The sequence below is a fragment of the Anabrus simplex genome, chromosome 1 (genome assembly GCF_040414725.1).
Source record: "Anabrus simplex isolate iqAnaSimp1 chromosome 1, ASM4041472v1, whole genome shotgun sequence".
NCBI lineage: Eukaryota > Metazoa > Arthropoda > Insecta > Orthoptera > Tettigoniidae > Anabrus > Anabrus simplex.
This window is the reverse complement of record NC_090265.1, coordinates 797,311,263-797,455,441: the sequence shown is the minus strand read 5'-3', so window position 1 is coordinate 797,455,441 and position 144,179 is coordinate 797,311,263. Positions and strand designations below refer to the sequence as shown.

Genomic DNA, 144,179 nt, shown 5'->3' with positions numbered 1-144,179 from the left:
TCCGTTAGTCTCTTCTCTTTGTTTTCTCCCTTCATGCTGTAACTTCTCCTCAATACCTCGCAGACGAGATTCGTAAATGGAGCTTGTCATCCGCGACTTTGGGGGTTGCTTTCGTATGTGACCGGTAATTCACACCCGAGAAACAGCGAGGCTTCACCGATTTTCCGATCACTAGAAGTTTTAGTATTTCGGTAGCTCCTAGCACAACTGTAACCCTGTCTTTACTTGTTAACTGTTCCTCACAAACCACAAATGCCGCACTGCACAGTTAATATTGCACAAAATTCGAGTTCACAGAGTATATTTTGCTTCAAGGGAGGAAATGTTTGCTTCGAGAAATCGAGAAATTCGTGTAACCGAATTTTGAGTATTAGAGAAATAAATACATGTGAAGAATAGGACAAACGGCCAGGAAATTGAAGTTACTTCGATATACTGAAAATTCGAATAATGGAGGTTCGAGATATCGAGGTTCGACTGTATTTATTTTGTGCCAGTTCGCTTGTGTCAGCCGAGAGATGCAGCTGCCTGCGTGGTCTTGATAATTAAATACTTTAATTTTTAAATCATTTGTAAGCTGTTCGTGTAATTATGGCTCCAGATGACGATACTAACGTAAAATTCGTTGAGTTGTATAGGGAACGATGATGTCCGTGGGACCAGCACGAAGACCTGTACAAAGACAAGAAATGCTCGTCAAACGGAACTTTCTCAGATTACTGATAAAATTAACATTCAAGAATTCGATGTGACTGGGGTCAAAACTTTGTATGACTCATCAATGAATTCCCGGCACATATAATTACGAAATAAATGTAATTCCTCACGGGATGCTACAGACGCTGCGCACTCGGCCATTTCTCGTCATCTACTGGTGTGGCAATAGCTTCTCGGGTTCTCGTTCAACTGGACTGGCCAGCATTGTCCCGCAATAATTACAGGACAACTGTCACCAACAATTGTCTCGTCAACTGGCATCGTGTAAACTAGGCAGAAGAAGGACTGACTGCCAGTTGCCATTTCTTGATGGATCCTGTACTTGTGCATCTGATTCTTGGCACAGGACAGAGCAAAATACAGCTTCAACTGTTCTCTCAGCGTCATTTTATGGCTGTGACAATATGGAAGCTGCTGGGATATGGTTACGACAATCAGAGCACGACTAGTGCGTCTGAATGGTGTGAAATACAATATATTATCATAGTATCAGTAATACTAGCCCAGTGAGGAAAGCAATGGAAAACTAACTCACTCCTCATAATTATTGCCTAGTACCGGTACACCTCTTTTTGGCGCTGCCACCTTTTTAATGTTGAATGTTAGCAGACAAAGTACGGGTCCCCATACTACGAAACACGTAAAATTAAGCAATTTCCTGAATTGTGCTGAAAGTTGAAGGGCCAAAGGGCCCAGAAAAGTTTCAGATTGTGTCATGGATAGCTCTATAAAAAATAACAAATTGAAAATCACTTTCGACCTAAATGCAGTTCCAGAAAAACCAGCATAAAACCACTTGTTTCTTTACTCGTTTTCTTCCTGATTCAAATTCTAGACAAATTAACTTATGTACACAATGTAATGTAATGTTTTCCGTGATTAAATACACTCAGGCTTTTTTATTTTTTTTGAAAAATGTCCATACCGAATGAAGGTATAAGGGTTTAAGTGAAACTCTGCATTGACTCACACGCGCTCGTAGTGTTAGGAAAAGGCAAACTGCTAATCTAATCGACCGGATAACGATGATTGAGAAAAGACTTGTAATTTTTAGGAATAAATAAATAATATATTCTCATACTTTATCTACATATTAAAAGAGTTTGCTAAAACAGCTTTGGATTCTAGAATGAGTGAAGGCCATGTATCTTAAAAAAGTTCTCTGCCTAGCAAAAATAGTTCCTTCGAGACTAACTTAAGAGCTCACAGGACAACTGTTCTATATAGAAGAACTGCGATTAAGAATACCATTGCCTTCTACGACACAATACCAAGCTTTACATCAAGAACTGCAGGATAAAAAAGCGAAATATAGATAGATTTGTACCAAACAGATGGAATGATGACGTCAGAATGGATGAATTCTGACTACGAGCTGCGGCATATTACAACGCGCTTGCTATTAAATGTCCATAAAACCATTGAAAAGGACAGGCAGAACAACATTACTACGACAGGCATATCAAGACGAGTTATTTGACCTATTTGTAACGAATGCTGCGGAGCAACACGGGTTCTCTAGTTATATTTTATGTACCTAAAATTCGTAGCTCATATCAGCACGATGTTTTCAACATTGAGTTGCTTGCCTGAAGGGCTAGAATTGTGAATTTGTTTAGGTTTCCCATGGCTACATAACATTCGATGGTGGTGTCTAAGGATCCAACCAGCTTATGGAATCGGTCGGTGGATGCAGAGTGGGTATCTGCCAAATGTGGCCACGGGTGATCCGTTGTCCAACAGCTCTGCACTCCGACTGACCAACTGAACAGAGGAGGGGTGGCCACGGCTCTACCGTGGCCCTAATCCTCTGCATTTGGGAGACGGAGAGGGGCTGGTCCCCACCGTCGGCTGTCCTGAGGATGATTTTCCGTAGTTTTCCATTCTCCTGCACTAAGGAGAATGCCGGGACAGTTCCTTGTATAGGCCACGGCCACCAACCCTCTCACCTTCTCCGAGCATCTCCTTCACCGTAACAAATCTCCTGGTCTGAGAGACGGCATCACCGCCTAAGAGGCCCGCCTTCCCCTTCAGGGGAGGAATGAAAACATTTTAGTAGTAGTTTTGGATTGATTACCAAACAGACAAAATACTGGAATTGAAGTTATGCACGAATAGAATAATCTTAATTTTTTTTATGAAGCCCACACCAAAATTAAAGGTGTTATATACAATGTTATGTGGCCTCCGTGGTTCAGGCGACAGCGCGCCGGGCTCTTACCGCTGGGTTTCGTGGTTCAAATCCCTGTCACTCCATGTGTGATTTGTGCCGGACGAAGGAGAGTAGGTTTTCTTCCGGCTGCTCGGATTTTCCTTGTCATCTTTTATTCCGGCAACACTCTCCAATATCATTTCAACTGTCAGTCATTGATCATTGCTTCAGAGGAGTGTGAGAGGCTTCGGCAGCCGGCTACTTCCTACCCTCGCCACTAGATGGGGGGCTTCATTCATTCCATTCCTGACCCGGTCGAATGTATGGAAACAGGCTGAGATTTTTCATTTTTATAATGTTAAACAACTGTTCATTTTTTGTAGTTCGTACAACAAAGTTTGAAAAGAACCTTAGGAGCTTTCGTGCCCACGAGCACTTTTTAGCTTGTGAGAGCACCAAAGAGAAAACTTCGTCCACAAACCTGCTAACGAGTGAAGACACCCAAACAGCAGCTTTGTTCGTGGCATAGGAACATCGTGCTTAGAGAGCTTGGAATATATCCATGGTACCCTTGCCTGTCGTAAGAGGCTACTTAAAGGGGAACCTCAAAGGGCTCTCAATTAAGGTCTGGGGTTCCGTAGTTGAGTATGGTATTGTTATCCCCTTTCCTCCTCCTACTGAGTTGATGTGAAGCAGATTGAACCATGTCCCACTTTCTGCGAGGAAATCTCCGTTCTTTAGACGAAACCCGAAACTCTTGCACGTACCGACTATTACCAATTTCGACATTGGCTTTCTGGGTGACAGTTAGTGTTGTCATATTTACTGATTCTGGCGGCATATCCAGATATATAGTATTTTTGACAACCGGGCGAGTTGGCCGTGCAGTTAGGGTCACGTAGCTGTGAGCTTGCATTCGGAAGATAGTGGGTTCGAATCCCTCTGTCGGCAGCCCTGAATATAGTTTTCCGTGATTTCCCATTTCCACACCAGGCAAATGCTGGGGCTGTACCTTAATTAAGGCCATGACCGCTGTCTTCCAACTCCTAGGCCTTTCCTACCCCATCGTCGCCATAAGACTTATCTGTGTTTACACCACATGCGACAGTACCTATCACAAACGTTTCCTGGGTGATATATTGGTCGAGGAGGTATTAACATGGTCTCCCCGTTCACCTGAACTGAATCCTTTGGATTTCTAGCTATGGGGACATTTAAAGAGATTTGTGTACGCTCAACCCATATGGACAACGTGGACACGTTACAGGAGCTTGTGTACAATGCATCTGAACAAAGCCGAGCGCAGCCAGGTGTGATCGAAAGAGTTCGTGATTCATTGTGAAGAAGGGCTGAAGAATGTGTAAGGATGCGTGGTTATCATATGGAGCGCCTTCTGTAGTGTCTACGTCTACGTGACAGACAGACGGGTACGGCCCGTATCTCAACAAATATTTGTTTCTTTTGTTATAAATACGCCTTAGAGCTGGAGGTCATCCGAAAATTTATGTAAAGAAATAGTGTCGTGTAACAAAATGTGTGACGGAAGTGTGACCTGGTCAACGTGCAGGCTGTGATTTAAAGTATGGATGGATGGCCAGACATTGTTACCTAGCAACCGTGCAGGCTATGTCTTATGGCTGACGGTCATTTGAAATTAGCAACATTTGACAGATGGCCATGACCGAGAAACATATAAGACATATTATTATGGTCATTTGATTTTCCCTTAAGGAAACTGGACACCATGTTATTTCTTACTAGCTGACGTGCCCGTGCTTCGCTACGAAATGACCAGGCCGCAGACAGCCGTGAACACTTTTCTGCCGTATTCCGTTAAGTGTGCACACTACTCATTCCAATCAGCGCCACATAGTAAGGATCGAACAGTCGGAATACTATGTTACGTACCAATAGTTATCAGAAAATTTATGAACCAGAGAAATGGCATGCTATAAAATATAAAGTTATCTAACTCCCCAGCTACTTCCTTCCAATACTGAGGCAGGCTGTTTCACTTGGGACGTAGGACGTAGCAGTGTACCCATCTATCGGAGATGAGTAGCAGCAGAAGAGACTAAAAACAACGCAACAAACAATGGTCAATGTAATGTTATTATTGATCAATTTTATGAGCTTTCGATATTGTAGGTCTTCACATTTAGTTTTCTTCCAACTCTGGAATATTAGGACATTCAATGTAAAGGGAGTTCTTCCTTTCTTCATGACTCCTTCTTGTCTTATTCTGCAAGGGATCGTTCCTTTACGATTTTTATAATCATCTTCACAATTTTCCTTGTCGATGTGTACCAATAGCCACGTGGGTTTACATTTTAAGGCAATAATGACAAAAACCATCGCCAGTTAACGCGTTTGAACAACATTTTCACATTAGGAATGCTCGGCGTTGATGTGGACTAAGCAACAAAAGTCCAAATTCTTGAATTCTGTTACCATAGTCGGTACGGTAAAACTTTATTAAGACATACATGATAGGAAACTGTGGTTCAAATCCCGGTCACTCCATGTGAGATTTGTGCTGGACAAAGGGGAGGCGGAACAGTTTTTTCTCCGGGTACTCCGGTTTTCCCTGTCATCTTTCATTCCAGCAACACTCTCCATTCTCATTTCATAGCATCTATCATTCATTAATAATCAATCTCTTTGGGAGTGGCGACCCCATCGTACTAACAGCCTATATATGATTCATTCATTACATCCCTGACCCGGTCAATGACTGGAAAACAGGTTGGAGGTTTTCATTTTCACATGATCGGAAATTGTTTCCTCTATAACTCTCCTTATGTAATACTTTTCGATAGCACCAATTTAGAAAAATAAATTTTAGGCCCCTTCCCCTAAACTACCATTCCATGCAGTGTGTATACAATTATGTATAGCCTGGACTCTAGTGCTTTGTTCCCTGACTTAAGATACCGATTTGCATTAAATTTTGTTCATAATCGTCTTCACAATTTTCCTGTTCATCCATTTTTTCGTGGCTCAGCGTTGATATGGACTTAACAACAAAGATCGAAAAGCATGAATTTCTCAGTTATCATAGCCGGTGCGGTAAAAATGTATAAGACATAAATGATCGGAAATTTAATTCTATATGACTTAAGTTATGTATTATTTATCGATAGGGCCACTAATAACATAGATATTTGTAGTCTACATTGTAGCGCCTCGTTCCAATCTCTACATCCCGATTTTGATTAAATTCTCTTCAGCCGTTTTCTCGTAACACCCGTACAGACAGACAGACAGACAGACAGACAGACAGACAGACAGACAGACAGACAGACAGACAGACAGACAGACAGACAGACAGACAGACAGACAGACAGACAGACAGACAGACAGACAGACAGACAGACAGACAGACAGACAGACAGACAGACAGACAGACAGACAGACAGACAGACAGACAGACAGACAGACAGACAGACAGACAGACAGACAGACAGACAGACAGACAGACAGACAGACAGACAGACAGACAGACAGACATGTTGAAAAAGTAAACAGTGCATTTCCTTGTTACTGTGGACACGACCGATACAAAAATACCATTCTTTTTAAATTCTGGGCAATGTACAGACGAAATTCTTATTTTATGTATATGACATAATTGATCTGTCCGGATGGGGATAATGTTCCTAATTACGCTTTGCACTGAAACACGCTTCTCCTTCCCAGTGGGCAACAGTGCGAACTTCCGATTCGTAAATGCCGGGAGGAGTAACATGGATAAAACGCTTAGGAATTGACGTCCATTATAGTGAAGTTGTTATCGTGAATTGTAATTCTTATCCTTATCATCACTACGTAATGGTCATTAGCACTGACGTCACTTTACTTTAAGTGCTTTTATACGACGGCCATCTAGAAATTAAGTTACCTCATTTAAAAAAATGCAACATAGTTACTTGAGAAACTTTATTTGGACCCGATACAGCAATGTTAGAGCTATTTTGCGACATTTTTAATGCTATTTTTTCGGGGCGTCAACCTATAGAGATCTTTTGCCCCTACTTGCACCATGTGATATGAACCTGCGTGTAATTGGAATGGAGGAAGTGTACAGTGTTGAATGTGAGGAAAGGAACGTTAAGGACGACACAATCACCCAGTCCCCAGGCCAGGGATATTCATAATTTACAATTAAAATCTCCTGACCCAGCCGGGAGTCGAACCTGGGGATGCCGGCTGACAGGCGGACGCGTTGCCCTCTACACTGTGGGGCAGGACTATTTTGCGACATAATCACCACCAGAATTGAGACACTTGTCATATCATGGAATCAACTTTTGTATGCCGGTTTCGTAGAAGTCTGCCGCCTGGGAATGGAACCAGCGTGTGTCATTCGTTTTCAGCTCTTCCTCCATGTGAAAATGCTGACAGGAGAACTAGAATTTCTTGAGGTGCAAGAAAAGATGAAAAATTATCACATGCTTATCACATGGAGCGCCTTCTGTAGTGTCTACGTCTACGTGACAGACACATGGGTACGGCCCGTATCTCAACAAGCATTTGTTTTTTGTTGTTGTTATAAATACGTCTTAGAGCTGGAGGTCATCCGAAAATCTGTGTAACGAAATAGTGTGATGTAAAAAAATGTGTGACGGAAGGAAGGAAGTAGCTGGGGAGTTAGATAACTTTCTATTTTATAGCATGCCATTTCTCTGGTTCATAAATTTTCTGATAACTATTGGTACGTAACACACTGGTTCATTATAGTATTCTAGCTGTTCGATCCTTACTCTGTGGCGCTAATTGGAATGAGCAGTGTGCACACCTAACGGAATACGGCAGAACACGGAACACGGAACATGGAACATGGAACACGGCTGTCTGCGGCCTGCTCATTCCGTAGCCAAGCATGGACACGTCAGCTAGTAAGAAATGCCAAATTTCCTTAAGAGAAAATCAAGTCTGACGCCTGGGAATGGGACCAGCGTGTGACAATCGTCTTCAGCTCTTCGTTCGTGTGAAAATGCTGACAGGAGAACTAGAACTTCTTGAAGTGCAAGAAAAGATTAAAATAAATGGAAGCAAGATCGAACTGTACGGTGGATGATCAAACACCCCTCAGAAGAACTCCTGCAGAACAGTTGCTGAGCTCCGAGCCGTATGTGGGCGAGCATTACCATGGATCGGCACAACACCTGCACTCAGCATTCCACGCTCTTGTTGTGACTGGCCCATCGTAGTTTCCGTAATAAAAAAAAAAAAACAAAAAAAATGAAATAGCGTATGGCTTTTAGTGCCGGGAAATCCCAGGACGGGTTCGGCTCGCCAGGTCAGGTCTTTTGATTTGACTCCCGTAGGCGACCTGCGCGTCGTGATAAGGATGAAATGATGATGTATACAACACATACACACAGCCCCCGTGTCAGGGAAATTAACCAATGATGGTTAAAATTCCCAACTATGCCGGGAATCGAACCCGGGACCCCTATGACCAAAGGCCAGCACGCTAACCATTTAGCCATGGAGCCGGACGTAGTTTCCGTAGAAACGTTATCACAGACGGAACCTCGCGGGCGGCGGGAGAAAGAATACGAGCAGCCATTTCGAGCCACTGCTGCTGCGTTACTGACACCAGGCGGGACTTGTCCGGCCGCTATGTGATTGCTACGTCATAGATCTATTGCGAGTGCTTATATTCCCCGGCTAAATCAAACTTAATTTCAGGATGGCCTACGTACTATAAAAATGTGTTGCTAGAGTTGTTCCTTTTTTCTTTTTTACGTTGATCGGATAGATTCTTTCACCTCTCTTTTTTTTTTTTTTTTTTTTGCTAGGGGCTTTACGTCGCACCGACACAGATAGGTCTTATGGCGACGATGGGATAGGAAAGGCCTAGGAGTTGGAAGGAAGCGGCCGTGGCCTTAATTAAGGTACAGCCCCAGCATTTGCCTGGTGTGAAAATGGGAAACCACGGAAAACCATCTTCAGGGCTGCCGATAGTGGGATTCGAACCTACTATCTCCCGGATGCAAGCTCACCTCTCTACCAGTTACCATGCAAATTTGTATATATAGTTGTAATTGAAAATTTTCATGTCTGTAAGATCTTCAGTTTTTGAGACATAAGTATCCTCATGAAAAGCATTCAACCCCTTTTTCAGTCTTTCTTACAATCCACCTTAAGTGGCTTTTAACGCCACGGCCGCTTCCTTCCCACTCCTAGCCCTTTCCTGTCCCATCGTCGCCATAAGACCTATCTGTGTCGGTGCGACGTAAAGCAAAAAAAAAAAAAAAAAACAAACCTTGATATATATATTGAGTTTTAGGTGGCGTCCAGTTGTAGAGCTTTCCAGCTGATCCATGGCGACTTTCAGTGTATATTAATTTCGGCTGCAGATGGACGAGTTTGATTCCGTTGGAAGGTACATTTTAGCGTATTCTTCCTGATTTGTTGCATTGCGTTTTCTTACGCGTACTGTAGACACTTTCACTAGAGAAGTACCTTTAGCGTTCAAACAGCACTAGCTAGCACGATACTGTTTTACTTCACTCGGAGCACAGTATAACCTGTCGACCTGCCTCGGCCACTGCTTGGATGGAACGGCCCATGCTTGTCTGCTTCCATGTTGTCTCATCGATTTCCACCAGCGTACTCGCAAGCAGGAACAAGTGCTGCTGAAATGCACTACCTATAAGGTCTATATACACAGGTCAGGACACGTATGTTACTTATGGAGCCGCCATATTGGGACTAAGTCTGGGCGTTCTCCTCAGAATTCCGTGGTGGATACAGGCGAGTTTCGGACTTAAAAATGGATTTAAGAGCAAAAAACTGTTAAAATGAGTTTTTTGCCTTTGATTACATGTAACTTGGTTTTACCATAACCTGCGAATTGTGAAATAATGCTAAGATATTTTGTCGTCTATTAGCACTCGGTTTTCATATAATGTGAGCAGTTGCAATGGCATTAACAACAGACTATATGGCAAAACTATCATAATATTTCAGCCAGTAGGCCTAAGCATGGACAAAGTAATATAATGATAAAAGAAGTGTAGGCGGTTAAAATTAAATAATTACATATAGGCTAAGGCCTAACACAACATTAGGCCTATTTTAATAAATATTAAAGCCAGCAATTTAGGCTACGTTGCTAGTAACAGGAATAAACGCGTATATTAGTAAACTGCACTCGCAGGGTAACGGTTAATGTAAGAACGAAAGAAAGAAAGGAAGAAAGAATAAGGTAAAATTTGCATAACTTATTCAATTATTATTATTATTATTATTATTATTATTATTATTATTATTATTATTATTATTATTATTATTATTATTATTATTATTATTGTTCGATTCCCGGTACTGTTGGAAATTTATGAATGGTATGTGGTCGAAATGGTGCATGCAGCTCACATCTATTGCGGGTGCGCCTGAAAGAAAGAGCTGCATGGCCACGGGATAACGACACAAGTTTACTGTTATAAATGTAATACGTTTTATTACAATTCGCTTTACGTCGCACCGACGCTGGCAGGTCTTATGGCGACGATGAGAGGAGGAAGAGCTAGGAGTGGGAAGGAAACGACCGTGGCCCTAATTAAGGTACATCCCCAGATTTTGCCTGGTGTGACAATAGGAAACCACGGAAAACCATTCTCAGGGCTGACGACAGTGTGGTTCGAACCCACTATCTCCCGAATGCAAACTGATAACTACGTGACCAAAGACCCGCAGCCGCTTGCCGGTGATATACATATTATACAACAACAACAACAACAACAACAACAACAACAACAACAACAACAACAATAATAATAATAATAATAATAATAATAATAATAATAATAATAATAATAATAATAATAATAATAATAATTGAATAAGTTATGCAAATTTTACCTTATTCTTTCTTCCTTTCTTTCTTTCGTTCTTAATCCGTTTGCCGTCTGGGGTTGGTTTTCCCCTCGGACTCAGCGAGGGATCCCACCTCTATCGTCTCAAGGGCAGTACCATCGAGCGTGAGACTTTTGGTCGGGGATAAAACTGGAGAGGAGGACCAGTACCTCGACCAGGCGGCCTCACCTGCTATGCTGAACAGGGACCTAGTGGTAGGATGGGAAGATTGGAAGGGATACACAAGATAGAGGGAAGCAAGCGACCGCGGCCTTAAGTTAGGTACCATCCCGGCATTCACCCGGAAAAGTGGGAAACCACGGAAAACCACTTCGAGGATCGCTGAGCCGGGACCCCGTTCCAGCCCTCGTACCACTTTTCAAATTTCGTGTCAGAGCAGGGAATCGAACTCGGGCCTCCAGGGGTGGCAGCTAATCACTCTAACCACTACACCGCAAAAGCAAATATCATTAATTAAACTTGGTGATTGTTTTTATCTAGCAAAGGTTACACTAACCTCACACAGCTGCGAATGTACTATGGGCTGCCACTTATCAGGTCGGCAATTTTGAACCCATTTTACTCTCCTGTTCTTATCTTTCGAGAATATAAATAACCCGGCCCCTTCACATGAATGACTTCTACAATTTGGAGCGACACAATAACCCACAACAACTTAATCTCATTGCACTGTATAACGCACAGTGGAGGCCTTTGGTCCCAATACGGCCAATGCCGCAAAGAATTCTGGGAGTGTGACCACAGACCTGTGCGTATAGACCTTGCCTAATATGGGAAGCAGCAACACCGTTTGGTGGCGGTAGGCAGTACTATAGTCTATCTTCACACATACATAGCCACACATTTCAAACTGCTACTTTGCACGAATTTTAGGGGGGATGCTAATCAATATTGAACGTACTAAACCTATACATGGGTTGATTTTTTAATAGTGACAACGATTTTTTATATAGATGCTTAGCATATTTACAACGCTGGGAATTTTACGGGCTTTAGAAGTAATCACCACCGTTGTGTAGCATTCGTACCCAGCGATGTGGACGTCGTTGGATGCCGTTGAGAGCGCCTGATATCCGGTCACGGACGGAACGGTCGGTGGCCTGGAGAATGTCATCCATTGTGCGCAAGAGGACGCTTCGAAGTGGTGATTTCAATTTAGAGATGATATTGTAGTCGCAGGGGCTGAGGTCTGGAGAATAAGGAGGGTGCTGAAGCACCTCCCAGCCCCAGGGATTTAACAACTCAGTCATAGCTCCTGCTGCATGCGGCCTTGCATTGTCATGCAGAATGATGGGTGGGTTATTCAGGAAGTGTCTTCGTTTTCTTCTTAGAGCTGCTACCAGGTTCGTTTGCAAAAATGTACAGTAATATTACACATTAATGGTAAGTCCTCGGGGAACGGTATGTTTTATGATAACAGAACCCCAGTCGTAGGCAACGATCAGCATGGCCTTCACACATTGGTTCCGGTCGGTCGAACCGTTACTTTTCGCGGTGACCCAATGATGACGAAACTCGTTTGATTGGCGTTTCAGTTGCGGTTCGTAAGCTCTGGCCCAGGTTTCGTCAATAGTGATTATCCGCCGTGAGAAAGCCGCACCTTCGCGTTCATAGCGCGCCAAGTGCGTACGAGCTGCATCATATCACAGCCATTTTTGATATTCGGTCTAATCATGTGAAACCCATTCGGAGGCGATTTTCCACATTCCCAGCCGCTTCTTCAGGATTTGCAGGACAGTTGAAGGCACGAGCCCTGTATCGTTCACATTCTGCACATCGTCATCACTTACTGCAGGATGACCAGGCCGTGGCATGTCTGTCACATTTTGTCGTGCGTCTTTGAAGACCTTGGCCCACCGTATTACAGTACGGTAAGGTAATGCACCTTCACCGCAAACCTCTTGTAATTCTTTGTAACACTGCCTTGCGTTGCGACCACTAGCGCATTCAACCTTCAACCAGATCTTCTGATCTTGCTTCAAAATCATTACAGCTGTAGTCCCTACTCCATGAGCGCGCGCTCAAAACTGCGTTCTTGTTGTTGTTGTTGTTGCTTCTGCACACGTGCATGGCGTGTGGAGGGCGAGTTCATTTACGCTGAGGGAGGGTGGGTATCTAAGCTACCTCGGGTATACATCATATAGCCTGGCTACGTTTTATGGCATTGTTACAGTATAGTTGCTACAATTAAAAAATCAACCCATGTATGTACCATAAATAAATAAATAAATAAATAAATAAATAAATAAATAAATAAATAAATAAATGAAACATTTGGACATAAATAAATTGGTACCGGCACGTGATATGTATTTGTTCCGGTTTTCCGACCGGATGGCCTTCCTCACGCCAACCTTCTGTGGAGGGATGCATTCGCTATTGCGTGATTTTCTGGTTTAGAAGTGCAGTGCCTTGTGTGTATGTATGAAGGAAAATGTATTGAGTCGAACACAACACCCAGTACCGAACTAGAGAAATTAATCATACGCTGTTAAAATCCTCTGCCCGGCCGGGAATCGAACTCGCCGCCGTCTGAACCGAAAGTCAAAGAGCCGGACAAATAGTAGCAGAGATATTTTCTGAAATGTGCGTTTGCTAGTGTATGAAGCATTTTAATGTTCATCGACTATGAGTAACTTGACCAAGCAAGTAGCCGTGCGGTTAGCGGTGCGTAGCTGTGAGCCTGCATTCGGTAAATAGTTAGTTCGAACCCCACTGACGACAGCCCTGAAGATGGTTTTCCGTGATTTACGATTTCCACACCAGGCAAAATGCTGGAGCTGTACCTTAATGAAGGGTACGGCCGCTTCCTTCCCATTCCTAACCCTTTCCTATCCCACAGTCGCCATAAGACCTTTCTGTGACGATGCGACGTAAAGCAAATTGTAAAAAAAAATACGTTTTTTACAATAGAAATGACCTGTCTTTGAAGTCATCAGTGAGGGCTGTATCGAAACCACGGCCTGGGTGTTGGAGGGTGTTAGAAAGAAGTTAATGCACTTTGGAGAAATTTTCTTTTGTCTGGACTCTGATCTTGTGAATGTTGTGAAATCGCATTATTTGTGTGTGTTCAGGCTTATATCTCCATAGGCTAGACAAGTTAGACGCAGTCGGTCGCGGCTCGTGCCGTTCGGCCGCCTCGGTTTCTTTACGTTGTACTGCACATAGGCTCTCTTCCGAACCAGTCTCACATTTGAGGCTTGTTTGTTTCTCTCTGAATCGTTCTTTCCACTTTTTCATTTGCACTAGTCTTGGACCTTCTATAAATGAAGGTACTGAGACAATAACATTTCCGTGGTTTCCCATTTTCATACCAGGCAAATGCTGGGGCCACGACCGAGGCTTTGCCAGTCCCAGCGCTTCCCATCCTTGCGTCGCTGAAAACCTGTATTAGTGCGATGTTGAAAAACTAGAAAAAAGAAAAAGCGTCGTAAATTTATTGCAAAATTCTCAAGCATTTAACAATTTTTCATGCACCTAGCCAAGTTTTCTCATTCATATTATTACGGATATCGATACATATCGTGCATAAAAACGACTGATACAGGAGTTTACCGATCTGCTTATTGACAAATCTCTTAATGTGATGATACAATGTTTTTTAAATGAGGAAATAAACAAATCTACCCGTAACAGTTCAGACAAAAAAAAAAAAAAAAAAAAAGTAATGCATAAATGAAATATCAAGGCCTTCACAGCAGTGCATTTCACATGTTGATTATATGTCTAATTTCAGTCTTTAAATAATAACCTGTTAAATAACTCTTCCTTAATTTATCCAGAATTGCTTCAGCAACTTTGTAGAGAATATCTTAATAACACTTTGTTTCTAGACGTAATTTATTTATCCATTTTCGTATATGAATTTCCAATGATATTTGAATTTCCAGGTCACGCCACTAGGAGCGCCACTTAAGAATTGTCTCCCATTTTAATAAGGCTAAATACGGAAGTGTCGTGTACTGTCTATACTGTGTTTAGGCTACTGATACCTCGCGGTATATGCAAGTACGTAGCATTCCAGGGTTATATTAATTTTACCGCACGCACCGAACTCTGATTTCAAAACAAAATGAAGGATGTGCGCGCCGCTCAGACGTCACACACGCCGCCACAAGATGGCCGTCAATTTGGAGTGGAAAAGTGCCGGTTTGTCGCGCGACAAAAGTAGCTTGGGAACGCGTAAGCGTAAGACATAGCGTGAGGTGTACTATAAGATAAAACACTAATAGTGACAATAGTGAAAGAATTTGAATAAATGCACAGTGACACATGACTAGCGCCATATGACTTTGAAAGTTATTTGGTTAGACTCTTTGCGCACCGAGCTCGATAGCTGAAGTCGCTTAAGTGCGGCCAGTATCCAGTATTCGGGAGATAGTAGGTTCGAACCCCACTGTCGGCAGCCCTGAAAATGGTTTTCCGTGGTTTCCCATTTTCACACCAGGCAAATGCTGGGGCTGTACTTTAATTAAGGCCACGGCCGCTTCCTTCCCACTCCTAGCCCTTTCCTGTCCCATCGTCGCCGTAAGACCTATCTGTGTCGGTGTGACGTAAAACAACTAGCAAAAAAAAAGACTCTTTGCGCTTTCCTCTTTTAAAGTCACTTATTTATACCCAGTGCAACGATACATAATGTCTTTTACAGGGTCAAATAAACAAATCAGTCCTTGAAAACTATCAAGTATGCAACCTTACCACATCGCAGGCAACTGGCTGTTAAAAAAAACTGTTATATGGTATTCGAATCTCCTACCTCGAGCACTGTCCACTAGAGATGGGAGTTACATATCGTAACATGATACTGTATCATAATCCATAACAGTAAGCTGTTCCAGAAATACGAAAGTAAATGCTTCAGCGAAACCAAGGGAAGGGTAGGGAGTTTCTGATTGGCTAACAGATATTAGGAAGCATAGCAGTTCGCTTTAAGGGTGCACTCTTGCGCAGGCACGAGCGATACATTTGTAACAGTTTAGTGGTAGTATTGATATTCCTACTCTGTTAGCCGCTGGTCGGTAACAGACATTCTTTAGTTATTCGAAGTGCTTTGTATTAGGCTTACTGGTGGTAATACATACAGTAGCGTAGTTCCCGGAAGAGTTACGCGTGGTCTTTCCACCTTGCATCTCGAATTTCACTCCGTGTTCTAGACAATGAGTGAGTAGATGTGATCATTTTTTAAAAATTAAAAATTCTACCGGTTCATATACCGTAATTCTGATAATGTACATGGTACTCAAATATCAGGTCCTGAAAAGCTATCGAAAGTCCCATCACGTGAATTTAGTCATGGACTGCAACCTGTGAGGCAGTGCAGCACAAGCTGCTATCATAATTTTTACCAGTACAAAAGAGGAGTGACATACAGAAAAAAAAAATAGACGCTGCACAAACCACTTACACTGTTGTTTATCACATATCCACAACCTTCTGTATACGACGAAAGACGATTTTGGAGTCTTTATACTGGATTTACAGAGCTAGTTGGCTACACGGTTTGTGTTACGTAGCTGTTAGCTTGTATTCGGGAGATGGTAGATTCGAACCCCACTGTCGGCAGTACGCAAGATCGTTTTCGGTGGTTTCCCATTTTCACATCAAGCAAATGCTGGGACTGTTCCTCAGTTAAGGCCACGGTTGCTTCCGTCCTAGTTCCGTCCTATCCTATCCCATCGTCACCGTAAGATCAGTGTGTGTCGGTACGACGTAAAGAAACATATAACAAAAACGTACTGGGTTAAACTCTGATGAGGCTGTTTCCTCAAGACCCATTCCAGCGGCATCTGATGTGTATATGACACTCGTTCATCTACGTATTTTATAATGTCTGGTCCTAGTGTTTGCTTAACTACAGATCCTTGGACATTTACGAATGCACATAGCTACCTAACAGCCACGGCGCTTTTTATAAATGTTCGAAGTATTGGTTCTCGGAATGTAAATGGGTCATTGCAAACATTTTTCTAGGAATGGTTAAGAATGTGAGTGATGTGCTGGCGAAAGGGACAGTGGGAGAGAAGAAAGCGAGATGAAGATATAGTATTGCTCTTTATAAGTATTTACTAAGGTGCGGTTAGGGGCTATAAGAGACAACAGGTAACTTATAAGGAATGTTCCTTTCAAAAGTTGACCTGCAACTTGTATTACGTTACTTTTATATCCTAATACTCCAACCTAATACTTCAGTGTAACAGATACACAGGAACATGATACTGGAAAGTAGTCATTTGTTCCATCCCTACTGTCCACTATATCGAGCTCGATAGCTGCAGTCGCTTAAGTGCGGCCAGTATCCAGTATTCGGGAGATAGTAGGTTCGAACCCCACTGTCCGCAGCCCTGAAAATGGTTTTCCGTGGTTTCCCATTTTCACACCAAGCAAATGCTAGGGCTGTACCTTAATTAAGCCACGGCCGCTTCCTTCCCACTCCTAACCGTTTCCTGTCCCACCGTCGCCGTAAGACCTATCTGAGTCGGTGCGACGTAAAACAACTAGCAAAAAAAAAAAATACCTCTCCACTATCACATAACTCCCCTCCCGCTTGCCATGTGAGCTACTGCGACACGTGACCTACGGTGCCCACTTCCCAGCCTATACAGTACCGTGCTCCCGGTCTGTGCGTCCATCTCCTGGTTTAATGTACGTGTTCTGCGTATCTGTACTCGTTTTACAGGTTCATTCGAGATACAAATAATGAATTAATACTGGCGCTCACGTTCCTGCTGTCTTCTAGCCCGTAAATACACATCTCGTTATATTACCCCGGTTTAGGGACAGGGGTCTTTCAGAACTGTAGTAAATGTGAAGGGATGCATACAACTGGATCACAAGGGGCTGGTGGACCACCCGGTATACTTGCTACTTTTTATAGTTTTTAAATTCACTAAGTCTGATGTACGCTTTTCTGGGACACGTGGACTTGGGACCGACGAAACGATAGACGTCCTCTACGTTGAAAACTATTTGTCTTTTTAATCAACATACTGTATTCTTTTATGTTCAACACCTTGACTGAATGGTCAGCGTGGAGGTCGTCGGTTCAGAAAGCCCCGGGGTCAACTTCTGGCCTGGCCGGAGAATTTAATAGCATATGATTAATTTTTTGGCTCGGAGACGGAGTGTTTGTCTTAATACTCTGCCCTTCATATTCAGACAACACACCACACTACCAATCACCACAGAAACATGCAATAGTAAATACCTCCCTGAAGAGAGGGTTGGCGTTAGAAAGGGCACTCGGCCGTAAAAAAGGGCCAAATATACATCTGCAATCGATCTCTCGACCCCAGAGGTATGGGAAAAACGGAATAATAATAATAATAATAATAATAATAATAATAATAATAATAATAATAATAATTTACGTGAATTTTACAGATGCTCAAGAATTACAGAATTAATTTGACATAATAATTACCTACGCTATCTATGAACTAGTTGTTGTTCAGTTACGAGAATAGCAACATTTTACTTACCTGGTGCTTATTTCATCTTAAATTCGAAGTGGTAAAACAGTAACATCACTCTCATTTTGACGGAAACTAGTTTTCTCCGCGAGTCCGGTATGAGGGGTATATACGAAAGTCGATATTTGATTTTGTGTAGACGGCACCGATCATAATAACTTTAAACCTATGACACATATCCAAATAAGTAATTCACTGTTTAAAAGAGCAAGGAGGAAAGAATGTTACGTGCCATTAATCCTTATCGCGTTACGTCACACACTACTACAAGACGGTTACCAATTTGTAGTGCAAAATTACCGGTTCGCCACGGGGCAAATTTAGTATAGCTCGGAAAAGCGTGCGTGTAGGGTGTTGTTTAAGGGATTTCTGGGGAGAGTGTTTTAATCCGGGGATATTCCAGTGACAATTTTGCTCCTGAGACAAAAAAAGGTTAAACGTAAGAGAGGGCCAAACGCCCTAACTTCGCCACTTTACACAGGCACAAATAAATAACTTACAAATAAAATAAAATCAAGGAACTGTCCTTGAAAAACGAGACGTTCGGTGGACTATAGTTCTCTTATGCTCTAAGCCAAGAAAGCAGAATTACTTGCAGTATCCTTCTTGATTTTACCCTTTAGGAAATTCATCGTCGTCGTCGGCAGTTACTCGTTTCCGAGTTTACAGGTAATAGCTCACTTCAATTCACAGCAGTTTGTGTTTAAACTTCCGGTGACTGTACAGGTCAATTCTTGTGTAGAACATACGTCCACACATTGCGCAGCTGAGGGATGAGGGAGATCTTGGCTGGGTTTGGCGAAGTTTGCTTTCCTGTCGCTTAATATCATCATGTCTGCAACGTTTCTGTTCGAAGCGTTGAACTGAGGTACAGACACTTTACCGCTAAAGTAAACGGTCCTTGGCAAGTGTTTCCCGGGTTTGTGGGTTTATTTCTGTCATCTTTAAGGTTTGTTTCAGTTGGCATTTGAAACATCTCAAGGGGGCACCCCGTGGTCTTGAACCGGAGCCAAGTTCACCATAGAGGATCTGGCGCGGTAGTCTGATGTCATTCATACGGTGCACATGTACTACCCATCTGAGGTGATGGCCAACGGCCAATGCTTCTACATTCTCAGCACATGCTTTCCTGAGAACTTCAGCATTAGAGGCGTAGTTTTCCCACTTGATGTTCATGATGGAGCGTGGTTTCTGCTGGTGAAAGCGATCCAGATTTTTGATGTCACGGCGGTATAAGGTCAACGTTTCACAGCCATAGAGAAGTGTAGAGATGACTACAGCCTGGAAAATAATAATCAGGGAAATATGTGACTTGTTGGTGAGAAGGGGTTCAGTAAACCATTGAACCTATTGAGAAGTCAGTAATACGAACTTCTAAGTTTCAATATTCGTACAATACAGAGTTCCTTGGTATTTATAAGTTCCAAGGGTCGGTATATTTCACAGCCCCATGTAATCTGTAGTGCCATTGTAAAAAATATCGGCGTTTAGTTGACGATTACGTTTTTCATTTCCTGGCATATTGTGGCAGTTTCTTGAACTATGATCTGAAACTAAGCCTGAAGAAGTTCTTTATCTGTATTAATAATCTCTCCTAATTTAAGTTTTGTTATATTTTGGTGCTTAAATGTGTACTAATTTTATTCTTGAAGGTCTGGGGAAAACCATTTCAGGATTTGGCTCTCAGTTGGAGTTTTAGAGAATTTATTACTCTATCGGAATTAGTTAGAAAGTTTGACAATTCATGCATATGTGGTGGTGTCATTGTAAGTCATACAAGTATAACAGTTTTTATATTAAATATTTTTGGAATATATTGCTTTATTTAATATACCGGTGCATGAGTAAAATATGCTTTTTCAGTACTTAATTTGCAATGTAGTAACTTATTATTTTTGTCCGTTCGTTTCAGCTGTCTGCTCTTCTATTGACAGTTCTTCTGTTTGGAGCACTGCAATCTGTCTCGAGTGAGGATAACACTGCTGCAGTGGTAGAGAAAGAAAATCTCTGTCTTATCGTCACGAAGAACACTAACCACGATGGAGCAGCAAGTCTTTGCCAACGGATGTCTTCCACAAGTATATTTTCCTCTAGAACCTTGTTGGATAGTGATCCTGCTCTTGAAATCTTGCGACAATTTCAGGAGATTATAAACAGTACTTTCGTATTCATAGACCTTACCTCTTCGAGTTCATCAAAACTGTGCTTTATACAAGATGCACAAGATCTCAAGCAATTACCTTTCACCAAATGTTTGGGAAGTGACCTACCTGTAGTGTGTCTTTCTTCCTGTTCAAATACCCCAGGATGGAGCAAGGCTCTAGGAGATGGAGAGTTCCCGGTATTATTCCCCTTGTCTAAACAGAAGCACCTCCCTAATGGGACAGACAGTTCCTTGAATAAATTGGGTCTCAGGAAAATAAGATCTCCAATGTTTGGTGGGTCCAGGGGCAGTTTACATTATAATCCTGCTGATCTTCTAGCGGGGGATTCACGAGAATTTGATGATTATCAGTCATACGAGGACGATGATTCTAATTCTGATGAAGCCAGGCTTTTGGATGGGGACTATGATTATCAGTCATACGAGTACGATGGTGCCAATTTGGTTGATGAAACACGCCATTTGGATAAGAACTACGATATTACAACTATATACAACGCTGAACATGATCTAAACGCTATGACAATTGGACGCAACAGCAACAACATAAATCTTGACGAAGCCGTTGGAATCCTTGATGAAGTCTTGCGCTTGGATCGTCAAACATTGCTAAGACAGCGTACATCAGTAATGAACATTATACACTCCTTCGACAAGGCCGTAGATATGACACCAGTTAAAGAAGACTCAACTGTCTTATCACAGAGTCCCCGAGTTGCCGTGTTGATATCAGATACGAGAGGAATGAAGTATGTTTCTGGGTTGCTTTTATCTTCCAGTGGAATAATGAGTGATATTTTGCATGTAAACTATTTAAAGGAGCTGACAGATGATATTTCTGTGAATCAACTTGCTAACAGAACCGATATTGATGGTGCTGTCGTACTGCCACAGAGTTTACGTACGAAAACGCGGGCAGGATTTACAGTATTTGCGAAAGATACTTTATTTCATCCCGTAACTAATTCAACTCATCAGGTAAACAGTCGTGTGATAAGTCTTAGTGTGAATTCTGAACAGTATTACAACAACGTTCCTGATAAGGAATATGTATATATAATATTTAAGCCGAAAAGTACAGATTCAAAGAATAGATTGTGTATGTTTTGGGATTTCAGTTCCGGAGGGCACTGGTCTAACAGTGGATGTGAACTGATAGAGACATCGGAAAGTGGTTTAGATATCTGTAGATGTAACCATGCAACGCACTTTGCTGAGATTATTACTGACGCTGACGTTGATAGTAATAATAGTGCTGTTTTAGATATTATTTCCATAGTAGGGTGCAGTTTATCGTTACTTGGTGTGCTCGGGATAGCATTCACGGCTGTTCTTTTCAAACAATGGCGAGCGGAACTCGGTAACAAGTTCCTCCTTCACCTAGCATCGGCCATCGCTCTGAACATGTCTATGTTTCTTGCCGTAGCTATTGGAGGAAGCACTCACTCGGACATCGCTTGTATCGCTTTGGGTGCATTGCTACATTATTCGATGCTTGCCTCGTTCTGCTGGATGCTCGTATCTGCTGTACTGCAGTTTCTGCGGTTAGTTATTGTATTTTCATCCAGAGGTTCTCATATTCTTCTCAAGTGTGCAATATTTGCGTGGGGAGCGCCACTCGCTCCAGTTGTGATCCTCCTAATAATTGACCCTCACCTGTATACAAAAGAGGGACGAAACTTCTGTTATCCACAAGGACTACCATTTTATACCGCTGTTATGGGCCCAATTGCATTAATTGTGCTGAACAATTTAATCGCATATGTTGTGATTCTATATAATATTTACCCATGTTGTAGGAACAGTCGGGACAAGAGTTTTATACGGAATAAGATTCAAGATAGGAGTTACACTTTACGTTGTTTCTGGTTAAGCATATTACTGTTTTTCTTGTTCGGTCTAACATGGATTTTCGGATTTTTAGCAAGGACAAAGCTATTTGCTTATTTGTTTTGTACTTGTGCAAGTTTACAAGGATTTGTGTTGTTTATATTTTTCATCGCAGGAGAGAAGAAAGTTCGCAAGCAATGGACTCAAAAGACGCATTCCTGGGCCTGGACGGACACAGTTCCTCGAGGAACAAGGTCGACTTATATACCTGGATCAGATGGGACTTCTGGGAACACAGCGCCGCGCACAACGATCAGTTCTGATGGAAGAGTTGAAACTAGTTTTGACTTCTAATGTATAAGGGGCGATCAAAAAGTTTCCGTTCGACGGCCGTACTGTCATGAATCGGGAAGCCAGTCAGGCAAAATCGCCGTGAGCACTGAGGTACTCATACCACCGATGCACCCGGTTGAAGACCCTCGTGTGGTAAAACACCGCGTCCTGTTGCGTGAAGGAGTCTGTAACCGCCTGTTGCACATCCTCGTCCGACAGAAACGTCGACCCTTCAAGGCCTTTTTGAGGGGCCGAAAACGCACGAATGGTTATACGCCGATCCACCTTAATCACCTCATCCTCTTCCCGCTTGTTGTTGAGGCTGGCCTCCCAGATCGACCGGCATCTTGTGTCGAAACGCAACCCGCATGGAACTTGGCGCACCATTCCATAACGGTGGTTTTCGACAGACATGCTGCCCCATACAGTCTTCATTCTCCGATGGTGTTTGTTCTTCGGCAGCCAAAACAGAATAACAGCACGTTGGTCCTGTTTGGACGCATTTGATAATAACGTCGCCATAGTTCATGTGGCCACATTTAACGCTCGCACCTCGGCACGACACAACTGCCACACTAATCCCTTTACCTACATGTCCGTGCTTATATACTCGCATCGGAGTCGCGCTACGTTGCATGTCCGCTGCAGTAACGCCCTCAAACTGGAACTTTTTGATCATTCCTTATACATACAGTATGAGTGTACTGAAGTTCCGGTTCATAAATGGACACTGTTCTGCATGGAATATAGATTTTAGGATTGGTGTCAGATATTGCCTTACTCCTTGGATGAATAGTCAGCGTTGAGGCCTTCAGTTTAGAGGGTCCTGGGTTCGATTCCCGGCTGCGTCGGTGACTTTTAATAGCGTCTGATTAATTATTCTGGCTTGGGGACTGGGTGTCTGTTTGTCCCAACATTCTCGTATTCATGTTTAGACAGCACACTACCAACCACAATAGAAACACTCTATGGTAATTACATCCCGCCATATAGTGTCGGCGTTAGGAACGGCATCCGGGAGTAAAACACGGCCAGATTCACATGTGTGACACAATTGGCACCAGTGATCCCACACGTATGGGAAAAACGGTAGAAGAAGATTAACGTCGGATGTTCTGGGGAGTGAACAGGTGGAAGAAAGCCTCTATCGTTTCTCTACGGACAATTGTTTTCCTTCTACTACAGTAGATCATATCGTTCACATTTAATATTTTGTAAATATATTGTAATATATTTTTATATGTAATATACTGTAAATTATATTGATGAATATTGAGTATTTATGCTCGAAAATATTGGTCCAAGGACGTAATTGACTCATTGCCCTTTTCTACCTCAGCACGCTTAAGCTGTATAAAAACGAGTTCGAATGCGATCGTCGACCATCCCTTGAATGGTTCTCTTGAGTATCTAAAATCACTCTAATCAAATTATTGAAGGGGACTTTTATAGAGGAGACGGCGTAATCTTACCGAATCCTAGTCTTAATAAATTACAAGTAGGTCTACACTTTCCAGTAACATAATTATAGGACAGAATTTACAGGTCAGTGGCAATGTTAGCAGGTTACCACAATGCTCCAAGTCGCTACTATTGGAGTCATAGCCTCACTCGGAAATAAGTTGGGACATCTCAAGTTCGAGAAATAAAGAAGAGGGAATTGCAGAATTCAGGAAATATCAGATCAATTACTTTTTTACTCGCTATAATATGAACCAGGAAGAAGTATTGTGCATAATATTTCTTGCTGTGTTAACAAGATGATTTTGGTCAGCATCCCAAATATTCTCGGTAATTCCGTCCCGTAGTCTATCAGCCAATCACTGTGTGTTTTTAACGCGCTCATCTTGATAAGTAAAACAAAGCATCGGACCGCAATTCACGGTACCGTATATAGAAACATTATCTCCCCTTACACCAAACGTCACTACAGGGTCTCTCTTATAAAGCCAGACCGCCCAGCGGCGTTTTTACCCTCCGAGACCTACGCAGCTGTACGGGAGGTGTGCGCATAGTTCTTGACCTTGCAAGGAGCATGCATGTGTTCGATCTAGCACTCGCCAGTCTGAACCTCTGCTGTTAATATGGTGAGACAGTTATCATTGCAACACCGTATTTTTGTTTGTAAAAGTTAAATTTAAGTACGAGTCGGCTCGACGGGTATGCGATGGATTTGTTCAGTAATTTCCTGGTGAAGTGCCACCTTCATGAGCACAGATTCACGTCATTGTAAATACATTTGAAACTACTGACTCAGTGCTCAATAAGAAAACATCGTCGCCATAAGACCTATCTGTGTCGGTGCGACGTAAAGCAACTAGCAAAAAAAAAAAAAAAACCATGCGCGCACACGAACAGTTTTAACAAGGGAATGGTGCGAATCTTGGAATCTTGGAAGGTCCTGCTTGTTTAGCACAACAAGTAGGGGTTTGGTTTCCCCTGCACACAGTTACAGAGCTGTTACACATCAAAACGTACAGATTTACCCGGGCTCGTTATTTAAAACCCGCTGATTGAGCCACTATAGTGAGATATTGTGAGTGGCATTTTGTATCAATGAATGATCGTTTATTCGAGCCACAGCATGTGTTCTTTCCGGACGAGGCCTAGTTTCATTTTAATGGTCATGTGAACAGTCATAACTCTCGCTATTGTGTGCAGAAACTCCTAATGGTGAGTATGAAATCCCTCATTTTGAAGGATGACACTTCCAGAATCTTTTACAAGGTAAGATTTCATATAAGATTGTATAACGCTTAAAGCAGCGCGGCCGCGCGCGACGTAAGTTGGGCTGAGGCAGCTGCTGTAGCGCAGAGTACAAACACCGTGCATTAGGTCTTAGTTTATAAGAAAGACCCTATAGTGTTTCAACGGTATTATGTCTTTCGAGGTATGGAGAGTCTTTCATTGTCTCACCCTTCAAGCCCTTTCTCTTTCTTTTATTAATACCGCTGTTTTTCGAAGGTTCGAATCTCTTTTCTTCTCTTTTGATTAGAGATAGGAAGGGATAATTATTTATTTCTACTTTCTCTTAAAGCAATAATCACCTATACACCACCAGCTTTTGAGTTTCAGGTAAGCAGGACTATTTCTTCCGCATGTATTATCATTTTGTGTTTGTTAGCCAACCATGTGGTTAATATTGACGTGTCATTGGCTTATTATTATTATTATTATTATTATTATTATTATTATTATTATTATTTACCGCCTCTGTGGTGTAGTGGTTAGCGTGATTAGCTGCCATCCCTGGAGGCCCGGGTTCGATTCCCGGCTCTGCCACGAAATTTGAAAAGTGGTGCGAGGGCTGGAACAGGGTTCCCTCAGCCTCGGGAGGCCAACTGAGTAGAGGAGGGTTCGATTCACACTTCAGTCATCTTCGAAGTGGTTTTCCGTGGTTTCCCACTCCTCTTCCAGGCAAATACCGAGATGGTACCTAACTTAAGGCCACGGTCACTTCCTTCCCTCTTCTTTGCCTATCCATTTCAATCTTTCCATCCCCCGCAAGGCCCCTGTTCAGCATAGCAGGTGAGACCGCCTGGGCGAGGTACGGGTCCTCTTCCCCAGTTGTATCCCCGACCCAAAGTCTTACGCTGGAAGGTAAACAGATTAAGAAAAACTATTATTATTATTATTATTATTATTATTATTATTATTATTATTATTATTATTATTATTATTATTATTATAGTTGTTGTTATTGTCTGACAGTCGTATTGACAATCATACACGTTAAAAGTCTCCAGGTAGGTGCCGTAAGGAGTAAGTAACTGCAAGCATGCAAGCGATGAGCTCTTCCTCCGATTCAATTGGAGTATCATATAGCGAGCTCTTCGAATGCCCCTTCCAAAATAATAAAAAAGAAATACATAATAACAAATCTGGAGTGAGGAGCAGGAGGCTGCAGTTTTTAACAATTTTTGCAAAGGATTACAATTGCACTGAAATATAGTATTTTCATTCTCATTTTTATTTGTAAAGAAGGAAGCCGTATTTTCTAGTGTCAACTTATTTTGTGTAACTTAAAAAAAATTCAGTTTATCGGACACACTATTTCAAAATGTAATATATAACAATATAATAAAGCTGTAAAAAAATACACCCTATTAAACAAAGAATGACATGTTTCGTTCTACAAGAACATCCTCAGGTTCTATCAAATCATTTTAAATCATGCTCATATATGTACAATACTGTTTACGTTACGTAAACTAGTCAATGATTATGAACTGATGATGTTATGAACAAATAATGAATGTACCAGTCCTCTAACGCCACTTTAGTAAACTGTGGACTTAACTGCTGTCGTCCGTTATCTTCAGCAACTGTCACATCAACTAAGATAAGTACAAACAAATTTCCATAATTTACTAAAGTGACGGTAGGGGAATAATACATCCATTTTTTATTCATATTTGTGCATAACATCGCCAATTCAAGATCACTGAGAAGTTTACGCAACGTAAACAATATTGTACATATATGAGCATGAGTTGAAGAGATTTGATAGAACCTGAGGATGTTCTTATAGAACGAAACATGTCATTATTTGCTTACTAGTGTGTATTTCTTTTTTACTTTTATAGTGTTACATATTATATTTTGAACTAATGTGTTCGATTGACTGAAAAGATTTTATGTTACATGTTCATTCTCAGTTACGTCTTAAATGACGTCAGTTAGTTTTCTATCCGAGTTATGGTTATTTGATAAAGCACACTTATTCTGGTCTCTTCTATTATCCCTCGAAGTTTGAGTACTGAATTTTGTTACACCTAATGTATATTACTGCCTTCCAAAAGAGAGGTATAAGGCCTCGGTACATTTTCCCACAATATAATTTTGTAACTGGCAGTTGGAAAGATGGCCTGCCGTTATAATGACTAATCTCCAGCTCGATTGCGACTGGCATTAGCAAATGGGACCTGCCATTATAATGATAACACTACAACTCGGTTTTGACTGGCAATAGGAAAAGAGTCTGCCATTATCATGAAAACTCCACAAATCATTGTAACTGACACTAGGCAAGGGGGCCTGCTATTATAATGAAAACTCCCCAATTCGATTGTGAATGGCAGTAGGCAAGTAAGCCTGCCGTTATAGTAGAAATTTCCGAACTCGATTGTGAATGGCAGTGGAAAACGGGGCCTGCCCTTATAATCACAACTCGACAACTCGCATCTTACATGGTGTTTCTCCGCAGGGTGTTTCTCGGTTAACGTTGAGAGAGATGCAATATAATAATATCTTACTCACCCCGTGTACAGCAATTTACGTAGAAATCCGTATAGAATGTAGAATACCGTAGCGAAGCACGGGTACATTTGCTAGTAGTGGATATAGAATACGGATCCATTAGTGCACACAACATTTCCAGAGGAGAATTACACATTCCATTATTTCACTCTGATAATAGCAAATGTATTCAAAAGATTACAGTGCAAATTATTGGCAATAACTGAAAACAAGAGTAAAACTTGGTGAAAATGGACTGGAATTGTTTTTGGGAGAGGATGATAAGGGGAAAAATAATGGCGTTTGTTATTCGAATCTTTATTTTTAATCACGTTTCTAGATTTGTACAATTCTCAATATTACTCTAACCAATGTAATAAGAATGCAGTTATTCCCATCACTTCACTGATTGAGGCTTATTAGATATAATATTGAGTTGAAAGCACTTTACCAAATTGGATCGCAATCGAGAATGTTGTGATAAAACCTTTTACAATCGCACTCTAGTCGGAAGACTTGGGTTATGTACATGGCTTATCTTAGAGGAGAGGAAAACATATGAAGGTGAATCGGAGCAAATACAAATAATATATATATATATATATATATTTGTATTTGCTTTGGTGTAAATACATGTGACGAAGTCATTTTAAGTAAACATTCAAGACACAGTTAGCGTCTTGTTGAATACTGTGAATAGCTTAGCTCTATCCTGCCATGACACTCGGAGCAGGTATGTGTCAATAACGGGAGAGATTGTTGACGTCATTGTGATTCCAATAGTGTCGCAGTGAGGCAAGTAAAAATGTATGGGATGAAAGCAAAATCGCTGATCAACGAGCGACACTCATTTGCTATGAAATGTGTAGAAATACTAATTTACATAGAAGACTAAGGTTTCATTCATTAACGTTCATTTCTGGAGTTCTCAGCGGCCGATTTTAATATCTTTATACGTCATTCGAAAGCTCTGTCTGAGTTGATTCCAAAGAAGTGTTAAAATAGCGGTTTTCTCGGGAAAACCCACCGGAAAAGTGGAAAAACCTCTTACTCCTAAACCGTTAAAAATATCCAGTTGGAGCTTTTATTATTTAATTTCCCAACCAAGAAAACTGGGGACTTCTTGTGTCAAAAAAAGAAAATTCCGTAAATTTCACCAAAAATTATCCTGAATCAATAACGGCTCATTTGAAGACATCTTTTATCAGATGAACCGAGTTCCACGAAGGCCATGCCGAGTGGCCTAACATCACGTGATTGCCACATAACATGAAATATTAGGAACATTATTCTGCCTGAGCTGTACTAAAAGGGGAATGTGATTTACATGTGTTCCTATTTAAAGAGATAAGACACAATATAACACCGAAAAGTAATAAAAATAATGTAAATCTTTATAGTGTGAAAATGAAATGGAAAAATACTCACAAGGGAATATATACCTCTTTAGGTATAGGACAACCCTTAACAACCAGTTAAAGAAATGCCCGCTTGTAGCCATGCTCGTTAAGGCACCAAGTTGCTGTGGTCTGACACCGTGCTTAGTGCACTGGTGGAAAAATAATTCACCATCAGAATGTTGGCTGGCAGGGTAGGTGAGGTGGTGGTATACTATTTCTAATCACTAGATTGAGTGCCAAAAGCCTGGATTCAATTACAAACCTCTCCTCAAAGTTCATATAGAGTGAGGACATATGACGCTGATAATGGTGATTCGTCCGTCGGATGGAGACGTTAAGCCTTGAGCAGACCCTTCGCGTTATTCGACAAGAGTAGCCTATATGCCGTCTCCATGATTCGTCCTCTTCCTACATCATTATCATCATCTCGCACGCAGACTAGCAGGTTGCCTATGGGCGTTGCATAGAATGATCTGCACCTGGGGAGCTGAACATATCCTCGGACACTCCCGGCACTGAAATCCATACGCTGAAGAGATAAAACTAACGTTAAAGGAATAACCATACCGTATATTATTTTTCTCTAGAGCCCGTTCTGTTTGTCCACGCAACGGGCTTTGTTGTTTAGTTCCAGCTTCATTTTCACAGAATTTAGGAACGTAGAACATACTGTACGAGGTACAAAAATGAAATATGACAGAGATTGGTTCGTCTGATAACGTCAGATAAAATGGACGCAATCCAGTGTAGCTTTAGGGTGTATAATGCATATTTTAACAAACACGAGTTAATTGAAGTGATAACTTTAAATACCTTCTTAATATTTGTATTCTAAGCGATAAGCATGAATGGTGCACAACTACAATGCGATTGCTATAAATACGATTAACAATTGACTCTATTGCTCCAAATGTTTGGAGTTTTGATTACATTTTCGATTGCGATGATACCAGATTGTTTCCTTGATCTCTAACAATTATAATTATTAGGAATGAGCCTTCTATCGACTATTTAACATCGATTTTCTTAAAACAATGGCTTCTCATTGATCAGAATCCATTGCCTTAATATTCATGTTCTTACTTATGTCTACAATATACGTCCTAATTTCATGAATGAATTTGAATAAAGAATATGTTAATTCATTAATTATTTAGAAAATGAATATTAATAAACCATTATTTTACTAATTCCAAAGATTCACTGTACGCACTTTATTTTATATTAAATGTAAACATACTCTCACTAATTATTTTAATATCAATTTTGATAATGAATGTAGTATTCCATATCAAAAATGATATAGGTCAACCTCCATTCAAAACCTATACCTTGTATACGATTTAGTTTTGTTTGGCACACTAAGGAATATGGAGCCAATGCTCAACATTTTTACTCATATAATGCATTTAACTTAACAGTTCTTTTCAATGACACTAAATAAACTCTTTGTTTATAACACATTCTTATATGGCTTGGTCATTGTAGCACCATTATGAATCAGCTGTTCTGGCATTAGAAATTTTTGTTAATTTGTAGAAGGTAATACGTTATATAGGATTTATGAAATAATTTTATATTACCATGTAATTACTAATTGCCACTAATTAATTATTTTACAAAGAGAAAATTCATTTTCTATCCATGAAGAATTTCTAAGTTTCTAGAAAGGAAATGTTAGAATTGTTCTCACCTCACTAGCTTACAAGAAAAGCTCATTTTTAATATTTATTCATAATAATTAATAGTGACTTACAGTTACAACTTAGGGCACACTGCTAGAAGGTTTTGAAATAAATGTTTTAAGTTATGAGGACAGACGAAGCATTTTAGTTGCTTTCTAGTCTGAATGTATAATGCCTTAAAAATGTCTATTTGGTAAAGGAAAAATTATCAAACTCATTATGAATCGATAGTAATAATAATGAAGGAAAATATGTTGGAGATTACAATGTTTTTAATACAAGGTATATCAACATCTAATTTTCTAACTTCTAGGGATGATAGAAGAGTTTGAAGCAAATGTATTTTTGGTAAATAACCATGGTACTGTACGAAATATTGACTGACAAAATCAGTAACTGTAGTATTCCGTATCAAAAATGATATAGGTCAACCTCCGTTCAAAACCTGTACCTTGTTTGACTTTCATTCAAAACCATATCTGTTTAATATGCCATGACGTCAGAATACAATGTCTGTGTGGTGACTACCCGCAGTAAGATTTCATTCATATAGACCAGAGCTAGAGAGAGTGTGAGACTTCAATTGAATCCAAGGAAGAGCAGGTCGCTCGGGTGCTTGCAGCTGCGTACTCTCTACAGTCCATGCCTGGGGTCTTTGAACAGGTAATGGCACGTCGTCACAGAGCGTGTATTGAAGCAGGAGGACGCACTTTTGAACACTTAATTTAACGTGTAATAGTTTTATTTTCAATAATTCAAAATGTACTTCAACTATTGATTTACTACCTATGATTATTTAATACAAAATGTATGTTTTTGTCTCTTCTATCAGCCCTTGAAGAATGAGCATTGAACTTTGACATATTCTGTGTACTATATTCCATTACTTACTAAATCAAACTGAATTCAACTGAATTACTATAACAAGCGTGAAAGTACAATATTTCTCCTGCAAAAATCTAGAAGAAGTGGGAAGGGGTATAGTTCCTCTTTTCATTTCCGACAATAACGATAGCCAGATATTTAGGAATTGCCACTGGTGACCAAGCCTTCCATCAAATCAAATATTTCATAACAATGAACTGCTTGTTTCAAAGTTATCATCTAAAGTGTACTGTATGTTCCTTTTCTAATTTAGTATCAAATGTTACACACAACAATAGTTTCATTTTATCTTTCTTCTCACTTTCTTTTAGGTTTCATTTACAAAGAGCTTTTGCAATATAAGTTAAACTCTTATCATTATGATCACACTTACAAACTAGCATTTTATGGGCCAGTCGATGCAAGATAATGGAATGATTCACTGGTCCATGTTTTGGTTACTTGATCTGAGGACAAATTAGGCCATGTAAACTAGTTCTAATGCTAATCAATCATTTACTAGGACTAAGTTGACGCATTTCCAAGAGATACAAACAGAAATACAATTTTAATGAAACAGTGCAAATATAATATTTTAAATATTCTCAAATGCATTAAGTTCAAAATGTTAGAGTACGCTAGGACATGAATCCGAGAACTCCTCTAGCGCTATGAACCAGCGAGACATGAACCAAAATAAGCCCAGCATTTCATATGGAGATGTAAGTAGGTAAGTAACGATAGCACCAAATGCTTTAGACCGAATGAACTACATGCTCCATATAACTGAACAGCTCATTTACGCCTAAGACAATTTGTGATAGTTGTTTCAATGGTTTTGATACAGTACAAGCCTCTAACGCGTCTAACATTTTCAACTTAGTGCATTTCCTAACATAAAGGTAATGGCAACTGTTCAGGTCTTATTTCTAAATAATATTCCATTGCTCACCATCTGTTTGAGTAGTATATAATACACACCGCAAAGCTTCCGTTTCATGATGTTCAGATTTTACAAGGCCAACATAAACAGTGACATTCAAAGCGGAAATATAGAAATATACGAAATGAATTAATGATTGAATGGCTGTAGAGATGTTCAAGCTTAGCCATATCCACACTAGGTAGGTCTATATTCCTTGCATTAACACAAGAAAGAATATGTGACCATTTAATTATTAGAATTTTTGTCTTCGTCGAGTAAATAGCACGAAATTTGAAATTTTTTCAGTGTTTGCATTAAGCAACTTATGATTAATTTTCCTAAGTAGGTAAACATGTGTACTCTCCTTTCTTTAAGAGATACTCTCCTTACTCGAGCGATTATATTCATTCTCTTCCTTACTCGACTACTGATATGAGGGACTAATAAATCCTTATTTTGCCAAACTAGTGACTACGCTTGTTATAGGCTAAAATGTTTGCCTTTTTTTTTTCAGTTACATTTGAAAACTTACTATGGCATAAGATGGTAATCTTATCATATTATTTAATTAACTTATTTTCAGATAGTAATACTTAAATGTTGGAATTGCATTTTACGCTCAGAAAGAAAGATAATAAAGGACGTAGTATTTCACAGGTCGAAATGTCCAAGATGATATTTGGGATAGTTTTTTGACGTTTGCTGGAAAAGATGCAACGTTTGTCAATAATGGCATACATTTGACAATATTTATGAGGATATAGCACACAATGATCTAGATCAGTCATATTACCATTTGCAAATTAATATATTTTCTTTAAGTTTTGTACCAACCGGAATACAAGACATGATAATACAGTCATGTCTCATGATGTTCTTCTTCTTCTTTTCTAGCCTATTTCAATCCAATGCTGGATATAGGCCTTTTCCATTTGCTTCCATCATCTTCGGTCTTGAGCCATTTGTAACCAGCGTGTTCCAGCCAACAGCTTTATGGCATCGAGCCATCTCTTCTGGGGTCTTCCAATGCCTCTCTTGTGTTTCCATGGTCTCCAGTGAACAATCCTAGAGGTCCACCTGTTGTAGTCTTGTCGAGCTACGTGTCATACCCATTGCCATTTTAGTCTTGCTACTCTCTCTAAGATGTCTGTTACATTCCTTCTTCACCTGATGTCCTCTGAACGGATCTTATCCCTAAGGCTGATCCCTAGCATCTGTCGCTCCATGGCTCGTTGTGTTCGCTGAAGCTTGTGAGCACTTATGATGTTGAATTTGTTGAATTTTTATTAGGTAAGTGAGCAAAATATTAAAAGATCGAAGGTTTTTATAAAGGTTTATGATAATGAAAGATTTAATTTTTTTGAAAAAGATAACGTTCGCTGATAACAGCATTCTTGAAGACGCTGCGCCTGCTCCTTCTCGATATGCAGGACTGTTAGGATTTCTGTGTTTTAAAACGCTGACAGACTTCGGCATGTCTATGTTGTAAATCATAACCTAACTTTTATGTCTAACGGGGCGGGAAATAATGTTTTCACAGAAACAATCTCACTACAGTATGAGTTGTTCTTTGTGTCATTGGATGCACTAAATGAGCTACCATATTGAGCTCAGTCTGCAGTGCTGTGGTTCGCATATACTGTACATTTATTAAACAATTCGTACATTCGGGAAGAAAATAACAATATACCATCAGTAACAAATGAAATAAATAATAATACACAAATGTACAAAAGCACAAGATTACAGAAATAATTCTTTATTATCTTAGAATAAATAATGCACAGTTTTAGTTTCTGCTAGGTCTATTTTTCGAGTTATTTTAAATCATAAATATTTTGGTAAGGACTACACATTATGGGATTGTAAGAATGGGATGCATATCACAAAGTAATTTGGCCCCAAGTTTTTCTACGTGACAATATGGTAATTATATCCGTTCTTAGTCAGAATGTTGTGTAAATATTATCTGCACTTCATTTTATTCCATGTTGTGAGATACGAAAATACCAATCGAACGAAATAGTGGGATCTACTTATGATATGGGTAGTATGACGTGATGAACATTGGAAGCCCTTAATTTATGTGTTGCTGCGAACAGTCAGATGGTCATTTCATTATACGCCTTCCGGCCATCAATACGAGCAATCTATTAGTCACAATATAGGCCTATAGCAGAATCCATTCACTGTTTTGTTCAATAGCGAAGCTGAGTGAGATAATGAACTACACATGCATTTTTTGTCCGTGTTTATGATCATTTATGGCTACGGAATTACTAATAGTATTGCTTTATATGCAACATTATTTCGTGTAAATATTAAACATTACAGGTTGCGGGTATTGAACTCTTTTCGAGTATTTGGTGAAGATTTTGACTGCACTTCGATACTTATTATGTAGATATTGTTTGATTGTGAGTATTGGAGAATGCCATTTTGAGATAAGAAATTTTACTTAACTTAGGCAGGTTTCTTTATTTTACATTTTCCTACTTTGACAATTGATCGTACTTCACTGGTGTTACCTCATCTTTTTCATTTCTTTTACATTGCAATATTTTCACGGTATATTGAAGGAAAAGTGAGAAGTATATTATGTGTTTGGACGATAATGTGCAATTATTGCGGTGATTTCTATATAATCGGTTCCTAAAATTGAGTAATATTAAAGTTATTAATGTTCATATCGTGTTAATTTTTGAGCGGGGGAAAGGTGCTTAATCCTTTAGATGTGGTTCATACTTTGTACCGCCAGGTTTATAATCCGTTATTTCGTAAAAGTATAATTTATGTCATTCTCCTATCGATAGTACTAGCTGTCTCTGTGGATCAGTGGTAGTGTGTCGGCCTCTGGATCCCAAGATAGCGGATTCAAACCTGGCAGAGGCAGTCGGATTTTTGAAGTCCATTCAACACTCCATGTCGTATGATGTCGGCATGTAAAAGATCTCTGGTGACAAATTTGGTGTTTACCCGGCAAAATTCATTAAATCTCACCCATAGACTCCCAAGAGAAATTCGGTTTACTCGGTTTGCCATCTAGTAGGCCTAGAGTAAAACGGAATGACGAGCAGACAGCCAGATGGCGTCAAATTGAAATGTCTGCACACGGTGGCTGAGGCCACACGATTATTATCATCGACAGTACTGATGTACAAAAGCAGCCAATTCCAAGAAATCAGAACTGTGTATCGAAGTTGCCGCATTTAATAAGCAATATTGTTTAATAACAACACAGTGTTTCTCAGTATTTTAATACACAGAAATTTGTTGACATTTCAACAATTCTTACTTCTGCATACTCCTAAGTTATCACTTTTATGAGTTTCTCTTGTTTTTCAATAACAGAGTGTTAGGAGGCTGATATTGCACAATTTCTTATAAGATAAACTGCCATAATTATCTCTGAGTATTTATTTACGTGTTTTGGAATCTCTGTTCAATGGCTGTCGTTATACCAATAAATCCGGTACATCCACTGAAAGGTTCACATCTAACAATCTTCCATTCTGCACTGGTGATTCTTATTTCGCACCCATGTCTCGGCGTCTTACTAGAGTTCTGAGTGTCAAGACATTTGCAAAGTTCTAACTTACCTCCATTTAAACAATATATATTTTCACTTTGAGAAAGCTTGCTCGAGTCATTTAAATTCATGAAATTCAAATCGTTTATCGTAGATGTCTCATCGGACCTTTGCCGTAGTAATTCTGCCGATAACCACATCCGTAGGTTTCTCAGTACCTACGCTGAGGTCAGGTACATCGACATTGCTACTACTGTCCGGCTCCATGGCTAAATGGTTAGCGTGCTGGCCTTTGGTCACGAGGGTCCCGGGTTCGATTCCCGGCAGGGTCGGGAATTTTAACCTTAATTGGTTAATTTCGCTGGCACTGGGGCTGGGTGTATGTGTCGTCTTCATCATCATTTCATTCTCATCACAACGCGCAGGTCGCCTACGGGAGTCAAATCAAAAGACCTGCACCTGGCGAGCCGAACTTGTCCTCGGACACTCCCGGCACTAAAAGCCATACGCCATTTCATTTCATTGCTACTACTTTGACCACTAGACGTTGGAAGTGAACTATGGTAGGCAGTGCCATCTGCATGTGGAAGTCTCTTATTAATATGTATATGATATTTTGTCTATTGAAAGTTTCTTCAGTAGATATGTCACGAATTTAAGTTAAAACAGAAGTGGAGACGACACACAACCTTTTGTAATTCGTAATATTCCTGTGGAGTCCACAACGCATATTATATCCTGATGTCTAACGATTTCAAAAACAGTTAAAGAAGATACGGGTATATTAAACGTCTTTTTAATATCTGCAGTTTTGCAGAAATGACAATAAACTGTATGAATCTTCCTCTCTTTCAAAGCCTTTACTGAAATCAGAATATGCGATACTTGTAACTAACGCATTCTTTCATCTATAAATGCTCAGAACATGGTTTCTAAGGACAATCAGTCGGTAGTTTTTTTGCTTCTAATGCCATTTGATTATTACTTGATATACTTATGTGAAATACATACTTTGGATAGGTTTTCTTATAAAACATTTCGTCACCATAAGACCTATCTGTGTCGGTGCGACGTAAAGCAAATAGAAAAAAAATTATGTTTCTTAAACCGGTTTGTAACTTTGTTGATGATGCTTGTTGTTTAAAGGGGCCTAACATCGAAGGTCATAGGCCCGTTTGTAACTTTAAGGATAGCGCTGTTTTACAGCATTTTGTCCCTCTAAGCTTCGTTTAACTTCATAAATTTATATTTCGGGTCTGGATTCTGCGAAAATGTTCATTATATGAACACCTGTTTAACATTCACCACTCTTATTGTATATTTGATTGCCATCAATAGTGAGTTGTGTATGTCGATGTTGTCTAATATGACTAGCAAATTCTCTTAACTCTTGTGGGTAGAATAGTTCGGGCATGCTCGGTAATTAAATTAGTTCCATTTTACCATCATCATCATCATCATCATCATCATCATCATCATCATACACTAAAGGCTAAGCCTTGTCGCTGCAACAATTTTGTTCTCAATCCGGCTGTTATTTTCATTTCCTTGTAGTCTTTATATCACATCAAGTTTCTACATCCTCGAATATGTCTTCCTGGGTCTTCCTCTTCCTTTCTTTCCTAGTATTTTTCATTCAAAAAACGTTTACTATGGATCATTCCACGTTAAGAAAATGGTATTACTCTTGTGGAGCTACAAGGAGTGAACATCCCCTCCTCCCCATCTGAGACATCCATAATTCCTCGTGATTAAGGGATACTATACTGTACTTTGTAATGTGTTATAAAAGATAGATAAAAAGGATAGGGCATTTTTGCCCGCGATTTATTAAAATAACTACATAACATTTTATTTTTCATAAATACATTTGTAGGGAGGAAGCACAATGGCGAGAACAGCCATCGCTTCGTTGCCTTCCTTCATTTTCCTTCTTCTGTGTTGCTCTGGCACAAGCCTCGTGTAGTCCCTCACTCTGTGAACCGCCGGTAGCTCACTTGTGTAGTGAAGTCATCTACAGTATTTATTTATTGCGTGTGTCCTTTAAATCACTGTCCAACTCTCTTGTGTTGAGTGAAAGTTATGCCATAAACCTGCGTGTGTGATTTCTTTCTTTAACATAAATACTGTAGTATTTGTAGAATCATCTACAGTATTTATTTGTTACGCCGGTTTTCTAGCCGTTATTGCCTGGATAAATTTATTAAATACAATCAAATTCATCCCTCATCCCTCAAGCCCATAAAAGTTATTTGTCTATTTTCTGCCCCTATTTGCCTTACACTTCAGTGCTGAGATTTTTATTTGCCGTAGTTTACCTCTGATTTTATAAAAATCAAAAATTGTCCCTGTAAACCCCCGTCCCCTTTAGTTCATAAAAAACAATCTGTAGCTTAGTTTGTTCCGCTTTTTGTCTTGAACTTAAATATTGAATTTCACAAATGTATGTGCCGCCGTTTTCCCGTGATGGTGTTGAGCAGAGCCCTTTGATATGGCAACCTTGTTGTCATAAGAGTAATACCATTTTCTTAACATGCTAGTTGTTTTACGTCGCACCGACACAGATAGGTCTTATGGCGAATTTCTTAACATGGAATGAGCTATAGGGAGTCATTACTGTCTCAGAGTAGACCCAAAAATTTTATCTTCCGTCTTTCCCTATCCTTTATCAGTCTCCGTTGTTTATTGATTTCCTTTAGAACATCTCGATTCTTCTCTTTTTTTCAGTCCAGCATGTCCTTGTCATTTTCCTCCAATTTTGCCATCCATGATTATTTAGCTCCAGTTATTTTCTCATGAATACTTTTTCTGGTATCATTGACGAGCAAACCGAGATCTGTACGTCAACACAGCGCTGAAAGTTGCGTGCACCCAATCTGTACGTACGAGGATGTTACGGTAGCGGTCGTAAGAGCGGTCGGGTCGCTTAAAGGGGGAGCTACACCTTTGAACATAGAAAAATGGGATGTATTCAACATTTGCTTCCGCAGCAATTAAGATAGATACTAAAAGGAAACTCAGTATGACAAACGAATTATTCCTTATTAATATGCTTACATATTTAGAAATCATATAAACCTATGCTATTATACAGTATATAATTAATTATTCAAAATGGCGGTGTATTGCGGCCATTATTTTGCCGTTTCCCTGATAATTTCCAAACACATGAATATTTGCATATGATTCTTCTTTTTATTATGATTAGTAATATTGTATCTACAACATGTTCTAGAATCAGTGAAATCCATCAAGTATAAATATGTTTTTCATGAAGTTATTTTCAAGTAGTGAATTTTCATTTGTAAATATTTTTAAAACTTAACCAGTGAAGCTGACTCAACAATTCTAGCGTATCTTCTTCGTCTCTATGAAATGTACTGTATATGAATGCAAAATTTCAACTTTCACAGTTATCAGGGGAACTTTGTGAAAAACAAAAGTTACCGGAAATGAGCAACAAAGGGCTTCACGTTTTTGGTCCTAACTCCGAAAGTATTGGAGATATTAACAAAAATTTTGTACTGCTATAAAGAGAAAATTTCAATTTTAAATGAAAAAATAAAATGAAAAATCCCATTTTTAGTCGGTAAAAGGTATTGGTTCACTCTTAAAAATTTGTTACACAATATCTGGACACACACAATTAACTGGAGATGATCGCTGATGATCGTCGCTCTAGAGTAAAGAAGGTTTTTCTTGATAAGAATTACATTTCAGCTCTTTTATTTACTCGATTTGAGGCCGTAAAAATAATGAAACAGCCTCGAAATTCAACATAAATATTCCCTAATTATACGGGATTACCGGTATAGATTTCTGCGATTGCTCTTCTATAAAATGGTATATAGATAAAAATATTTCACCTTTTAATTGTGAATGAATTACGAATGAAAAATACATATTGGAGTGCTACAGTTCAATCTCACTTGGTGATTTATTCCGATCGGCTTCAATACACATTCTATTACATTTCAAAGTTAAGTATGAGGGGTGAAGATCGCTTCTATACAGTTCTGTGGTTCAATTTCAGTTGATTTCTGTTGCTAGCCCACACTACACTTTCGATTTCATTTTCAGAATTACATAAGAACACGCGCATTGTACGTGACTTAGCGTGAAACTACTTAAAAAACCAAACCAAACCAAACTCCATGGCACTGCAGCCCTTGAAGGGCCTTGGCCTACCAAGCGACCGCTGCTCAGCCCGAAGGCCTGCAGATTACGAGGTGTCGTGTGGTCAGCACGACGAATCCTCTCGGCCGTTATTCTTGGCTTTCTAGACCGGGGCCGCTATCTCACCGTCAGAGAGCTCCTCAATTCTAATCACGTAGGCTGAGTGGACCTCGAACCAGCCCTCAGGTCTAGGTAAAGAGCCCTGACCTGGCCGGGAATCGAACCCGGGTTCTCCAGGTAAAAGGCAGGAACGCTACCCCTACACAACGGGGCCGGCGTGAAACTACTTAACCACAGATAAACTATTTATATTTCATTTGGTCCTTTTATTATGAATTTTCTTTTCAGAGAATTCTTGTTGCCCGAATTGTTTTACAGTGCCATCGTGTGCAATTCATTGAATCTTTTAGTTATTTCCAAAGATATTCAACTGCATCCGGAAATCATTGCTCCCCATCTTCCTTTTTAACATGTGTATGTTTTTGGGCTGGGGCTGGGGCCTATCTGGAATTTAGCGTAAGCAATTTAGCGTCAACAGTTTTGTGTCGACAAGGAACCGACAGCGTAAACAGGCAACCAGTGTCGTGTCATAAGAACGACGCCATTTTGGTGGCTGTTTATAGATGTTGATGTTGGATGTATTATACCCATAAATAGAGGCTGTAAGCAAAGCAATGGCGAATAAATTTAACGGGAAAACATTAATTGAAATTCAGAACACTGCGGAACGAAAAGAAATTTATTTCTTTAAAGTTATCGGAATTCTTTTTCTCCCCTACGGGTGAAGTGAATTAATGCATTCATTATCTGTACCCCTTGAATGCCGTAACAGGCTATTAACAGGGGAACATCATCATCATCATCATCATCTGTTTACCCTCCAGGTTCGGTTTTTCCCTCGGACTCAGCGAGGGATACCACCTCTACCGCCTCAAGTGCAGTGTCCTGGAGCTTCAGACTCTTGGTCGGGGATACAACTGGGGAGAATGACCAGTACCTCGCCCAGGCGGCCTCACCTGCTATGCTGAACAGGGGCCTGGTGGAGGGATGGGAAGTCTGGAAGGGATAGACAAGGAAGAGGGAAGGAAGCGGCCGTGGCCTTAAGTTAGGTACCATCCCGGCATTCGCCTGGAGGAGAAGTGGGAAACCACGGAAAACCACTTCTAGGATGGCTGAGGTGGGATTCGAACCCACCTCTACTCAGTTGACCTCCCGAGGCTGAGTGGACCCCGTTCCAGCCCTCGTACCACTTTTCAAAGTTCGTGGCAGAGCCGGGAATCGAACCCGGACCTCCGGGGGTGGCAGCTAATCACGCTAACCACTACACCACAGAGGCGGACAACAGGGGAACAACCAAGGAATATGTACTCGTTATCTCGTCTTTTAAGCCCCAAAACATACCGATGGTTCTATGTTTTATCCGTGTAGCGAAGAAATGTGCATATATCCTTTTCTCTACATTGACTGCTCAAGTTTATTGTTAAGAATCTTTTCACATTTCACAGGTTTCATTTCTGATAAACATGTTCTTCCACTCCCGTTATTTTGCAATTGAATGGATGCACGCAAAACGGGTTAATCATCATTTTCTTAAATTGGAGAAAGTTCCTCACTGATGGAAAAAAATAAATGTTTGGAGGATTAACATATTTTTTGTTTTCATCTGAAAGAAGAAGCTTTATTTTAACATTGCCAAAAAAAAAAACCGTTAATTTTATCCTCCAAAAAGTGATTTTTTTAACCATCGGTGTGGAACTTCCTCCAATTTGGGAAAATGATGATTAGCCCGATATCTTGTGCATCCATTCAATTATAATCACAATTATCTTTCTTCTCAGCCTTAACTCAGTATATCTAATTTATTTCCTGGACGAATGGAAGTAACTAATTGTCTAAAGACTTAGCAGGGTATACGACGCGCTCACCGTACGGCTATTGGTGAGCATTGTTACCCGCCCGGTAATTATTCTGTTGTTTAATTATGTCGTACGAAAATCAGCAAACTAGCTAATTGTTCTCATCACCGTTCCAATTCACTCTTCGATCGCTTTGAATATGGATATACAATGGAACTTTTGTGAATGAAGCAGATAACAAACCAACCTGCATTCTCTCTTGCAACTCCCTTATCCTCTCATTCCGAACCCTATCTATTTTCATCCACCGCAACATTCTTATATTTGCTACCTTCAGTTTCTTCTGGTGGACTTCCATGTTTTGCTCAACACCGATTCTCGCATTGCAGTAAGAAAATACCGCTAGGGCAATAGTTTGAATACGTTTCTATTAATTTAATATATCATAATGGCGTATGGCTTTTAGTGCCGGTAGTGTCCGAGGACAAGTTCGGCTCGCCAGGTGCAGGTCTTTCGAATTGACTTCCGTAGGCGACCTGCGTGTCGTGATGAGGTTGAAGTGATGATGAAGACGACACATACATCCAGCCGCCGTGCCAGCGGAATTAACCAATTATAGTTAAAATTCCCGACCCTGCCGTAAATCCAACCCGGGACCACTGTGACCAAAGGCTAGCACGCTAACCATTTAGCCATGGAACCGGACAATTTCATATATGGTAACCGTCTTACCGAAATCTGGCTATTGCCCTCCCTCCGCAAATACATCAAAGACTTTACTTGCAGTATGGTAGCCCCTCACTCCCTGCGTCTCCTCTAGCCAACAGCACGTGAGCCATCTATTCAAATGGTGATTACGCCCAATGTTGCTTAATTTCAGAGATATCACAGGACCCAATGTTTCAACATTACTACGCCGCTGAAAACATTCGAGTAAATGTGATAATCAGAAATAAATTATTTGAGAAACTATTGAAGGTACTATTTCGTTTAGACAATTGTATGTGTCGTAACATGAACTCGTTCCGTTTGAAAGTGTGATAATTGTTTTTATTATAAATTAGGCAAAGGCAGAATTTATTATTTGAGGCGCATAAAATCACTCTGACTGTGACGACATTAGTTAGATTTCATCAACGTCTTCATGGAAATGTTAACCTAAGATTGAGAAGACGAACATATTTTGGTTATTTCACGAGAAAAAAACAACAACAAACAAACCGTATACAAACTCTGCAATGAAAGTTGTTCTTCGCAGATGGTAATGAATTCATTGTAAAGTAACAATGGGAACATTATAATGCAAAGTATTACGAAATGAGTAAATGATTCAGATGGAAAATTGCGTACAAACTTGTCTGAATGTGACATTAGTTAAATTTCATCCATGCCTTGTTTTACATTTTGAACTAATATTTAGAGAACCAAGTGTTTTTGCGTCATTTCATAAAACAAACTTTGTAAGGAAACTCTTCTTTGCACTAGATACTGAATGCTTTTCAGAGTAACAATAAATATATTCTAGTGAATAATCAGGTGAAATAAGTAAATACGTCAAAGATATAATTAACGAACTGAATTGCATATACAATTCGTAGAATCTAATGTAAATTAAATGTAATCAATGTTTTGTTGTAAATTTTTATCTAAGATTCAGAGGATGAAGTTTTTTTGCTCATTTGAAGGACAAACATTTTAGACAGTATCCAGTATTCGGGAGATAGTAGGTTCGAATCCCACTGTCGGCAGCCCTGAAAATGGTTTTCCGTGGTTTCCCATTTTCACACCAGGCAAATGCTGGGGCTGTGCCTTAATTAAGGCCACGGCCGCTTCCTTCCCACTCCTAGCCCGTTCCTGTCCCATCGTCGCCGTAAGACCTATCTGTGTCGGTGCGACGTAAAGCAACTAGCAAAAAAAAAAAAAAAAAAAAAAAAAAAAATTAGAGAACAGATGGTAATCAATGCATAGCAAACATTCTAGTGCAGAGTTATTCCAAACACCATATAGTATGTAGTTTTCTACTGTATATCAGAAGAACACTGATAAAGTATACTGAGTATGGTACATATAACTAATGCGAAAAGTAAGTCACACTTATGTATTAAACAGATAATACACGAACATAAAACTCTACTGAACTCCATCAGAACGCTTTTATCACAGAGAACCAGTGAATCATTTCATTAATTTACTCTTGCGATATTTAAAATTTCTCTGCTATTTCCGGCGAAACCATCAGCCACCTTAATTTCCACCATCGCATAACCATCATGAGTTAGTTCACTGCTGATATTGAGATACAAACATGAGTTCAATATTTCACTTACTACTGCAAAATCACTAGTACAAAATCCACTAATTATTATTACTTATTAACATTACCACTAAATTTAGTTATATTTTGTGTACTAAGGCCTCATTTGCACAGGGTGGATGTTCAGGGGGTGGGGTGAAATGATAGTCAGGGTGTTAGGAGAGCAACACACACAACAAGATAGCACAAGTCATCAACTTAGGTACAGTATCTACACTGGATGGAGTTCAGAATTTGTAAAAGGAAAAACACTTTCACTTTACTTAAATGAATTAGTGAAATGAACTGGGTACTGCATCATTAAACGGATCACATAATATCGAAGTTTCTTGAATATTCTTGGCCCTAAATTTCTGATTCAAGAAGAGAAATGATCATTCATACAGCATAACACAAATCAAACAAACTTTGACAGTTGTATAGCGTCTGCGGCAGAGTTTGACAATAAAAGCTGGGAGTGCGCTGGACATGTAGTCATGATGTAAATGTCGTAGAGATTGAGTGAAAATCAAGGAAATAGAGTAAATAGAAGCTAGGAAAGAAACTTGTTTACAGTGCTCGAGATTATACATATCTCCTTTAAGTAGGGTTCTATAGCGGCCTCTCTGCTGCTTATATTGGGATGTTTTCGTTCTTTTACAGGTTATTGACATTGGATTACTGACATTGTTGGAGTGTTGGATAAAGTAGGCTTGATAGATTTCTTATAATCACCTATCTGTATTACAAGAATGTGGCAGCCATTTCTGTACAGCTTATGAGAGCCCCTTGGGGGAAGGTAAAGGCTTCCCCTATACGTAATCTTGGTACATACATGAATAGAGTGTTTACCAAGTGGCCTGGCCACTGATACTCATTTCTGATGTAGAATGAGTGAACTCTATGGTCATGTACCTCTTGTCACCGTTCTGACGCAGAATTGAATACACGTCCTTCCAGGTCCTTTAACACCTCGACTAGGCAGCCCACACATGTATGGGTCATGCCGTGCTTGCATTTTGGACCAAGATTTTTACATTTTAACTTTGTTATGCTCATTCTTAGCTAACGTTTCGTTAGAAACTATTTCTGAAAATTCTCCTAGTGTTGTAAGAACACGTGATCGATATCTGAACTTGCAAATATCAAGCCAGACGATAGTTACTCACGTATAGATATAGAGTCAACTGTGTTTATAGCAGATACGCCTCTCTCGTGCAACCTTGCATACTGACGCTGCAGAGGATGTAAATCAAATTAAACAATCTCGGCCTCTCCTTTGGGTTTTATCACATCATAGGTTTGCTGTACATAAATCAACTTTACCATTTTGATGTAAAAAGGAATTGTTTCCCTCACAGGCCTTTTTTATATCATTTTGATAAAGTCCACATGCTGAAATATCAGTTATCATAATACACCCCAAATTTTCTCTACAAGTGCCACTTAACTACGACAAGGCAGCGATGTTTGAGCGCGATACACTCAGCCCACAGACCATCACCATGATGACTATAGCTCGCGTGGTGGACATGATAGTTAAGTCTATATGGTCTGACACTGTGATTAGCCGGTTCAAATTGCGTTGGTGAAAAACTTTCACCATCAGAATGTTGTCTGTTGGCCGGCAGGGTAGAAGTGGTAGTGGTGTACAAATTCTAATTACTAGATTGCGTGTCGAAAGACTGGATTCAATTCCAAACCCCTCAGCAGTGCAGTGAGGGCGTATTAAGCTGTTGATTGGGAATGTAAGTCTTGAGCAGACCTCTTGATGTGATTGGACAGGAGTAGGCTATGTGCTGAAACGGGGTTTCACCCACTATCTACCTAATTATCACCCCACATACAGACGTGCAGGTCGCCCATGGGTGTCAAGTAAAAATACCTGCACCACGCGAGCCGAACATGTCTTCGGGCACTCCCGGCACTAAAAGCCATGCGATAAATATATCGTGAACACTGCCCATCATTTGCTGTGAACAGGACTGCCCTATACAATCTCACGTGCACGTTAACAATACAAGGGTTTAGACACCCAGTGTTCTTTCTTCTCTTTGAAGGAACTGGACCTAATTGGGTTACGTTGAAGATCGTTGAAGATATATTCTCCAGCGATTAAGAAACACTGGAAATGGCACTCTATTTCGACAACAAACATCGCACGTGATGAGTTCAACAATATATGTTTATACTTGCCGTAATGTTTTCAGATGTAATACTGCACCGGACAGAAAGATTGTGGAATTTAGACCTAAACAGCAATGCTCTTGCCACTTATATTGTTGTACGAGGTTGAAGATTCTGTACATAGAGTAGTAAGACACGAGAAAGCGTGCTGGGATACTCAGTAGACTCACGAACGGTGTTATCATTGAACAGCAGGGAGTAATAGACTTTGGTCTTTCCTTTGTGCTGACGACACAGCATATAAACACAATTATCATGAATAAAGCCTTCTTTTGTTATCTACCTCGAACTGCATGTATAAAACTGACATATCGTTGATTTGTCAATTGAAATGACAACCAGTCAGTCAGAGTTTGATATAGCAGTTATGTAACTTCTGGCAAGGTTTTAACACCAGTGCGATTCTGTGTATATTATTAAAGTTCTGTAAATTTTTCACAGTTTGAATCCTTTAAAATTGTCTGTTTCATTACAGAAATAAATTAATATTCTTCTTACAACAAACATGTTGAAATGCATAATCTATTTCGATATTATGTGAAACGTCTAATGACCGTGGATTGATTATCATGATCCAGAAAATTTTGTAATTGTATGTTAAAGTATCTTTGATAACTTGTTTTCTTCATGAACATAACTCACAGATGTCAGTGACATGAGTCGCTGGTGGCACAATTTTTCTTTTGTCTAATTGCTGGTACCATGTTGTGTTATTACAGATTAATCATGAATCGATAGTAATGATAATTTGAAATGTTCTTTTCTACCATTTCAAAAATCAGTCTGACTGACATTAACATAAGGCTATAAAGTAGCTCTTTCTTGATCATCCATCAGATAACACCTGTTTTATCTCGAAGAATAAAACTTCCATAAGCTCTAACCACACGAATCTATCTACAAAGTCAGTGGCTTGCAAGGAGTCATCGTTGTTTTTTGCTTCCAGAATAACATCTCAGAATTGTATAAAAATTTAATGTCCTTCTGATGAAATCGGGACTTCGAGACTCCCAAACCATTTATTCTAATGATTACGCAAATTATAATATTATGAGAAGGTAATGCATTCCTAATGATGAAAATGATTGCCACTGTACTGTTATGCCTTCAGTGATCTGTCACCAATCCTCTGAAAGTTATTGACCAGAGTGAAAACTGAAGTGGAATGAATTACATTGACAATTAGATCTTTATATAAATAGATTTAGTTTCGAATATGTTTTCATTATTTCATTAACATACTCTATGATGAAATATGATGATAATATCCCGTTTGTAAGCCAAGAAGTTATGGCCTACTGATCAATAAACCAATCCACGGTACCCATTGGTGCTAGAAGTAAACAATTCATTCTATTCCTCTAAAATATAATAGGCCTATGGAAAAGAAAATGAAAAATTGATAAAAATGTGTTTTCTCTCTGTTCTCAAATCTTTTAAGATATTGAGATGTAAATTTATGGCGGAATTAATTTTATCCAAGCATACTAAGGACGGACTGAATCAGATTTTACAAACTAGTCACAGAGACATACACATCCTAGTATTGCAAGAAGGATAAATTTTACTGAGGTTTACCATGAATAGAGAAAAATGCTTAGTTGGTAATTATTGACTGCGTGCTCTGGAACGGAATTTGAAGTTTATTATGCGACTAACTCAATGAGCTTCATATTGTTGTTAGAAGGGAATCCGCTCAGCTTCACGTTTCATTACGAAACGGCTTACGACGGCGACATCCTGTTCTAAGGTGAGACACTCGATAACAGGCATGTAGATAAGAAATGGCAACGTTTATCTGTTATCTTATTTTGCCGAGGTAGGACTATTTGCTGTTACAATCATCGTCAAACTTTCATAACCAGTTTCTCATTTCCTTTTGTCTCTAGATAATAATTATTTATATTGCATACTAGTTCGTTGAAGTGAAACATAATTCATCTTCCAAATTTCTATAATTTTCTCTGTTACTTGTATATCAAAACCTATACAGAGGTACGTAAAGGATGACTACTAAAATTGGTTTGTTAGTGTATGAAATTAATAAAAATACGGACTGCTAATTAGAGAGTATGATTTAAAATTTTCCACAATGAAGGTAATGTATTTCGACTTAGCGGTATTGAAAGATTTCCTCCAGTTATGTTCTATGTTTTTTAATTTACTGACAAAATGTGGTTAATTTTCATACAACGTATTACGGTTGTTCACACCACAAATAAACTGTTATAGTTTCGGAAAGTAGGAATAATTGTTATTAAATTTTGTTCTTAACATTTTATCGGAGGTCTGTTTTGTTAGTGATGAATGCGCCATTGATGCAAAGGAGAACTTGTCTGAAAGTATTATATTTTATTGTATACCTTTATATTCCTTATTTACTTTCAACTGTATGCTCCCGTGAGGAGAAACTTGATGACACTAATGTGTGTAAGTTTGTGTGAATTCTTACACTGAAGAACGTATCTTACAAGTAAATTGCTTTTATAGTATATAAAAACATCTTACTTCCAAATACTGAGGATAACTACATTATTTTTAATTATCTAAAATTGAAGTGTAGGATTTCTTTGTATATTGCCAAGGTACCCAAGTAAGTATGTTAATTTTGGACTATATCTTATCATCTTTTTGATAATGGATCCGTTGCCTAATCTCCAATGTATCTCCTATACTTGACTTCATATTTATAGAAAACAGTAGCCAAAATTTTAGAATTCATCTTGAAACATCACATCATTTTACTAACAATAACATTGTAATATTGTTTACACTAATTGTTAGAAACTGAAAACTGCTTTTTCCCTTCATAACATGTTTATGCAATGCCACATATGGCTGGAAATTTGTGATACTTGTATTGAATACAGCATTAAATATCAATTCTTCATTTTCTTCGCACGTATAAATTTGTAACAGTAGGTCGTTATGGAAAGGTTTGCCACACATACTTTCAGATACTAATGTTTCAAAGGATTGAGAAACTACACTCAAATGCTCCTCCTGCCCAGATGTTATTTTCAAAATCTTTACACTTTTTCTAAATCAAAAGCAGTTGGAATGTTTCATGTAGTTTAAATGTAAATTAGCCTCTAAACAGATGACTGTATTAAAAGATTATCTGGATTAAAATAAGTAAGACTACAAATTGTATACATTTTCATAAGCAGAAATAAACTTGCGTATATGAAAATATATGTAGCAAAATATTCATATTATGCATAATGTTTGTAATAAATAACGACAAATTTAACAAGTGAAGTTAAAATTAAGAATAATTACATTTTTATGTTTGTGAAATGAAGGAATGACAGTCCATATCTTAAGAGTTATGTAATAAAACGGACCGCAACGACTACCAAAATATACTTCTCTCAAACACTTGATACTATACAGCAAAGTTCTACTCTGGTGATTTCAACACATCCACACGCCATGTCTTGCCTTTTTTAAGCCTAAATTAAACATATTTTAATGTATGCAATACGAACTACGATATCGCAATCGCTATATCATTAGTTTACAACAGCAATGGAAGTACTTTTATCTCCTAGATGTTTACGATTCAGAAAAAGTTTTAAATTTCTTTTATCGATTTCTGTGAGTATTGAAGAATGATTTTTTAACCATTTTTATTGTATTGTTTATATTAATTATAAATTATTGCCAACATTTGTCTGTGTAAAGTCTAATCATTGCTATGTTATTGAGTTGGACGTAATGTATGTTCTAACTTCCAGGAAAGTTACTCTACTCACGAACTCTACACATGAATTATAGTCTAGACAAAATTATAATCAGTAATTGATTTATGGCCACCTTAAATACATAAAACATTCCGACTTTTATTAATGTTCATTTCTTATAAGTTTGAAATAAATAAATAAAATTGGAAATATTCTAGACTATAGAGCAACTTACTTATTTCCAAACAAAGTGACAGAAAACTATAATCATTGTAATGTTGAACTTTCATCTCCGTGAAGTAGTAATTCACTTGTAAGTAGAAGAAATTTGGCGTATGTTAAAAAATAAATCTGAAGGGAACATCTTGCTGTACATATGGGCGCCATTTTCGGGGTAACGTCAAGACACAATTGTTAATTAAAGCGTATATGTTACCTAATGAACTACGAAGGCTCATTTCTGCCATTTTTCCCTTGTTACCAACGGTATCCCCTGCCTGTCGTAAGAGGCGATTAAAAGGAGCCCCAGGGGCTCTTAACTTGGTAACGTGGGTTGACGATCACGACTGACTCCTGGCATTGTTTCCAATTACTTTTGCCAGGCTCCTAACTTTCATCTATCCTATCCGACCTCTCTTGGTCAACTCTTGTTATTTTCCGACCCCGACGGTATTAGAGCACTTGAGGCCTAGGAGTCTTCCATTTACACGACCTTCGTGGTCCATGTCATTCTTTGGCCTATATCTTCATTTTTCGAAGTGTAGGACCCCTTCAAATTTTTTCCTCTGATTAGTCACCACCACCACACCACCACTTTCTGCTATTTAATTTATAATTTAGATGGAAATCCTCATGTATTATACACCATTTTGAAACTGCTTTCTCATTCTTACTCTAAAATAAACTTCATCGCAATAATTGTTTTAATTGGATATTCATGTAGTCACTGATGAGTCTATTTTAAAGGTGTACAAAAATAATCATAATGTACATTACTGATCACTATTGTTAAGATTAAGAAAAATATTTTTACGAAGACAAATATTGTTAGATTGAACGTCACAGAATTTTGAAATATTTAAGATATACATAAATGAACAAATTTGGCTTTCTATGATGTTAAATGTTGTTAGCTTTAGATTAAACATCCAAAAAATATTTTCTGTTTTCTGACACAAGAAAGCTCGTTGCAATATTGAAATTATAAATATAAATTCCAAATTCACTCCATTACATGCTTAACTCTGTCGGCTGATGTTCGCCAGTCATTTTAATGTAACGAGCATATTGAAGATCAGTTCATATTTGAGTAAAACTAACCAAGAACTGATTCAAAAGGCTTTTTACTTGTGGGACATTGGTCATATTCTAAAATCTGAAGAAATGATTTAGGTCACAGCATATGAAATGTAAATTTCTGTAGTCAAGAATACTACATTTCATAGGCGCACCATACCTTGTGTTCAAAAGAAAATGTAATGCAACATTATACACCCTAAATCATGCGGAAGGATTAGAAAAAATCTTTTCATGCTTTCGGATCGCGTGACATTCAAATTCATTTGAATACATCAATATGTAAATAGCACAGTGGCTAGACTTGAGTCGGCATACACAAAATGTGGAGTAAAGCGTATCCTGTATTTTTAGAGGCATTTCTAGCAGTGTCTGACTAGAGAGAGATTATAACCGGAGAGCTCTCTCCCAACAAAGTGACTACAGTTTGAATCCCGACCATATTTAAGAGTCATGTGATTCACGGTCATTTTTCCCTAGGAAATTTCCCGTACGCTCATACTCCCAAATTAATATTTTCCCCGCGATCCTTTCTCCTTACAACCACTTTACCCAAAGTAAAATTCCCACAGTATTCTTCTACCTGTTTTCACATTCAGCATAGATATTACATTTCACACCGTGAAATGATGATACAGAGTCCTTAAATATTCTAAAAGCCTTTCTTCCTCTTTATGTGTTTTTCTATATCGGTCGGACGCTTCCCTTAATTCACTCAATGCTTTCGGTTCAGGTAGTCGATCTCCCCTACGTTCCCGTCTAAGAGTTCTTTCTTAAGATTTCCCCGTTTTGGTAAATGACATAATACACCGGATGCAACTCTCGGTAATTCTGTTCGAACCAATTGGGATTGGACCAGCTCGGGATGTTCCTTGGCTCTTCACTTTAAATTGGGAGCGTGAGCATGAATTCCTTCTTTCAATACATTTATTGTATTTCCATAGCCTGTGGTTACGGCAGTTGTTTTTCATTCTGGCTTCTTATTACACGCCCAATACTTCTTCTCCCTTCTGGAATCCCTCTTGTGATACACGTGCACACTATAAATGAGTTTTACGCCACCCAGGAGATGACGTTATAATCTGAGATTCGTTTGACATTCCACTGGAGAAAGTTTTGCACTATTTCCATGGAAATAAATGGGGTTGCGCTAGGGAAAAATGGTTTAGGGAGTAAATATTTCAGGGAGGAAAAGGTTTGGGGTAGAAATACAGTAGGAAAAATGGTCTAGGAAGAAAATATTTAAGAGAAAAAGCGCTATAGAAAACGTGCGGTAACAATAGATTGTTCTGAGTCCTCGTAGCTATGATCACGATATAAATACGAAAAACTCGTAGGTTTGTTCGATTATAGCGTCTAAGAACACATTTTTGAAGTCTTGCTTATGAGGTAAACTTCTTACATTCACGCAACATTATAGCTGGGATCACTGTTCTACGAAACATAACAGGGCAGCGAAGAATATGAATACCACTACCAGACTGGATGGATCTCTTTAGAGATAGAAAATATTTATGACAGGGGATACCCATCGCACGACGCAAAATGACACTAGGTCGTCGAGACATATAGCTTATAACTTTTCTGGTATTTTGCAGATTATTTCTGAGATAATTTTTAGTTTCGTACCGACACGAACAAAATGTTCGTTTACACTATTTTATTTCATGAAAATATTTACTAGAGATGTACGGTACTTAATACAAACGGTTTAATTGCCTTAAAAGATATGATAGCATGTAGGCCTACATTATGGTATCAACATATTGATTCTGATCAATGAAATCTTCTGAGATCCTCACTGCATTCGACATTTAGGACGGGTACTATACCGAAACTTTAACCTGCGGATATCACAATGGTTATTCTCCTTTTACTGGATTGGCTCAACGAAACTAAGTGAGTTTTGTTTCCTCTTAAAATAGTAATCACCACCACCATCGATATAAACATGTAGCATATACTCAAACAGTTATTTATATCTCGAAGTGGTCATATTGCCCAAATTTCGACCCCAATGTCGTTCATTTATATTGAAGAATATGAATTGAAATAATAGGCAGAATCCTAGTGTGTATGATGAAAGTTTTGAGAAATTGCAACAAATTAAAACAAATTGTTAAATGAAGGTGAATGAATACTTGGGACTGAAAGATCATTTAGGGAGCTGACATTTATCATCATGTGTGAAGTTAGTGTCATTGTTTAAGCAAATGTTATTAGAATTCTTCAGTTAAAATTTACGTCTTCGATGATAATTATGTACAAATAATTTTAGGCATAACTAAATGATGCATATTCTAAATATCAGTATAGCTTTCCCTTGAGCAGTATACGTGTAGATATGCTATTACATAAAGGCTTTGAAGCAATGCAAACGTGACTTGCCGGCATAGTGATAGATGTGGTAGCTTCCCTGCCTCTTACACGGAGGGCCCTTGCTTGATTCCCCACTCGTGCAGATATTTAAATCTTGGTATAAGCATTGGAAGGTTGTTCACCTGATTTTATGGTCTGTTTGATATGGATAAGTCAATAATGGGCTAAGTGTCGATAGGGCAGCAGCGGTCGTGTCAGCAGGCACGGACTGAGCGACTGTTTCACTAAAATCAGTACCAAGTTCTTATAAGTAATAGTATTAGGGAATAAAGTTCCTCATAGTTCGCTTGATGCTTAGAGAATCCACGACCTTTACATTTTGTAAAGGAAGATCTGTTAGAATTTTTCTGTAGTATTTCTCAAGTGAAAATTCTGTATGAGGTTCACTCCCTATGTAGACACTGAAAATCGGCTCGCTAATATCGCGTACGTTATTAAAGCTATTGTTCGTACTATACGCCTTAGGAAAACATATTTCGTTAAATATTACGTCCTAAGTTTTAAAGACATTTAAAATTACAACAAAAACATTCATTTGCGCTTATCATTTCATCATTTTACTGGACATTGAAATTATTGTTCTGTACAACCACGTATAGGAATACTAATTTAAGAATTAGTTACCAGCGACAGTATTAATCATTGCGTTGCACATGGCGCTCTGCATGCCCCACGGTATTGGATTATTAGTTGTGTCTTGATCTGTCGTGGAATGGCAGTTCCTCTTTTACCAATGAAGTTAGCTGATATTCCTTTAGGATACTTGCCAAGGAATTTTAAGGTCCTTAAGAATCAGTCATCAAGTGACATGTCATATATTTTAAAATGTGGTTTAAACTCAAATGTGTTGCCCCAGTCATATAAAATACATTTTATGTGAGAGCTATTGATTTTAATTCCATAAAAGTGTTCTCAATGGTTAGAATTACTCGATATAAGGTCGGAATATTGTATATTTAAGATGGCCATGTGTTACAAATAACGATGTTCGCCTCAAGGATCTACAATGTTAAATTTTCTAGAGAGAATGACAGAGAAGACATAGTTATATAGCGACAGACAAAGACGAAGTCCCTTTCTAGCAAAGGATAAACTATTTTTAATGACATGTAATTATTATTCCTTTTAAAGAAGAATCATGACAAGATGTTTTAACTTCCACTCATGATTTTAGAATAATAGTGTGTATATGTCGTATGCTGGAGAAGTTGGGAGAGCAGAAATAAATTTAGTCAGCATGCACACTTGTCGTGTTTGCAGTGCAAGCTTGTTTTATGGAAGCTTTATTTTCAATTAAATTGCCGAGTGTTGGATATCTTCTGTTAAAAAATAAATGTTCCATTGTATCATAACATTTATCGTCTTCATCTTTTGATGATGATATATCATTAAAATATTAAGCACCTGAAACTTATTAAGGTCATCTCACATAAATAACACAGGCGTTAGGAACCTTATCAAACGTTGTCTTAACCTTAAAATTGAATATTTTTTGTTAATCAAATATCAAATAAGGTGAAATTTAGGACAAACATAATGGTTATGGTATTAGACGTTTTCTAAACTTATTTCCTTATACATATACCGACAAGAATTAAAATGAGAATATAGATTACCTTCCCTGTGACGATGTAGGAATTGAGGGAAAATAAATTTAAGTATTTAGATTGATGCTTTCACAGCCTGTAATTATAGACACGATAAGAAGATTTTGTGCTTTTTTTGTGTCACGGAAAAAAGATGAAATTCTTTACGTTTCGTAGAGAACTTTACATCGCGGCTTCAGAAGAAAATCTACTGTTCACAAGAAAGACTTCTCTTATACGGTACTCGTTACTCGCGTTCGTTCATGTTTTGGAAGGTATAAGTTTTCTTATCCCTTCTCAAAATGTGTTAGATGTGTAAGTAAATCTTTTTGCTATTACACAAAGAGTAATTAAATTAATATGCTTAATTAACCTATTGATTTAGTTATTTTTAATACAGCATTTCATGAGATGTTTTAATCGTTAAGTCTTCCTTGTGTGAAGAAAATATTTTCTTTTAAAGATTCGGAGTAAAGTTCTCTGCTATAAGTAAAGAATTTCACCTTTTTTGACATGAAAGAAGCTCTAAAGCTTATCATCATGCCTACATTTAGGTAATAATTATTTCGATAAAGATGGTGTTTCTGTAGTTGTTTCGAACGATAGGGCGGCTTCATAACCCATTGGTATTAAATATTCTTCTTTCTATAAATACGGGCTACGTTAAATGAATGCACTTCCAAAAAAAATTATTTGACAAATATTTTACACACTTTTCAGAGGAAGACCAGTTCTTACTGGTAAGATATATCTCAGTTCCGTGTGACTTTCTAGATAATGTTAGACAAGACATTGAATGAAATTCTAAATGCATCTTGTGATGTACCGGTAACCACGTAACATATCATACAGTTCATGTCGGTGATTGTAAGATTTAAGAAAGTGGAGACTAGATGAACCATTTCCAGTGTCTGAAGGCAAATATCCTTCAATGAAGTGAATGCAGTTGCAAAGAAATTTTCCGAATAAAAAGTTTATTTGAGGTTAGAATACCCAGTTTGATTTCCTCTTCCACCACCAAGCAACTTGCGGTGACCCATCATACAATATATTACAAGATTTTCAAGAGAATTCCATTGAATCACGTTACTTGTATTTGCAGGAACCTTGTTTTGACTCTTCACTTTTGAGAATAAAATAATAGAACTCTTTTAATTTTGTATAGTAAACGTTACTAACAACTCAGTGTCCAGCGTATTCCATACATATTAGAGAATAATTATATGTATTATTTATCCCGCTGACTAAAAATACTGATTCTGTGGAAAGAGAAAATAAACCGCTCGCTCTATTCTAATATAAACATTGACTCAGAGAATAACTGGACGATTTGATACGAAACCCTTCATGTTGTCAATCACACACATCTACCAGTGCAGTATGCTTTTAAAATTTCATTCACTGATCTTGTAAAGTTATCTAAAAGGACACACGTTTTGGAAGGTATCCCTTCTTAAAATGTGATAGATGTGTAAGATATGCTTTCTGTTATTATATAAACAGTAATTAAATTTATATGATTAATTAACTTATTGATTTAGTTATTTACAATACAACATTTTATGAGATGTTTCAAATCAGTAAGTACGTCCAATTAATGTTATATACCTCTGAGAATACTGAAGATATATAATAACAGGAAGCAGGAGGAATCTCCATTCTCACATTCTTGCAGTATATTTACGTATGGGGGAAATAGCTAGAAAAGTATACAAGTTTTAGGATCATGCACTGTGTATTTTTCGAGAATTTTCCTATCTCCTTCAAACTTACCATACAAGTTTTTTCTATTCTACTTTAAGAAAGGTTCTCGATCAAGTTATCCAACAGCTCCAGCATTGCCAAATCACTACAGTATTATCTCAGCAAGATATCTCGTTTCAATGGTTTATGCTTACTTTATGAAGTAGTAGATTGAAAGGAGATTACTTAAGCAATATTTGAAATTATTACATTTGCTCAGAAAAGATTATTTTGCATTAAATGCAGAAGATGTACTGGATAAAGAAATAGCTGTGAAAATCCGCAATAGTGGAAATTTAGCCAAAGGAAATAAGGTAGAAATAAGTTCGGAATGTGGAACCACGGAAATGTGAAACATATGTTCGAAATGACACAAACACAGAAACTACTTCTAAAATATGTTTCCAGGGCACGACGTTGTATTTTTAAAAAAGAGCACCGTGGCTAAGAAAATAAGCTTTTTTTCTTAAAAAATAGCGTTTCATTTAAAACTCAGAATGCATTCTTGCAAAATAAAGTTTTAAAGTTCTATCAATATTATCTATACATAAAGCCTATCTAACATTGTAACATTATTGTTTTTTTTCCGAAACAAACCCTTGCCAAGTTTTTTCATTTTATTTAGTTAAGCCAGAGGATATTAAAATATTAATAAAATAAATTATGATCCTTGTTTCACTTCGCGAATGTGGCATCGTCCTTAACTCCATACTTTATTAAAATCGAACTTTGATGTTTGAATGATGTATTAGTTCTCTGTACCAACAGCATCTATCAAATATACAGGTAAAAAGGTTTTTACAATTTAAATAATAATTTGGAATAACTGAATGAGTGATGAATATGCTACCTAAGTTGATCCAGGGAGTCTGAACATCATTATCGGAATTGATTTTCACAATTATTAGATACAGGGAAATTCATTATATAATGACAGCGTTGATACTGCAACTGGAAATTTCTTCGCGAAACAATCTGATCGAGAACACTACTTACTTTAAGAAATATTCCAACGCTAAGACATGTGTTGGATTTCGGACATAATTCATACGGCGTAGAAGTCACGTTTGTGTTGAAATCAGTTACAACACTTGTTTTGTTTTAAAAAATGTGCCTGTGTTTCTGCAACAAACATTAATTACATACTTTGAAACAATGTGATAAAAGTCTTTCACATGGCCACCATTCGCTTTCTCAAAAATACAACTCTATTCAGAGGGAATTAATGGTTGCAACGCATCAACTTCTGCTCAGATATTGTCCTTGAGATCCCCAGTGGTTTCAAGATAACTTCAAATCCAGCGCTGTTAAAGATGAGGATAGGGTAGAACAATGGACTCCACATTTGCAAAGTGAAGTATAGTAAGTTTCGTGGCCTGTTTTATGTTCAGCATTTCCACGGGTACTCTCCCGGCTGTTCTCTAGAGGGATTATTCAATATCCTGTACTTTTTCGGGGTCAATATGCCTACGTACGGATGCGAACTTGAGTTGAGGTGGCACTGCATTAGAAAATCGTAAGGAAAGTGACAATGAGTTAGATGAGAATAATTAATTACTATCCATCTCTGCTTCCAGCAGTAACTTTGGCCAAGAGAGAGGAAGAGCTTGCTCATGAGCCTCAACACTCAGCATTTTGATGATGACCAGTAGTGAAAGACACACAAAATACTGGTAAAAGCGAAAGTAATAAAGAGGAGAAAGAATGGTACAGTGAGGAGCGAAAGGAAGAAATACTTAGAATAATTAAATGACAGAAGCAATAAGAATCAAACTGGAAACAAGAAATTAAATCATTCCCACAATAAGCGAACTGAAAGGACGTTTGAACTACTCGACAGTAATCGTTGTATGGACTGAAGGTTCACCTTACACAACCGCATTATATTAGACGTTCAGCTCCTTATGTCGTGCCTATACATGCCGAATAAAAATGGCTTAGTAGATACCAGGAATCGAACCCACAACCTTCTGATTTCGCGTCTGATGCTCGCTCGAATACCCCACAGCGGGCGACTAGCACACTCTACAGTTGCTCTGACTGTAGTGCCATACCTTAGCACAGATCCCTCTCAACAAGACAAGAAATATCTAACCCCTCGTGGCTTAAATGGGGGAGGTTTCGAGTTCGATCCCCAATGGTGTCTGGTTGGCCAGTTTTGTTCTGTACCGCACTAAACATCTCTTCGGCATGTTTTGATAAGATGAAGGCAGAATCGTTCTGTAGTTTTAGGATTTAAATGAGCATTGAAGTTTCATTAGGGTGCATTCATCTCCTAAGGCGTGAATGTTTAGTACAGAGCAAAATTGGCTGGCGTGACGTCTAGTCAACTTCTACCTTGTTGGTGAATTACTCTACCGATTGAGCTACCGCGACACTCGGTTTTGCGTTCTCGGGCAAGGTAAGTCTTATTACAGAACCGATGCTAGTAGGACTGCTGAAGACTATTTCAATGCACATTGAATTTTCTCGACCACATTAACTTCACCCATATTGTAGATTGTCATATGCAGGTCCTTGTAAAAATCTCACACAATGTCACCGGAATTTGAACCGGGTACAGTCAGTTTGGGAGTCGAGTGTTTTAATCACTGCGCCAACGCTCCTCTTCGTTTCTTTGAAATATTTCAGCGTCTTAAGGAGGTGTTTATAATAACGGGACAAGAAAGGATAATTCCATCTTGAAGATAGGACACACTTTTAGGTTGAATTTATTTATATATTGAACGAAAATGTATTTCAAGATTGTTACTTGGAAGTTTCATTTAGTTTGATTATCATAGAGATTGTATTGACGATTTTGAGAAGTGGAAGCAGATATCCATAACAGTAAATGGGTTTTGAGATTCCATTGCCCCAAAATATACAACGTTGCAGATATCTATACTTTTTCAGGTTCCTCTGTTCTTACTGATATCGAATTTATATTTGTTACAGTGCATTGAGTAATAAATCAAATCCCAGGTTGTTCAAGTACCGGTTCTTCTTTCTTCCTACCACTATTCCTCCAAGAGATTGTGTATTGACATGTGAGTTATTCAACTCTCAACCACTCCATGTTTTACTGACGACATAGTTTTTCGATGATACACACTGAGTGTTAAATAAAACATTAGGCCTATTGGAATTCAATCAACTTCGACCCGTTCCTAGGCTCTTGCTAATAATTTCAGCATTTAAGACAGAGCACGTTATTTCCGTGGCGATAGCATCCTTGGGATCGTTGTCATGGAAACGAACCATTTTCTAGCAGTGGTAGTCAAGTTTTTCTTCCTGCTGGTGCTGGGTGTCAGACTCTAACTCCGGTGGGCCCTAGTAATACCTCGCGAGGGAAAAATAAAACTGGCCTGGAAAATATTTACAATAGGACTGATGAGGGATTGATCCTTGTTAATGAACATCACAGAAAATGCTGGAAATGCCCCCGTCCGCTGTGCTCGATTGATCAAACTGTGAGACACGCGTAGCAGCTCTGCTCTGCCTGAGGGATAGCAGTAATAGAATTTTGAATGTTGTGCTACAGCTCTTCCAGTGTGTGGGGATTATAGGAGTACACCTGTCCCTTCAATTTGCCCTACGGATAAAAAATCACAGGGAGAGAGATCAGGTGATCGAGGTGGCCAGTAGATTGCAGTGCCTCTGCTGCTTTTGTCCTGTTGCTGTTGTCCCGTCTTGCTGATAAAATCCATACAGTCGTTGAAGTTCTGTGAAATGATCCACGTACGGATTAAGCTGTGTGCGGATATACCGGTTAGCATTAACAGTTTGGTGAAAGAATTGCGTTACGATGCGGACAACAGACATTACCCAACACACACAAAACATGAGATTATGCAACGGCTTTTCGACGTACAGGTAGGAATTTGCATAATGGCGCGTGTTCTGTGTGTTCACATACCCTGATAGGCTAAATCAGGTCTCATCTGAAGAAATAAACAACTGATGATCCAAAAGTCCTGACTCCACTTCACTCAGAAACCACCGGCAGAGCTCAACACGTGAAGATTTGACGTACTCTGGACAGAGCAAGCGGGATATTCGCACGCGCAGACATGTGAAAGCAAACGATTGGTGCATCGAAATCACGGTTTCCAGCATTTACTGTGATGAGCAGTTCTCCTGATCATTAAGAAGGGTCAATTCCACGCCAGTCTTAGAAAAAAATCGTGTTGTTTACATCAGCTCAAGGTGGTACAGGGAATTATACGGAGCACTGCTGTGCTTGAATCAGAACACTGGTCGGTATAGGTAGATGACTAAAACAAATATAATGTTACTGTTTTACCTCCTACTAACTACTTTAGATGATTTTCAGAGACGTCAAGGTGCCGGAAGTGTATCTCGCAGGAGTTCTTTTACATTTCAGTACATCTACCGATACAAGGCTGACGTATTTGAGCACATTGAAATACCGCCGGACTGAGCCAGGATCGAACCTGCCACTCAGCCTGGCGATGACTAAAACACATGGTGTAAGTCTTTCATTTTGTATACGAATTTGAAGATGTATCAGTAAACAATTGATGTCATCCTACAGGCGGCATTCCTTAAACCTGTAGCCGCCTCAGGGGAATGTTTTGGTGTCCCTAGTAAAATCAACTACATTTGTATACTTACAATTTTTGCTTTACGTCGCACCGACACAGACAGGTCTCTTATGGCGTCAATGAGATAGCAAATGACTAGGGGTGGGAAGGAAGCGGTCGTGCCTTAATTAAGGTACAGCCCCTGCTTTTGGTGTGAAAATGGGAAACCACGGAAAACCATTTTCAGGGCAGCCGACAGTGGAGTTCGAACCCACTATCTCCCAAATGCAAGCTCACAGCTGCCCGACCCGAACCGCGCGGCCAACTCGCTCGGTTCTTTGTAGACTGATGATTTCGGATTGAGTAGAGGTAATACTGAAATGTACTGGAAATTCCGGCAAACTTTGCATAAAACAGCAACACAGTCCAACAGCTTCATGTCTTGTTTCTATCAACAATAAAATGACAAAGTTAATACTTTGACTGGTAGTGATTCTTTCATTTTCACGTCCTACACGGATCTTCTCTTTCTTTTGACGATATCCTTAATCTTTTAAGGGTTGGACCTCTTCCATTTCCTTCTCTGCTTAGTATTAAGAGCGGATGGTGTTCGACAATCCACACACATTCACTATCTTCATGAGAGAGACATAATGTCATTAAAATAACGAATTCCGCCTTCCATCTTGTGGAGACTTCATATTACGATTAGATCGAAAAATAATTGTTACTATGGATATTCTCCCCCTGTAGGTGGAGGCGGTAGAATAACAGCCACGGTATCCCCTGCCTGTTGTAAGAGGCGACTAAAAGGGGTCTCAGGGGCTCTGAACTTGGAAGCGTGGGTTGGCGACCACCGGGCCCTTCGCTGTTTCCTGGCATTGCTTCCGATTACTTGTGCGAGGCTCCTCACTCTCATCTAACCTATCCGACCCCCCTTGGTCAACTTCTGTTCTTTTCCGACCCCGACTCGCTAGGGAGTCTTTTATTTTCACGCCCTTCGTGGCCCTAGTCTTTCTTTGACCCATACCTTCATTTTTCGAAGTGTCGGATCACTTCCATTTTTTCTCTCTGATTAGTGTTATGGATGGTTCCCCAGTTGTACTTCCTGTTAAAACAATAATCACCACCACCACCACCACCTCATTCAAAGTTCATAAGAAAGGTGTAACTGTATTTTTGAAGACTGCTTTTGAATCCTGAAATGAAGTTATTGGTTATGTTGCAACGTATGTTGACCTCGGAAAAGTTAAGGCATTTGAAAGGCACTTTGAAGAATTCCCTCACACCTGATGTGTGGTTTCACCCTCGCGCCGTACACATTTCAAGGTATTCCATACGAATGGTTTGACATTGCTGTCACTATTGTCGTCGTCTTCATCCTTAAATTAACTGCAGGCGTGAATGCTGAGATGCGTAGTCACTGAATCCTCAGCAACAAGGCCCCGGTTCGAATTCGAGCACATGCCATTTTTGAAATGAAAAGTCATGTCCCCGTGGTTCAGATTCCACGTAAAACTGGAGGTCCCGTGGCTATGGTAACGATATCAACACTCACGCACTTACAAGTTTGCTGAAATCAACTGTGTACACAATGACGTCACCAGTGTCTCCCTGCGGGTGGGGGCGGCAGAATAACACCAACGGTATCCCCTGCCTGTCGTAAGAGGCGAATGAAAGGGGCACCAGGGGCTCTTAACTTGGGGGCGTGAGTTGGCGACCACGGGGTCCTTAGCTGACTCCTGGCATTACTTGTACCAAGCTCCTCACTTTCATCTTTCCTATCCGACCTTTCTTGGCCAAACCTTGTTCTTTTCCGACCCCGACGGTATTAGGTGTGGAGGCCTAGGGAGTCTTCCATTTTCACGCTCTTGGTGGCCCTGGTCTTTCTTTGGCCGATACCTTCATTTTTCGAAGTGTCGGATCCCTTCCATTTTTTCCTCTGATTAGTGTTATATAGAGGGTGGTTCCTAGTTGTACCTCCTCTTAAAACAATAATCACCACCAAATCACCACCACCACCACCACCACCACCGTCACCAGCGTAATGTACATCATATCTAAAATAGGACTGAACTTAATGGAATATTGTTCAGGATATCGAAAGCTCTTGTTTCGATACTTTTACATGTTGGAAGACGAAATCCATTCCCCTCAGAGGTTCTCAACTGGGGAGAGAGTGGGGTGGTTATCAAGGGACTCCTAGCTGAGCCTGATGCTGCTTCTGTTTTCTTAGCCGGGTTGAGTGGCTCAGACGGTTGAAGCGTTGTCCTTCTCATCCCAACTTGGCAAGTTCGATCCTGGCACAGTCCGGTGGTATTTGATTTTCAAATACATCAGCTTCGTGTCGGTAGCTGCGGGACAAAATTTCGGCACCACGGCGTCTCTGAAAACCGTCAAAGGTAGTTAGGGGAATGTAAATAAATAACATTAAAATATTATTTTATTTTCTTAAGCCTTGAACCTTTCCCATCCGACCTGTCTTGTCCGACTCTACTTCTCTTACTACAGTACTTTGACTGATAGTGATTGTTTCATTTTGACACCCTACGCAGATCTTCTCTTTCTTTTGACGATATCCTGATTCTTTCAAGGGTTTGACCTCTTCCATTTTATTCTCTGGTTAGTATTAAGAGGGGATGGTGTTCGACAATCCACAGAAATCCACTATCTTTATGAGAGAGACTGATAATGTCATTAAAATAACGAATCCCGCCATCCATCGTGTGGAGATTTCATCTTACGATTAGACAGAAAAATAATCGTTACTATGGATATTTGAAATTGATTTTGAACGCGTGTGCTGAGTTATACTATCAGAAAATTACTCTAAATACTAAATCTTTTGAAGTAACCTGATTTCTAGTTTCAGAGGATAACATCATAGGAGGGAGGATATGTATTTGACAGATGCTGTTGCTTTTGCCACGTATGTGTTTTCCTTCCGCTCATTAGGATACAAAAATGATGAATTATGAGTGATTTACGAAACTGGTTCATGGACAATATGGAATGGATCTCGTAATGATGTACACAAGTTCATATTGTATCAAACGTCTGAATTAAAATAAAAAGTACCAAAGGAAACGCGATGAAGGTATATTTTTAATTTAAAAATGAAGATGTTTCTATTCCTTGGTTGAAGTTCCTTTCAGTTAGATATTATTGTGAATCTAGAAATAAAAACTATTCATTCAGTCGTGTATTTCTTGAGGGAAAATCTTCTTGGAGTTCAGTGCAAGTTCTGTTCGAATGAATCCTTCTGCACAGCTTAAAAGACTGGAGATGATTTACATTCTGTAGGGGAAATTTTCTTCTTCCTCTCCTTTGTCCCAGCTTATTGGGATTGGCTCGTGATGAGGATTTGGCTCAGTTTTATGGTAGGATGCCCTTCCTGACGCCAACTCTACAGTATGTGGAGAGATGTAGGCCTATTCTCTGCTGGTTGATAGTGTGGTATGTTGTATGTAGATGAAGAGTAATGCTAAGACGAACATAAATACCCAGTCCCCGAGCTAGAAGAATCAATCATACGCACTGAAAATCCTCAGTCCTGCCGGGAATCGAACGCTTTTCCCTCGGAACCGAAGGCCATTTCGCTGACCATTCAGTTTAGTTATCTTGATTGACCCATTATTGGAATGACTGGAAGATTATAAATTCGGAAGCAACGAGATCCATGCCTCTGATACGTTCATGACCAGTTCGTAGATTTGAAAGGGAGACTGTATGAGAATGTTTAATGTCTGTATGAATGTGTATGATTCACTGAGGATGCCCTACATGTTTCAATATTAATATTAAAACTATCTCTATAAACATATTTACAATTGAATATAATAGCGGTCTGTTTTTTAATTTCATTTTCTCCATTCCTCCCTGATCTTAGCGAGATCGCTTACTCCTTCTCCTTCTTTTCCAATTTTCCTTCCTTTTTCTCCTTTTTCTTCTCAGCTTTGGCTTCCTTTTTGCTTTCCTTCTTCTCCGCTTTCGCTTCTTTTTTGCTCTCCTTCTTCTCAGATTTACAGTCCTTTTTCTCCACTTTAGCATCCTTCTTCTCTTCTTTCTTGTCAGCCTTTTTGTCTGCTTTGGATTCCTTCTTATCTGCCTTCTTCATTTTCTCCTCTTTCCTCTTGTTCTCGAGATTTTCCTCGTTATCTCGTTTATCTTCTCTCCTCTTGTCTGCTTTCCGTTTGTCCTCTTTGTTAGCTGGCCTCAGCGGTGACCGGAAGTAGTTGGACGACGAAGTCTTTATCAACGGCGTTGTTTCTAACTGCGTCACAATTTTCTGCGCACACCTGGAACATACGAAAGTAAAGAGTATTAAATAAATAAACATGATAATTTTTCATGATTAGAAATTGAAATATTTCCCATCCCCAAATATCCATTAATAATAATAATAATAATAATAATAATAATAATAATAATAATAATAATAATAATAATAATAATAATAATAATAATAATCCTTTGTGTAAGAAAGGTAAACATCAAGATGTCAACAACTATAAAGTATATCCCTTTTGCCAGTGGCTTATTATTATTATTATTATTATTATTATTATTATTATTATTATTAAAAATGCGCACAATGTGCAAAATACAAAGACTATGCTACATTAGTCCTAGTTTTGTTATTGATATTTGTCTTTTACTGCAGATATTTGCATGATATCTTTCACAGTATTCATTGCACAATTTACACACACAATTTTCATTCGGATGATGAAATCTCTTATTTTGCCAGAACTTGTAATGAAAACCGTGTTGCTTATCCCGATGTTACGTCTCGTAATTTGCTTATTTCCAATCATCCGTTATTATAGCATCTGTTGAATAAAAATCGTTCTAGATATAGCTGCATTTGTCTGTGAGAATTTGGAATGTGTTCTCGTATGCCTTAGTGTTTGGCAGGTATATCTCCATTCTGATGTTTTCTATGCTGAAAGTTTCTTTTAGTAAGACATAGGTCAGTCTTGATAGTGCTATCTTCCCGATACCCAGGATTCGTTTCATATAACGAGCTTTAACTTTCTTTAGCGTTATTAGGTCGTTAATGTCCGGCTCCATGGCTAAATTATGATCGTGCTGGCCTTTTTTCCAGAGGGTCCCTGGTTTGATTCCCGGCTGGGTCGGAGATTTTAACCTTACATGGTTAATTCCCTTGGCCCGGGTACTGGGTGTTTGTGCTGTCCCCAACATCCCTGAAACTCACACACCACAATAACACGCAGTTACCTACACATGGCAGATGTCACCCACCCTCATTGGAGGGTCTGCCTTACAAGGGTGGCGTTCGGCTAGAAATAGCCACACGAAATTATTATTATTATTATTATTATTATTATTATTATTATTATTATTATTATTATTATTATTATTATTATTATTATTATTATTGTTTCGTCTCGGCCAACTAAGGACCACGTCATTTCAACTGTTTCCCTTGAGCTTTAATGTTGGTCCAGTATTCCTTCATTCGTATACGGTGTTGCTCCTTTCGCTCTTCCGTCCATGCCTTTCCAGTTTTCATCTTCGGCTTTGGTAGGAAACTCTGATGTTCTTGGAGTTTTTTCTTAAGTGGGACACGCTCCTGGATATCTTCAAATGAGATTCCAATCTCTTGCAGATCTTTCTGTACCTCCCTGAACCATGCCCCCTTTGCCTTTTTCTCTTGGAGGGAAGTGAAAATGCAGTTGGTTAACCGTGTTGAATTCATTCGGGCCATGTGTCCATAAAAAGTAATCCTCCTTTTTCGCATCACATCAGTTATTTTCTCCACATGCGAGTACAACTCCTGGTGGTGCCGTCTCCTAAACTCGCCGTTGTCTTTGACTGGACCCAAGATTTTTCTCAAAATCTTTCTTTCCTTGGCCTCCAATTTCTCCATCATGCCTTTTTTGTTCATGGCGAGACATTCCGCTGCATATAGAGCCTCTGGCCGGATAACAGTGCAATAGTGTTTGATTTCTGCATTCAGAGATATAGATCTTTTGTTATAGACATTTTTAGTCAGATGGTAAGCCATTTCCATTTTATTCATGCGTGAAGAAAAGGCTTCTTTTTCGGACAAGTTAGGTTCTATCCATTCACCAAGATACTTAAATTTTTCAACTCGCTTGACTTTTCCGTGAGTCCCTTCTAGCTCACTTGGCGCCAGTTTGATGTTTGTAATGAATTTCGTTTTCTCAAAGGAGATTTGGAGGCCCGCCTTTGCAGCTTGTGTTTGAAGCTGGTTGATCTGCTTCGTGGCCACATCCAAGGAATCAGCGAAAACCGCGAGATCGTCTGCAAATGCTGGTCTATTATAGTTGGTTAATTTTAAGTTTATCCCAGATTATATGGATCCCATAAGTTGCTATTGGTGCTATAGCTGTTTTAAATAGTATCATTGCTGTTTTTGTTGAAAACTTTTGTGCTTGCTGAATGTTGTAAATTGCTTTCATTGGTGATTATAAAATATCAAAGCCATCTTATTAACATCGCTGATGGTAATACTCATGATTATAATTATTCACATACAGTCGTATCTGCACACTAAATGTCATATATATTTTTTACAACATTATTATTAAATTTTATATATACTGTGTGCATGCTTTTACACTTGTTTTTTTTTCTTTTCTTATTTTACAGTCGATCTCAACAGGGCTCCATTTTAACTGTTTTAAAACTGAATGTGACAACACACTCATATAAAACAAAATGTCTTTAAAATTAATTTCAACACTGATGAAAGACTTTAGATTCCGAAAACCAGTTTTGAAATGAAATTTAGTGTGCTGATAAGATTGTATATGATTAATTATAATACTGAGTTTATTACTCATGTTCTTTCTTTGATGTGATTGTTAAATGATGCCAATATTGTTTGAAGAGTAATTCAGAGATTGTTGAATTTTGGCAGTACTTCTAGAGGTTTATTTTGAAGGATCAATGTATCTTTTGGAGAGAATTTACCACAATAGTTTAGTTTCGTCATGATTTACTTGTAAGTCATTCTTTCGGGCCCATAAAGGGAGTCTGTTTAGTACTTTCTGGAGCTCTTCTCTATTTTCTTATAAGATATTTTCAAGAATATTACTGAACGGGGTAGAAGCAACTCTTGACAGTCATTTTGGTGAATATCAGAGGGAATTTAAAAAGGGCAGATCTTGCTCAGAACAGATATTCAACCTGAAGTCCATAATCCGTCACAGATTAATGCACACCAAAGACATAGCAGCAACATTTATAGACTTTAAAAAGGGCTTTTGACTCTGTTGATGGTGGAAACTCTAGATAAAATAATCCGAGAGTTCGGAGTTAAAGCCAAATTAGTAAACATAATCCGTGAAACCCTCACAGGCACCATATCAAAAGTATTTTTTTTTTGGTGAAATATCAAAACCATTATGAATAAATACAGGTGTAAGGCAAGTTTGATTCCCGGTCGGGTCGGAGATTTTAACCTTACATGGTTAATTCCGTTGGCCCTGGTACTGGGTGTTTGTGCTGTCCCCAACATACCTGAAACTCACACACCACACATAGCACTATCCTCCACCACAGTAACACGCAGTTACCTGCACATGGCAAATGCCGCCCACCCTCATCGGAGGGAGGCACTCGGCTAGAAATAGCCACACGATATTATTATTACTATTATTATTATTATTATTATTATTATTATTATTATTATTATAGGTGGTTAATTTTAAGTTTGTCCCAGGTTATATGGATCCCATAAGTTGCTATTGGAGCTATAGCTGTTTTAAATAGTATCACTGCTCTTTTTTTTTGAAAGTTTTTGTGGTTGTTGAATGTTGTAAATTGCTTTCTACTTTTTTTTCTATTTGCTTTACGTCGCACCGACACGGATAGGACTTATGGCGACGATGGGACAGGGAAGGGCTAGGAGTGGGAAGGAAGCGGCCGTGGCCTTAATTAAGGTACAGCCCCAGCATTTGCGTGGTGTGAAAATGGGAAACCACGGAAAACCATTTTCAGGGCTGCCGACAGTGGGGTTCGAACCTACTATCTCCCGAATACTGGATACTGGCTGCACTTAAGCGACTGCAGCTATCGAGCTCGGTTAAATTGCTTTCATTCAATTATCTCGAAGTTACTCTTCAAACAACAATGGCATCTTTTAACAATCATATCAAAGAAAGAACAGCATCAGCAATGAACTAATTATTATAACGAATCGTATACAATCGTATCAGCACACTAAATTTTATTTCAATCTGCTATTCAACTGCGTCCTGGAGAAAATAGTAAGAATTTGGAATGAAAAACTGAAAGAACATAAGCTATCACCAATAACACTGAAAGAAAGAACAGAGGTGTTGAAATAAACTGTCTAGCATTTGCAGATGATTTTGCCTGAAAAATACAGCAATACAAGTCAGTCTCTTGGAAGAAATAGCCAAAAGAACAGGTTTCAGAATACCTGTAGAAAAAATTATTACAAATATTAAAAACTGCACTAGAAATTCTAATAACTGAAATTGGTCGAATAAGCAAAGTAAAGAAATGCGAGAAACAGTTCAAAAAAATGGTTTTCAAAATACAACACTACAGCACAGTAGTCAAACTGGAATGCCTATATGCGAGTGACTGTCTAGTACTGAATTACGAGCTGAATAAATTAGAAGTACAGGAAAGAAAAAAATACACGAAAAATACTCGGTCCGCTAAGAACTACAGAACTCTGGAAATCAAGAAGTAATGATGACAAATACCGGAACATAGAAAATATAACAGACACAATACCGAAGAAGCGATTGATGTTTTTTGGACATGTGTACAGAATGGATGATAGCAGGTTAATCAAACAGATCTTCAAATATCTTTGGAACAAGAAGTCAACAGCGACCTGGATTCATGAGGTCAAGACAGATTTGGAAAGAAACAATATACGAGAAGAAGCAGCAACAGAGAGAGAATTTTTTTAGGAAAAAAGTGTTAAGAATGGAAGGATTCCAAGGTCGGGAGGGAAAGAAAACAGGCTCAAATAGTCTGAGGAGAGGAAATGGAGGCATAGTGAGCAGATGGAGGAGTATTGGAGGAGGAAGAAGGAACAACAAAGGATGAAGCATTGAAATTGTCACGTGGTCCGCAGAAGACCCTAACGGAGAAATAAGGAATAATAATAATAATAATAATAATAATAATAATAATAATAATAATAATAATAATAATAATAATAATAATAATAATAATAACAATAATAATAATAATTCGAGTTATGTTCAATAATGGTAGTACTAAGGAGGGTTTGAAAGTTTGATTTGTATGGTTCATTTTAGAGCCATGAAAAATTTGAATAGTCATTCTGAGGGATATTTCCCCACACACAAAATAAAATTCTTCACTGTCCAGAATATTCTTCTTTCCTGCGATCACGAAGAACTGAAAGGAGAATATTATATATGTTTTCGGAAATGGTATTAATTACAGCAAACCTATAAGAACTCCTTCCATGAACATAACTATCGTATTTCCCCAAAACTTCTTCAATCTATTATAAACTTATTAATCCAAAATATATCCTAAACATATTGCTGTTTTCTTCTACAAGTAAATGTGTCTTATTAACTGATACAAATATTGCTATAACCAACTGAGGATGGGACTTTGTGCAAGGATATTTATGATAACCATACCATTGTAATTCGGTCTAGAAAGCCAAGAATAATGGCCGAGAGGATCCGTCGTGCTGACCACACGACACCTCGTGATCTGCAGGCCTTTGGGCTGAGCAGCGGTCGCTTGGTAGATCATGGCCCATCGGGGCTGTTGTGCCATGGGGTTTGGGGTTAATACCATTGTAATTTAAAGGATATACCATAATTTTTGTCTTATTCATTTTTAATGTAAGAAAGATTACTTACTTAGATCCACACGAACATTTTATTTTGTTGTTGTTGTTGTTATTGCTGCTGCTGCTTAGTCTATGCTCGAAGGTTGGTTGAATCCCCAACAGTTCTATCATCAACTGTCATGGAAAACCTAGACATCCCTGCCACTGTCTGCAATCTTTTACTTATGCAAGCCTCATGGCTTTCATCGTTCCTATCCGATCTCCCTTGGTCCACTTTAGTTTTACACTTTCCCTTCCTTTAGCCTATACCTTCATTTTTCAAAGTGTCATATCTTTCCCCTATGACAGGGACGGCAAACCTTCACCGACTAGCGCGTCAAATAAGTTCTTGTTTACTACTGTTTACTGTCTAGTGTACCATCGGTTAGGCCTTCATTTGACTTCATTTACTTATTAGATTGCATTAAATATAAATCCATTCGACTGAATGTTTCATGATTTTATTTTGACATAACTGAACCGCCTCTGTGGTGTAGTGCTTAGTGTGATTACCTGCCACCCCCGGAGGCCTGAGTTCGATTTCCGGCTCTACCACGACATTTGAAAAGTTGTACGACGACTGGAAAGGGGTCCACACAGCCTCGGGAGATCAACTGAATAGTGGGAGGTTCAATTCCTACCTCAGCCATCCTCGAAGTGGTTTTCCGTGGTTTTCCACTTCTCCTCTAGGCAAATGCCGGGATGGCACCTAACTTAAGTACAACTCGCTGGCTGAATGGTCAGCGTACTTGTCTTCGGTTCAGAGGGTTCTGGGTTCGATTCCCGGCCGGGTCGGGGATTTTAAGCTTCATTGGTTAATTCCAATGGCCCGGGGGCTGAGTGTTTGTGCTGTACCTAACATCCCTACAACTCACACACCACACATAACACTATCCTCCACCACAATAACACGCAGTTACCTACACATGGCAGATGCCGCCCACCCTCATCGGAGGGTCTGCCTTACAAGGGCTGCACTCGACGAGAAATAGCCACACGAAATAAAAACCTAACAGTCCACGGTCGCTTCTTTCCCTGTTCCTTGAATATCCCTTCCAATCTTTCCATTTCCCCACAAAGCCCCTGTTCAGCATAACAGGTGAGGCCGCCTAGGCGAAGTACAGGTTCTCCTTCTCAGTTGTATCCCCTACCTAAAATCTTACGCTTCAGAACACTGCCCTCAAGGCGGTAGAGGTGGGACGCCTCGCTGAGTCCGAGGGAAAAACCAACCCTGGAGTGTAAAGGGGTTAAGAAAGAAAGAAAGAAAGAAAGAAAGAAAGAAAGAAAGAAAGAAAGAAAGAAAGGAAACACCACTGAACATTACATTAAAAAAGGTAAATTTTAAGAATAAGGTACATTTTTTGCTTTAACCAAATCAAATTAGTATGGCCTAGCATTAATTGAGACATACATCTTCATTAAAGGGTAATGTTAATATGTGCTATGTTGCTATATTTTCTACCTATTTATTATATATTAAAAACATTAAAATATGTTAGTATGTTGTGTTCGCGTGTCACCTAGTGGCACGCGTGTCGTAGGTTCACCATCCCCATCCTATGACAATTTCATTTCTTCTTAAAGCAATAACAACCACCATCACCTCACGAAGCTGTTTCCGTCTGGATATCTGTGCAGGCGTAGGACCTAAAAGTGGCAAGAAACAAACTAGTCCTATCAAAAAGGCGCTATTGTAAATGAAATATTGGCGTGTGGCCTCCGAAGAGGCCTGGTGCAAGTCTTTCGAGGTGACCTGCGTGTCTGTGAGGATGCGGCCCCACCTAGGATGAATTCTAACACCAGCTGGGAATCGAACCCGGGACCCCCTAGGCCAAAGGCCAACACGCTAATCATTTAGCCATGGAGCCGGACAGTTAATGAAGGTAATGATTTATCATATTAAAGACGACACGTTTGGATTTAAATCACATCACTCCCATATAATTAAATGATAGTTGCCATCAGGACTAACACTTCAACACAATGAGCTGTTCGGTCAGCATCAACTCACTGACACTAAGGCATTGCTGTAAATCCATCACAGATGGAAACAAAACATAATATATATTGCATAGATCGAAAACATCCAACAAAGATATTTAAAATACATTTCAAAACCCCAGTAATTAACCACATATAGCATACAACGAATTTCTCCTAAATTTGAAATAGAAAGCTCAGAACTGAGGAGACAAAAGGATGACATAAATATTCTGTACAAAACTGTAAATTCTATTATTGACAACCCTAACTTTTTATGCCTCTTGATCTTCCACGTGCCCCGCTTTAATGCGAGGACAAATGTGACTTTTCAGAATAAAAATGTCACAAAAATTCCCCACTCTACAGGCTATGCAATGTCTACAACAGTGCAGTTCCGAAATATAATTCTTTAGACTTCTATGCACCTCTAGACCTGTTTCTACAACAATTCACCATCTCCATGAAAACTCTAAGTAACTTGTCATTCTGATTTGTACCACAACATGTACTTTAAACATTCTACATTAAGCCCTATCCCATAAATATAATTTTAAGTGTTAGAACTAGAAGAAAATAATAGTTTAGCTATGCAATTACGTTTTTTAAATTTTCTATTTTACTCTTTCTTGTAATTAAATTAGATTAGATATGAAATATTGTTTCTTTCTCACTGTAAACATAATATTAGAATAGTTCAGATATTAGGGTATTAAAACTACCGGTAGTTTAGATATGAAATTATGATATTTTTTCTACTTGTTTCTTGTAAGGATTAGATATGTTGTTCCTTTTTCCTTGTAAATGTGTTATTAGAATGGTTTAGATATTAGATTATAAGACTGATTTGAAACATTGAAAAATAAACACATGTAAACAATTGCCACTGTGATTGGGATTAGAAATCCTGTAGTGTGCAGTAAATAAATAAATCTTCTAGTCTCAATTCCATGTGCATTTACATTTGGATGTTCGATTACCTAATCAATCTATCAATGGTGGATGAATGAATGAATGAATGAATGAATGAATCAATCAATCAATCAATCAATCAATCATGTAGTATAATACTTAATTCCATGGGAGTGTACAAAATTTGAAGCAACTTCACCTGTCATACAACTCTGAAACACGTCTATTCACTTCGGTGGAGAGAGTGAGGGGAACCAAGGATCGATCGAGGACTACTGCCCAATTCCCAGGGGCGCCACCTCGTCATGGGGACAAGTAGCGAGCATCTCCTCCTCTCGGTAGTGCATCCCACTGCCGCTAGAGTGCTCTGTCCTACTCTCATCATCATAACCAAGGAAATGATAGCTGTTGCAGCACTTCGTAGGTCGATAACACCGCCCCTAACAAAATCTTCTACTGCTCATGGGGACAGCTTGAGTCTCGAGACATTTCAAGAGTGGATAACTGTCCTCTTCTAGCAGGAAAACAAAAGATCTAAAAACAAAACCACATAAGAAGTTTATTTATTCAAAACAAACTCATCTTGATGTTGGATGTCTTCAGCGTTAGAAAATAGGAACTTAAAATGCATAGGCGTAATTTGGGGGTGGAAAGGGGGTGAAAGTTGCCGCCTTCCCTCTTCTCCCACTATTTTGAAGGAAACAAAATTTTCGTAATATTACAGACATAGGAATACATAATTTATAAGTACGTTTTTCGTTACTCCGTATAATTTTTGCTCAAGGAAACAAAATGGAAGATTAAAAAAACATATATCTTATAAAAATCTGCCGTTTTTGCATAGAAGTATTTGAAAAGTGTGTTCACACTCGTTTTTAAACTTCCCTATTTGTTCTTTTTTTTTTACAGTTCCATTGAATTCAGCATCCTGTGAGAGGTATTTTAAAGCTTACTGCAGGAACACAATCGTCCAAGAGACTGTTTGGCTGTCAAAAGGAGTACTGATGTTGAGTTTTCAAAAGTAATTAATGACCTTAATTCAAACGAAAGAGAAGACTTCATTTTATGTAAAAATACGATATGATCAAATTATGTAAAATAAATAAAAGTTTTACTTTTTTGTCTATTTTTTTCTTGATTCGTACTTTTACGAATGAGAACAAAGCCAAGTGACAAACATATTTGAATTAGGTCTACTTTTAATTCTGTGTGAATATTCTTTACCATACAGAGGTTTCGTTATTACATTCAGGTTTATTAATATAGAACATTAGGAATAATTTTGTGGTCGCGAATTGCTCTCGAATTACCCATGGACCCTCTAGTAATTCGAAATGCTCAAATTACGGCCATGTATAATGGGTCAAACAGCAGGAACATGGCACCGAGAGGCGTGTCTACGGCTTAACAACTCTGCATTTAGGAGGCAGTGGGTTTAAAACCCCATCCTCGCGTCGGCTATCCTGAGAATGATTTTCTGTGGTTTGCTATTGCCACTTCCAGCCAAATGCCGGCATCACAACGGATACTTTTACCTTCGTCCGTCACTTCACCTCAAATCATCACACTTCTCTCGGTCACAGAGAGGACGTTACCCTCTACGTGGCCCGGCGTATCCCTCCAGAGTACGCAATGAAAAGAGCAACAAAATCCAGGCAAGCAACTCAATATTGAAAATACCCTAGGAATATGAGCTGTGAATTTTAGGTAAATAGCATAGAATAAAGTATGATACTATATTCTTTATCTATTCCTAAAATTACAATCCTTTCCTTAGTCTTCGTTATCTGGTCGAATAGATTAGAAGTTTGCTTTTTTCTACCACTACGAGTGCTGATGTGACTCAATGCATTGTTTCACTTAAGCCCTTATAACTACATTTGGTGTGAACATTTAAAAAAATCAGAAAACGTCTGAGGGTATTGAACCAAGGAATACATTACAGAAATAATTATGTAAATAAGTCAATTTGGTTAGGATTCGAATGAAAAAGAATATGAGTAAGAAACAAGCGATTTTAGTTTGTTTTTCCGGAATTGCATTTAAGTCGTAAGTGACTTTCCGAAAATAGTATTTTTTAAAAGTTTTATAGAGTTACCCAAGACTCACAATTCGGATCATTTAGCCCTTCAACTTTCGGTACAATTGAAGAAATTGCTTAATTTTATGTTTTTTTTTGTAGTATGGGACCCTCACTTTCTCTGCTAAGAAATATTTTCAACTTTTAAAAAATCCACGGACATTCATATTCAAGATAATGTATGTTTCTTAGCCGAGGTTCGAGCAGAATCCGACTTACTTATGCTAGACACTTCTCTTTCATCCTGGAAACTGCTTTGCTCATACAAAAGGCACTAGGAAAGTTTTGCAATATGCAAAAACGGTTGGATGGACACCCCTGTTATGGTGAGGGATGAAAAGAGGTGTTAAAACCGGTCTAGAAGACAGCAAGGCGCGACCTTCACACCAGTTGTTACCAAGCAGTGGGATTGAAAGCAAGTTAAGATGTGAATGACGCGCAATTATCCGCTACAACTTTGCTCGTGGATTAACTGTTGAGCAGTGCTTAGAGGAAATGGCTCCTGTGCTGGGGAAAGACTGTCCACCGCGGACAACAATTTTCCGCTGGTACAAAAAGTTCCAGAGGGGAAATTTTAGGGTTGAAGACGATCCTCGTTCTGGGCGACCGTCTGAATCAGTGACTGAGGAAAACATTGAAGCTGTGAGGAAAATGTTGCAGCAAGAGAGGTGGTTGACATATCGGCAGGTAGAAGAGACCCTCCACATCCCTGCACCAGCTATTCATTCAATTCTACACGACCATCTCCATGTTAGAAAGGTTTGTTCCCTTTGGGTGCCCCATTCACTTTCAGAGGAACAAAGGGCACATCGAGTGAAATGGTGCCGAAAAATGCTAAAACAGTTCGAAAATTGGACTTTGCGTAACGTCAATAGGATCGTTACAGGTGACAAAACTTGGTTTTATTATTACGATGTCCCAACAAAATCCCAGAACAAGGTGTGGCTGTTTGAAGTTGAAGGTATTTCCGCGACTGTGCGAAAGTCAAGGTCAGTGAAGAAGATGATTGCAGTATTCTTCACTAAACGAGGCATCCTGAGTCGGGTCGTTCTAGAAACAGAAGGGACAGTTACTGCGAAGTGGTACAGTGAGACTTGCTTGCCTCAGGTCATCCAGGCTCTCAAGCAGCTCCGTCCAAGTTCACGGCTCAACACGACAATGCTCCAGCACATCGTACTAATGTAACAATGGATTTTCTTGCCAGATCAAGTTTGACTGTGCTTGATCACCCTCCATACAGTCCTGATATTGCCCCATGTGACTCACATTCTTCCCAGAAGTGATGATGAAGCTGAAAGGGCGGCGTTTTGAATCCGACGAGGAGCTTCTGGCGGCATGGGATCAAGAGTGTGAAAATGTAACCGAAGAAAAGTGGCAGAGTTGGTTCAGTGACTGGTTTCGACGTATGGAGAAGTGTATTGAGTGTGGTGGAAGTTATTTTGAAAAGTCTAAAGCGTTCACTGACATTGCAAAATTTCCTAGTGCCCTTTGTACAGCACTTTCTTTTTCATCAGCTCTCTGACATACATAAATACACCGAGCGAGTTAGTCGTGAGGTTAGGGGCGCGCAGTTGTGAGATTGCGTTCGGGAAATAGGGGTTTCGAATCCCACAGTTGCATCCCTGAATATGTTTTTCCGTGGCTTCCCATTTCATTCCAGGCTGTACCTTAATTAGAGCTACGGACGCTTCCTTCCCACTCCTATCCCTTTCATATCCCATTGTCGCTATAAGAGCTATCTGTGTCGGGCGACGTAAAGCAGATTGTAAAATAAAAATACATTACTACAAGCGAGTGTTGGGGCAAAAGTCATGACACGAATGCGCGAGCCACCAGACAAATGGAAAGATACAGATGGGAGTGGAGAGAATAAGATGCTGCGGAATGCCAAGTAAGTTTACCCGGTGTCCGCCTCTGTGGTGTAGTGGGTACTGTGATTGGTTGCCACTCCCGAAGGCCTGGGTTCGATTCCTGGCTCTGCCGCGAAATTTGAAAGGTGGTACGAGGTCTGGAACGGGGCCCACTCAGCCTCGGGAGGTCAAATGAGTAGAGGGGGTTTCGATTCCTATAACAGCCATCCTAGAAGTGTTTTTCTGTTGTTTCCCACTTCTCATCCAGGTAAATGCCGGGATGGTACCTAAACTTAAGGCTACGGACGCTTCCGTCCCTCTTCCTTGTCTGTCGCTTCCAATCCCCCCCACCAAGGCCCCTGTTGGGCACAGCAGGTGAGGCAGCCTAGGTGATGTACTGGTCCTCCTCCCCAGTATTCTCACCACGCTCCAGGACACTGCCGTTGAGGCGGTAGAGGTGGGATCCCTCGCTGACTCCGAGGGAGAGAGCAACCATTTCATTAAAGTCTTCTGAAATCCATTCTTCAAGTTAGGCCTTACTTCACAGTTTTGGCTCTCTTGATTTGCTTGGTATCAATGACTCTCATCGTTCTAAGGGCGTCTTTGAAATTGATAGTGAACTGTGTTTTTTCGATGTTGATCAGGAGACCTATTTTAGCCGCTGCAGGGTGTAATATTTGGAGTTGCGTAGTAGCCTTTTGCATGTCCTTTGCTAGTAAATAATAATAAAGATAATAATTTGATGATACTTATTAATTGTATTCAGTCCAGTGCGAGTGAGAGGTAATTGGAACAATGCGCAACTATATATTAAAAAGGTTTACTAAAAACTATTTTGTCCAGTCCATCAGGCCGTTCTACTGGACTGACTAGCTTCATTCTTTTCTTTCTCTCCGGAATTACCTGCCGGTGAATCATCAGACACTTATAGGTCTCTAAGTTCAATAAACTTTGAGTAGCCTAATGCTAAAATCGAGTCACTAAATGAACACTCCAATTTTTGCAGGCTCAGGTTTACTCTAGCCCGCAATACATTATGTACTTAGCAGGTTGCTAAGCGGCTAACACTTCCTTTAATGATTACTGTCAAGCCAGAGAATATACACTTCTTCTGATCATGGAAAAATACTATTCTCTGCTAGATACTCTTTGATTCTCAGACCTTCTCCAGCTTCTGAATACACTCAACAGATGGCAGGACGTTCCTAATTACTTATATGCTGTTGAGAGAAAACAGTCGGCGTACGCACCGATGGGAAGGTATCAAGTCGACTGGTATTCCGTAAGACCATTAACAAAGTGCAGGGACAAACTCTTGAAAAAGTGAGTGTCTACTTATCCGAAACTACATTCAGTCACAGTGAATATTGTTTGGAAAGAAGTGTTATACACTACATCACGAACGAATCAATTATTATGTACCGGTTATAAGTGTTCATAACTATTGAAAAGGGCAGGCAAAACTATATGACTAAGACAGGCATATCAAGACAAGATATCTGAGGTATTTATGACGAATGCTGCGGAGCAGCACGAGTCACATAGTATTTATTATTTTTTGTTGTAAATATGCATTTTCCTTCATATATTTCGCACATTTTGTCGCTCATTGAAGTCATTTTTGAGGTTTTTAGGTCATTTTGTAGGTCATATTTCGCCATTTATTAGATCTTCAAAATCTGCGCCCTGGTAATAAGATTGATAATCGTCATGCTAGTGCTGTTTTGAATGATTAAATAAATAAATAAATAAATAAATAAATAAATAAATAAATAAATAAATAAATAAATAAATAAATAAATTAAATAAATAAATAAATACTCCACCACATATATATAAATGAATAAATGCTGATCATGTATATCAGTGTGAGCTTTGTCCCCGTTACGAGGACCTCTAGTATCGGCCGTGCCGTGTCACAGAGGAGCAATTACGGCATCTCTCAACGAAAAGAGCTTTTAAAATGAAGTTTTAAGAGCTGCTTGCTCTACCTTGTCGCCTAGGGATAGTTGCGGTGGTTAATAGCGGAGCTGAGTAATATACCTCATAGATCCCAAGATGAGACGAACTTCCCTCATTAAATGAGAGCAATTAGGCCTCAGGGAAACCATGTGGCTAACGGGATTCACTCTTAAGGTATTTAGTAAATATTAACGTATTATTAGAGGACTAAGAATATCTGAGTTGTCGGACATGTGCTGTATGTACTTACACCTTGTATAAAATATCTGATGTTCGTTGACATTATGATGATATATTGTTCATAATTAAGAGTAAGGGATTATGTATGGCATCCGCTTTAGAAACACCGGCGAGGGCTTTGCTCGGAATATCAGGTAAATGTACTGCGACACAGGGCCACCTGAAATATTTCATCACGAAATTAGCGACTCAAGGTGCAGGCTGTGATATGAAGTATTGAAATGAAATGGCGTATGGCTTTTAGTGCCGGGAGTGTCCGAGGACATGTTCGGCTCGCCACGTGCAGGTCTTACAATTTGACTCCCGTAGGCGACCTGCGCGTCGTGATGAGGATGAAATGATGAAGACAACACATACACCCAGCCCCCGTGCCAGCGAAATTAACCAATGATGGTTAAAATTCCCGACCCTGCCGGGAATCGAACCCGGGACCCCTGAGACCAAAGGCCAGCACGCTAACCATTTAGCCATGGTTTGATGGATGACCATGACTGTGAAAGACATCATCTCATCATACTCTAGAGAAATTAAACTCACCGGACCAAAATTTAGTCACCCTAGTGGGCACGCACAGATGGATCGTTAAACTTGTACGCATAGCGCAACGAACGCGCACTGCCTCTACGTGAGCATAAGGCAGTAGCGATCAGTGAGACATTGATGCTTCAAGCGAACAGTGTACGTCAAGATGGGTAGAGGTAAGGATGTGACAGAGTGGAAAAAGGGATAATCGTGTTTGGCCGTGCCCATGGCCATACGGGGCGGGAAGTTGCTGGACTTCTTGGTGTTTTGCAGTGGACTGTTCAACGTGTCTACAAGCAGTGGTGTACTACACGTGGCCACGAAACACGACGTCAGAATTGTGGTCGGAAGAAAGATCCTGACTGAGAGGGACCAGAGACGCGTTTCACGGCTTGTGAATCAAAATCGCTTGCAAACTCAACAGGAATTGCTGCAGTCAGTGAATGAAGGCCCATACCAACCTGTTAGCAAGAGAATATTGCGACGGGAACTGCATGCAATGGACGTTCTGAATCGGTCACCTCGCAAGAAGCCATTGCTCACACAGGCACATAAAGCTGCGCATCTTCAGTGGGCTGGAAATCATCGAACGTGAAGACAAGCTGACTGGCGGAACGTAATGTGGTCTGACGAACCACTTTTTTTTGGCTTGTATTCCAATGATGTCGAGTACACCGAAGGCCAAATGAAGCTTTTCATTCTTGATGTGTGCAAGGTCAGGTTCAAGTCGGAGGTGGATATGTGAAGTTTTGGGGGTGTTTCTCGTATCATAGATTGGGACCGCTCTCTGAGGTGACCAGTAACATGAACCTCTGGATGATGGGGTGTTGTCTTTCAGTGAACATCTGCATGAGGTGTATGCTATTGATACTGCGCATTTTCAAGATGACAACAGCAAAATTCTTCGGCTGGGCGGATATGTGACTGGTTTTATGAAAACTCCCCCGCATTATTACATATCGATTGGCCTACAACATCACCTGGCATGAACCCCACTGAAAATAGGTGGGACATGTTGGAACATTGGTAAAACGCCGACATCAGCATCCTCGCAATTTGGTGCAATTGCGCGATCAAATCCTCAGCGAGTGACTTAACCTGGGTGCGATGTACCTGCACAAGCTTGTGGACTCACTTCCTAACCGAATCCAGGCGGTTATCAAGTCCAGGGGCGGAGTCATACGGTATTAAATGAGGCTTGTAATGATTTTTCCAGCGGTGACGTTTTTCTTGTCCGGGGTGCTTATTTCATTTGTGATAGTTTCGTACGCCCTGAGTCAGATTTTCTCCTGTCGATGCACTGAATCCCACACTTGTAGAATCCAAATACCATCCACATGTCTCTTGAAATCAATTCATAAGGTTCAAATAAATTTATCATTATCAACTTGAGTTTCATTTATTATTTAAGAAAATTTTATTTTTCCAAAGGAAATTTTGTCACCATTTTCCTTCGTTAACTGACAACATTTTCCTAATCTAGCTTAGCCTTAGCTTCTTCAGATAATATTTTATTCCTTTCTGCTCCGCACAGAAATTAGGAGCCACCTGTACAGAGACATTTGGCGACCATTATGGAGAATTTTTTCTTATTTTATGTTTCCCGTAATGGGGTTGCCATATCGCGGATGTTGAAACACTGTCGGAAGTTTAGTTGTACCAGGCTGTACATCTCATTTCTGAAGAGGTGAAGGAAATAGGCTGATTTCCGGTGTTTTGCAAAGGTTGACTTCGTATGATTTCCCGGTACGACAAAGTACCTGACCGTGTTCTACCCATGGGATCGTGAACATCTCGGCCGAGCGAGTTGGCCGTGTGGTTAGTGTCGCGTAGCTGTGCGTTTGCATTCGGGAGATGGTTGGTTAGAATCCCACCGTCTGCAGCGCAGAAGATGGTTTAGCATAGTTTCCCATTTTCACTCCATATTTGTGGCATATTCGATCACCTTCAAATACCACTGAACTGAGCCGGATTCGAACCTGCCAACTTGGGGTCAGAAGGCCAGCGCTTTTGTGATGTAAACCACTCAGCTCTGCCCTTCTTCTTATTTTTATTAGGAGAAGTCCGTGTAATTTGGACCTGCATATAATTTGGACCGATAATAGTTTTGGTACTTGCATTTTCGGTCACCCCCTGTCTGAGGCAAAGTCAACAAGACAACCGAGGGTAGCTTTCTTCCTGGAAGTTGTTTTGCTAATAGACTTGAGGTTGAAGTGGGAAGAAGAAAACAGTTTTAATACTCACATTCCTTGTACGCTTATTCGGTGACAAGCAAGTATACAATGAAGTAGTTATTTCAGCGAAGAGGGTGTTTAGCTTTTACAAGTACTGATGAAATATATAGATAAGTTTTAACATAGTTTCATTCATAAATTTTAAACACTTTGCATATTATTAGGTTTTCGATTAAATCTTTGCAAAGTGTGTAATTTGGACCGTTGAAACAGTTGTAATAATTACGTTTCTTCGTAGTTTTACCGGTGATTCTAGAAGAACTTGTTTTATAATTCCAGGCCAGCCCTGTGGTGTAGGGGTAGTGTGTCTGCCTCTTAACCAGAGCGCCCGGTTTCGATTCCCGCCCAGTTAAGGTATTTTTATCTGGAACTGAGGGCTGGTTCGAGGTCCACTCAGCCTACGTGATTACAATTGAGCAGGTATCTGACGGCATTTTGTGTGACAAGTAGTATGATGATTGGATTCAGTCCAATAGCTGCAACAAGTAGGCTTATACAACTGCACTAAAATACAGGTTGAATTGTTTTATGATTGTCTTGTGCACCAATGACCACAACTCATTGTATCGTATTTTATTGCTTGTAGTATTGGTCAGAAGTTCAGGACCATATGAAGAAATCACGAAATGTCAACTAGAACCTAAAATTGTGCCACGAAACCTCTGCATTTTTCTTTCTGAGCTCTCACATCTAATAGGATGTAAGTCGCGTGATTTCATTGAGTTAGTCCAAGTACTGTAGAACTTATGAATTTTTGTCTCTTGGAAGGTCACACCAAAAATTCAAAGATTTTCATAATGTAATGTACTGTATAATCTAATTGGTTGCAAGTATCACCACCAAGATTATTTTCTAGACTTAACATTAGGTGGGGGACATTTTAGTATAAATATAAAAATTACGAAAATATGCGGCACCATTTTTTTGCGTGTTTTATTTTCAAGGCAGCGCCAAGAAGATTGATTTTTCATTTACTTTGTCATGTATGGCCCAAGGTCTCGGGGCGAACTATGGGCGTCAGACTTATCTGCCCTGATAATTTCATTTGTACTCTGCAGACGGCATCCAAGAACACATTTCCAATGCCGATATCTCACACTGAGACCTATGACAAGAACAAGGAAAAATTGACCATTTTAGTGCTGGTTAAAAAAATAAAATACACACACAACAATCGGTGCCGCATTTTCCCCGGAATTTTTATGTTTGTACTAAAGAAACCCCGATCTATTGATAAGTCTACAAAAGAATCTTGGTGGTGATACTTGCAACCAATTAGAATATGTGATACGTAATATTAACAAAAATTTTGACTTTCTAATGTGACCTTCCAACAGTTTAAAATATATAACTTCTACAATGTTTGGTGTAACTCAGTGAAATCAGGTGACGTATATCATGTTACATTCGAGAGCTCAGGAAAAAAAATCCCAATATCTAGTGGCACAATTTTAGGTTCTAGATGACTTTTCATGATTTTTATGTGGTCCTAAACTTTTGACCGGGACTGTATTATTCAAAAATAAATTCATTAAATAACGTATAAATAGGGCTCGGAGGTTGAGGAAATTTTTTCTCGAGTGTCCGAACATGAGACCTGATATAATATATTTAATTCTGGGTCATTGTAGGCCAGAAAATGATGGGTTTTATTTGTCCTTTTTGCCTTTATCTGTGTTTTTGGATTATAGGTTCTCTTTAGCATTTCTTTTAGGCCTTAACGGATTTTTTTTGTAACTGCACCTTCTTTCGATTATATTTGTACCGCCCATTCTCAATTTGAATCTTCGTTAGTTCATGCATCACCTCTTAAACATCTTTTCTGTACTAAGAGAGAAAACTAAATGGAAAGATAAATGAAACTGGTGCTTGAAAAATCCAGGGGTATAGCATTAAGTGCAAGATAAGTGAAACATTGAAAGGATGCGAGTGTTTTCGAAGAGGAAGACCTCACTTGTTTCAAGTATGGAGAGAAGTTCTCGACGTTTCGCAACGTGCTGTGTGAAAACCGACGATTCTTTACACCTAAGAGCCTGCGGGTGATTATTGTGATATACTGAAAAGCCAACTGAGGTAAGGATTCCGAACTCCAATTTCTGTAAATCTACTGTGGTTAAGCCAAATACGATTCCAGTTATACTAATCCTAGAACTCCTAACGGGAATTTCTCAGACTCACCTCGTCATATTTTGTGCTGTTTACTCTTGTTTTCTTTGCAGGAACTTATCCTTCTATTTATGCTCATGAATAATGAGTTTTTATAATATTATGGCTTCGTTCATTATTTTATGAGTCATTCATCATTTATATGCACTTTATTTTCACATTGTTACGCTATAAGGCCTTGTATTATAACGTAGGCAACGGATACAACACACGCAGCAACGGGCATAAATTTAACAGACCCCCTTGAACGGCTAATGTCTCCGCTCAACGCTCATCCAACATAAGAGATTTCAGTGCACGCACTTGGCATCTTATTTTTTCCGTTTTGGTCTTGAACTCCCAACAAAAATGAAGCAGCTTCAGGCGTGATCAATCTTGTTTGAAGTGTTACTACTCCATGTCAGCTACAACATATGACTTCTCTCGCCCGTTCTCACGTATCTATGGAAGAGTGGGGTTTAATTATTTCTTCGCTTAAAAGAATATAACCATCATGTTTTGTTATATATGAACATTCTTATTAACTGACTGGCAGCCATGAGTTTGATATTACACTGCCAGCTCTGTGTTGTACCTTATGTTTTTAACATCTGGCCACACGATTACGTGTTTTTTCTAACTCAGCCATGATGAACACTCTTATATATTTTCACTCTTGTTTTTATGTTTGAACATTCTGATTGACTGACTGGTAACAATGATATCCTAATTATTTTAATTATTTCACTACCAGCTCTGTATTGTAGCCTACTTTCTGTTCTTATCCTCTGTCTCAACTCGATTGTGTTTTTTTCTCTTAGCCATGTTGTAACATCCCATGTTTTTTCACACTAGTTTTAAGCCTATTTTCATTTTATAAATATAAATGTTGATTCTTAGGGTGCCATATATGTTAAGGACACTAGGTTCAGGGCCCTGACCTAACTTTAGGCTAAGATTTATTTTTGGCTGATGATGCTTACGACTGTTAAGCGAAACATGTCCCATCTTACAACGCCTGTTGTAATGTTTATTTCCTAAATATAGGAAGGATAAGTATTGGAAAGGTGGTGTTAACTATTATTCTTGTTTTAATGTTCATATCTTATGTCCAATACGGTCTACAATGAGATTTATTACTTGTAAACATGACTTTGTTTGGAATCTGCACCCTCCAGAACAAAGCAAGGTAAAGAAGCATAACATCCTCAAATCCCAGACCAGAGTTGTGAAGCTGCCACCTTTGAAAACAATTGAATCTCCTATAGACACTAATGACTTATACTTCACATTAGACATACTTGAAAATATTGTTCTTCACACCAACTAAATAGGTTGAATTTGAAGAAATTCAGTGTTTTGTAGAAGTAACTCTTAGTTATGCTACTGCATGAGCAGTAAAGCTGAATTTTACCAATTTCGAAACAATGCGAGTCCGAGAGACTCCTCTTGGGTGTTAACGTTCATAAAATAGTTTAGGAGTTCTAGGGCTAATTTCAATTTGTTTCTCCAGGATATCCATTTCAAGTTTGCTGAATTCATTCTATGTGAAAAAAAAACCCAGTTAGTTCTAAATTCTGCATGTAGGCTACTTAGAATCCCTTTCTTTAAATTATGTTAATCTAAAATATATAATGTCTGTAAAAAGAAGTATTTTACTCATATATTTTGCACTGCACCTTGCATACCACCACAATTTTTAATTTTAAAACATATTCCTTCATGTCCGTCTCTGTGGTGTAGTGGTTAGTGCGATTAGCTGCCACCCCCGGAGGCCCGGGTTCGATTCCCAGCTCTGCTACGAAATTTGAAAAGTGGTATGAGGGCTGGAACGGGGTCCACTCAGCCTCGGGAGGTCAACTGAGTAGAGGTGGGTTCGATTCCCACCTCAGCCATCCTGGAAGTGGTTTTCCGTGGTTTTTCACATCTCTTCCAGGCAAATGCCGGGATGACCACGGCCGCTTCCTTCCGTCTTCCTTGTCTATCCCTTCCAATCTTCCCATCCCCCCGCAAATCCCTTGTTAAGCATACCAGGTGAGGCCGCCTGGTCGAGGTACTGGTCATCCTCCTCAGTTGTATCCCCCACCCAGAGTCTGAAGCTGCAGGATACTGCCCTTAAGGTAGTAAGGGTCAGATCCCTCGCTGAGTCGGAGGGAAAAAGCAACCCTGGAGGGTAAACAGATAAAGCAGAAGAAGAAGAAGAAGATATTCCTTCATTCAATATGTAATTAAAACTAAAATTATGAAGGACTTTGGATCGCATTTTTACGTCCTTTTTGCCAGTTTTAAGTCTTTTTAGTGGATAACTTTACGTCTTTTTAAGGCGTGTTTTAGGCAACTTATAGGTCTTCAACTTGCAATCTCTACTTATACCAGGTGTACGCATAAGTCTTTTCCAGTTTCACCAAGAGATGGTGCCAGCAAACAGTACAAACAGTACGCAGCTTATGAATTTGACACATAAGTCAGTTTGTTCGTCTGACATTAACCTACCAACATACACAAGTTGAGTCCGCCGTCTATGTTCTATCGTTCAGAGATCATGTCGACGTTTGTGCCTGAAAAAGAACTTCTGCGGTACGCATTACTTTTCTTATTTAATCAAAAGAAAAGGGCTGTAGAAAGTAATCGTTTGCTGGTAGAAACATGGTGAACACGCTCTATCGATTAGAACGCGGTGATTTCAATGTGAAAGATAGTGCGCTCTGTTAGACCACAAAAGTGCGAAGGCGAGCAATTGCAGACGTTACTGGATGACTCAAACTCAACAGCAATTGGCACAAGACTTAAATGTGTTACAAAATCAATCAGAAGACGTTTACGAGCAATGGGGAAGATCAGTAAAATCGGTAAATGGGTCCCACACGATTTGAATGAACGGCAAATGGAAAATCGCAAAGTCACTTGTGAAAGGCTGCTTAACGTCACTAAGGAAAATTATTTCTATACCGAATTGTTACGGGTGAAGAAAGTGGATTTATTCTGAAATTCCGAAACGGAGAAAATCGTGGCGAAGCCGGTCTTTCAATGCCAAGGTCCAATCGCTTCGGTAAGAAGACTATGGTTTGTGTTTGGTGGGAACAGAGCGGTATTGTGTAATGAACACTTGAAGACCGACAAAATCGTTAATACACAACGCTAGTGCCAACAAATGATTAATTTAAATTACGCATTGATCGAAAGACGACCGGAATGGGCCAGAAGACATGACAAAGTGATTTTGTTACTCGACAATGCGCTTTGTCACACAGCAAAACCAGTGAAAGACAACTTGAAAACTCTTGGATGGGACATGCTTTTGCACCCGCCGTACTGCCCCGACCTGGCGCCATCTATCATCTGTTCGCATCAATTAAGCACGCGCTCACAGAACAGCGCTTCAAAAATTTCGAGGAAGTTGGAAAAATGGCTCGACGAATGGTTTTCTGCAAAAGACAAGCAGTTGTTCTGGCATGGTATTCATAACTTACCTGAAAGATGGGCGAAGTGTGTAGAAGCCGATGGCCAAGATTCTGAAGAAACAAATAATTTCCCTTGAAAATTACGTGTTTTCTTTACCTCAAAAGCCGGCAAAAACTTATGCATACACCTGGTAAGTGTTCATATTTGCAAGTCCAAATTACACGATCACCTGGTCCAAGTTACACGCTATCGGTCCAAATTGCACGATAACAAATTTTAGAATAAATATTACTTTTAAACAGATCTTAAAAATAATATTGGCATTTATTTTCAACAAAAAATTTAATAAATTGTACTAATTATTGTGTATACAATTTGAGAAATTTTTATTAAAGTCCATAGAATTATGGGCGTTTTAACTTAAATGGTCCAAATTACACAGACTTCCCCTGTTTGATTAATGGTGATCAGTCCTTGATGAGCGTCTGGGTTATTCTGTGTCAGAGTTTCTTACACTGGCTATGGGCATGGGTTAAGTTAAACCCTGATCTAAGGTCACGGCAGCACGAAGAACTTGTGAGGTGTTACTTCACTTACGGACGAGGACCACGCCCCGACCACTCAGTAAGTGAAAGTAAACAAGTTTGATTTATCCTCTACGAGCTTGTTAGTTCCTCTTCTCAAGAAGCATTTCCCCTTCTCACGAGTGTTCACAATTTCCTGCATTCCTCCCACTAATATAACACAAGCGATCTGTCTCCTGTGAAGCCGTGAGCCAATGGTAGAAAGGTGCTTTTATTTATTCTTTCCTTATTAGCTTTATAGAGCATGAGAGAGATTTATGTTCCAAGGTATATACGTTCCTTTCTAGAAGTAGAGAAACTAAGATTTAAATGCTATTTTATGCTTTGTTTTTCTGAAAGAGAGTCGTTTGTTTCAATGTACAATCGTGCACAATAGAGTATTGCTCTAAAGCAATGCATATTACTATTCTATGATTGTACACAAAACCCTGATCCATTTATGGCAAATCTAGTGTTTACAGAGGACCTTGTTAACAGTCCATTGCGAGTTAAAGAGTGAGAACAATGCATATACGAGTATTTATTATTTTATGTTGCAAATATGTATTTTCCTTCATATTTTTCGCGCACGTATTAACACGTATTATTTACAGAAGAATGGAAAGACAAGTTGAAACCGAGTTGAGAGAAGATCAATTTGGCTTCAGAATAAATATAAGAACACGTGAAGCAATCCTAACTCTAAGTCAGATCTTAGAGGATCGAATTAAGCAAGACAAGCCTACGTATATGGCGTTCGTAGATGTAGAAAAGTATTCGATAATGTTGATTGGACCAAGCTATTTGGGATTTTAAAGGTGATCGGGATCAGATACCGAGAAAGAAGAATTATCTACAATCTGTATAAAAATCAGTCTGCAGTGATAAGAATCGAGGGCATTGAAAACGAGCAGCAATCCAGAAAGGAGTGAGGCAAGCTGCAGTTTATCCGCCCTCCTTTTCAATAAAAGAGGAATTTGGGAAGGGAACCACAACCCAAGGACAGGAAATCAAAACCCTGAGATATGTCGATGATATTGCTAACTGAGATTGAAGAAGATCTGGAGAAATTGCTGAATGGTATGGACAGAGTCTCGGGTAAGAAGTACAAGATGAAAATAAATAAGTCCAAACAAAAGTAATGGAGTGCAGTCGAATGAAGTCTGGTGATGCAGGAAATATTAGATTAGGAAATGAAGTGTTGAAGGAAGTAGATGACTATTGTTGCTTGGGTGGTAAAATAACTAACGATGGCAGAAGTAAGGAGGACATAAAATGCAGACTAGCACAAGCAAGGAAGGTCTTTCTTAAGAAAATAAATTTGCACACTTCCAACATTGATATAGGAATTAGAAAGACGTCTTTGAAGACTTTCATCTGGAGTGTAGCATTGTATGGAAAGGAAACATAGACGATAACTAGTTCAGAAAAAGGAGAATAGAAGCTTTTGAAATGTGGTGTTACAGAACAATGCTGAATGTGAGATGGGTAGATCGAATCACGAATGAAGAGATGCTGAATCGAATTGGCGAGAGGAGGTCGATATGGATAAATTTGACGAGAAGAAGAGATAGCATGATAGGACACATGTTAAGACATTCAGGACTTGTTCAGTTGGTTTATGAGGGAGGGGTAGATCAAAGTATGAATATGACAATCAGATAAGAGCAGATGTAGGATGCAGCAGTTACGAAGAAATGAAAATGTTAGGGCAGTATTGGGTGCCATGGAGAGCTGCATCAAACCAATCTATGGACTGATGACTCAAACAACCACAACAACAACAATAACAGTGCCAACAACAACAACAATGTATTTTATTATGGGCTAGAACAAGTTCGTTACTTTCATTGACTTGTCTCAGTCTCATCCTTGAGTTTTACAAAATGAAAGTGACCGAGGTATGGGCTATGCTGGTAATAAAATTCCTTATGCAGCCAGTTCTTGTGATGAATAGTGTGAAAGTGTCACCCATAAGGTCGGTTGATGTGAGTTTCAGTCGGCTTGGCAAACTGATATGTGTTAGCGACTTCTGGCCCGGCGAGGAAAGCAACGGGAAACTGCTGCACACCTCATTTACCTTGTCACAGTTTTTCCATGTTCAGCAGCTGAACAAAGAATCCTATCATATGTGTGAGTAGCCTGTGTATGGATGTACAACTCGATCGCAACTCACCGTATCCTGGTGGAGGAAGAAGAAGCAGTCCGTTCTTTGCCCGCTCGAAACTCCCGCTGGAACTCTTTGATAGGCGGCAGGCGCCCCGTTTTCTCCAGAGGTTCCCGACCCGTCCGCACTGGCTCTTTGTATTCCTGTATCCTCAGCTGCAACAAAGAATGGACAACATTATTTGCGTTCTACAAAATATATGGATCTATACATGAAGCTCTGTAGTAGAACACACAAAAATTATGGTACGACAAGATACAGGCATTGGTTGAAGTAAGCTAATGCTTGTCCTGAAGGTTATAGAGGAAAATCATATTCGGCATGTTTCGGGAGTATCTTTGTACTTCTAAATTTGCAATCTCGCAAATCAATTATTTTTAGTTTATGTAGTGTGTGGCTTTTAGGCCGGGACTGTCCGAGGACTTGCGCCTCTGGGTGTGAGAAGATGATGATGATAATAATAATAATAATAATAATAATAATAATAATAATAATCATAATAATAATCATAATCATAATAATAATAATGTCCGCTTCTGTGGCGTAGTCAAATACAGTAGAGACAATACGCGATACTTCCGGATTTAGCCTTGTTAAAATGGGAGACAAGTCGCAAGTGGCGCTCCTAGTGGCTTGACCTGAAAATTCGCGCTAAATTCAAATATCAATGGAAATGTATATACGGAAATGGATAAATAAATTACGTCTAGAAAGAAAGTGTTACTAAGATATTAACTTCAAAGTTGCTAAAGCAATTCTGGATAAATGAATGAAGAATTATTTAACTTATTTAAAGACTGCAAGATGTGAAATGGACTGCTGTGAAAGGGCTTGATCTTTCATTTATGCATGACATTTTTAGCTTTAGAATTCCTGCCTGAACGTTTGCTCTTATCATTTCATCATTTTACTGGACATTGAAATTATTGTTCTGTACAACCACGTATAGGAATACTAATTTAAGAATTAGTTACCAGCGACAGTATTAATCATTGCGTTGCACATGGCGCTCTGCATGCCCCACGGTATTGGATTATTAGTTGTGTCTTGATCTGTCGTGGAATGGCAGTTCCTCTTTTACCAATGAAGTTAGCTGATATTCCTTTAGGATACTTGCCAAGGAATTTTAAGGTCCTTAAGAATCAGTCATCAAGTGACATGTCATATATTTTAAAATGTGGTTTAAACTCAAATGTGTTGCCCCAGTCATATAAAATACATTTTAGTAGGTTTCAAGTTAAAAGGAAAATTGCCCAGCTCTTAAATGTAAATTCATTGAATCATGTATGTAAGGAATGTGCCGATATTTTTGTTGACAATTGTTTTAATGTGATGATACAATGCTTTTAAATGAGAAAAAAGAAAAATCTGGCCGTGAAGGCCCTGTCTCGTCTCCCGAAAGCAGAGGCGTAGAGTCACGGTGGAGATGTGGCCACCCCTCCTCTGCTCGGTTAGCCGGTCAGAGTGTAGAGCTGTTGGACCACGGACCGCTTATGGGTCGAGACATGCTGTCTTAACATTACCATTGATTTCTATTGTTATGCATTCATTTTTGTACAGGAGTAAAAATGAGTCTTGTATACCTCCAGTCCAGTCCTATATTCTTCATGTTCCTAAAGAGCTGTCTCCGGTTTACTTTGTCAACGGCTTTCTCTATATCCACAAATGCAATGTATGTTTTCCTGTTAACACTCAGTCTTCTTTCTAGAATAGTTCTTACTGCTAGAAGAGCTTCTCTTGTTCCTTTGCCTGTTATAAAATGAAACTGATCCTGCGATGTATATTGTTCAATTTTCTTTTTAATCCTGTTCTTAATTATATTAAGCAGTATTTTGGATGCAGTGTTAGTGTTCTATAGTTGAAACAGTCAGTAGCATTTCCTTTCTTTGGTAAGGTGACTGTCCTACCTTTAGTAAAGTCTTCAGGAATTTTGCCAGTGTGATAGCATCTTGCAATGATATTATACAGTTGCTGTTTCATTCTTTCTCCTATTCCCTTGAGAAGTTCTGCTGGTATGTCGTCCGGTGCGGTTGCTTTTTTGTCCTTTAATTGTTTTAGTGCTAGGTCAAATTCTTCCCATGTGATTATTGGGCCTATATTGTCTTCTTCCAACATTTGTTCAGGTTCGGAAACAAAATAATAATAATAATAATAATAATAATAATAATAATAATAATAATAATAATAATAATAATAATAATAATAATGAGATACGGACAGGGTGCAACTCGGTGTCGGCACGCAGCTTACTCCGACGAATAACACCAAGGGGTCTGCTCAATGCTTAACGTCTCCATCCGACGGACGAATCACCATCAACTGCGTCATATGCCGTCACTCCATATGAGCCCTGCGGAGAGGTTTAGAATTGAATCTAGGCTTTTGGCACGCAATCTGGTTATTAGAAATAGTACACCATCACCTCTTCTATCCTGATGGCCAACATTCTGATGGTGATTTTTTTTCCCACCAGCTGGACTCGAACTGACCAACCACGGTGTCATACAATACAGACCTGATACCTTAATGACCATGGTAACAAGGCGGGCTACTTCGCAATGGAATGGAACAAAACTGTTCATGTAACGTCATGCGAGAAATGAAGGTCCTTCAACCAACACATGTTCTTTAAACATCCTTTTAGACAGATGAGTTTTTATACAATTGGTTTTACATCGCACCGACACAGATAGGTCTTATGACGACGATGGGATAGGAAAGGGCTAGGAGGGAGAAAGAAGCGGCCGTAGCATTAATTCATGTACAGTCCGAGCATTTGCCTGGTGTGAAAATGGGAAACCACGGTAAACTATATTCAGGTCTGCCGACAGTGGGGTTCGAATTCTATTCCAGTGCACCGCACAAATAAAATTAATAGATAATTTGTGGTGACCGGCAACAAATTATGGAGTTCCCTGCCAGCTCAGGTCAGAGAAACTAGCTCTTTATCAAGATTCAAGGTCGCCTGCCAAGACTACCTGCTGAGGACAGCTGACTGAATGGTTGAAGTATGAATGTGTGCGTGCCTGAGGATTAGTCAGTTTTAGTCAGTGTAAGAGAGGGCCTCGAGCCCTAACTTCGCCACTGTAAAAAGACACTAATAAATAAATAAATAAATAAATAAATAAATAAATAAAAATCTCCGGAATGCAAGCTCACAGCTGCGCGTCCCTAAGTGGACGGCCAATACGCTCGATTGGATGAGAAGTAATCAACATATACAGCAATACAAACTTATTGTGCACAACGCAAGCTGCAGATACAATAGCTGTTATTGGGGGAATCGAATCCCACTGTCGGCAGCCCGGAAGATGGTTTTCTGTGGTTTCCTATTTTCACACCGGGCAAATGCTGGGGCTGTACCTTAATTAAGGCTACGGCCGCATCCTTCCAAATTCTAGGCCTTTCCTATCCCATCATCGCCATAAGACCTAGGTCTTGAACATACAGTAATATGCCCGGCTCCATGGCTAAACGGTTAGCGTGCTGGCCTTTGGTCAGAGGAGTCCCGGGTTCGATTCCCGGCAGGGTCAGGAATTTTAACCTTAATTGGTTAATTTCTCTGGCACGGGAACTGGGTGTGTGTGTCGTCTTCATCATCATTTCATCCTCATCATGACGCGCAGGTCTCCTACGGGTGTCAAATCAAAAGACCTGCACCTGGCGAGCTGAACATGTCCTCGGACACTCCCGGCACTAAAAGCCATACGCCATTTTTTTATACAGTAATATACAGGTTAATGATTGCGTTAATGATTGCTGTCCATTTGAGAACCAGTTAGGGCTAATATAAATTTTAAATCTGCCGTAATACCTCATTTTCCTAGACCATGAGCATAACTGCAAACGCGGTGACGCATTCTAAGCGAACGAGTACATTTGTGATAGTGAACGATACACAATCAACATAAGTACTGATGCCAGACCGCTCTGCTGCTGGGCAGGTACACATCGAGCGAGTGTGCTCACAATCGGTTAGGTTTTCTCTCACCGGGCGAGTTGGCCGTGCGGTTAGAGGCGCGCGGCTTTGAGCTTGCATCCGGGAGATAGTGGGTTCGAATCCCACTGTCGGCAGCCCTGAAGATGGTTTTCCGTGGTTTCCTATCTTCACACAGGCAAATGCTGGGGCTGTACCTTAATTAAGGCTACGGTCGCATCCTTCCAACTCCTAGGTCTTTCCTATCCCATCGTCGTCATAAGACTTATCTGTGTCGGTGCGACATAAAGTCACTAGCAAATTAGTTTTCTCTCGGCAACCAGGTACTCTTCGAAGATGGACTGGAAACATTAATATTATCTTGTCTCAAGGCAACCCACACCCGAAGACCACTAGACTCTTAATTTGTACGTAGCATTTATTCATTCAGTTTAAGAAACGGCATTTCCACTTCTGTAGCTGTTCAACAGCTGATTTGAGACCACACTGATATACGATTATAGTCGTTATATGGGACGAGTGTTTGTACAATGGTAATCAACATAGACGAAGTTATTTTTGCGTTGGAAGAAAAATATGGAACATGTGAGGTATGGTTGGTGTGGAACCGCTTTGTGTTTTCAGCATTTCTACCACGAACATCACTGTTGCAGAAGCTATTAGGACAGTGGCGTATCCTGGAATCTCCACTGAGGCATGCAACTAGTAACCATGCAGTTAACACAATGTATTAAGTAAATTTCAATTCTACTCACCCTAATTACATGTAGGTGAACTCGAGCCAAACAGTTTTACTGTAAGTTTCTGGATTGAACGTGCGTACACAATTCTTGTTTTCTCTTTTTAAATTTACGAGGGTCCGCCTCTGTGGTGTAGTAGTTAATGTAATTAGCTGCCACCCCCGGAGGCCCAGGTTCGCTTCCCGGCTCTGCCACGAAATTTGAAAAGTGGTACGAGGGCTGGAATGGGGTCCACTCAGCCTCGGGAGGTCAACTGAGTAGAGGTGGGTTCGATTCCCACCTCAGCCATCCTCGAAGTGGTTTTCCGTGGTTTCCCACTTCTCCTCCAGGCAAATGCCGGGATGGTACCTAACTTCAGGCCACGGCCGCTTCCTTCCCTCTTCCTTGTCTATCCCTTCCAATCTTCCCATCCCCCGCAAGGCCCCTGTTCAGCATAGCAGGTGAGGCAGCCTGGGAGAGGTACTGGTCATCCTCCCCAGTTGTATCCCCCGACCCAGAGTCTGAAGCTTCAGGACACTGCCCTTGAGGCGGTAGAGGAGGCATCCCTCGCTGAGTCCGAGGGAGAAGCCAACCCTGGAGGGTAAGCAGTTTAAGAAGAAGAAGAAGAAATTTACGAGGGAAGGTAGAGGTCTCGCGGCTTTAACTATTTGCATCTTTTCATCAAACGAACGGCCAGTAAATGGCTTTTCAAACTGATTTACAATTATATCCGTTTTAGACTCATCCATCCTTAATACCACATTGCGCAAAATATAATAAAACTCCGAAAACGACGAATAGCACAGGAACAGCACACACAGAATGAACTCACTAATCAGCAAAACACACAATGAATTAACTCACTAGTTAGCCACAACTCAAGCACTGGAGGTAAGTCACCCCATTGGCATTGGTCAGTTTCGTCACGGTGGGTTCTCGCTGGGGGGTAATCTGTGTGTCCCGTTCGCTGTAAACATGCCGACTTACTCCAAGTTGCTAACAGATGGCAGAGGGTAGCACGGGTATGGGGTGACAAATTCTGACCAAGTTTCAATTGCAGTGACATCGTTCGGAGGGTTTCAGAACTACGTCTGCCACTGAATGCAATTTAAAGATTGAATGCCTTACGTCGTTAACTCCTCCATTTGCTGTCTCTTTCTTCCTAGAGTGGTGTAGACGGCGAGACTACACCAGCACCACACGTAATCAAGCAACGGAACTAGTACAGGTGCGCGGACCTTTGAACTTCTGAGAGATGAAATCGTTAATATTTGACCTGAACAACCTAAAATCGTAAATCAGACAGTTCTTTGTGTTATCATAACGCATGCAATGAATGCATTGCATTCAAGGAGAATACGCCCCTGTATTAGGAGTAACTTGCTTTCGTATGTAACACCTTTATTTCCACTATAACAGTCTTATTCTGTTGCCTTCATTGATCCACGATTAATTTAGGAATTAAATTATTTCTTTTGATGCTGCTACATCATTTTCACGACGTGCTACGCAATTACTAACGGAGTAGAGAAGATCTGTGGTGCGGTTCCTCGACGAGCGAACGCAGCACGCACCGCAGTCCTGCATAGCTAGGGGCGGCAATTCAAACATGCGAATTTTAACGCTTTCTGTAGGTCCAAAGAAATGTTTTGGGCGTTGTGTTGTTCTTGGCTCATTTAACGTGTACGCAAAGTTGACGTAAGATCCGTGATTCCCCGGTACCCGCCCTTCACTTGTAAGTTCAATTTAACTCCTTGTATTTCGAATGTTCGATTTCATGAAGGATAAGTTAGATGACATAGTAAAGGATAAGCCCAAACATTCTCTACGATGAGCTCAATTCCTACAGTTTATTCAAATATGAAGGATAATACAATCAATCTCTACTGATCTGCATTTAGGGAAGTCACCCAGGTGGCAGATACCCTATCTGTTGTTTTCCTAGCCTTTTCTTAAATGGTGGCAAAGAAATTAGAAATTTATTGAACATCTTCCTTGGTAAGTTATTCCAATCCCTAACTCCCCTTCCTATAAACGAATATTTGCCCCAATTTGTCCTTTTGAATTCTAACTTTCCCTTCCTACCTGCCTACTTCCTATTTTCCTACTTTTAAGGACACTACTCAAACTTATTCTTCTACTAATGTCATTCCACGCCATCTCTCCACTGACAGCTCGGAACATACCACTTAGTCGAGCAGCTCGTCTCCTTTCTCCCAAGTCTTCTCAGTCCAAACTTTGCAACATTTTTGTAACGCTACATTTTTTGTCGGAAATCACCCAGCATAAATCGAGCTGTGTTTGGATATTTTCCAGTTCTTGAAACAAATAATCTTTGTGAGGGTCTCATACACACGAACTATACTCTAGTTGGGGTCTTATCGGAGACTTGTATGCCCTCTCCTTTACATCCTTACTACAACCCCTAAATACGTACCCTTATAACCATGTGCAGAGATCTGTACCCTTTATTTACAATCATATTTATGTGATTACGCCACTGAATATCTTTCCTTATATTAACACCTAGTTACTTACAATGATCCCTAAAAGGAACTTTCTTCTCTTACCTTCATGGCTTGCGCCTGTGACCTGCGCAGTGAGCCGGTTGGCTGACGAGGGAATCCTGGGAGTCGTGAAGCGCTGTTGGATTTAACTGATTTACTGGAACTCTGACTGCTATTGGTCGCCGAGCTGACGGAAGACACACCTGGAACAAGAAACACAGCATTAAAAAAATAACGTTGAGGCTAATTCCAAAATCAGAATCCCCCAAATTTCTTTAAAATAGAGTGTTGAGAATGGCGTGAGTAGCAAAGCTACTGTTGAGAATTTTCAAGTGAATTTAGGAATTCTAAAGGGGAAAAACAACAGTGTTTAAGGAAGAATTCTTTCTTCGTGTTGGATCTTCCAGGGTCTATTAAACAGAGTAATCACTCTTCGTCCAGGTAGAATGGTGTCGTAGTTCAATGTACAGGTTGACCGTTAAAATTTGATGAGGCAATACTTGACGGAATATCGGAGGTAGAGAAACTTTGACACACATGATACAAGACGCAAGAAAAAGTATATTCAAAGGCTCATGCAACGTACCCATGGTCAAGTATGGTACAACTTTTAAGGAATTACATCTTTCTGGTCTGGAATTTTCACGGCATTCGTAGGTGGCCCATATTTCGTCCCCTTAGCAGACATGGAGTTGTAGAAATTCAGGAATATTATTACTCAATATATTTTCCACTTACGGGCAAGTTGCAATGAAACTGTTATAACGCAACGTAGTCAATATTTGACATAAATATAAGCACTAAGAAAACTAAACTACCAACAATGTGTTCGTAATTTCGTCCCCCATCAAATTTAAGAAAAGTACCAAACACTTTCCCAATAATGAATTACTTGAATGCCATTTATTAAAACATATTTTCTTGGTATTCTCTTTAACATAGTCTTTGAGCGTTGTTCGTGGGATGTTAAAAGCCTTATTTGCACGTTTGAAAAACATTATCTTGTCCCTCACTGCCTCAATAGCCTTTTTCACAGCCTCCTTATCCCACTGCTTCCGTTTTGCCATCTAAAAATAATAATAAACCTCACAAATGACAAATAAAATTAAGGGGGACGAAATTACGAACATTCTCTGATTTATTATAATGGCCGCTACAGTAACTCACATCAACCACCTCACTGTAGCGATTACACGCCAGAAACTACACCACACGAGTGAAATACAGTCCAGTATTTCCTACACATATCAGTGCTCACTCTAGGAATAACAGGCTCCTAATCTGAATACTGCACTAACTCAGCTCAGCATGGAAAATGAATCCTCCTTAACGTGGTGCACAACACTAACTCTCACAACAAGACACCGGGATGAAGCTACGCGTGTGTGCGCGGCTAAACATTAGGTACCAACGGTTCAAACTGTAAATCCCTAGGGGGCGAAATATGGTGCGGAGAAGGAATTTGGCCCTGCTACCTTACTGTAATGCATGTGGACGAAATAATTAATATTTTCTTGCAGACATCCTCAAATGTTATTGAGGGCCGATGATGATCAGAGAGAGGATTTTAAGGTGGAAAGTATGGTTAGGAGCCTCCGTGGCTCAGGCGGCAGCGCACCGGCCCCTCACCGCTTGGTTCCGTGGTTCAAATCCCGGTCACTCCGTGTGAGATTTGTGCTGGTCAAAGCGGAGGTGGGACAGGTTTTTCTCCGGGTAGTCCGGTTTTCCCTGTCATCTTTCATTCCAGCAATACTTTCCAGTATCATTTCATTTCATTTCATCCTTCATTCATTAATCATTGCCGCAGTGGAGTGCGTCAGGCTTCGGCAGTCGGCACAATTCCTAACCTCGCCGCTAGATGGGGGCTTCATTCATTCTATTCCTGACACGGTCAAATGGCTGGAAACGGGCTGTGGATTTTCAAGGTATGGTCAGAAAAGGGGCAAAGAAAGATTTTGAAAATACATAAAACAAGGTGCAAAAAGGTGTAGATGAAATGATTTTATTAAGGTTTAAACCAGTTACATGAACTTCCTTTATCACATTTACTGGTTCTAAATTAATCAACCTGTTGTATAAATCAGATTAAGTTACACACAATATTTCAAAGTTTTTGACAGTAAGTCACTGGCGCTTTGAACTCAGTGGATTCTTATATAGCGAGAAACTCCTCTTAACATCTACAGAAACCAATGGAAAATATCTTGTCAGCACTCGTAAAGGGAGTTCAGTCGAAGTTGCAAAGATTTCCACATGTGGAATGTCTTTCAAATTTTAATCGATCTTTAGCAAATCTATCGGGGTTGTCCCTAACTTCTTACACTGTTCCTCCTTCATACTTCCTTCTTAACCTTCGGCATGATTTTGTGTTGTGAAAAATACGCTCTGGTCTGGAGTGGTAAAACTCTAACACGGTCAACAAGAGAGTACACAGTAGATATGGTGAAACTGTTAAACTCTTGCCCGTACTAACTGAACTTGTTGCAATATCACTATTTAAATTTGATTTCACAGGTGCAGGCTGGCCATTCTTGCTGAGGTTGGCCATTGTTGCTGAGATACCAATTACTGGTGGTTTTAATAAATTATATTTTAATATTTATTTATTGACTAGTGTTGACTTCTGATCCCCGGTCTAGGAAGCCAAGAATAACGGCCGAGAGGATTCGTCGTGCTGACCACACGATACCTCGTAATCTGCAGGCCTTCGGGCTTAGCAGCGGTCGCTTGGTAGGCCAAGGCCCTTCAAGGGCTGTAGTGCCATGGAGTTTGACTTCTGATCGAACGAAATGTTAAAAATCTGTTCAAGAAAGGAAAAAAAAGTCTAATATTTTAAAAACGCAGATAAATATGGGGTGAAAAGGTGCTGAAACATGACATAGAAAGGAAAAGGTGGCAAAATATAGCAAGCTTACAAAATAGGTGCAAAGAGTGAAGCAAATTGTGTTTATTTCGCTTCATTTCTTGTCCCCACATACATAATCTGACCTCTCTGTCTGGAAATAGCTATATTTAAAAAAAGGTGCTGCACCTTAAAATCCCTTCACTTTTTGGTCCACGTAATTTGGGTAAATAAACCCGCGAAGAAACTGATAACCTCCTTGTGAGTTCCTGCTGATATATCGCATCGAATGAGCTACAAATAATCTGTGATTCAATGTGTATGTCCGGCTCGAGGTTATAAATCAACTTGTATGTTGTGATGCAGTGATCGATACTGGGTGCTGCAACTGTCGTGTTTGTTTTCAACGACTACGTAATGGACGATGTTATGTTTGACCTTCCAGCGCTACATATATTTTCATTTGCAATAAAACTGGTGTGATGTATAGTGGTATGGTATTCACATATAGACACCTACTTCATTGATTTTAATTAAAAAAACAAATCTAAATGAATGTGATTGGACTCATACATTTCCTGGATGTCAGTTGAGGGAGAATTCTTATTGGATTAACCTATTTCCCTACAGTGACGAGTTCGATTTTGAACAGAAATGCAGTAATATAGATATTTTAAAATTCAAACGCAAACTTGCAAATTAAGTTTATGTCACACTTTGACGTTATTGCCTTCTTGCCGTACCGCAATTACTTATCACACACATTTCTTTCTCCCTTGATCGTTTACCCTCCAGGGTTGGTTTTCCCCTCAGACTCAGTGACGGATCCCACCTCGACCGTCTCGAGGGCAGTGTCCTGGAGCGTAAGACTTTGGGTCGGTGTGTTACAACCGGAGAGAAAGACCGGTACCTCGCCCAGGAGGCCTCACCTGCTACGCTGAACAGGGGCTTTGTGGGGGATGGGGAGATCGTAATGGACAGACAAAGAAAAGGTAAGCAGTCCGCCGTGGCCTTTAGTTAGGTATCATCCTGCATACAACTGGGGACTGGGACCGGTACCTCGCCCAGGTGGCCTCACCTGCTATGCTGAACAGGGGCCTCATGAGGGTGGGGAGATTGGAATGGATAGACGAGTAAGGAATCGGGCGTGGCGTTAAGTTAGCTACCATCCCGGTATGAAACTGGAGAGGAGGACCAGTACCTCGCCCAGGAAGCTTCACCTGCTACGCTGAACAGGGGTTTGTGGGGGATGGGGGAGATTGGAATGGATAGACAAAGAACGGATAAGGAATCGGCCGTGACCTCAAGTCAGGTACCATCTCGGCATAAAACTGATGAGGAGGACCAGTACCTCACCCAGGCACCATCACCTGCTGTGCTGAACAGGAGCCTTGTGGAGGATGGGAAGATTGGAGGGGATGTACAAGGAAGTGGGAAGGAAGCAGCCATGGCCTTAAGTTAGGTACCATTCCGGCATTTGCTTGGAGGAGAAGTGGGAAATCACGGAAAACCATTTCGAGGATCGAACGCCCCTCTACTCAGCTGAGGCTGAGTGGACCCCGTTCAGTCCTCGTACCACTTTTCAAATTTTGTGGCAGAGCCGGGAATCGAACCGGGCTTCCGGATTTCACTAGATAAAAATAACTTGCGCCAGGCCTCTTACTTAATAAAAACGACCACGACTGGAACAGCCTCTAATTTGACACCGAGTAGAGATCATCAGTGCCAAGGCTGGTTGTATCCTAAGTATTGGAGATGAGATAAGGTAAAGGTCAGGAACATTGTTGTAACGTCAAGTCAACATAAACACCTTAATCTTCACATGTGTCTTGATACGCAGGCTGATGAAGACAGGTACTTAAAAATGGTTCCTCATTTTTATGTAACAGAACATATCTTCCAAAGCATGTCTCACACGACTAGGGTGACCAAATGCAAATAGATAAAAAAGAGGACAAAACTATTTAAAAGGAGGTCAATGCCGGAGAACAGAGGAGACAAAATTCCTCCATTAAGAGTTTGAATTTAGGCATATATTCTAACTTTGAGGAATTTTGGCGTGTCTATTTATTTATTTCGAATTTCCCCAACTGGAGATTGCCTCTGAGGAAAAAGTATATAAAAGATAATATGAATATTAAAAGTAATTGTGAGTTGATTAGCACACTTGATATACTGCATCTTGTTACATTAAAAAGTTTGGGAAATATGGTTCTTCAGGATCTGGACGGAATATTTCAAGACAGTCACTGCAGTTTCGTTTATTAATGTCTGATTGAGTCATGATTTGCAGATCTGGACGAAAAAGAGAGGAATAATTCCTCTAGCGCCAACCATTAATCCTATGACTTCGATATCGTCCAGCCAGTATTCTTGTTGATAGAATGGAATGGTTGGTTCATATGTTGTTTCCTTTTCCTCATGTACCTCACTGGGCTGTGTTTTGAATGTCTCAAGTCTGATAGTCGGATCTATTATGAAACTTTTTTTTGTGATCTTTGAAGGCTATCATGTCAATTCGACGTGTGCTGCCTGTAACAGAGAGACCGTGAACCTCCTGGAAGACTGTAAAGCCTGAATCCCTTAACGCTTGAGCAATGGCAGATCGTATTTTATGGTGCCTAGTATTTCGTAGAGCTTTTCCATGCGAGCAGTAACCGAAGACATGGGCAAGAGTTTCTATAAAAACATGTCTTATAAAATTCCTTTAGATTATATTGAACCATTAAGAGGATTTTCACAGAACCTACTTTGACATAGTTTCAATTATCAGTCCATTGTGCTCTGATCAAAGAAGAGAGTCTTTCTACATTTACATGGTGTCCTGGTACAGGAAAACTGTATTCTGAAAGTTTTAATAACTCTGAACTACAATCGATTGACTTACGCAAATTGAAATATTTATACTTTGACCATTTTTTCTACAAGTTAACTTGTTAAATTCAGGATCATTACTAATCTCATTCAGGAATTGTTTGAAATTGCAGAACTGGACAAAATATTTCACAGGATCAATTTGAAAGGATTTAAACTTAGCTTTCAAATACAGAATACATTTTTCAACTTCACAATAATCAATGTCACTTTTCAGCACCATCCATTTAAAAGAGGCTTCCTTCAAATCCCGGTTATCTCTTGTCATTTGTCGCACATTAACATAGCAATGTTCTGACGGTGTATTGCTGAGAGAGAAGCATACAGTATCTAGAGTGGTAAATAGTGTATATTATCACAATACAAGGCATGCATAGAATAATCTAGGGCCGATGACCTTCGATGTTAGGCCCCTTAAAACAACAAGCATCATCAGAATAATCTCATGTACTGAATATCCATAACCACATTTCATTATATCGATACGATATCGATGATGCCGTCGCGTAATGAAGAATACTTGTAAACACGAAGTAGTAAAACAGATTACCCCAAAATGAACAGATTCACTAAAAAAGGAGGTTTATCAAAAAATCACCCGCAACCGGGACAATGGCCTGAAAAGCAAGACATATCCGGATAAAATAGGACGTCTGGTCTCCCTAGACACGGCTATCACAAGTAAACAAGACGCCATCTAAATGAGACATAGATGGACGAGTACAATTCGCTGACATTTCTCCTCATACATATCATCCTCATTTACGGAAGTCCACTATATGGTCCTCTTCCTGCTTTTTTGTTACTAATCTTCCAGAATACAGTTTATCACTTTCAGAACGTTGCGAGTCAGATTGTATATTGGAGTCTAATGGATACATTTTGAAGCATTTCTTCTTTAAGGTTTTTATAGAATACTGGTGTTTAAGCCTGTCTTCGACAGCCAAGATAAGTATGTGAAATGGAAGTGGGAATTTGAAGTGAACGTGTTAATGCATCTTAAGAATAAATGTTACATTTTCCATGCTGCAAATATGTCCGTTGTGTAGAATCATAACAGGTATAACAAAATGTACTTAAATGAAGCATACTGAGTGCAGTTGTAGGTGGGAGTTGTACTTTACCGTCTATGTTTTTCAGAGAAAGGTACATATAGTCATCCTTGGGTAAACATCGAAGTGGAGAAATTTATCCCAAGTCTGTACAAAGTTTGTCCTTGCGTGTGTGGTTCGAATTCTACGGAGTCAGTTCCAATGTACGTTAATTTGTCACTTTTCAGAATTTTCAGAACATGTTGGTTGATTATGTTAATTTGCCCCGTTACTTTTACATTTAACTGCGAAGAAATATCAAATAATGGTTGGTCCTGACATTTGAAGTTATTTTAAGTACTTCAATACTTCTGCAGTTAACCTGACTGTCATATTATATTCTCCGTCATTTATATGCAAAGAAGAGATAAAGGCATATAACCGGTGCGAATTTCAGCTCTTGAAACAATCTCATTTCCTCAATATGCCTGTGAATGATAGACAGAATAGGGATTTTATATGTATATAGACTAGCTGATGTACCCGTGCTTCGCTACGGAATTCTACATTGTACGACTATACAGAATTCTAGGTTAGGTAGTGTACACGTTGTGAGCAAGATTGTATTAAATTGCATGGCTCTTAACGTTACCCAGAAACCTGACGGGGAAGTCACCAAACGTCTTTTCTCATATGAAGACCGGATTAGGAAATTTTCATTGTAATGGTAGGCAATCAGTAGTCACAATCAGGTTGGAGAGTTTTCATTATAATGATAGACACTCACTTTCTACCTGCCTTTTTACATCCTCAGAAAGACTGTCTTAATGGTTTTCCAAACTGAAATGAACATAGGTCATTACAATGACATCAGAAGGAATGGAGCGATTAAAAGCAATGCTTTCATAACAAATACTCGATCAAATGAAAAACCACACATGTTCTCACTTTTAACTAATAGTACTACGCCGCCAATCTAACAGTCCAAAGTTCCAGAGCTGGATGACCAAACCGCAGACAGCTGTGATCCGCGAACACCCTTCATATTTTTTCGGCGGGGAGAGGGGTCGAATAGTGGTGAGTCCCAGGGCAAAGACTATGCCCTTTTACCAACCTGTTTCCTAGGAGCACCCAATGAGCTGGGAAATCTCAATTCACTACACTGGCGGCGGAAAAATCTATCTGACTTCGAGGCAAATTTTTCCTCCAAGCCAGAGGAGAAACCTCCCTCTTCACTGCTAATTTGGAATAAAATGAGTGTATAATTTAAAAAAATTTAGAGGAAGAAGTTTTTTTTAAGAAATGGCTCTTTTTGGGGTTGAATTTTGAGTTATTACTACTACTACTACTACTACTACTACTACTACGACGCGAGCCTCTACCTTAAGTGTGCACATTGCTCCTTCAAACCGGCGCGTCAGAATAGGGATCGAATAGCTGGAATACTATGATGAACCAGTGTGTTCCGTACCAGCAGTATCAGAAAATGTATGAACCAGAAGAATGGCATGCTAAAGAAGAAAGTTTTCTAACTCCCCGGCTATTTCCCGCCAATATTCAGTCAGGCTGTTATACTCGCGACGCGGCAATAATCCCATCTATCGGAGTTGGAGTGGCAGCATGAGACAAAGAACATCACAACAAACAATGGTCAATGTAATGTTATTGTTGATCAGTGTTACGCGCTTTCGATATTGTAGGCCTTCACATTTAGTTTCCTTCCGACTCTGAAATACCACTCTTATCATAGTCGGTACGGTAAAACTGAATATAAAATAAATGTTCGGAAATTGTATTCTCTATAACGTTTGTTATGTAGTAATTTTCAATAGGACAAAGACATAAGTATTTAAAAATTCAATTTTAGGCGCCTTCCCATACCGATTTTTCATTAAATTCTTCATTAAATTCTGTTCACCCATTTTCTTGTGGCTCGGCGTTGATATGGACATAGCAACAAAAATACAAATTCATGAATATCTGTGTTATCATAGCCGGTACGGTAATCTATATATATAAAATAAGAGTTTTGTCTGTACATTGCTCAGAATTTAAAAAGGATGGTATTTCTGTGTCAGTCGTGTCCATAGTAACAAGGAAATGCACTTTTTCATTTTCCGTAATGTCTGTCTGTCTGTCTGTCTGTCTGTCTGTCTGTCAGTCTGTCTGTATGTATGTACACGCATCACGAGAAAACGGCTGAAGAGAATTTAATGAAAATCGGTATGCATAGTCGGGAAATAAGTCACTACAATCTAGGCTATAAATAATTTTATTCACGCTGAGTGAAATGGTAGTTTAGAGGAAGGCCTAAAATTTAATTCTCAAATATTTATATTATTATTGGTCGTACCTTAGTGAAAATTGGTATGCGAAGTCGGGGAATAAGTTGCTATAATTTATGCCGTAAATAATTGTATTCACGCTGAATAAAATGGTAGTTTAGGGGAAGGTCTAAAATTTCATTCTCAAATGTTCATATTAGTGGTCTTATCTTAATAAAAATCGGTATGCAAGGTCGGGGAATAAATTGCTATAATCTAGGCCATAAATAATTTTATTCACGCTGAGATACATGGTAGTTTAGGGGAAGGCCTAAAATTTAATTCTCAAATATTTATGTTATTAGTGGTCGTATCGATTACATAACTACAGTTATATAGTTTGGAATTTCCGATCATTTATGTCTTATACATCGTTACCGTACCGGCTATTATCACAGCAATATTCATGAATTTGGATTTTTGTTACTAAGTCCAAATCAGCGCCGAGTCACGAGAAAATGGGTAAACAGAATTTAATGAAAATCGGTATGTGAAGTCGGAGAATAAGGAACTACAGTCTACGTTATAAATAATTTTATAAGATGACCTGATATCACAGAGTCGAAAGAAAACTAAATGTGAAGACCTACAATATAGGAAGCTCATAAAATTGATCAACAATAGCATTACATTGACCATTGTTTGTGATGTGCTTTGTGTCTTCTGATGCCACTCATTTACGATAGAGAGGATTACTGCTGCGTACCGAGTATTTTTTTTTTTCAATTTGCCTGACGTCGCACCGACACAGATAGGTCTTATGGCGACGATGGAATATGATAGGGCTAGGAGTGTGAAGGAAGTGGCCTTGGCCTTAATTAGGATACAGCCTCAGCATTTGCCTGGTGGGAAAATGGGAAACAACGGAATACCATCTTCAGGGCTGCCCACATTGGGGTTCGAATTCATTATCTCCCGGATGTAAACTCACACCTGCGCGCCCCTAACCACACGGCCAACTCGCCCGGTCGTACCGAGTATAACAGCCTGCCTGAATATTGGTGGGAAGTAGCTGGAGAGTTCGATACCTTCTTTAGCATGCCATTCCACTGGTTCATACATTTTCTGATACTACTGGTACGTAACACACTGGTTCATTCATCATAGCATTCGAGCTATTCAACCCCTACTCTGAGGCACTGATTGGAATGAGCAGTGTGCATATTTAACGGAATAATGTCAGAGGAGTGTTCACGGCTGTCTGCGGCTTGGTCATTCCAGCTCTGGAAATTTGGACTGTTAGATCGGCACCGTAGTACTGTTCGTTGAAAGTGAGAAAAGTGTGGTTTTTTATTTGATCGAGTATTTTATATTATATTGCTTTTAATCGCTACTTTCCTATTGACGTTTGTGTAATGACCTATGTTGACTTCAGTTAGGAAAACCACAAGGTCAGTCTCTGAGAATCCAATCCCGTAGCGAAGCACGGGTACATCAGCTAGTCTATATATATAAAATAGGAGTTTTGTCTGTACGTTGCTCAGAATTTGGAAAGAATGGTATTTCTGTATCGGTCATGTCCACAGTAACAAGGAAATGCATTTTTTACTTTTCCGTAATTTCTGTCTGTCTGTCGGTCTATCTGTCTGTCTGTCTGTCTGTATGTTTGTATGTATGTATGTACACGCATCACGAGAAAACCACTGAAGATAATTTAACCAAAATCGGTATATAAAGTCGGAGGATGAGCCACTACAATCTAGGCTATAAATCATTTCATTCACGCTGAGTGAAATGATAGTTTAGGAGAAGGCCCAAAATGTAACTCTCAAATATTTACATTTTAGTGGCCCTATCGATAAATACAACATAACTAAAGTTATATAGAATTAAATTTCCTATCATTTATGTCTTATACACTTTTACCATACCGCCTATGATAACACAGATATTCATGAATTTGAATTTTTGCTGCTAAGTCCATATCAATGCCGAGCCACGAGAAAATGGGTTAACAGAATTTAAAAAAAAATCGGTATATAGAGTCGGGGAATAAGATACAACAGTCTAAGCTATAAATATTTTATCAACCCTGGATGAAATTGTAGTTTAGGAGAAGGCACCTAAAATTGAATTTTTAAATACCTATGTTATTGGTCCTATCGAAAAGTAATACATAACAACAGTTATAGAGAATACAATTTCCGATCATTTATGTTTTATTCAGTTTTAGCGTACCGACTATGATAAGAGTGGTATGTTAGAGCCGGAAGATAACTAAACTGAAGGCCTACAATAACGAAAACGCATAACAGTGATCAACAATAACATTAAACTGACCATTATTTGTTGTGATGCTCTTTGTCTCTTATGGTGCCACTCATCTCCGATAGATGGAATTACTGCTGCGTACCGAGTATAACAGCCTGCCTGAATAATGGCGGAAAATAGGTGGGGAGATAGAAAACTTCCTTCTTTTAGCATGCCATTCCTCTGGTTCATACATTTTCTGATACTGCTGGTACGTAACACATTAACACATTGGTACACAATAGTGTGCAAGCTATTCGATCCCTACTCTGACACGCTGTTTTGAATGAGCCGTGTGCATACTGAAGGCAGGGGCTCAGTAGTAGTAGTAGTAGTAGTAGTAGTAGTAGTAGTAGTAGTACCTGGTCTAGAATAACAATTTAGGCCTATTCCAAATTACAGACCACAATTCACTAAATAACTCAAAATTCAACCCTGAAAAGAGCTGTTTCATAAGAAAAGCTTCTTTATCTTCACTTTTATTAAATTCTACATACATTTTATTCCAAATTCTCATCTGGCTTGGAGGAAAAATTTGCCACCAAGTCAGATAGATTTTTCCGCCGCCAGTGTAGTGAATTGAGATTTTCTGACTCCTCGGGTAATCCTATTAAACAGATGAGTAAGAGGGCATAGATTTTGCACTGGGACTCTACACTATTCATCCCCTGCCCCACCTTCACTCCCCTCCAGCCCCCCCCGGCCCCAAAATTAAAGAGTGTTCACGCCTCACGACTGTCTGTGCCCTGGTCATTCCAGCTCTGGAACTTTGGACTGTTAGATCGGAAGCGTAGTACTGTTTGTTAAAGGCGAGAAAATGTGTGGTTATTAATTTGATCGAGTACTTCCTGTGATAGCATTGCTTTTAATCGTGACATTCCTACTGGCGTCATTGTACTGATCTATGTTGATTTCAGTTGGGAAGATAACGAAGACAGACTTTCTGAGGATGTAAAAAGGTAGACGGAGAGTGAGTGGGTGTTATAATAATGAAAACTACCCAACTTGATTGTGACCGATGGTAGGCAAGAGGTCCTACCATTACAATGAAAATTCCCTAACCCAGTCTTCAAATAAGAAAAGACTTTTGGTGACTTCCCCATCGCGTTTCTTGGGTAACGTTAAGAGCTATGCAATTTAATACAGTCCTGCTCACAACATGTACACTACCTAACCTCGAATTCTGTATACAATGTAGAATTCCGTAGCGAAGCACGGGTACATCAGCTAGTACTGTATAAGACGTTAATGATCTTAAATTTAATTCTATAGACATATAACTTTTGTTATGTAGTATTTATCAATAGGACCACTGATAATATAAATATTTGAGAATTAAATTATAGTCCTTCCCCTAAACTACCATTTCATTCAGCTCATCCCCCGACTTTACATACTGATATTCATTAAATTCTCTTCAGCTGTTTTCTCGTGTTGCGTGGACAGACAGACAGACAGACAGACAGACAGACAGACAGACAGACAGACAGACAGACAGACAGACAGACAGACAGACAGACAGACAAACAGACAGACAGACAGACAGACAGACAGACAGACAGACAGACAGACAGACAGACAGACAGACAGACAGACAGACAGACAGACAGACAGACAGACATTACGGGAAAGTAAAAGTTCATTTCCATGTTACTGTGGACATGACTGATACAGAAATACCATTCTTTTCAAATTCTGAGCAATGTACAGATAAAACTCTAATTTTATATATATTTCACCAGTTTAGAGGACAGACTGACCAACATCTAGGAGATTCATTTCTCATTCAAACAGTTACCCAACGGTACAAAAAATAAGTTAATGTTATCGACGAACAGAACTCAGTGTATTATCAGCCTCTTCCCAGCTTCGGTCTGATAAGGATAAGGTAAGTACCCATACCAGGAAAACAGAAATATGAAACTTATTATACTAAAGTCTGTACTTCAAGAAGTACAAAAAACAACTTACGAAACATTTTATGAAAAGAGTGCATTTGAACTTCCTTGGCGTGCGGCATATTCGTAGGAAGGCAGTGTCCTTATTTTTTGTACTGTACAAATCCTCCTGCAACTGTACAGTGTGGCCTCTAGAGCTGAATTTTTGGTATCCTAAAATCTACAAATAATGCAATTTTCAAGGAAAATCTTAAACGATTAATATACTGTAATAACTTTTACAGGTTATTTAGCACATTCAGTGTGAAGCGTTGTTTTTCACTTTCTCGTGTCATGTTCCTTACATTCAACTTTCCTACTCCACTTCTGTTGGTAAACGCTTGTTCCCTGTCGATCCCGTGGTACTAGGTTAGTAAGGGCTTTCGCGTTTTATTTAGGAGGGCTATTTTTTCAAGGTCCGATCGGTCGCGAAATTAAAACCGCAGTGAAAATCAAAACTCTCTTATTTTCAACATTTAGCTTCACCGTCCAGGTAGTTCTCTACATAGTCGCCGCTCCAACATAGACATTTGTCGAAGCGTGGTAACAACTTTCCAACACACTCGTCATAGAAGACAGCCGCCTGTGCTTTCAGCCACTTCTCTACGTTGTTCTGCAGCTCGTTGTCTGTGCCAAAATGCTGTCCTCATAGCCATCGTTTCATGTGAGGAAAGAGATGAAACTCAGAAGGAGCCAAGTCCGAGCTGTGTGGTGGGTGATCAAACACTTCCCATCGAAAACGCTGCAGGAGCATCTTTGTTGCAGCTGCAGTGTGTGGCCGAGCATTGTGAAGAAGGAAAATACCTCATGGCAACATTCCTCTTCGCTGTTCTGAATTTCCCTTCGTAGACGTTGAAGAGTCACGCTGTATGAGTCTGCAGAAATGGTCGTGCCACGTTCCATGAATTCCACCAACAAAACTCCTTTTCGGTCCCAGAACACAGTAGCCATACACTTTCTGATGGAGAAGGTTCGCTGGCACTACTTTGGTTCATTCGGGGAATGAGAATGCATCCACTGTTCGGATTGCTCTTTCGTTCCTTCATTTTGGAAATGGACCCATGCCTCGTCCCCTGTGACAATTTTGTTCAAAAAATCTTCTCCTTCAGTGTGGTAACGCTGGAGAAACGTTAAGGCGGCGCCCATTCGCTGTGTTTTATGATGGTCGGACAGCATCTTGCGAACCCATTTCGCGCAGAGTTTGCGGTACTGAAGAATCTCACTCACGATGATATAGAGAGCTGACCTCGTAATTAAGAAGTACTAGCAATGGAGGTTCTAAAATATTGCAGAAATACCATGTATAAGTTTTATCTTTAAGTGTTTTTTTCGCTACTAATGAAAATCCACAGCCCGTTTCCGGTCATTCGACCGGGTCAGGAATGGAATGAATGAAGCCCCATCTAGCGGCGGGGATGGGAATTGTGCCGGCTGCCAAATCCTGTCGCACTCCTCTGGGGAAATGATTAATGAATGACAGATGAAATGATCCTGGAGAGTGTTGCCGGAGTGAAATATGACAGGGAAAACCGGAGTACCCGGAGAAAAAACTGTCCCACCGTTTTGTCCAGCACAAATCTAACATAGAGTGACCGGGATATGAACACTAATGGTTTAAAAAAATATGTTTCTAGAAGACTTCTTTAAACCAAGTACCACGGGTAAATGCCATGTATCACTGCTGTGTTTCTGTTCCTCTGTTCCACAAGCCTGGTGGAGGAGATGCTGTGCCACGTAACAGGCCGGCTAAATTAAGCTCACCGGACAAAAAATCAGACAGTCCTGGAGAAATCATTACAAGCATCGTTTTATACCTCGTAAGTCCAACTCCAGACTTGATAACCGCCTGGATTCGGTTAGGAAGTTCGTCCACAAGGTTGTGCAGGTACGTTGCATCCAGGTTAAGCCACTCGCTGAGGATGTGATCCCCCAATTCCACCAAATTGCGGGGATACTGGTGTCGACGTTTTACCCGCTCTTCCAACATGTCCCACAGATTGTCAATGGGGTTCAAGTCAGGTGATTTTGAAGGCCAATCGATATGTAATAGGGTGGGCGAATGTTCATGAAACCAGTCACATATGCGTCCAGCCCGATGAACTTCGCTGTTATCATCTTGAAACATAGGGGTATTAATAGCATATTCATCATGCAGATATTGACTAGAATACAACACGTGATCATCCAGAATCTTGAAATATACATGCTGGTTCATGTCAGCGGTCACATCAGTGAGTGGGCCCGATCCATGATACAAAAAACACCCCCAAAACATCACAGGCCTACCTCCGGCTTGAACCTGACCTTGCACATATCCAGGATGAAATGCTTCATTTGGCCTTCGATGCACTCGTCGACGTGAGTCATTGGAATACAGGCAAAAACATGATTCCTGAGACTACATTACTTTCTGCCAGTCAGCTACTGTCCACGGTCGATGATTTCTACCCCATTGAAGATGAGCGGCTTTATGTGCCTGTGCCTCTTGCGAGGTGACCGACTCCAAATGTTCATTGCAAGCAGTTTCCGTCGCAATGTTCTCTCGATAACAGGTTGGGATGGACCTTCATTCACTGACTGCAGTAATTTATGTCGGGTAAGGAACCGATTTTGATTCACAAGCTGTGAAACGCGTCTCTCTCAGTCAGGATCTTTTTCCGACCACAATTATGACGTCGTGTTTCGTGGCCACGTGTTCGTTGCGGAACACCAACAAATCGAGCAACTTCATGCACCGTATGACCATGCGCACGGCCGAACACGACTGCCCATTCTTACCATTCTGTCACATCCTTACATTTACCCATGTTGACGTTTACTGTCCGCTTGAAACGTCAATGTCTCACTGATCACTGTTGACTTACGCTCACGTGGAGGCAGTGCGTGTGCGGTTGAGCACGGGAGTCGTTCGCTGCGTCACCTGTACAGGCTAGGGTGACTAATTTTTTGTCCGGTGAGCTTATGTTGTGGTGGTAATCAGTTTTCCCTGTTAAACATCTTGGACGATGGAAGCCTGGAGCTTGCAGACGGGTGAGTGTGTTTCACTTTGTGCGCCTCAGGAACTGTTGTGAGCAGTCGGAGTGACCGTATATCTCACGAGCAACAATGTGTTGTTTTGCAAGGAGAGCAGGTGTTAATTCATGGCCTTACTGCCTGTGTGTGTGTGATATGTGATGAAAGCCTAGACGCTACAGGAGATAAATGCTGTGTAGCCCAGGAAGGTAAAAGCTGAAAAGCTTTTAACAAGTTTTACCCTACCACCATGCGTACTTCTTCAACTTGAGTGGTTTAGCGAAGTCGTGGACACCTTGCACAGGGAAAAGAACATAAACAACGAAGTACACCTCAACCATTTCAAAATTCACTTATTAAGGGATATCCTAGCAGCTCTCAAGCAATTGGATACGGGACGATACTTTGCACATGACGGAGTACTGAGGTAACTACTCCAGATCGAGTGGCCAGATATTAATTCGAATTCTGGGGATTTCGTTTGGGACTAGCTGTAGTACCCGGCGTAGCCCGGATAGGGTTTGAATATTTACCTTTAATACTTGTATTGTGAAGCCTCCGTGGCTCAGGTGGCAGCGCACCGGCCTCTCACCGCTGGGTTCCATGGTTCAAATCCCGCTCACTCCATGTGAGATTTGTGCTGGACAAAGCGGAGGCGGGACGGCTTTTTCTCCGGGTACTCCCGTTTTACCTGACACCTTTCGTCCAGCAACACTCTCCAATATCATTTCATTCCATCTGTCATTCATTAATCATTGCCCCAGGGGAGTGCGACAGGCTTCGGCAGCTGGCACAATTCCCGTCCTCGCCGCTAGATGGGGTATCATTCATTCTATTCCTGACCTGGTCGCATGGCTGGAAACAGGCTGTGGATGTTCAATACTTGTATTTCCTGTCAATTATGTCTAAAGTGAATTTTGTAAAATTCCTTATTGAGACGTTGAATTGTATGTTACGATCTATTTTGTAGTTTTAGAGTTATTTAAAACGTTCGATTTCAAGTTTTAGATTATTTCATTTTAGAATAAAACTTTTTATCCTGGAAACCCAAATTGTCCGGGAAATATTTCATCCTTTCCAAAAATAATAAGTATGTTTGTGCAAATACTTTAATACACCAATACCGGACAGCTCTATCTCAACAGCATTGAGTGGAGTGCGAACAGCGACGGTGGTGACATCTAGCGTGTTGGTGTGAACTGCATACTTGTCTGTGCTACAGTTGAGAGGAATGCACTGCACTCATTGGAAATATTTTTGTTAAAATAATTGAATAATCATAAGAATTAAGAATGAAATTTTAAATTATGAAATTCCTCCTTCATAAACCTCCAAATGAGCATTATGTCGGCCGTGCCTTTCGCTATGTCTTAAAAATGATAAAGCAGAATCTGATTGAGGATCCACCCAGCCTCTGGGGAAAATGTTTAATAACTACACTTTCCTCTTTTTTCTAGCCTGTTCTCAATTACCTAGCGCAGGATTTTGTATGGTCTTAGCCTAGTTTTCCGGCCGGATGCCTTTCCGTATACCGTACTCACTATTGCGTGTTTTAGTGGTTGTTTTTCGTAGGATGTGTTGTATATACTTGAAGATGCGTATGGATACAAACACAAACCCCTGATCTACAGGAATTAACAGACGCGATTAAAATCTCCGACTCAGCCGGGAATCGTACCAGGGCCCTCTGAACCGAAGGCCAGTACGCTGACCATTCCGTGGTGGTGATAATTTAAAAGGAAGTACAACTGGCCAGCCATCCTCTATTAACACTAATCAGAAGGAAAATGGAAGAGGTCCAAAACTCCGAAGAATTAAAAGGGGGGGGGGGGGATGGCACGAAGAGCTAACCATTCAGCCAAAGAGCCAAAGGGGCAGATAACCTAACAACATCCATGATTTATTAAGATTTTGGGAAAGAGAAGAAGCTGTAATTAAGAAACAGTAGTTTGGTCCATTATGTTGACTTCTTCTTCTTCCTCTTCTTCTTCTTCTTTGGTACGGCCGATCTACAGAGCAACTCAAACTCACGCTGCCATCTCGCTTTTGCTGTTCTTTGAATTTTCTGTTTTACCTCTGAAGACAGAAATACATAATATATATAACACATATTGGGGTTACGTGAGTTAACTACGATGTTCCTGACAGGGATTAAGTGTTCATAATTTCCAAAAGTCTCTTTCACAAATTTATGCATGAAGAATTACCATATACACGTATTAAATACACTGAAAAAATTTTCTTACGCCGGGCTGAGTGGCTCAGACGGTTGATGCGATGGCCTTCTGGTCCAATTTGGCAGGTTCGATCCAGGCTCAGTCCGGTGGTATTTGAAGGTGCTCAAATACGTCAGCCTCGTGTCGGTAGATTTACTGGCATGTAAAAGAATTCCTGAAGGATTATATTCCGGCACCTCGGCGTGTCCAAACAGCGTAAAAATACTTAATGGGACGTAAAGAAAATTATTATTATTATTATTATTATTATTAAGATTATTATTAATTATTATTATGTTCTTACAGTAAAAGAAAAGGTGACTGGATTCGAAACTCATGGCCTTCAATTTTCAATTTCAAGACTACCGCGATAACCATTACGCTACAGGCCCACAAGTTTTCGATTGTGAAATTTATGGCACTTTTTAACAATATGGACCTTCAAGCTTGAGCATACTAGAGTTGCATATTTGTTATTATTATTATTGGTTTTACGTCCCACTAACATTTCAGTAACCGAGCTCGATGGCTGCAGTCGCTTAAGTGCGGCCAGTATCCAGTATTCGGGAGATAATAGGTTCGAACCCCACTGTCGGTAGCCCTGAAAATGGTTTTCCGTGGTTTCCCATTTTTGCACCAGGCAAATGCTGGGGCTGTACCTTAATTTAGGCCACGGCCGCTTCCTCCCCACTCCTAGCCCTTTCCTGCCCCATCGTCGCCATAAGACCTATCTGTTTCAGTGCGACGTACAGCAACTAGCAAAAAAACATTTCAGTAGGCTATTTGATTAAATTTCTTAGTATAAGGGGCGTAGAATGTAACCTCAACACAGATGCAAGGTCATTACTTATTTTTAATACTTGCTGACCTTATCATTTCCCATGCCCATTATCTTGCTGGGTAATTTGTTCAGCGCATAACACTTTTCATGGAATATAACTGCAATGTAAGATTATTTAGTGACAAACACCTACATTATAAGCAACACGACAGTGCGCCAAGAATCATACAGATGGCAGCATGTTTTGAAAAGTTGGTCACACCAAGCCATGTAGGTAGCAGCACTATCGGCTTTCTCGCTGAAAACAGCAAGCTGTCCGGTATTATCATATTAAAGTATTTGGTTTGTGTTGACCCGCCGCGATATGGATATGGTGTACATGATTCCAACTGTCATTAAGACTGTCACCAGTCAGCCTTGCGACCCCAAAAGCAATGGATTAAACATTAATCAAGGTGATTTTAGAATATTTACTTTTCACCTCATCTCAGCCCCCGTCCCAATGGAGGCTGAACGTTGACTTGAACGGTATCTGGAGCGCCACAGATCATCTCAGTGACACATAAACAATGGATTCGACATGCATATCGGTTATTTTGCGTAATTTTTACACGTCACCCCCCTCCCCCAATTCCTTGCCCCCTGCGGTGGTAGGAGTGCTTCACCTCAGTAGTGTCCGGCTAAATGGTTAGCGTGCTGGCCTTTGGTTACAGGGGTCCCGGGTTCGGTTCCCGACAGAGTCGAGAATTTTAACCATTATTGGTTATTTTCTCTGGCATGGGGGCTGGGTGTATGTGTCGTCTTTATCATAATTTAATCCTCATCACGACGCGCAGGTTGCCTACGGGCGTAAAATGGAAAGACCTGCACCTGGCGAGCCGAACATGTCCTCGGACACTCCCAGCAATAAAAGCCATACGCCATTTCATTACATCCGTAGTATTCTTTTTGCTTTTTTGTTTTCAGATAGTACGTCATACTGTATGTGTACTAAGTTATGGTTGAGAGCTGTGCCGTTGTACAGATTCTGTATATACAATAATCTTGATAATTTTGGGTGTTTTGTGTCTCATCATTTCTCGCACCCCATGCCGATGGGATTGTACTTGAACTTAGATTCCCCCTAACCCCGATGTTCTTCATTAGGAGTAGGTGATAAACTCGTGTCATTCCACTGTTGATGTTCTATATTTTTCACAATTTCTTAAATATTTTTTCACATCTAATGCACAGCTACATTATTTAAACCTGGCGGACCTAGCAAAGTTGGTCCTATAACATGAAAGTACATCTCGATCACGGCATGTTGGATTGCTATTTCCAAATAACAGGCACGGTCATGAAATTCCTAGCAAGAAAGGTACGTTATAAAACGTGGCAGCATGTTCCCATCCTCCTGTATACATCATCTCTTAGCGGACTATCATGATATAACGTAAGTTGCTGTCGCCTAGCTACAGTCTGTCCATTAAGTCGATCCAATCTTGGTGCGGCTTCGCAATTAAATTAATCATCATAATATCATATCAATCACTACTGATCTGCATTTAGGGAAGTCGCCCAGTGGCAGATTCACTATTTCTTGTTTACCTGGCCTTTTCTTAAATGATTGCAAAGAAATACGAAATTTATTGAACACATCCCTTGGTAAGTTATTCCAATTCCTAACTCCCCTTCCTACAAACGAATATTTTCCCCAATTTCTCCTCTTGAATTCCAACTTTATATCTTCATATTGCGATCTTTCCTACTACTAAAGACACCACTCAAACTTATTCTTCTACTGATGTTATTCCACACCATCTCTGCACTGACAGCTCAGAACATACCACTTAGTCGAACAGCTCGTCTCCTTTCTCTCAAGTTTTCCCAGCCCAAACTTTGCAACATTTTAGTAACGCTACTCTTTTGTCGAAAATTACCCAGAACAAATCGAGTTGATTTTCTTTGGATTTTTTCCAGTTCTTGAACCAAGGAACTACTCATCGGATTTTGTTTAGACCACTTCCTAAACCGTCTCAGGAATAATGAGAACAAATTGGGGAATTTTCAGCTTAATCGGTCCAGTAGTTTTGGAATCCACGCGAGACAAACATACAGACAAATACAGTTTCACTTACATAGATTAAGCATCTTTACCGGTGTGTAACTTACAAATAGCCTATACTGTCTGTATAAAATGAAAGAACGTAGTTAAATTACAGTGTTGTAAAGTAAAAATTTAATTGGCAGTGCTGTAACGCAGTCTTCTATTGAAACTCTTAATTTATAATTTTCAATAACAATGTTCACTCTTCACCATGTTTAATAATACGCATAATAATATTTTCAAGCCTATTTTCTACTGCTTTAGCTCAGTGAGATGAGTAACAGCTCGAAATCCGAAGTTAAAAGGCTAAAATCTATGGCACGACGTGTTTCGGGGGCGAGCATATCCGAAACGAGCGACACCTCGTGATCCCGAATTATACTAATTTTACCGCACCACGGCCGACTAGATCCCTCGTTGCGCTCCTTATACCGGCCTTGACAATCGCTTGTAAAGCCCAGCATAAAGCTGTAATTGGAAAGTTTCACCGTAATGCCGCTGGAGCGCTGGCCTACTACCCACTGACAGGAAGCTGTATACCGCAAATTGCCGCATTTCCAGTTTTATTTATATGGATTTGCTGTCGTAAATGTTGGCAATGTGTTCGCAATGAGGTGCTTGTTGGTTTGATATTGAGATAATATGATAGTTATGCGCTAGTGAGTTTATTTTTTATTGTGTAGTGTGGAGATTATATTTTTTAAATTGTGTTTACAAATCTTGGAATTTGTGACATTCTTTTGCACCTTTTCGTACTTCGAGCAGAAATTTTATGGAAACAAGAACAAAGTGATTTCTCGCTGTAACTTCGTCCTGAACAAGGATTTTAATTTATGCGCTAATTCATTTTTAAATGGTGTGGTGATTTGATTTTCTTTAACTGTGTTAGGAAACATTCGAATATATATTGCTGTGTGCCTTTTTTGTATTCCGAACAGGAAAAAAGAGCAAATGGACACTATCATTTCACGAATTCTCTGTAGACCAGGACAAAACTACGGAGTGGCTAAAAGCAGGTAACACTCTCATCTTAGTTTTCCGGGTATTTACCTTCGTTCGTTCTTTCCTTCTTTCTCTGTTTACCCCTCCAGGGTTGGCTTTTCTCTCGGACTCAGTGACGGATCCCACCTCTACCACCTCAAGGGTAGTGTCCTGGAGCGTGAGACTGCGGGTCGGGGGATACAACTAGGAAGGATGACCAGTACCTCACCCAGGCAGCCGCAACTTTTATGCTGAACAGGGACCTTGAGTTGGGGATGGGAATATTGGAAGCATAGAAAAGGAAGAGGGAAGGAAGCAGCCGTGGCCTTAAGTTAGTTAGTTTGGTTGGAGGAGAAGTGGGGAAACTATGGAAAACCACTTCGAGGATGTCTGTGGTGGGAATCGATAACCCACTTTACACAGTTGACCTCCCAAGGCTGAGTGGACCCAGTTCCAGCCTTCGTACCAATTTTGAAATTTCGTGGCAGGGCCAGGAATTGAACCCGGGCCTCCGGGAGTGACAGCTAATCAATCTAATCAGGTATCTTTACCCATGAATTTTCTTTCATAGAATAATCCTTTAGGCGGTGTCGAATTTGCCATATGACAGCAACACAACATATTTTTATCCAAGATAATCTGAATTCTAACATTTAAACATTGACAAGTAAGAATCACTACTGCTATGACGGTAAGGCCAAAGTATGAGGTGTTGTTACCTGAGCAATGGAGCCGATGACCTTGATGTTAGGCCTGTTTAGACAACAATCATCATCATCATCATCATCATCATCATCATCATCATCATCATCATCATCATCATCATCAACAACATCGAGCAGAGAACAGTTTACAATTTATTTACTCAAAATACTTTTCTCTCACTGAATTTTTATTTAAAATTCTTCTTCTTATTTTTTCGCTATTTGTTTTACGTCGCACCTACACAGATAGGTCTTATGACGCCGGTGGAATATGAAAGGGCTAGCAGTGGGAACCGGCCGTGCCTTAATTAAGGTACAGCCTGATGTGAAAATGGGAAACCACGGAAAACCATCTCCAGGGCTGCCGACAGTGGGGTTCGAACCCACTATCTCCCGGATGTAAGCTCACAGCTCTCAGCTGCACGCCGCGCGGCCAACTTGTTCCACCCTACTGCATTTCAAGTAAAAATGATAGTCTGAATTTAGCACGGCCAACTTGCCCGGTATTTAATATTCTAGTGAAAGGTATGAATCAAATGTAATCTGAAACTATATATATTGAAATTAAAATTTAAACATTTCTGAGTCAAAATATTTATGTTATGCATACAATGAATATGGACAAAGTAAGACTTTAATGTTTTGTCCAGCCCCCTTCCTGAGAGCAGCGCTTGAAGAATTTTAAAACTCTGATTGAACAGTGACTTTTAATCTCAATATTAACATCAGAAGACAAAAGTATTGTGGTAATTTCTGCTATGTATCTAAATGCCATGATAATAAAAACGATTACTATTATTTCTCACAATTAAGGAACGTCAGTTGGACCACTCCATCCTCCGCAGTTTCATTTTACGACGGTATTTTGGCACATATCAATGAACGTAGCCTTTAGGATTAATCATTTTAACAATATTAGTCAACGTAACATACTATTTTATTCCCTAAATTAAGATACATCGGCAATCAGAGTCGATATCAGAACGTCAGCTGCACTAAGTCATTCCCCCGCAGTTTCGTTTCACGACATCAGTTTGCCAAATATCAATGAAAATAATCTTTAAGATTAATCATTTTAACAGTATTAACCTATGTAACATTCTCCATAACTCTAAATTACGATAAATCGGCAATCAAAGTCAATATATTTTCCATAAAGAAGTATGTATTTCTACCGCAAATAGGTCGGCCGCCAGCGCCACGTGTCGAGTTGTGTAACTCCTCCGATTACAGTGCGTGGACCCGATTGTCAAGGCCGGTAAGGAGCTAGCTAGAGCGACACACGAAGTCGGCCGTGACCGCACGCTTCAAGATCCGATTTCGCCACAAAATAGCGGATGCGCGCATCGCTCACTATTGCACCATCTGACCTTGAGAGATATTTGGGTAGACTCTCTGTCCAAGTCAATATTTTATAATTTTGAAATTATTTAAAGAAGTATGCTACGCACATTTTTGGGGACACACAGACTTTTAGCGAGGGATTCAGTACTGGAGCGAAACGACAGACGTGTTCTACCTCATAAATGATTTAGTTCTTTGCCATGTGTAGACATTTACTACGACATCAACAATATTGTGTTTTACCTAAGTTGGGTATAGCTTTGTAGAGGAGAGAGTTGCGATCACTTCTCCACGCACCTGAACGCTTGCCATTGTCTGCGATAGGAACTACGGCGTCTGGCCGAAACTGTCGCTAATGCAGTATCTCGTACTGTGCGCACAAGTTCAGATTTTTAACATTCGTAGACCTATGAATGTTGATGTGACATTAAATGGATTGAAAATAATGCTTCAGACCTGCACACAGATTAAAACAAAGGCAATCCGAAGGTAAATGTTGTATTGTTTATGCATTTTGAACAACTGAATCTATTACAAACGATAACATACCACTCAAAACCCTCCAGATTTTTCAATAATACTGATGATGAATAAATTTTACTTTTACGACCCTCTTCCAAAAGGTTAGATTTAGTGGGATACCACTCGCGTTGACAACACGCTTTGGCGGCATAATGAGTAGTTCGTGTAGTTACGTCTTTCGTTGTTAGACAGCACGTCATTTTATTGAGTTTCTATATTTTGTGAGTACATTCCATGCCTTGTTCTGTGATGGGTTGTGTGTCGGGTTACAAGGACAATAATGAGGCAGTATGTTATTATAGATGATGCATATGTGATTAATAGCAGAGTGTCGGAACTTAGGTGAATGACATGGATATTATGGATGAGGATGAGGAACAGGATAACATTTGAGGACTAGCTTCTGGTGATGGAGAGTACCGAGAATGAATCCACAGTACTGCAGTGCGTACGCAATCATGTTTTCTACGCAGTGGGAGTAGATATGGGACTGCAGCAAAAGTGAATATCTCGGAAACTGTACTTAACAATTTCGCTGGCTTTGATGATAAAAAGTAAATTTAGAGGAACCTTTTACGCCTATTAAATCTCTAGGTCATCATCTTGAGAAAAAAAGAAGGTTTCCCATTGTGTAAAAACTTCTTGCGCTTATCGGCCCGTCCCTGGTCGTTGCTATATTTTTATTTTCTCTGTGTGTAGAGCGGAATTTACGATCTTGAAATGTGTTCGTAAGTATATATAATATTGGGTGCTGCATAAGAAAGGCCGCGTGTTTTGTAGAAAAATTTCTCGCAAATGAAACTTCTTTTCCGAAGCATCTTACAAGGCAGAGTGCATTACTGTGGTCGGCTAGCGTAGCTCTGCAGGTAGAGTGAACATATTTTCTCTTCTAATCGCTAGGGTTAGTGTAAAAATCCCCTTAATTTACAAGGGACGATATAAATTTTCCGTTCGATAGCCGTACAGTCCTGAATCAGGATGCCAATCAGAAAAAACCACCGTGAGTATTGAGGCACTTATCCCACCGACGCACCAGGTTGAAGATCCCCGTGTGGTAAAACACCGTATCCTGCTGCGTGAAGAAATTCGTAACCGCCTGCTGCACATCCTCGACACTTCAAGGCCTTTTTGAGGGGAACGAAGGCGTGATAATCGCATGGGGAGAGATCAGGACTATAGGGCGCGTGCTCGAGTGTCTCCACTTGAGTTGGAATATTTTCTGCTTGACGACCTTTACGGTATGGGGACGGGCGTTATCATGAAGCAGGAGGACCCCTTGGCACAGTTTTTTCGGACGTTTCACCTCAATTTCCCACAGTAATTTCCCCAGTCTTGCTCAGTACCGTTCCCCAGGGATGGAGGTTCCTTGATATCAATTAGCAATGGGCCCCGGTAATCAAAGAACAGGGTGAGTATCACCTTTCCCGCTGACGGTTGGCATTTTAATTTCTTGGCACGAGGGGACTATGGATGATACCACTGCATCGTCGACGTTTTCCGTTCCGGTTCCCGGTGGTGGCACCAGCTTTCGTCGCCTGCAGCAGTGCGCTCCAGGAACATGTTGCCTTCCACATTTAAACCCATCAGGTGCTGCAGGCAAACAACCATCCGGTGAACTTCTTGTTCGGCATTCAATGCCCCGGGTATCCACTGGCTGCAGAACCTTCCAGTAGCCTAACACCTGCCGGATAATGTGTTGCACGCTAGGGAAGCTGATGTCGAGATCCAATGTTCGCGCACGAATGGTTACGCACCGGTACGCCCTAATCGCCTCATCCACTGCCCGCTTGTTGTTGTCCGTAATGGAAGAGGCTGGCCTCCCCTGAATTCTTGTGTCGAAACGCGACTCGCATGGAACTTGGTGCACCATTCCCCAAACGGTGGTTTTCCACGGACATGCTGCCCCATACACTTTCTTCATTCTCCGATGGATGTCCATCCGTGTTCGTCCTTCGGTAGCCAAGAAAAGAATAACAGCACGTTGGTCCTGTTTGGACGCATTTGGTAATAACCTCGCCGTAGTTCACGTGGCCGTATTTAACGCATGCACCACCTACGTTGGATGTCCGCTGCAGCGACGCCGTCAAACGGAAACTTTTTGATCACGCCTTATATAGTTTGTATGCTATATTTTTAATTTCTCTTTGTCTAGAGCGGAATTTAAGATCTTGAAATGTGTTTATAAGTATATATTATATTGGCAAGGGAATCACCTTGGGTGCTGCACAAGAAAGGCCGAGTATTTTGTACAAATATTGTTCGCAAACAGAAATTTTTTCCGTAGCATCTTACATTGCAGGGGGCATTACTGTGGTCAGCTAGCATAGCTAGCGCCGCTCTGCGGTAGAACCGCTAAAACTGGTAAAGTGAGCCACGGCCGACTGGATCCCTCGCCGCGCTCCGTGAGTGAGCACACTTTTCCTTCTATACGCTACAGTTAGTGTATAAAACACCTTAAATTACTTTTCCGCAGACAACACCCTAACACAGTGGTATACCCTCATGGGGTGTACTGCGAAAAGCAGCTGCAGAACTCGCGAGCCGAACATGTCCTCAGACACTCCCGCCACTCTAAAAGCCACACACTAAAAAGAAAATTCCGTTCTAAAATCCTTGCAAAGAAGTACATCCTTTTTATTATCAAAATAATAAACCTATATTTATAAGCTACAATTTAATTTTCTGGAACTGTTGATGTCTTTTACGGGGAAAACTTCTTACTGCTGGGACACGTGATTTTAGAACCACCACACAAGATCTTCTTCATGCGATGGGTCTGGTTTTATGGACAGTATTTATTTCCTACAATGGCAGGAGCTTCACTTAAGTGGGTTATGATTTGTGTTTCTTGCATTCACACCGCAAGATGTTTGGCGGAGAAAGATTTTTATGTGTGTCTCCGTATTTCGCGGTTTTATCTTGTATATTCATAGTGCAGTAGAGTTTAATTTCCGCTCTAGTTGCTCCTCTCTGGAAGTCACAGCGACGTTTGAATCACTGTTATTTATTGTGACGGCTGTTCGCTACCCGCAAACAAGATAGCACGTTTGTAATGTCAGCCTTGCCCTTTGAGGCAGCGAGGAGAGAGCTGGCGAATCTAAATTGCATAAATACATGTGAGACATAACATTTGCGTAAAGGACGACGGATGATGTGTTTAGAACTGTACTGAACATATGTTTTTTAATCAGACTCACACATGGTGATGTAAGGTGTAAAACAACGAGATTATGAGGCCCTCTTTATAGTCGGTTTTCATTCGAGAGTTGGTGTGTTAGAATCTTACTATCCGTGTCGTACAGATAGTTTTCAGTGGTTTCCCCATTTTCACACCAGGCAAATGCTGGGACCGTACATTAATTAAGGCTACTGTCACTTCCTTCCCAGTCGTCGCCATAAGAGGCGAGTCGGTACTTTTTAAAGCCAATAGAAAAATAGCATAATAATAATAATAATAATAATAATAATAATAATAATAATAATAATAATAATAATGGGGATACAAAGCTGGAAGAGGTAGATAATTTCAAGTATTTAGGATGTGTGTTCTCCCAGGATGGTAGTATAGTAAGTGAGACATTAAAAGTGCAGTAAAGCTAATGGAGTGACCTCGCAGTTGCGATCAACAGTATTCTGTAAGAGGAGGTCAGCTCCCGGACGAAACTATCCTTGCATCGGTCTGTTTTCAGACCAACTTTGCTTTACGGGAGTGAAAGCTGGGTGGACTCAGGATATGTTATTCACAAGTTAGAAGAAACAGACACGAAAGTAGCGAGAATCATTGCTGGTACACATAGGATGGAACAGTGACGGGAGGGTACTCGGAATGAGTAAGCTAAGTTAGGAATGAACTCGATGGATGAAGCTGTACGCATAAACCGACTTCGGTTATGGTGTCATGTGAGGGGAGTGGACGAGGATAGGTTACCCAAGAGAATAATAGTTCGAACCCCACTGTCGGCAGCCCTGAAGATGGTTTTCCGTGATTTCCCATTTTCACACCAGGCAAATGCCGGGGTTGTACCTTAATTAAGGCCACGGCCGCTTCCTTCCAATTCCTAGGCCTTTCCTATCCCATCGTCGCCATAAGACCTATCTGTGTCGGTGCGACGTAAAGCAAATAGCATAGAGAATAATAGACTCCGTTATGGAAGGTAAGGGGAGTAGAAGGAGACCAAGACGACGGTGGTTAGACTGAGTTTCTAACAATTTAAAGTTAAGAGGCATATAACCAAACGAGGCACGCAACTAATTACAAACAGGGGACTGAGTTTAGTAAATTAACAGAAGCTTGCAGACTGAACGCTGAAAGGCATAACAGTCTATAACGAAGATGTATGTAATAATAATACCAAACCCCATGGTGTAACAGCCCGGAAGGGCGTTGGTCTACCAGGCGACTGCTACTAAGCCTGAAGGCCTGCAGATTACGAGGTGTCAGCACGACGAATCTTCTCGGCCGTCCTTCTTGGCTTTCTAGAGTGGGTTCGCTATCTCACCTTCGCATAGCTCCTCATTTGTAATCACCTACGTCGATTAGACCTCGAACCAGCCCTAGGATCCGGGAAAAATCTCTGACTGGGCCGGGAATTGAACCCTAAGGCCTCCACGTAAGAGGCAGGCATGCTATCGCTAGACAACGGGGCTGACATTAATAATAATAATAATAATAATAATAATAATAATAATAATAATAATAATAATAATAATAATAATAATAATTGTCGATCATTCCTTCAATTACAATTTAAATAGTTGCCGAGAAAAATAAGAATAAGAAGAAATATCCACAGTTCTATCCCCAGAGGCAAGGAACTCAACTGAAAACATCCTAGTTACGAATTTTAGGTAAATCTATATATATATAAAAGTCATTGTATGTATGTGGGTGGGTGGGTGGGTGGGTGGGTGGGTTTGTACCACATCTCCTCCCAAACCATTGGAGCGATTTCAACCAAATTTGATACACTTATGACTTGGTATCAGGAGACAAACCGCGTGGGGGTAAGACATCTCAAACACCCCTGGGGGCGGGGGGGGGCGAGGGGGGTCATATATAAAAATAAATGAAAATAGTGTCGAATCCATACTTTTCGGGGTCGCTGAGATGAATAGTGACACTCCGATATTTTTAAAAGTCCGAGTTCATCCCCTTTGGGGTGGGGGCGAGGGGGGGAGTGATATATATAAATAATAGAAAATAATGTCGAATACATAGTTTTCGGGGTCGCAAAAGTGAATAGCGACACTCCGGATTTTTGGTATCAGGAGACAAACCACGTGGAGGTAAGTCATCCCAGGAACCCTTAGGGGCGGGGGGGCGAGGGGGTCATATATAAAAATAAATGAAAATAGTGTCGAATCCATACTTTTCGGGGTCGCTGAGATGAATAGTGACACTCCAATTTTTTTAAAGTCCAAGTTCAGCCCCCTTTGAGGTGGGGGCGAGGGGGGAGTGATATATACAAATAATCGAAAATAATGTCGAATACATAGTTTTCGGGGTCTTCAAAGTGAATAGCGACAATCCGGATTTTCAGTATCAGGTGACAAACCACGTGGGGGTGAGACACGCCAGGAACCCTTAGGGGCGGGGGGCGAGGGGGTCATAAATAAAAATAAACGAAAATAGTGTCGAATCCACACTTTTCGGGGTCGCTGAGATGAATAGTGACACTCCGATTTTTTAATAAGTCCAAGTTCAGCCCCCTTTTAGGATGGGAGCGAGGGGGGAGTGATATATACAAATAATCGAAAATAGTGTCAAATACATAGTTTTCGGGGTCGCCAAAGTGAATAGCGACACTCCGGATTTTTGGTATCAGGAGACAAATCACGTGGGGGTAAGACAACCCAGGAACCCTTAGGGGCGGGGGGCGAGGGGGTCATATATAAAAATAAACGAAAATAGTGTCAAATCCATACTTTTCGGGGTCGCTGAGATGAATAGTTACACTCCGAATTTTTTAAAAGTCCAAGTTCAGCCCGCTTTGGAGTAGGGGCGAGGGGGGTGTGATATATACACATAATCGAAAATAGTGTCGAGTCCATACTTTTCGTGGTCGCTTAGGTGAATAGTGACATCCCGGGAATTTTTAAATTCCAAGTTCAGCCCCCTTTAGGGTAGGGGACAAGGGGGGAGTGATGTATAAAAATAATCGAAAAGAATGTCGAGTACTCTTCGGGGTCGCTGAGATGAATACTGACACTCCGGATTTTTACTATCAGGAGACAAACCACGTGGGAATAAGACACCCCAGGAACAATTAGGGGTGGGGGACGGGGGGATTGAGATATGAAAATCATCAAAGTACATACTTTTTTGGGTTGCTGTGATGAATAGTGACACTCCAATTTTTTTAAGTCCAAGTTCAGACCCTTTGGCGTGGGGGCGAGGGGGAAGTGATATATACATGTAATCGAAAATTGTGTCGAATACGTAGTTTTCGGGGTCGCCAAAGTGAATAGCGACACTTCGGATTTTTAGTATCAGGAGACAAACCACGTGGGGATAAGACACCCCAGGAACCATTAGGGGCGGGGGGCAAGGGGGGTCATAAATAAAAATAAACGAAAATAGTGTCGAATCTATACTTTTCGGGGTCGCTTAGATGAACAGTGACATCCCGGGAAATTCTTAATTTCAAGTTCAGCCCCCTCTAGGGTGGGGGGCAAGGGGGAGTGATATATAAAAATAATCGTAATTAGTGTCGAATCCATGGTTTTTAGGGTCGCTGAGGTGAATAGTGGCACTCTGGACTTTTAAGGTCCAAATTAAGGCCCCTTTTGTGGTGAGTGGTTAGGAAGGGAATTAGATATAAAATAATCGAAAATAATGTCACATCCATGGTTTAAAGTGTCACTTAAATGAGGAGTGACACTCCGGTTGTCGTTTAAGTCCAAGTTGATCCCCAATTGCCAGGCGGGTGAGAAGGAGTCAAGAACAGAAAATATCCAAATGACCGAGATTAAGGATGTTTTTTTCTACGTTCCAGTATAACTGTCAGCAGAACTTAATACAAATATTACCTATTACCTGAAAAAAAATACTAAGGGGGAAAGACACCCCTTGAATCCTTAGGTAAGGGTACGAAATGTAATTAAGACTGAAAATGACCGATATTAGTGTTGAATCCATACGTTTCGGGACTACGGGAACAATTTCAAACAAACTTGGTCACTTATGACTTATTATCAGGAGACAAAGTGCGTGGAGGTATGACAACCCTAGCACACATACGACGGGATGAGGTGTAGAAATAATCGAAAATAGTGTCGAATCCATTCTTTTCGGGGTCGCTGAGATGAATAGTAACGCTCCAATTTTTTTAGAAGTCAAATTTCTGCCTCCTTTCGCATAGCGGTGAGAAAAAGTGAAAAACAAAATTTCGAAAATGACCGAGAGAATGGACGCATGTGTGTATACTGGACCTACTGTCTCGAGAAATATACCCTAGGGGTAAGAGACTCCTAGCCTCTAAAGTAGGGGCGAAATGTAAATATTAACCGAAAATAACCGAAATTTGTGTCTAATCCATATTTTTCGGGGTCGCTGAGATGAACTGTAACACTCTGGATGCCGTTTAAGATAAAGCTCAGTCCTACTCGGCAGGCGGATGAGAACTGGCAAAAAATTGAAAACGTCCAAAGGGACAGAGTTTAAGGATGTGTGTATGTTTTAGCATATCTCTCAATCAAACTTGGTATACACATGACTTACTATATAGAAAACATTACTGTGGAGGTCAGATACACCTAGCCCCCGCTGGTGTTGGGGAATGAGAGGGGCTGACGTGCAAAAATAAGGAAAATAACCAATATTAATGTCGAAATCCATTGTTTATGTGTCGCTGATACGAACTGTGACGCTGTGGATAGCGTTTAAGTCCACGTTCAGCCTCCATCGAGGCAGGAACTGAGAAGGGCTTAAAAGTAAATAATATAAAATGACCGAGATTAGTTTTTTTTTTTTTTGCTAGGGGCTTTACGTCGCACCGACACAGATAGGTCTTATGGCGACGATAGGATGGGAAAGGCCTAGGAGTTGGAAGGAAGCGGCCGTGGCCTTAATTAAGGTACAGCCCCAGCATTTGCCTGGTGTGAAAATGGAAAACCACGGAAAACCATCTTCAGGGCTGCCGATAGTGGGATTCGAACCTACTATCTCCCGGATGCAAGCTCACAGCCGCGCGCCTCTACGCGCACGGCCAACTCGCCCGGTACCGAGATTAGTGTTTACTCGATAATTAAATAATCTAAAACTTGAAGTCAGATACATCTAACTACATGATAAGTCGTAAAATCAACATCTCAAAAAGAATTCTATAAGCATTCACTTCACACTCAACTAACTGGTAATACAAATATTAAATGTAAACATTCAAAAACTATCCGGGCAACGCCGGGTACTACAGCTAGTATAATGATAAAGTATGAGAATATATTCTTTATTTATTCCCAAAATTTACAATCCTTTTCTTACTCATCATTAAGTGGTCGATTAGATTAGCAGTTTGCCTTTCTCTACCACTATGAGCGCTAATGTGAGTCAATGTATTGTTTCACTTAAGCACCACTACGAGCGCTAATGTGAGTCAATGCAGAGTTTCACGTATGCCTTTTAACTACATTCGGAGTGGACATTTTTCAAAGAATCAAAAACCGCCAGAGGGAATTGAACCAAGGAACACATTACAGAAGAATTATGTAAATAAGTTAAGAGGACCCGGGTCTTCCTATATCTCCAATATTAAATGTAAGGGATATTTTCTTCTAAACTGTTAACATCAGAATGATAAAACCTTTTACAGTAGTATATTACATTTATTTATCATCATTTATCATAGAGATTTTAATATATTGGTACTTTATGGAAAGATATTAATTATTTTGTTACTGAGAATAATTAACACATTTTTTGACATAGTAGGATTATTTTTGACATAAAATCTTCATCAATGTAAGGAGGACAAAGGGGTATGTATGATAGACGGCATTGTTTTCAATCCCTGAACGTTTGAGGTCTGTATCTCTAACAGTTTAGGAGAAAATGTTCCTTATATGGCATTAAAGCTTAACTAACTTTCTAGTGGAGTCCAGCACCATAAGACGAGTTTTCACTGTCAGTTGGCATTTCCTCATTTAGTCTTCTTTTTACACATTTCATTCTTTGTCTGGCTTGCCTCTTACACTCCTTTTATTTCCTTCAGCACTCCGTTTCCTCTTATTGTCTATCAACATCATAGCAGTGACCATCACTCCCATCTTCTGCAGCACATCACACTTTATAATGTTACATTTGTTGTATGAAGCAATAGCATCATAATACTCCAAAATGAAGAGTATACATTTTCAGGAACAGATTTTTTGGATTCTGGTCCAAATTACATTATTCACACTCTCACTTTAACTTCGAAATCCTTTGTATCGTTTGATATTTAGTGACATAGGTCGTTTTGAAACATTCATTACGGTACATAATACTGAACTATCAGCTTTTATAGCAAAGAAATGTTAACTATTTTGTTCACGTTATTATTAATACACTGTTCCAATAAAATGTAGCATTTTTTAGTTGATCCATGCAACTTCTCGCTTGCGCTTGGGACGGGAATAGATATCATTCCATGTATATCCTCACTATTTTCAGAATCATTTCCTATGGTACGAGAAACTGTCTCAGTTCTAGTAGTGTTCCTCTTATAAACTCTATTACTAAATCGAGGCATGTTCGGTAAGTTCCAGTTACACAATAGAAATAATCCAATACAAATCTTGAACTAACCACCAATTGACTCAGTGTAAACAACGATATCCATGGAGCAGTGCAATGCAGACAAAACAGTAGCCTGTCAAATCAAGAAGCCAACACAAGAAATATGTCCTACTATATTATCTTTGGAAAGGCCGGGAAATATGAATAAAGATGTGTTCACTCAACGCGTATCCATGGGAACTGTATGTGGCAAAACACCCACTACAGCGTATTATTAAAAACTACTTTTAGTACTTGGAGTTGAGATACCGAGAAGATTATTATGCCATTTTAAAGAGGAAAAGATGTAGTATTTCATTTCATAAAAAAAAACTGAAAATCGAAAATTACAACATTTTCTGAGTCCGGGTTCCCTTAATTTGGTAAGGATTCGAATAAAAAGGAAAACGAGTAAAGAAACAAAGCTGCTTTTCAGGAGCATTTAGGCCGGAAGTGATTTTTGAAAATTGTATTTTTTGAGTTTGATAGAGTTATCCAACTTTTCCGGGCCCTTTAGCCCTTCATATTTCGGCACAATTGAGGAAATTTGTTAATTTTACGTTTTTCGTAGTATGGGGACCCCTAATTTGTGTGCTACGAAATGTTTTCAGCATTTTCGTGCAGCCCGTGTAAGGCAGACCCTCCGATGAGGGTGGGCGGCATCTGCCATATGTAGGTAACTGCGTGTTATTGTGGTGGAGGATAGTGTTATGTGCGATGAGTGAGCTGCAGGGATGTTGGGGACAGCACGTACACCCAGCCCCCGGGCCATTGGAATTGACCAATGAAGGTTAAAATCCCCAACCCGGCCAGGAATCGAACCCGGGATCCTCTGACCCGAAGGCCAGTACGCTGACCATTCAGCCAACGAGTCGGACGTTTTCAGCATTAAAAATCCGGGAACATTTCTTTAACATTCTCGTAAACTTACTGGCACTGGCTTCTAACTTTTCACGGACACTTAAGTGCCAATCGGGTAAGCTTGGGTTCGATCTCACAATCCTGAGCGTAGAAAACGAGCTGTAACAACACTGCAGTGTTTTTGACAGTGTTTGACTTTGCTTGTTAGAGTCCCCCGTGGGACGTGGTGCGCCCAGTTCCTCTTAGAGCTCGTGTCGCAGGCAGCCCACCAATTCTTGTTGAGTATTTCTTCAGGAGACTGGTGAGATGTTTTAGAGAGTCACGCGAGCACGCGATGCCGGCCACTGTGATAGCCGGTCGTAAACTGCGATAACAGGAATCGTGAACAAGTAGTAGCTCAGTTAACACTCTGATAGTCGTAGCGCTCATTCGAGTAGCATTAGTACATTTCTTGTCTCATAAAGACTCTTCCTTAAACTTATTTCTCGGGTCACTCAATTTGTTCTCGCTCATTTTTTTAGTTTTGTCTGTAGATTAAGTCTACACTTTGAACCATAATTTGACCAGCGAGCGTCACAAGAGTATGAACATTGTATTCGGGAGATGGTGGGTTCAAATCGCACTATCGGCAGCTCTAAAACTGGTTTTCCGTCGTTTCGCATTTTCACACCAGGCGAATGCCGGGGGTCTACTTTAATTAAAACCACGGCGGCTACCTTCTCATTCCTTGCCCTTTCCCAACCTGAAGTCGCCAGGAACCTTGAATGGGTCTCTTGCATAAAAATGTATTTATTTTATTAATTTAATTCATTAATTGATTTAATTATTAGATACAGCCTATGGAGGGCCATTTTACAATACTACTACTACTACTACTACTACTACTACTACTACTACTATTTTTTTGCTAGGGGCTTTACGTCGCACCGACACAGATAGGTCTTATGGCGACGATGGGATAGGAAAGGCCTAGGAGTTGGAAGGAAGCGGCCGTGGCCTTAATTAAGGTACAGCCCCAGCATTTGCCTGGTGTGAAAATTGGAAACCACGGAAAACCATCTTCAGGGCTGCCGATAGTGGGATTCGAACCTACTATCTCCCGGATGCAAGCTCACAGCCGCGCGCCTCTACACGCACGGCCAACTCGCCCGGTACTACTACTATTAAAATATGTATAAAAGGTAACAATGCTATAAACAACAATATATATTAAGTATCAACAATAAATTAACAATTATTAACAATAACAATAACAATGTAACAACAATGGCAACGATAACTGGCAAGTGCCGATTACAGAAATTAGGAAAAAGAAAGGTCGAGGGTTGGATGGACGGAAGAAAATGGAAACCTGAAGTTTTTTTAATTGCTCTAATTGAAGTACTCACATACTATTCGTTGAATAAAAACAAGGTTTTTACTTGTTGAGGAGAGTAAACATTTTAAGACCCGAACTAGACAATGGTTCCAGTGTATCGGACTCTCGCCAGGATTACTCGATTCGAGAACTGGAAAAAATCAAAAGAAAGCAGCTCGATTTGTTCTGGGTGATTTTCGACAAAATAGTAGCGTAAAAAAAATGTTACAAAGTTTGGACTGGGAAGATTCGGGAAAAAGGGACGAGCTGCTCGACTAAGTGGTATGTTCCGAGCTGTCAGTAGAGAGATGGCGTGGAATGACATTAGTAGACGAGAAAGTTTGAGTGCTGTCTTTAAAAGTAGGAAAGATCATAATATGAAAATAAAGTTGGAATTCAAGAGGACAAATAGGGCCAAATATTCGTTTATAGGAAGGAGAGTTAGGGAGATTTTCAATAAATTTCCGAATTCTTTGCAATTTATTTAAGAAAAGACTAAGAAAACAACAGATAGGGAATCTGTCACGTGGGCGACTTCCTTAAATGCAGATCAGTAGTGACTGATTTATTCAATGATTGATAGAATATTCCCTTATACCGTCTTTTCAAGTATTTTGAAATGTTTACATAGGTCTACTTACTGGCTTTTATCGAATGTTAATGTGTCTTTCCGTATGATTTAGTTATCATTTTTGGTTATTAAATTGATAATAACATAAAAAAAATTCTGCCTTCACTACTCTGCTCACTCTTTAGGTCAGACCACAAATGGTTTTAAAGATACTGTACAACTCAGAGCAAGAGCCTTAATTAAGCATTTGCCTGCTGTGAAAATGGGAAACAACTGAAAACCATTTATAGGTCTGTCGATAGTGAAGTTGCTGGTTTTACGCTCCACTAACTACTTTGTGGTTTTTCGCAGGCTCAGTGGCGTCAGAATTTCGTCCCGCAGGAGTTCTTTCACGTGCCAGTAAATCTACCGATATGAACATTTTTTCAATACCATCAGAGTGAGCCGGAATGAAACCCGTCCACTTGGATCAGAGGGCCGAGCTTCACCGCCTCTGCCACTCAGTTCGGATATTATTATTATTATTATTATTATTATTATTATTATTATTATTATTATTATTATTATTATTATTATTATTATTATTATTAATAGTAGTAGTATTATTATTTGCTAGTTGTTTTACGTCGCACCGACACAGATAGGTCTTACGGCGACGATGGGACGGGAAAGGGCTAGGAGTGGGAAGGAAGCGGCCGTGGCCTTAATTAAGGTACAGCCCCAGCATTTGCCTGGTGTGAAAATGGGAAACAACGGAAAACCATTTTCAGGGCTGCCGACAGTGGGGTTCGAACCTACTATCTCCCGAATACTGGATACTGGCCGCACTTAACCGACTGCAGCTATCGAGCTCGGTATTATTATTATTATTATTATTATTATTATTATTATTCCCGGCTCCGTGGTTTAAGGGCAACGAGCCTGTCTCTTACCTGGAGGTCCCAGGTTTGATTCCTGGCCACTTCAATGAATGGCCAAGAGGATTCGTCTCGTTGACCATGCGGCACCTCGTTGGGTATGGGGAGATTGAAAGGGATAGACAAGGAAGAGGGAAGAAGCGGCCGTGCCTTAAGTTAGGTACCATCCCAGCGTTTGGCTGGTGGAGAAGTGGGAAACCACGGAAAACCAACTTCGAGGATGGCTGAGGAGGTAAATCGAACTCTCCCCTCTACTCAGTTGACCTCCCGAGGCTGAGTGGTCCCCGTTACAGCCCTCGCACCACATTTCACATTTCGTGGCAGACCCAGAAAACGAACCCGGGCCTCCGGGGGTGACAGCTAATCATATCTCAACATTACAAACATCTGTGAGACATCGGTTATAACGACATCCAAGGAAAAATTTTGTCGTTATAAACGAGTGTCGTAGTAACTCAGATTCGAATTAACAGTGTAGTGAGTTGGGAAATGAAAAATATACAGTATCGTAAACTTAATTAGGCTTCATCCACGTCACTGCTTTAGCCGCTTAATTTTGTAACCATTCTGTTCAAATGCAGCAACTATTTTTATCCTTTTTCTTCCAAATCTTTTGGACTTTGGAATTAACAACGCCAAACTCACGGCATACGTCAGATTTTAAAACCCCATTCTCATTTTGGTGAATCAGTTTTTCTTCGAACGTCAAAACATTTCTTGTAGTAGTCATACTGCCTTAAAATGCGTGCACTTAGAGGAAACTTCCAGTCGAAACTGACCGCACGCAGGAACCGTTAATACCGCAAGAATTCGGGCGGGTAACAATGGAGTGGGGAATCTGCCTGCATTCCCCGAGGTATATGACAAAAGTGGACAGGAAAGAGTTTCCCAGGTTGCCAGATTACAACAAAATATTTCTTAAAATAATTTCGTTCTTAGGAAATCTTATACCAAACTGAGGCTGAAAATGATGTTATATGGGAGGTAGACATACATACGTTTGTCGTATTAAGCAAGACTGAAAAACACATTTCTTATGAGGAATATGTCCGTACAACAGAAAACATGACGTTATAGACGAGACGTCGCTGAAATCGATGTCGTTATAACGAAGTTCAGCTGTAGTTGTTTTATCTGAAGAGGCAGGAGTGGACATCACACTTTACACAGCAGGGTTTGGTTCTACTTTTGCATCGATAATTTCTAAGCCTGGCACACCCTGGTCTACCACAGCAACAGAAACAATTGAAACACACTCTGTGGAACCCACACAATCATTGCAGTTCAGGTTGACGCGACAAATGCGGCTTCTTTTTGTGTAAGATGATTTTAAAGGAAAGGGGTACAATGAGTTCGCCTACCATGATGGCTCTAAGAATACTTCAGGTTTACAAGGTGCGAAGCTGTGTACATTCTGCTCACGTCCACGGCGGGCTAAGTCCAGCACAGAATTATTAAGGACTCCTCAAACTCCGCCCGGCCATCATTTACTTGGGCACGTGACTGGGGTTGTGATGTCGCCCAGAACTGTCAGAACAGTGGCCGTAGCTCACAAGCAACTAGGGCAATGCTATACTCAGTGTGGACATTCAAAACCAGGAACATTTGGAATGACTGACTTCATATTTGACTGTATTATGTTTACGATGCTTGCGAAGTCTTAATCTTGACAGTTTTTTTGCTATTTGTTTGACGTCGCACCGACACAGATAGGTCTTATGGCGACGATGGGACAGAAAAGGCCTAGGAATGGGAAGGAAGCGGCCATGGCCTTAATTAAGGTACAGCCCCAGTATGTGCATGGTGTAAAATGGGAAACCACGGAAAACCATCTTCGAACCCACTATCTCCCGGATATGAGGTCACAGCTACGCGCCCCTAACCGCACGGCCAACTCGCCCGGTAATATCGACAGTTTATAAAGATGTGAGCTTACATTTGCAAGATGGTGGGTACGAAATCCAGTATCGGCATAACTAGAGATCTGTGGTTTCCCATTTTCACACCAGACAAAACTAACTAAACTTATAGACATGATATAGGCTTTTGGGCATATGCCGTGTCAGTAAAATAAGGTGAAATTCTTTACGTTTTACAGAGAACTATGCTCTGCGTCTTCAGAAGAAAATCTCGACTGTCCTCCAGAAAGGCTTCTAAAACACTGAGCTTTGAATTTAGACGTTACCCAATAGAAGTGGAAATGGCATTCGTCACCAGACGGCTCCTCGGACGTGGTAAAGCGCTAGGGTTCGAAGCGGAAGCTGACGGAACCATCAGAAACAGTCTGAGAGGGTCACATAACATATAACAGGCGTACATACATATGAAGGTATGACATTGACACAAGTCTGGAATGAAACATCTGGCGATGAGGAACGTACGAATTTGGAAATTACCGAAACGAAATAACAATAGTGAAGGGACAGGGAAGGGAACTACCTACGTACATCCTTAATGGCTGGTAACCAGGTATTACTTAATTGATAGCCAGTGTCCCTGTTGAAATCGCTAGGATTTCTACGTATTTCCGCAGCTTCCCGTATAGTCCTGGACCTGTAGTTTCTTGTGTGAGTAAGAGCTCGAGCATCTTGGAACATGACATCATGACCCGACGATATAGCGTGCTCAGCTATTGCTGATTTGTCCGGCTGGTTTAGACGAATATAACGTTCATGTTCCTTGATACGAGTACCAATGGACCGGTATGCTTGGCCAATGTATACCTTACCGCAAGTACAGGAAATTTCGTATACCCAAGGATGTAAAAGTGGGGATAATTTGTCCTTGGTTTTACTCAGACTGTGAGCAATTTTAGTGGCGGTGCCAAACACGGTTTTTATATTGTGTTTGCGGAGGACCTTGGCAATTCGATCTGTGGTGTTGTGAATGTAAGGCAAGTAGGCAATTCCCTTCACTTCTTCCTTCTGTGAGCTTTGCTTGATTGTTTCTCTGGGATGCAGGGCTCTATGAATCTGCAAATCGCTGTAACCATTACCCTTGAACGTGACTTTGAGTGTGTCTATTTCCATCTGGATGTTTGATGGCTCACAAATTCGTCTCGCCCTCTTGGTGAGTGTCGAGAGAATGCCTTGTTTTTGTGCTGGATGGTGGTGAGAATCTGCATGAAGATAGAGATTTGTGTGGACAGGCTTATGATAGACGGTATGTCCCAAGGAGCCGTCCGGTTTCTGTCTTACTAGAACATCCAAGAAAGGAAGGCATCTGTCCGACTCCATTTACATAGAGAATTTACATGAAGGATGTTGCTGATTTAGGTGGTTTAGAAATAGATGAAGTTTCTAAGCACCTTCTGTCCAGACTACAAATGTATCATCAACAAACCTCCACCATATCATAGGTTCGATGGGCACCGAAGCAATAGTCTCCTCTCAAAATGCTCCATAAAGAAATTAGCCACTACGGGCGAAAGTGGCTTAGACGCGTTTGAGAGTCACCCCGAGAAATCGGCTTCAAACATAAACACACCGTGGGTTTCAGCCGGTATCACCATAGCGTACTTGTTATGGCGCGATCCTGTCAGCGCGGAGTTCCGTGTTCAAAGTTCTCCAACGGTGAAGTTTTTTCTTCGATTGGTTATCGCAATCCTGTGTTATGCTACGTGCAGATTTGGCAATACCACGTCGCAAAGCCCATTTGAAATCGCTCGCGAAGTAATCTGATTCGCTACATTCAACAGCATGAAATATGGAATTATTTTCAAATTATTTATCAGCATGACCAACCCTCTAACGCTAATATAACCGGTTCACGTTGTTTCTGACCACCCTGTATGGTTGCCGGATATTTTCGTTCACGGGCATTTGCGGTCACTGGAGCAGGGGGTGGACTTCATTAGCTTATTCTCCTCGGGGTATCTCCGCTAACCTGCCTGGGCTCCTGCTCGCTTTTTCTAGATTAACAGTCTGGATAAAGTGTGATGGGAATCCAAATTTAAAAACAAATAATTTACTGTCGACCAAATTATTATATGTACTCGAGTTTGGAGGTTTTTCATTAAATAACCAATAGACCTACAGTAAATCCAATGACGTCATCAGTTTCTTCGCTTCATTTTAAGTTTTAATTTTATGTTAGGTTTTGATTTGGTTAAATGTTAATATATAACATTTTTTTTATCGCAGGTGGTACGCAGGAAGTACACGTTTTTACATGTGTTTCAATCATGCGTTAATTTCAAGACAGTGTTTCTATAATAGCGTAATCTGATCTTGTTTTATCCCTGTTTGCTTTACGTCGCACCGACACAGATAGGTCTTATGGCGACGATGGGACAGGAAAGGCCTAGGAATGGGAAGGAAGCGGCCGTGGCCTTAGCTAAGGTACATCCACAACATTTGATTTTTGTGAATATAGGAAACCAGGGAAAACCATCTTCAGGGCTGCCGACAGTGGGGTTCGAACCCACTTTCTCCCGGATGCAAGCTCACAGCTGCGCGCCCCTAACCGCACGGCTAACTCGCCGGTGTCATCTGATCTAATCCAACTTTCAACACAATATACATTGGGATGTTTTATACTTCGTTTATACATTGCAGAATTGTATGTTTCCAAAAGTATGACATGACTTGTTCTTGTCTTTCACCCGGGTGACGATTGCATGTTGACTTTACCTGTAATTTCTGCACACGTAAGCATTGTAACGTGCAAAATGATGGCTGAATGTATCAGTCTCTAAGTAATGCCCGCTAGAGAAAAATGTTGTTTTCGAAGCGAGCGAGCAGGAGCCCAGGCAGGTTAGTGGGAATACCCCAAGATTAAGCTAATGAGGTCCACCCCCTGATGCATTGACCGCAAATCTGCTTTGACTGATGGGGAATTTCTGTGAGTGGGCACAGGTTTATCTCAGTGACCACACATGTCTGTAACAGCAAGTGTCCGGACACCCCCTGTATAAAATAGTTGTATGCCTGGACCATACAGCAGTTCATGAAAATTACGGCATTTAAAATCTAACGCTCGTTCCAGACACAAAAAGTAAATAATATTTGAAAACTTATTACGTTCTATGTTTCATAACTAATGAATGGGGCCAAATTGTTACCTGATAAGGAAGAAGATCCCGACGACATGGAATAGAGTGACGCTGAGTTAGGTACGGATCCTCCCATGGAATACTGGGAGGCTGAGCTGGGGACAGCCCACTTGCCGCCCCCTACAGAATAACCAGAGGCTGCCCATTTGCCACTACCGCCTGCAGGCACCGAGTAGTGCGACGCTGACGACGGCAAGAGGACACCTCCGACGCCGCTGCCGCCATTCTGCTTTAGACGCAGGATCTTGGCACGGCAGATGACGCACCGCAGTGGTAGGAGACGCTGCGACACCGCCATCTGGATAGTTTTCACGAAACATTTGCGGCACACCACACGATGACCGCACGGCGAGGTCTGCATCGTCGCCTTGGCGTTCACACAAATCACACACTGGAACAATACAAGACGAGAAGCAGAAATCAGTAAAGCAGTCTAAATTATATCATTCAATAAGTCTAAATTATTATTTTTAGTCAATTTACAGTCCAGGTTTGGTTTCTCTCTCGGACTCAGCGAGGGATCCCAGCTCAACCGCCTCAAGGGCAGTATTCTGGAGTGTGAGGTATTTGATCGGGGATACAAGTGGAGAGGAGGACAAGTACCTCATCCAGGCAGCCTCACCTGCTATGCTGAACATGGTCCTTCTGGGGGATGGGAAGACTGGAAGGGATAGACAAGGAATAGGGAAGAAAGTGGCTGTGTGCTTACGTTGGGTACCATCTCGGCATTTGCCTGGAGGATAAGTGGGAAACAATGGGAAACCACTTCGAGGATGGCTGAGGTGGGAAATATAATCGCTATCTACTCAGTTGACCTCCCGAGGCTAAGTGAACCCCGTTCCAGTCCTCGTATCAGGTTTCAAATTTTCGTGGCATAGCCGGGAATCGAACCCGGACCTCCGGGGGTGGCGGCTAATCACACTATCCACTACACCATAGAGGCGGACTGTGATTGTTGTTAATATAGTCAATTGTGCAAATTCATGTAAATTGAGTAAAGAAACAAGTAAGATACTTTTTTATATTTAGTGATTATATGTCATAATGTACATTTTTGTCAAGATGGAAATTTAATGGGTAGTTATACCTATGCATTTTCACATAATAACTAAGTAAGTTATTAAATCGTGATCGGAGCCACGGGCCTTCGGTTTTACGTTGTATCTGAACCACATGTGCGTGATTTTTCAATTCAAATCTCCACATGTATTGATGTATTGGCCGGGATTGGAGCCGCGCCAACCTGGGTGAGAAACCATCGATGATGTCACTCAGCTATTAGGCCTTTCTAAATACAATAAATACAATAAATAAATAAATAAATAAAATAAATAAATAAATAAATAAATAAATAAATGGGGATAGTGATCAGTGTGCCCCGTGCCTCTCCTATGAAGCAATTAAAGTAACGGAGTATAGGGGATGACTTAAATTTAAGCTATTTTAACCAAATTTCGAAGGTGCGAAAAATGGGGCATTATGGTAGGAGCCTTTGGAAGAGTACTGTTTACTTCACCGTACACATAACGTTTTTAGGATATGAATAATTCATACTGAAAGCTTTGTTTATTAATGAAAAATTATCTTTCTCCACAGCAGAAGTTTTTACAGTAATGGGAACACGAAACAACTCCGAGAGAAGCGAGTATTTAACTTTATTATAGGGAATGGAGTTGAAAAACTTGGCCTCAGTTTCTATCTTAGAAGCAAGAGACATTCCCAGTCTTCGTTCTAAGAGGGCGCTCTGTGAAAATACTGAGACAGA

At 40.1% G+C, this 144,179-nt stretch overlaps 2 protein-coding genes across 2 annotated transcripts in view; one reads left to right on the top strand and one right to left on the bottom strand.

The window, feature by feature from the left end:
• The window catches only part of LOC136873569 (adhesion G-protein coupled receptor G6), a 31,705-nt gene extending 7,872 nt beyond the window's left edge, over window positions 1-23,833 (top strand). Inside the window, exon 2 of the mRNA XM_067146711.2 lies at window positions 20,141-23,833. Coding sequence (XP_067002812.2) covers window positions 20,141-22,576 — 2,436 coding nt within the window. The 3' untranslated portion in view covers window positions 22,577-23,833. The remainder of the gene's footprint in view (window positions 1-20,140) is intronic.
• A 41,989-nt stretch (window positions 23,834-65,822) lies between these two features.
• Window positions 65,823-142,790, bottom strand: LOC136873596 (uncharacterized protein DDB_G0284459-like). Its single transcript, XM_067146713.2, has 4 exons — window positions 142,424-142,790; window positions 99,058-99,197; window positions 91,841-91,986; window positions 65,823-66,222 (listed from the first exon to the last, which is right to left on the bottom strand). The coding sequence occupies exons 1-4, from the start codon at window positions 142,773-142,775 to the stop codon at window positions 65,823-65,825; spliced, it is 1,038 nt and encodes a 345-aa protein (XP_067002814.2). The 5' UTR covers window positions 142,776-142,790.
• Between the last annotated feature and the right edge of the window lie 1,389 nt (window positions 142,791-144,179).

What these genes read in the sequence shown, in the direction of transcription:
- LOC136873596 (XM_067146713.2), bottom strand. Translation starts at nt 142,775, where the DNA reads ATGCAGACCTCGCCGTGCGGTCATCGTGTGGTGTGCCGCAAATGTTTC. An exon ending in GGGATCTTCTTCCTTATCAG is followed by an intron (nt 99,198 to 142,423) that starts GTAACAATTTGG and finishes TTCTTGTTCCAG; the next exon opens with GTGTGTCTTCCGTCAGCTCG. An exon ending in CACAGGCGCAAGCCATGAAG is followed by an intron (nt 91,987 to 99,057) that starts GTAAGAGAAGAA and finishes TCTTTGTTGCAG; the next exon opens with CTGAGGATACAGGAATACAA.